General features: G+C 41.6%; 5 protein-coding genes across 23 annotated transcripts; 4 read left to right on the forward strand and 1 right to left on the reverse strand.

Moving 5' to 3' along the window:
* Window positions 1–4,847: 4,847 nt before the first annotated feature.
* Window positions 4,848–59,800, forward strand: LOC311250402 (uncharacterized protein). 18 transcript variants are annotated; one of them, XM_084342062.1, is made up of 30 exons: window positions 4,849–5,170; window positions 7,825–8,035; window positions 8,267–8,458; window positions 8,552–8,733; window positions 8,846–8,969; window positions 9,267–9,377; window positions 9,507–9,587; window positions 9,671–9,822; window positions 9,950–10,171; window positions 10,322–10,549; window positions 10,694–10,906; window positions 29,916–30,137; window positions 30,286–30,564; window positions 30,711–30,923; window positions 31,116–31,337; window positions 52,228–52,455; window positions 52,600–52,812; window positions 53,007–53,228; window positions 53,373–53,600; window positions 53,789–53,883; window positions 53,969–54,119; window positions 54,363–54,962; window positions 55,087–55,258; window positions 55,499–55,582; window positions 57,387–57,454; window positions 57,619–57,708; window positions 57,872–57,936; window positions 58,127–58,500; window positions 58,667–58,849; window positions 58,935–59,800. In XM_084342062.1, exons 2-21 carry the CDS (start codon window positions 7,841–7,843, stop codon window positions 54,076–54,078), a joined length of 3,732 nt encoding a protein of 1,243 aa, XP_084198188.1. In that variant the 5' UTR covers window positions 4,849–5,170; window positions 7,825–7,840; the 3' UTR covers window positions 54,079–54,119; window positions 54,363–54,962; window positions 55,087–55,258; window positions 55,499–55,582; window positions 57,387–57,454; window positions 57,619–57,708; window positions 57,872–57,936; window positions 58,127–58,500; window positions 58,667–58,849; window positions 58,935–59,800. The 18 variants fall into 18 exon arrangements, with proteins under 18 accessions (XP_084198189.1, XP_084198178.1, XP_084198183.1 ...); XM_084342061.1 differs by having other exon boundaries at window positions 58,127–58,449; XM_084342063.1 differs by lacking the exon at window positions 29,916–30,137 and adding an exon at window positions 11,099–11,320 and having other exon boundaries at window positions 4,848–5,170; window positions 58,127–58,849.
* LOC311250148 (uncharacterized protein) lies at window positions 11,664–17,921 on the forward strand (the record flags this gene model as incomplete). The annotated part of the gene is made up of 11 exons (XM_084341724.1): window positions 11,664–11,692; window positions 11,881–11,975; window positions 12,061–12,110; window positions 12,974–13,263; window positions 13,388–13,559; window positions 13,806–13,889; window positions 15,629–15,696; window positions 15,843–15,932; window positions 16,369–16,691; window positions 16,909–17,091; window positions 17,177–17,921. The coding sequence occupies 9 exons, from the start codon at window positions 11,664–11,666 to the stop codon at window positions 16,550–16,552; spliced, it is 1,062 nt and encodes a 353-aa protein (XP_084197850.1). The 3' UTR covers window positions 16,553–16,691; window positions 16,909–17,091; window positions 17,177–17,921.
* Window positions 47,561–51,037, forward strand: LOC311250149 (homeodomain-interacting protein kinase 1-like; the record flags this gene model as incomplete). Its single annotated transcript, XM_084341725.1, has 4 exons — window positions 47,561–47,884; window positions 50,152–50,362; window positions 50,594–50,785; window positions 50,879–51,037. Exons 2-4 carry the CDS (start codon window positions 50,168–50,170, stop codon window positions 51,035–51,037), a joined length of 546 nt encoding a protein of 181 aa, XP_084197851.1. The 5' UTR covers window positions 47,561–47,884; window positions 50,152–50,167.
* A 4,319-nt stretch (window positions 59,801–64,119) lies between the features above and the next one.
* naglu (N-acetylglucosaminidase, alpha) lies at window positions 64,120–76,870 on the forward strand. Its single transcript, XM_084341551.1, has 6 exons — window positions 64,120–64,603; window positions 70,669–70,816; window positions 71,237–71,383; window positions 71,923–72,008; window positions 72,869–73,125; window positions 73,355–76,870. The coding sequence occupies exons 1-6, from the start codon at window positions 64,191–64,193 to the stop codon at window positions 74,557–74,559; spliced, it is 2,256 nt and encodes a 751-aa protein (XP_084197677.1). The 5' UTR covers window positions 64,120–64,190; the 3' UTR covers window positions 74,560–76,870.
* A 2,370-nt stretch (window positions 76,871–79,240) lies between these two features.
* Window positions 79,241–105,346, reverse strand: ipmkb (inositol polyphosphate multikinase b). Of its 2 annotated transcripts, XM_084342903.1 has the most exons (7): window positions 104,363–105,346; window positions 104,030–104,252; window positions 97,566–97,651; window positions 95,225–95,321; window positions 93,496–93,668; window positions 86,808–86,889; window positions 79,241–86,611 (listed from the first exon to the last, which is right to left on the reverse strand). In XM_084342903.1, the coding sequence occupies exons 2-7, from the start codon at window positions 104,238–104,240 to the stop codon at window positions 85,791–85,793; spliced, it is 1,470 nt and encodes a 489-aa protein (XP_084199029.1). In that variant the 5' UTR covers window positions 104,241–104,252; window positions 104,363–105,346; the 3' UTR covers window positions 79,241–85,790. The 2 variants fall into 2 exon arrangements, with proteins under 2 accessions (XP_084199029.1, XP_084199028.1); XM_084342902.1 differs by having other exon boundaries at window positions 104,030–105,346.
* Between the last annotated feature and the right edge of the window lie 6,284 nt (window positions 105,347–111,630).

Raw genomic sequence — 111,630 nt, forward strand, 5'->3', positions numbered from 1 at the left:
GAAAAGCAGTTCGTCATCTTGGCTGGAAGTTTGGGAAGCCCAGGTACTGTAACACATCTCATTTTACAACGTTTAGGCTATAGTTACCACTGTGATAATCTGGCACTAAATATAGACTTACAGTAACATTATACTTATTCTGGTTACAGATTCGTTCCAATTGCCGCAGCAGAGAACCAACAAGAAGCACTGCCTGCTGAGAACGAGACCCTGCTTGCCAATATTGCAAGCCTGAAAGCTGACTTGGGGGCCATGAAAGCGGAGAACCAAAACCTCAGAGAGGAGAACCAAAGACTCAAAGAGACCAGCCACTCCGAGTGCCAGAGAGGGGGACAAGCTCTTGTGGAAGAGGTGAGAGCTGGGTTCGGAGAACTGCAAGCTGCTCTTGAACAGAGAACCCGGAATGTCCCTGCTACGCCTGTGAGACCGATCCCCAGGAGCACTTCAACTCCTGAATCGGCTTTTTCACAAGCGGAGATGTCTCCGTTGGCCCTGTCCTTCACCTTTAACAACAGCATCCAAATTCCCCGTCAACATCCTGACGTGAGCTTGCGCGATGTTGGACCACATGACCACGCTAGGATCCGACAACAGAGCCACGGCCAAGTGGGAAGGTATGGGTGCCTGCTGTTCAAGAGTATCATCTCAGTCGAAAACTACAAAGCCTGGTGCAAAACCACCAACTGGGATGGATCAAGGGGCAAGCAAGAACTCCCACAAAACATCAAAAACGTTGTCATCGAAACCCTGAAGAGACAATTTCCAGGGATGGAGGTGAAGGACTTGGAAAGACTGCATAGACAAAATCAATGAGTTCCTGCGAACACCACGCAAATCCTCTAGTGGACTCACTATGCTTTAAATAGCCTAGCCTACAGTATATACTGCACTGCACTGACCTGTTGAATTTCTTTAATAAAATCATTTCATTTGAAGCACGTTCCACATTTTTTTTAAAGATTGAAAAACATTTATATATAAATATTTCTTTTTTGAATGTTAACTTGCATCGAAAGCTGCACATAACATGACGCGGCGTAGTTCTTCTTTCTATAAGCCTTGTAGGTGCCGTGTGACTGATAAAATAGTATATATTGTAATTTCAGTTCATTATGGAATATATACTATATGTATTTTATAGTAGTTTAATAATTTAATTGCATTTTTTAAAAATAAGTTAATTGAAATTATCAGTATTATTTGCACAAACTCTGATGATTCATTCAAGTAGCTGCAGCACGGTGTTTAGGAAGTTAGGCTGTGTGGGGACAGGAGAGCCTGAGGAGCCCACGGTTTTCTGACTGTGTTTAAGCTGTGTTTTGAAGTGTGAGAGGACAAGTATCGTGAGTTACAGTGCCCGTGGAAAATGTATGCTTTTTATTTTGTACTTTGGCGAATAAACCTGTTAAACCAACCATCGTGGAGGACACAGTTTTTACTTTGTTTTGGACAACACGCGTCAGCCATAAGCTCCGGTGGAACTTTGTTAGAAAACCTACAAGCATGTTGTAGAAAATATAAGGAATAGAAAGCACAAATATTTGTGTTAAATTCTGACACCACAACTGTAGCGTACCGAATATCAATGGATGATAACCAGAAAAAAACGTTCTATTGATCTGATTCACCGGCTTTCTTTCTGCTTGTAATGGTTGTTTATGTTCCACCTTCTCGGGTCAATTAAAAGTAATGAGCTTAATAGACACATTAGCACCTCCATTCATCTCTGACCAAATACTGTATGTAGATACTTCACTTAAGTAGGCTACAGTAGCTTTCTCATTGTCAGGCAAAAGCACTGCCCCCTACAGTACTTTACAGCTGTTCAACTTCAATCCTTTGAATAACCTGAAAATCGGTTCTTAGTAGCTCAACTCTCACACACATAGTTCACAGTTTTCAGTTCACAGAATTGTTGTCCTAAAAACACAGCATCCCTATTTCATTCAGTAAAAATCCTCTCTGAATTATGGAACTGATTAGAATCATTTAGGTGGACGCGCCGTGACAAAATGAATTCAAAACCTCTGGTCCGCTTCAGCACTGAGTTGAGGACAGCGACACAAGAGCCACAACTGGGCAACAAAGTCGCTGTCCTCAGCGTGCGGGGGTGGGGGAGGGGTAGATCCAGTGGTTTAGTCTGCGTGATACGCCGGTATACGCCCTATACTCGCTAGGTTTCGTTTGTTTTTACCTGTTTCCATTGTCAATCCTAAGCAAATATTTATTATAGCAGCAAAAGGAAATGCGCAATAGTAAACCCACATTAGGTTCTCAAATCAGCTGCCACTCTGCAGGGACTGCGCGTGTCATAAGCCGTTGGAGACAAATATGTACACAAGCAGGAAAGCTGGTGCCGGGGCCGGCGGAGAATTAATGCTCATTTATTTGCTCAAACTTGGAGCCATATGTGATCATAATGATGACGAGAAAAGAAAACACATTAACTAAAGGTACAGCCTATACTGAGATTCGAACCCATATTAGGGGATGATTCTGCTTACTGAGGGAGCTGCTCCACCAGGGGAGCTATACATCAGTCATAATGCTCTCATGTGTCTTATTGATCACCGACCCGCTGCCCCAGCTGACACACATCAGCGACTGGTGCTGCTGTCGTGTCTTCAACCCAAAAACTGATCTTTATACATTTTTTCGTTGAGCAAAAATCCTCTCTGAATTATGGAACTGATATGAATCATTTCTTAAATGCTTGTATGGACGTTGAAACTTCTGTAGACTGTGCGTAATTGTTTCTGCCTCCGCTTATTAGCCGTGGCTGCAGCGAGCGAGCAAAATCACAACCTCAGATGTCTTTTTTGCATGTTGTCGTCCTCCTGCTCACAGATGCCACCTGGTGGTTGTTCGGGCACATTGCCGCTTCTCATGAAAACACAATTGATCCTCCACTAAAAAGGCGAGAATCACGCGTGAACTCGGCCACAACGAAGTAGCACCTACTGTATGAATCTTTTCTAGGCTAAAATAACCTGTGACAGAATGTTAGATACATTAGAGATGATTCAGTCTGCAGACCAACACTTAATAGTCCACTGGTACTGTATAGTGATAACCCTTGTGTTCATATCAATACTCTCACTGCCCCTGAACAAGTCAAGAAGATGATCTCAAAACACTGCACCTCAGTGTGCCATTAGTATTGTTCTTTTCAAATGATTTAAACTCAGTCAAAATGAGGAACACCTCAGTTATCTGAGGCTTAAATAAAGGTTTCAATTGAACTGAAAAGCTATTTTCCTTCCTACATAATAAAAACCGCTGGAACATATTTATGTTGGTGTCACAGGGCAGGACTCCACCCGTGTCCCTGGCAGTCCTGAGAGAGGACGTCAACCAAAGCACACAAAGGCAGCAGCACAGCAGTCCACTGAACTCACTTTGTCACCATGCTATCTCAATACAACTGGTCACAATCAATAAAACACTCAGACATCTGAAGTGACACAGTCTGCTGTGAGATGTGTTTTTAACCTCAGCGATGTTCATGTGAATCAGGTGAATCAGGTGCATTGTTGTGAAACTGCTCCTACAACTTTGTCACCAGGAGGCTCTTTGAACAAGCAGGTACACTGATGGTCTGGATTCATTTGTAGAATGCAGAACAGATCTTTTAAAATTCCCACATATCCAAGAGATCTGGTAAAACCATCAATGATCAGGGGAGTAGGAAGATGAGTACATTGGACAGGTTGTAAGCACTTCACAAAGGAGAGAAGGCTGTGAAAACTCACACACATACACACACAACTCTTCCTATCAACACACATCTATGAAGGAATAAGTTGATGGCAGACGTGGAAGAAGTAAACAGATCTTGTTTTTAAGTAAAAGTAGCAATAACACAGTGTAAGAATAGTGTAAAATGAAATATGGGACCACTTTAATACTGCTAGAATCTGGAGTTCATGTCATCCTGGACCCATACAGGACCCAGAGGATCCACTATAAAACACCCTGGTGCCAGACACCACAGGACCCGCTCAGAGGTCTGAAGTCCATGTCTTGACAGGTCAGAGATGTTTTGGCTGCACAAGGGGAACCTTCACAACATTAGGCAGGTGGCCATAATGTTATGCCTGATCGATGTATTTCAACAGGATTAACTGGTCTTGCCTGTTAACAATAGAAAATATATAATAGGAAATTAACAGAAATTACATAGAAAAACCACTTGACTGCATATAACCCACTTTTATTACCCTAAATAAAGGCACAAAACAGAAAACATGTTCTGCGTTGTGCTCCACTTATGGATGCGAACTTGTACACCATAATTATTATTCATTTTAATGCTGTGTGACGCTCTGTTCTCTGGAGGGTGGGTGGCTCTTTAATTTGGCATGTCTATAATGATATTGTGACTTATTATTTCATACTGTGACTTTTTATCTCATGATTTTTTTTTTTTATATATATATATATAATTTTTCTTTCTTTAACTGGTGGAAACGTGCTTCCATAGGATGAGGCAGGCAGGCGCCTCCAAAAACCTCTCTCCCTCTTTCTCTCTCTTGTTTATTATGTATTTATTAATCTCTGTCCTAACGTTCATTATTTTAGACCCTCACAAAGTGAAGATTATAAGTGGAGCTCTTGCAGAAACACCTGCTGCACACACACAAATCCCACAGTTTACATCTGTCAATTCAAATAAACTTTATTGGCATGAATGAAGGTACATTACTGACATATTATTGAATGAGGACATTTTACACAAGAAAACTAAATAAATCAATTTGCTGCACAGAATCTGTCACTCCATCACGCACACACACGTACACACGCACGCGCGTCACTGGAGGCCATGGAAACAGAACGTTGACCAGAGCTATAAAAGCTGCAGCCCGGCGGCCATTTCCCTGTTCGCACATTAAACTTTGATAAGTTGACCTACTGCGGATCTGCTGTTGGAAAGTTTCAATCTCTTGAAAACCTGATAGACTGGAAAACTTCTACTCAGCCAAACCTTTGGATTATACCTGATCACCTGAAAGACTTTTTTTCTAAAAAGCCTTGTGGATTACTTTGCTCTACTACTACTACTACTACTACTACTACTACTGCAGAGCGTGGACCACCTTTAACTGCTGGAGAAGTGGTTTCTGGTGGACCCCCTGTGGGAGGCACCTGCTGTCCAGAGTCTCTGCAGGTAGGACATCTTTAATTATCACACCCAACGTATTTATTCATCTTCTTAAACGTGTAGAAGTGGGTTTCGGTTGACAATGTGTATTATACTCTTGGTAAATTGTTGAATTTACAGATAGGGTATTGATAGCATTTTAGCTAGCTTTCCAGGAAAAGTCCGTTTTGGGTGACACTGACGTTTCTCCATCGAAAATGATTTTTAGATGATAAGAACGTGCTGAAAGTCCCGCCACAGGTGAGGAATGAGTTCACGGTTGTGTAGTGATTTTTAAATACTGTTATTATTGTTGAGGGCATCCATTTTTACATATTTAATGAGGAAAATTGAGGGGAAAAGATGAGGACGGGACTTTTTTTGAAAAATGCCAAAAAACAACAACTGCGCAACAAAGGTTGTGGCAGATATATAAATGGGACTTTGGGCAAATGGTTGTGTTCTAGGCCTACTTTCTTTACATGATAGACTGTTATAATGAATGAATCAACTGGTATTGAAATCTGTAACACTGCATCATATTTTATGAGCTAATCACAGGTTTAAGATGTAAAATCCTCATCTGTAATGTAACAACAACAAAATTGAGGGGGAAAGATGAGGACCGGGACTTTTTTTGAAAAATGCCAAAAAACAACAAGGTTTTTGTCTCGTGCACTGGAGACGATGGAACGTGAGGAGATGAGCACGTAAACACACCAGGGCCGTCTCTCTCTGTGCAGCTCTGTTTGCTGCTATTATTGTTGAAACTGAACTTAAAGTGTAACCGGATATGTTGTCGGAGAGAGTTCAAGTTCACAGTTGATCATATTTTTTGAAGGACTTTTCACTGTTGTGCTCAGTCAGCACTGTTGGTATTGAAAAAGTTGGGAAGAGATGAGATTTGGATTAGATTATCCTACAGAGGCTAAACATTCATTATAACACAGTTTCTGATCTGTGAAACCTTTATTCTATTTGTGAAAATGCAATAAAGGCAGATTTCACCGTTTTCTCAGCATATAGACCACATTAGACCTGGTCCAGGTCAAAAACCACAGTATCCAGATTTCTCAAATCTGGATTAGATTAATCTACAGGCCCTGAAGATTCATTCAGACACAGTTTGTGATCTGTGAAACCTTTATTCTATTTGTGAAAATGCAATAAAGGCAGATTTCTATTAATTTCTATTTGGGAAAATAAAGCATTTTCACAAATAGAATAAAGGTTTCACAGATCAGAAACTGTGTTATAACGAATGTTTAGCCTCTGTAGGATAATCTAATCCAGATTTGAGAAGTCTAGGCATAGTGGTTTTTGATCAGGACCTGGCTCTAATGTTGTCTATATGCTGAGAAAACAGTGAAATCTGCCTTTATTGTATTTTCACAAATAGAATGAAGGTTTCACAGATTAGAAACTGTGTTATAATGAATGTTTAGCCTCTGTAGGATAATCTAATCCAGATTTGACAAGTCTGGGTACAGTGGTTTTTGATCTGGACCTGGTCTAATGAGGTCTGTAGGTATTAAACAAAAACAGTGAAATCTCCCCTTTTGTTGTCACGGCTCAGCTCAAAAGGAAGAAAAAAGCTCCACTTTGTGTTGTTTTAAAGGTCCAGTGTGTTGGATTTAGTGCCATCCAGTGGTGAGGTTGCAGATTATAACCAACTGAAGACCCCTCGTCTCACCCTCCCTTATGATGGCCACTAAAAACATGAAAGTCCCTCTGTAGAGTCAGTGTGTGGTTTGGCTGTTCTGGGCTAATGTAGAAACATGGCGGTGAACATCCACAGGTATTTCATATTTTTAGAGCCAAACTTGTTTCTCCAAAATGTTTGGACACGTCCAGAAGATGTTGGACTGATGTGTCTCCAACACTGCTGTTGTGATTGAGGTCATTTACTTGTAATGTGAGGCGAGATGAAGAATTTCCATTTAGTTTAATTTAGCCGTTTAGTTTCAGCTCAGTTGATACATTTCCCAAATAAATAACAGTGACATTAAAATCCAGATCTGAGCCGCTTATAGATCTGATCTCTGTTACTACATCTGTCCAGTAGGCAGAGATATTAGGACTTACAGATATTTATTCATTTTCAGTCATTTGTATGTTAGCCATACAAATCTCCCATCTTGATTTAATATACATTGTGGAAAGGCCCCTTTCCAGTTGTAAAGTTGAATAAATCCTGGAGATAAGTTTTCTGTTAATTTGACCTTTAAATGCATCAATGAATACCCTAATCAGACTGTTGCAATCAGTTCCCCTTCTGCCTCTGAAGACCCTGGTGTAGTTTAGACATTGTTTTTTGTGTTTATAGGCTTGAATGACGACAATATCACTGCATTACCCTCCTCAGAGAATTCTGGTTTTATCTGTTTTTCATAGAAATCTCTTATTTGTAGATAACTGTAAAAATCATTAACATTTAGTGGAAATTCCCCTGATTTTGCTCAGAAAACAGAGGCGATCAGATGACCACTGAAACGTGGAATATGAAATAAATACATGGTTGTCTTTTTAAAGACTTTTTGTGTCATCTAGTCGTTGACGGGGTAGAAACCGTCGGATGGTAGCAAAAATAAATATACTCAATATCTGAAACATTGTTATGGTCCTTCGAAGGGAATGAAAGTAACTTCTCCTTTTTCTTGTTTTCACCTGTTTTGTTTCAGTATTCTGAGAGACAAAATGGGCTCCAGTGTATTCAAGGCGTCCATCTCATCTTCCCAGATGAAACCCGTCCAGCTCCCCAGCGGATATGAGGTCCTGGACGTTCTGGGAGAGGGCTGCTTTGGCAAGGTGTTGAAATGTTGGAGAAAGGACATCAAACAGACCGTGGCTGTGAAGATTCCTAAATTCTTCGACAGGGACTTCATCAATGAGGTGGGAGGTGTTGGTTTTGGTGTTCCCGGTTGTAAAAGATATTGTATAGTCAGAGGTGCAGTAAGCGCCTCGTGCAAACAAGCAGCTCCTTTTACTTTAAGCTACTTTAAGCTAATAACAAACGTCACTATGTAAAAATATAGTGATTCTCTGTACACTAAGTTCTTCACACGTTAACACATTAACTGACTGTAAAAAACTAATCATGTCAAACTTGCCGTGTGTCTCTAGGTGTCCATGCTGAGACGGTTCAAGCGTCTCAAACTCGAACAACATAACATTGTCGAGTTCATCGATTGCTTTCAAATCAAGCATGGAAAGGCAATCGTGTTTGAGGTGCTGGATATCAGCCTAGGCAACTACCTTGCAAAGACAGGTTTTGCGCCTATGCCTCTGATTGACATCAGAACCATCATCCAGCAGGTATGAACTCAGCACTATCAGATGGAAAGCAAAGCACTGAGCACTCTGTCACTTTTAGGCTTTGGTACATTCTTACCAACCTTGTACTTTCAGATGGCTAAAGCATTAGACGCGCTGAAGGGGATCGGGGTGATCCACGGTGACGTGCATCTCCACAACATAATGATGGTGAATCACCAAAGACGACCCTTCAGAATCAAGCTGATTGACTTTGGTGGTGCCATTTCCAGATCAGAAGCCAGCCAGGGAGCACTCCTACAACCACTGGCTTTTAGGTAGGTTATTTTTATTATTACACTGGAGTGAGTGAGTAGTTTACCATTTATTGCTCCCTTGCCAAGTCTGACAGTGTAAACATCCCGTGTGATATTTCTCCTCCACATTCAGGTCTCCAGAAATTTTGTTGGGCTGTCCATTTTCTGAGGCCATTGACATGTGGTCCCTGGGCTGTCTTTTGTTCGTAATGATCTGCGGCAACCTACCGTTCAAAGGACGCTCTGAGCATGCACAAGTAAGTCTTCTCCCATAGTCAGACAATTTGTCAGTTACTCGTACTTGTGTGTCTTCGCTCTTGCATGTGGTTTTTAGTGTCCATATACATCCCACATGTATGATGAGAAATCTTAAGCTGGGAATCAAAAGGAAATTTAAAGAAAATAGGGAATGAGAAATCATCTCCTCGTGCCAAAACCTAACCAGCCGATGAGAGCTGGCCATTCAGATATGGCGATTCATGACGTTGCCCTCCTGAGAACAATATTCTGCTTCCTCTTGCATATTTTGATGTGATGCTGTGTTTCATCTCCAGCTGCAGTGCATTATTGATATCCTGGGTCAGCCAGCGGACCGCCTTCTCAATGCTGGTATAAAGACAAAGAACCTCTTTAAGAGGACTGATTCCAACAACTGGGAGCTCAAGGTACCACAGTGAACCCTCTCTGACCTTTGATCTTTTATCAGAATATTTTCTTGTTTACGTTTCTCAGCAGTCATTCATTCAGACTGATTTTGAGGAACACTGATACAAACACTTTGAACCTTCTTTCAGACATCTTTCGAGTTTTTCAGATGTCACCTCAGCAGTGTTAACGAGGACCACAAGCTCCAGTCTCTGGACAATCTCAAAGAAGTAAGTGTGAAGTAACTTTCATTGTCACTATGATCGATTGTCTTTTCATGATGGTGGATTTGACCAGTTGTTTCCTCAACTAGATGCGTCTTGAGGAAAATAATGAAACTGAGGCCGCAGAGCGAGAGCAGTGCATCGAGCTCCTGAAGGCCATGCTGAAGGTGGATGCGGATGAGAGGATCACTCCCTGTGAAGTCCTCACTCATCCATTTATTAAAGACTACCATTACCCAAAGTAAGTGTGTGTGTGAGATGTGAGTCCTGTAGGTGGTGCTTTGTTAGTTAGTGATAATTTATCATTTGATCAGTGTCCTGTCGTGTTTCTGGGACATCAGTGTAACAGTGAGTGTGTCTTTTTGTAGCAATGGGGCTTTGGCAGCATTCCGTCCACGCAAGACAGAGCAATCCAAGCAGAACCTTGAGAAGATTCTGAGACCAAAGAAGTCAGTCCTGAGTCCTAAAAGACGCCCCACTCTTACTACGACGTGGCCATCTTCCACTCTTACTTGGGTTCAGCCTGCAGCAGCCAAACTCACACAAACTGCTGCCACTCCTCTGAAGGAAGATCAGGGGAGCGAAGTCAGGTGAGATGTCTTCCTCTGGTCACAACACCCATTTCTCAGATGAGAAAAAAGTTCAGATCGCCAGGAATAATAGCAGAGACATGATTCTTGAAGATGTCACGACAACAACAGGATCATTCTGTGTGTGTGTGTGTGTGTTTTCATGTTCAGTGGCAGCACTTACATTTTCAACACCTCGGGAACTTCAGCATTCACTTCCTCGAGTGAGGACGTTGACTGTGAGCCTGCTGCCCCTCCTCTGACAGATGATGACATCATTAACGTCCGACCAGACAACTGCACGCCATCTCCCACATTTCTGCCATCAGGTGTGATCCTGGTTCGGCCTGCGACTGCTGAGAACACGCTGATGCAGGAAGGTCAGGGGAGCGAAGTCAGGTGAGATGTCTTCCTCTGGTCACAACACCCATTTCTCAGATGAGAAAAAAGTTCAGATCGCCAGAAATAATAGCAGAGACATGATTCTTGAAGATGTCACGACAATAACAGGATCATTCTGTGTGTGTGTGTTTTCATGTTCAGTGGCAGCACTTACATTTTCAACATCTCGGGAAGTACAGAATTCACTTCCTCGAGTGAGGACGTTGACTGTGAGCCTGCTGCCCCTCCTCTGACGGATGATGACATCATTAACGTCCGACCAGACGACTGCACGCCATCTCCCACATTTCTGCCATCAGGTGTGATCTTGGTTCGGCCTGCGCTGATGCAGGAAGGTCAGGGGAGCGAAGTCAGGTGAGATGTCTTCCTCTGGTCACAACACCCATTTCTCAGATGAGAAAAAAGTTCAGATCACCAGAAATAATAGCAGAGACATGATTCTTGAAGATGTCAGGACAATGACAGGATCATTCTGTGTGTGTGTGTTTTCATGTTCAATGGCAGCACTTACATTGTCAGTGTAACGCTGAGTGTGTCTTTTTGTAGCAATGGGGCTTTGGCAGCATTCCGTCCAAGCAAGACAGAGCAATCCAAGCAGAACCTAGAGAAGATTCTGAGACCAAAGAAGTCAGTCCTGAGTCCTAAAAGACGCCCCACTCTTACTACGACGTGGCCATCTTCCACTCTTACTTGGGTTCAGCCTGCAGCGGCCAAACTCACACAAACTGCTGCCACTCCTCTGAAGGAAGATCAGGGGAGCGAAGTCAGGTGAGATGTCTCCCTCTGGTCACAACACCCATTTCTCAGATGAGAAAAAAGTTCAGATCGCCAGAAATAATAGCAGAGACATGATTCTTGAAGATGTCACGACAATAACAGGATCCTTCTGTGTGTGTGTGTTTTCATGTTCAGTGGCAGGACTTTTATTTTCAACATCTCGGGAAGTACAGAATTCACTTCCTCGAGTGAGGACGTTGACTGTGAGCCTGCTGCCCCTCCTCTGACGGATGATGACATCATTAACATCCAACCAGACGACTGCACGCCATCTCCCACATTTCTGCCATCAGGTGTGATCCTGGTTCGGCCTGCGACTGCTGAGAACACGCTGATGCAGGAAGGTCAGGAGAGTGCAGTCAGGTGAGATGATGAAAAATTGTATCAGAACCTGTATCAGAACCACACGATAGCCAGATCAAGATCTTTACTACAGGATATTTTGGTGTGCAGGAGCCTCAGTAACAACAAAAATGAAAAGTCCTTGTTGCAGCTTTAAGATGTGATGACAATAACAGAAATATCACTCTCACTTTTTCTGGTGTTTTCAGTTTTCAGTCTGGCCTGAAGGAGACGTCAGGGTCCTCACTGACCAACACTGAAAGGAGCATGAAGTCCTCAATATGTGAGGACTCAGGCTCATGTGGTAAGTAACAGTCACCTCCAGTTGTGTCTGAAGTGCTGTGCATTTTGGAGTACGGCTGAGGTCTTTAATGTCCTTTGACTTTCAGAAAACACGGGAGCAAAGAGGAAGCGTCAGAAGAAGAATCGCTTCAGACGTGTCTTCTCCTGGATGAGGAAGACCTTTGGTTCATGTTGTTCCTGTGCTGAGGAGGATTAGGGATGTTTGGAGGCCATGCTGAATATGGATGAGGATGAGATGTGAGTCCTGTAGGTGGTGCTTTGTTAGTTAGTGATGATTTATCATTTCAGTGTCCTGTCGCGTATGTTAAGTAGTTGAATCTGTAACAAATTATCACTTTTTCCTTAACCAGTCATATATTTTGTCCATATCTGCTGTCATATAAATGCAGTGAAGTACAATATATCTCTAAGTGAATATATGTTAGTCCTGGTTCAAGTGTCTCTAAAGCAGCTTCTTTACCATGTGTGTGACCAGAAACCAGCAGATGATCCTTTGAAGGCTGCACACCTGAACAATTTGCCCCGTGGACTTCGTGGACGTCACCTTTCTCCGCTGATCAGCTGTCAGCCCTGCTGATCAGCGGCTGGCCTAGCAACGCTAACTTTCAAACTGGCGTGCTCAATACTCTGTGGGCTATCCAACATTACTCCACTGGTCCTCCCTCCACCACAACCTCAGGATTATTCACCGCCCGGCTCCTGTATCGCCCTCCTCTGCTACTGTGGCTGCACACCTGAACAATTGGCTCCACAGACTCACCTTTCTCCGCCGATCACCTGTTAGCCCCGCCGATCAGCTGTTAGCCGAGCTACGCTAACTTTCAAACCAACGTGCTCAATACTCTACTGGCTATCCAACATTACTCCACTGGTCCTCCCTCCACCCCAACCTCAGGATTATTCACCGCCTGGCTCCTGTATCGCCCTCCTCTGCTACTGTGGCTGCACACCTGAACAATTGGCTCACAGACTCACCTTTCTCCGCCGATCAGCTGTTAGCCCCGCCGATCAGCTGTTAGCCTAGCTACGCTAACTTTCAAACCGACGTGCTCAATACTCTCTGGGCTATCCGACACATCCAACTCCACTGGTCCTCCCTCCACCACAACCTCAGGATTATTCACCGCCTGGCTCCTGTATCCCCCTCCTCTGCTACTGTGGTCAGACTTCCAACAGACAAACAGACTTCTCTGGAGAACTTCAAATAAGACTCAAAAACCTATCTCTGCAATAAGGCCTATCAGCTCTTGGTCCAGCCCCAACAATCAACTTTTCCAGTTCTTTATCTTGTATGTATTTTTGTGTAACCATCTATTCTTTGTTTTGTATGTTTCACTTTGTTAAGTATCCTTGGGTACCCTGAAAGGCACTATATAAATTAAATGTATTATTATTATTATTATTACTCTCCAGGACGCCTTTATTGACCTACTGGACAACCAACCCATCCCTCCAACCCATCCCTTCACCTCCTCCTCCCGGCCCTGCTGTGCTGGAACTGAACACCCAGCCTGAACCTGTGCCTGCACACAGTCCAGTCAGACTACGTGGTGGAGGTCTGCAAGACGCTTACATCCAGGCACAGGTGAGATACTAAGTATAGGTTAGGCAGAGATGTCATGAGAATTAGATCAATGTCTGTATTGATACAGATATTTGCCAATGGTCGGTGCTTTGTGGCAAAAGAAGGCAGGAAAAATGTTCATTTTAATGTAAGATGACTTTGTTTTCCTGAATGTAATGTCTGTATTCTTCTGTGTCTTCATGTATGGAGGAAGGGTGTCATGGGTTTGATAAATCTCTCTCTCTCTCTCTCTCTCTGTCTCCACAGTTCCTGCTGTATCAGCGGCCCGTGTACGGCGTCCTGATACCCGCAGCAGCAGCCGTCAGTCACCCTGCTGCTCCTCCACACACAGTAAGACCTGGTTCACCACACACACTCTGAACATCTCCACTGTTTGGTTGAAGCTGAGGTTTTGTGCTGTAGGAGAAGGACATCAGTGCAGGAACAGTTGCAGCTTTACAGGACAAACACAAGTAACATCTGACTTTGTCCTGTTGTTCCAGTTCAAAGGTCCCTTAGAAAAATGGCACATTTTAGAATTATTTAAAGGAAAGTGAAGCTGTGTGCTCTTGAAACTCAGTTGTATATTTTGTGAGGGTTTCTGGTGTCAGGCTGAGGCCAAGTACATCTTAACATTAAAGGACTCTGCAGGTTAGTAACATCAGTAAAACAGTAAAATTAGCCATCATTTCTTAGACAGTCTATCATCCCAACAAATCATTTGCTACATGATAAATATAAAACCTACAGTTCACAGGTGGATGTTGTTTCCTTTTTTATAGCTAGTCAGAGGTGAAGCACAGTTTTAATCAAGTTAGGACTCATTCAATGCTGCATTACGGAGGACTGAATCCGCCAAATCAAAATATATTAAAGGAATAGTTCACTCTAAAACCAAATTCAGTCATTATCGACTCACCCACATGCTGATGAGATCTCCGGTGTAGTTTCTTATTCCTCAAAGTGCAGCTGGAGACCCGGGGTACCCTCCGGCAGCCATAATCCATATAACGAGCATAAGTGGTGACCGAGAGGAAAAGGTCCATAAAACTACACAAAAACTTTGTAATATTCCTCCATACTGCTCCTCTGCTGCAATCCAAGTGTCGTGAAGTGGCGACATCCAGAGTTTACTCGAAACAACATCATTTAGTACATTTTTATAGCCTAAACAGTAAAGAGTCACTATGCTACATCTGCCTGGAGGCACGCTCCGCCTTCACGCGAGTCTCCCTCACAGCCGATTGCACTACGGAAGCCATGCCGGACAAGATGAACGAGACTCGCGATAGATACACACTGGTATACTTCCTGCTTTGAGCGACCGTGCGACACACAAACACAAGAGGGATCTGCTGCACTAGTGATTTGACACTTTGACACTCACAGCAGGATGTAAATACCAGTGTGTATCTATCGCGAGTCTCGTTCATCTTGTCAGGTGAGCAGTATGGAGGAATATTACAAAGTTTTTGTGTAGTTTTATGGACCTTTTCCTCTCGGCCGCCGCTTATGGTCGTTAAATGTGGGTGAGTCGATAATGACTGAATTTTGTTTTAGAGTGGACTATTCCTTTAACAAATGAATGGAAGCATTAATCAATTAATAAAATAAAAACAAAAAATGATAATTGTGTAATGTGCTTCTGTATTTCATTATGTATTTATTCCATTATGGGGGAAAACTGGTGAAGGAAATGTAGAAGAAAATATACTGAAATAATTAAGTTAGTGGATTTAACTGGGGGGCAAACACAAAGGGAAAATAATACAGAAATAAATGCATTAAAAATGCCTAAATAAATGATAACATTTTAAAATGAATATACAAACCTGAAATGAGATGGGAAAGCAAATGAAAAAGACATTTTGGCACTTTGAGTCCTCCACAGTCCTTCAGCAGAAACATGCAGACATGTAATGGCTGAATGCTGTAGACTATCCTGATGTGTTTTAATCCCACAGATGTGACAGCAGCTCATTGAAAGACTTATGATAATTAATTGTGAGGGGAAATCCTGACACCTGGTGGACACATGGCGCCATCGCAGCTCATCTAAGCACCTGTTCTGTGTGTGTTTGTGTCTACAGTATCACAAGGTACCAATAGTGAGGCTCCCTGGAGGCTTCGACCACAACCTGCAGTGTGCAGGAATGATGTAAGTAACACACACACGAATGCAAACAAACACACCAGTACACACAGCTATAGAGTTTCAGTTTGCACCATCACACACACACGGACACACACACACACTATTTCTCCTGTCTGATCATGTGTGCATCTGACTTGTTACCTGTGTAGGAATGGAAAGCTGTTGTTCGCTCTTCCAGCTGGAGTTTTCCCTCCTCCTGCTGTCCCTGCTGCTCCTCAGCCGAGCACCTCCAACTCAAAGTAAGTTTGCTGTGGACACTTTTGATCAACATGTACTTTTCTCCTTATTGTGACTTTCTCATCATCAGTCTTTTTAAACTGAATTCCATCAGCTGTTGTTTTATTTCAGGTGACTGTTAATTATCTGTACATTTCTGATAATCAGTGTCTTTACATGGGTTAGGCCCCTTGTTGAGGAGGATGTTAAGAGGAGCTGCTGCAGCTGTCAATAAAGTCCTGGGACGGAGAGTAAGTGTGACAGTCGGTGTTAGAAACTTGATCAATGCTTGAAAAAAAAATGTTTTCTACAGTCTAAATCATTATCGCTTTACAGTGAATGACACCATTAATGATCAACTGTGTGCATATTTGTGTCTGTTGTCAGTATGTATAGTGTGTGTGTGTGTGTGTGTGTGTGTGTGTGCTAACGAACAGTGTGTTGTCCCTCTGTCCACAGTGGAAGTCACTGTCAGCGGAGGAGCAGGCCATTTACTACCAACAGGCCGACAGAGAAAAAGAGCTCCACGCCCAGAGACACCCGGCTGGTCTGTCAGCCAAAACTGTGGAAGTACACACTGCTCACACACAACTCATACATGTTTGCATCACCACATACATCACTAGACAAGAGTCACTGCTAACCGTTTTCATTGGCTGATGTCAGATGTAAAGTGTAAAGACGTGTTTGTTTTTGTGTCGGGCAAAAAGAGGAAGAGGGGGAGCAGAAAAGCTCCTGAACGTGAGGACTGCCATGGACATGTGATGAAAACTAGACGAAATGTAATTGTTAAGCTACATTGATTTTACAAACAAGAAAATGAAGATTTTAAGGTATTTAGTACAAATAGTTCAACGTTTTGGAGACCTTATTTTGCTCTGAGAACAGCTTGTTTATTAAGTTATGGAAAAAAAATATATTTCTGAGTTTGTGTTATTACCTCATTAATTTCTACTACGTAGTGGCCCTGATCTGTGTTTTTGTTTGTTGGTGTTGCAGCGTTTTAGATGCTGTGTGTCACCAGTGGCATCCACCTCACGGGCAGCTGTGATGGAGGCCTCGACCTCGCAGAGAGCTGTGGAGGAACCACGCCCCCGCAGACAGTCCCAGTCCTGTCACAGCACACTTCAGTAGACAGCCGTGGTGAGGCCACCGTACACACAGACTCCAGTGACCGTGCATGTGAGTGACATGTATCACCTGCCACAGGAGTACAATGTAAGCCCTGCCTTCTTGCAGCAGTCACATCTCTGTCCTCCTCACACAGAGTCCAACCAATCAGAGGATGTGGAGCATCACCCGGTGATGGAGCAGCTTGATCCTCCACCAAGTCCATCCAGTGCAGAGCATCAGCGGCCCTCCTCTCCTCACTGTGGACTTCTGGGATGTCGTGCAGATGGATCGATGGATGTGTAGATAGATGTACAGATAGATGTTTAGATAAATGTCTAGTTGTATGTATAGATTTATGTATAGGAAGATGTATAGATGTATGTATAGATAGATGGATAAGATGTATGTATAGATAGATAAGATGTATGTTTAGATTGTTTTACAGATGTATGTATAGATGTATGTATAGATGGATAAGATGTATGTATAGATTGTTTTACAGATGTATGTATAGATGTATGCATAGATAGATAAGATGTATGTTTAGATGTATGTATAGATAGATAAGATGTATGTTTAGATGTATGTATAGATAGATAAGATGTATGTATAGGTTGTTTTACAGATGTATGTATAGATGTATGTATAGATTGTTTTACAGATGTATGTATAGATGTATGTATAGATGGATAGATAAGATGTATGTTTAGATGTATGTATAGATGTATGTATAGATGGATAAGATGTATGTATAGATTGTTTTACAGATGTATGTATAGATGTATGTATAGATTGTTTTACAGATGTATGTATAGATTGTTTTACAGATGTATGTATAGATGTATGTATAGATTGATAAGATAGTTGCCATCATTTTAAGTAAATCATTTTAAACTATATTTAATCAGGTCAAAATGATTCATTTTCTGCAATTACATGGTAAATACACAAATAACTGTGTTGCACCACACTAGCTTATTTTTTATTTTTTCAAAATGATTGTGTTTTTTCACAGTGGAGTTTTACTAAATGATACTACAGAATACATAAAGCTGTGTTTAACATGAGACAGAGACAAGATCCAAAGCTCAGTACACATTAAGTATCAGAAACGACAGCAGGCATTTAAGCCAATAACTGCAGAGGTTCATCAGTGGGAAAGTGTTTCATATACGAGGTAAACAAACCAAACAACAACACAAACAAATAATGTCAGGGTGCTACTTCTAGCAAATATGCAAAGGGTGAATTTGATGAAAAAAGTGAGTTAATCCACAGTGATGCTGCTTCTATAGCCTAATAATATTTAATAAAACCAAATGTAAGCAGACTAAAGTTATTATTATTTTATGACCAATGTCTTTAGATTCAAGTATATGTTAGAGTAACTATTCAGTTTTAAAGAGTTTTAAAGTAAACCAGCTCTGCTTTGCAGCACAACACAAGATTCATGACCTACAAACTACTGTGCCACAAGAGCAGGTCTGATTTAGTTCTTCATACTGCATATTATATGACTTCCTGGCTGTGAAAATACCTGGATCGCAGACCAAGGTGGCTAACTTCCGGTTTAGCCCCTGGCTAACTTGATGATGGATAAAATAATTTAATCTAGACTTTCCAAATGTTATCTGGCCAAACGGCTCAAATTATGACAGTGAAACGAGTCATTTTGCAGGGGCTGTGACACTCAAAAGAATTTATCCACCTTTATACAGACGCTTCTTTCACAATGAGTCTATCACATCATGAAGACTCTGGAGAGACTCGTCTTGGAGCAGCTTGGGCCCTTGGTCAAACCACTCTTGGACTCCCTACAGTTCGCCTATCAGCCCAAACTTGGAGTTGAGGATGCCATCATCTACCTGCTCAACTTGTGTCTACGCCCACCTGGACAAACCAGCGAGCACTGTGAGAGTCATGTGTTTTGACTTCTCCAGTGCATTCAACACCATCCGTCCAGCTCTACTGGGTGAGAAGCTGACAGCCATGCAGGTGGATTCCCCCCTTGTGACCTGGATTGTTGACTATCTGACAGGCAGACCACAGTATGTGCGCTTACAACACTGTGTCAGACAGAGTGGTCAGCAACACCGGGGCCCCACAGGAGACTGTCCTCTCTCCCTTCCTCTTCACCCTCTACACCACGGACTTCAACTACTGCACAGAGACCTGTCATCTCCAGAAGTTCTCAGATGACTCAGCAATAGTTGGATGTATCAGTGAAGGTCCTGAGGATGAGTACAGGACTGTTGTGGACAACTGTGTCACATGGTGTGAGCGGAACCATCTACAGCTCAATGTGAAGACCAAGGAACTGGTTCTGGACCTGAGCAAGACCAAGGTGCCGTTGACCCCTGTTTCCATCCAGGGGGTCAGTGTGGACATTGTGGAGGATTATAAGTATCTGGGGGTCCATATTGATAATAAACTGGACTGGGTAAAGAACACTAACGCCCTCTACAGGAAGGAACAGCGTTGTCTCTATTTTCTAAGACGGCTGAGGTCCTTCAACATCTGCCGGACTATGCTCAGGATGTTTTATGAGTCTGTGGTGGCCAGTGCTATACTCTATGCTGTTGTGTGCTGGGGGCAGGGGGCTGAGGGTAGCGGACGCCAAAAGTCTGAACAGACTGATCCGCAAGGCCAGTGACGTTGTGGGGGTGGAACTGGACTCTCTGACGGTGGTGTCAGAGAGGAGGATGCTGTCCAAGTTACATGGCATCTTGGACAATGGCTCCCATCCACTCCATGACGTGGTGGTCAGCCACAGGAGTACATTCAGCACTAGACTGATCCACCAAGATGCACCACAGAGCGCCACAGGAAATCATTCCTGACTGTGGCCATCAAACTGTTCAACTCCTCGCTCTGTGTCAGACACTCTGAGTTAATAGGGGGACTCTGGAAACGTTGCTTCCCTCTTTTGTATTTAATGTGCAATAACCCATATTTCAACTGTAGCATTATTTATTACACTGTGTATGTATAGATGTACAATTTTTATGTTTTTATTCTATTTTTATTATTCTTGCTTATTTATAGTTTTCATTTTTCCGCTTATTTTCTAAGACTTAATAAAGTCTCAATAAAGTATTTCTGATTCTGATTCTGATTATTACTGTTTTCTCTTCTGTAACAATTGTTTCCAGCACATTCATGACGTGGACATGACATGATAAGAAATGTACATCTTTTAATGCTAAGGTGCTTCAATAAATCTCAGAAGACACACTAGATAACGCCCTCCCAGAATTCTTTGCAACACAGGACCGGCTGGAGAGCAGTGGTCATTTGTGTTTCAGTTCACCAAGCAAGTAAATAGCTGAATAAGATTACAAACATAGATTGTTTACATATACTGATATTTCATATAACTGAAGTCTTCAAATATATTTCACTGCTCCAATACTCAGTGTAAAATATGGAACCTACAGTAGGTAGGCCTACTACTTCAAAGTGGCTATTTCACTCGCGGGGAGCGAGATTCACGCAACGCGGGAAATGTAAGTGGCAACTGTAGCCACTAGGTGGAAGCATAGTACTGAATTGCAGCTCAAGCGATTTTGGGACAATTCCACATTTGACCACAATGTAGCTGCAATGGAGAGCGGCGCTGTTTTAGGCTACAGGTAGAGTGAATGGAGAGGAGGACTGCTAAACCGTATCAGATTGATTCAGACTGATTGTTTCACAGCGGTGGGACACCTCAATTATCTGGGTGACCTTGGATAATCACTTGTGCTTTCTTTGTTTTACAGTAGAGCTAAAATATGGACATTAGTTGTTTTTTAAGGAACATTTGTTCATTGGTAAAATTGCCGACCTGAATTATTGTCCCAGTCCGTCTCCGTGAGCCTATATCACGGCCTGACTGGATGTTGCTTAAATATAAGAATAGCCTATAATAATATCTGATACCCTAAAGACATCTGAGGTTGTGATTTGCCTCGCTCGCTGCAGCCACGGCTAAGCGGAGGCAGAAAAAATTACGCACAGCCTACAGAAGTTTCAACGTCCATACAAGCAATTAAGAAATGATTCTTATCAGTTCCATAATTCAGAGAGGATTTTTACTCAACGAAAAAATGTATAAAGATCAGTTTTTAGGTTGAAGACACGACAGCAGCACGTAGACGCTGATGTGTGTCAGCTGGGGCAGCGGGTCGGTGATCAATAAGACACATGAGAACATTATGACTGATGTATAGCTCCCCTCGTATAGCAGCTCCCTCAGTAAGCAGAATCATCCGCTAGTATGGGTTAGAATCTCAGTATACAGTCGGTTGTACCTTGAGTTAATGTGTTTTCTTTTATCGTCATCATTATGATCACATATGGCTCCAAGTTTGAGCAAATAAATGAGCAAATGAGCATTAATTCTCCGCCGGCCGCGGCACCAGCTTTCCTGCTTGTGTACATATTTGTCTCCAACGGCTTATGACACACGCCGTCCCTGCAGAGTGGCAGCTGATTTGAGAACCTAATGTGGGTTTACTATTGCGCATTTCCTTTTGCTGCTATAATAAATATTTGCTTAGGATTGACAATGGAAACAGGTAAAAACAAACGAAATCTAGCGAGTATAGGGCGTATACTGGCGTATCACGCAGACTAAACCACTGGATCTACCCCTCCCCCACCCCCGCGCGCTGAGGACAGCGACTTTGTTGCCCAGTTGTGGCTCTTGTGTCGCTGTCCTCAGCTCAGTGCTGAAGCGGACCAGAGGTTTTGAATTCATTTTGTAACGCGCCGTGACGTGCAGCGGCGCGTCCACCTAAATGATTCTAATCAGTTCCATAATTCAGAGAGGATTTTTACTGAATGAAATAGGGATGCTGTGTTTTTAGGACAACAATTCTGTGAACTGAAAACTGTGAACTATGTGTGTGAGAGGAGAGCTATTAAGGACCGATTTTCAGGTTATTCAAAGAATTGACGTTGAACAGCTGTAAAGTAGGCTACTGTATGGGGCAGTGCTTTTGCCTGACAATGAGAAGGCTACTGTAGCCTACTTAAGTGAAGTATCTACATACTGTACATATGCACAAGCACACATACAGTATTTGGTCAGAGATGAATGGAGGTGCTAATGTGTCTATTAAGCTCATTACATTACCAAGACAGGGCGTAATCCAAGTAGCCTAATCCACGCCCACTCAGCAAGAATAAATAGTGGCATCGGACCAAATGTACTGTAACACATCTCATTTTACAAGGTTTAGGCTATAGTTACCACTGTGATAATCTGGCACTAAATGTAGACTTACAGTAACATTATGCTTATTCTGGTTACAGATTCGTTCCAATTGCCGCAGCAGAGAACCAACAAGAAGCACTGCTTGCTGAGAACGAGACCCTGCTTGCCAATATTGCAAGCCTGAAAGCTGACTTGGGGGCCATGAAAGCGGAGAACCAAAACCTCAGAGAGGAGAACCAAAGACTCAAAGAGACCAGCCACTCCGAGTGCCAGAGCTCTTATGGAAGAGGTGAGAGCTGGGTTCGGAGAACTGCAAGCTGCTCTTGAACAGAGGACCCGGAATGTCCCTGCTACGCCTGTGAGACCGATCCCCAGGAGCACTTCAACTCCTGAATCGGCTTTTCCACAAGCGGAGATGTCTCCATTGGCCGTGTCCTTCACCTTTAACAACAGTATCCAAATTCCCCGTCAACATCCTGACGTGAGCTTGCGCGATGTTGGACCACATGACCACGCTAGGATCCGACAACAGAGCCACGGCCAAGTGGGAAGGTATGGGTGCCTGCTGTTCAAGAGTATCATCTCAGGCGAAAACTACAAAGCCTGGTGCAAAACCACTGGGATGGATCAAGGGGCAAGCAAGAACTCCCACAAAACATCAAAAACGTTGTCATCGAAACCCTGAAGAGACAATTTCCAGGGATGGAGATGAAGGACTTGAAAGACTGCATAGACAAAATCAATGAGTTCCTGCGAACACCACGCAAATCCTCTAGTGGACTCACTATGCTTTAAATAGCCTAGCCTACAGTATATACTGCACTGCACTGACCTGTTGAATTTCTTTAATAAAATCATTTCATTTGAAGCACGTTCCACATTTTTTTTAAAGATTGAAAAACATTTATATATAAATAATTCTCATTTTAATGTTAACCTGCATCGAAAGCTGCACATAACATGACCCATCGTAGTTCTTCTTTCTATAAGCCTTGTAGGTGCCGTGTGACTGATAAAATAGTAGTATATATATCATCATTATTATTTGTACAAACTCTGATGATTCATTCAAGTAGCTGCAGCACGGTGTTTAGGATATCATAATGATGATGAGAAAAGAAAACTCATTAACTAAAGGTACAGCCTATACTGAGATTCTAACCCATACTAGCGGATGATTCTGCTTACTGAGGGAGCTGCTCTACCAGGGGAGCTATACATCAGTCATAATGCTCTCATGTGACTTATTGATCACCGACCCGCTGCCCCAGCTGACACACATCAGCGTCTGGACATACCTGCTGCTGTCGTGTCTTCAACCTAAAAACTGATCTTTATACATTTTTTCGTTGAGTAAAAATCCTCTCTGAATTATGGAACTGATAAGAATCATTTCTTAAATGCTTGTATGGACGTTGAAACTTCTGTAGGCTGTGCGTAACTGTTTCTGCCTCCGCTTATTAGCCGTGGCTGCAGCGAGCGAGCAAAATCACAACCTCAGATGTCTTTAGGGTCTTTGACGTGTGCACAAAAAAAGACCACAGTTAAACATAAAAGCAAAACGAAAACAGATAAACATAAAATGGGAATATCACAGATAAATACAAAATACAAAGAATAAGACCTTAAAAGGCTTCATAGTGAGTTGTTGATGATGACGATGGCGGATGAATGATTTTTTTCACTAAGTTTGTCCTTGCTAGAGGGACCCTGTAGCGACAGGCTGAAGGAAGGAGTTGGAATGAGGTGTGGAGTGGGTGAGGTATTATTAGCTACATTCTTGTATTTAAGCAACAACGAACAGAAACATAAATCAGGCAACTCTGTCCATTCCCCGTTCATGGTCACTGCTCCCTGCTGCTGCATGTTGTCGTCCTCCTGCTCACAGATGCCACCTGGTGGTTGTTTGGGCACATTGCCGCTTCTCATGAAAACACAATTGATCCTCCACTAAAAAGGCGAGAATCACGCGTGAACTCGGCCACAACGAAGTAGTGGGCTACCTACTGTATGAATCTTCTCTAGGCTAAAATGACCTGTGACAGAATGTTAGATACATTAGAGATGATTCAGTCTGCAGACCAACACTTAATAGTCCACTGGTACTGTATAGTGATAACCCTTGTGTTCATATCAATACTCTCACTACCCCTGAACAAGTCAAGAAGATGATCTCAAAACACTGCACCTCAGTGTGCCATTAGTATTGTTCTTTTCAAATGATTTAAACTAAGTCAAAATAAGGAACACCTCGGTTATCTGAGGCTTAAATAAAGGTTTGAATTGAACTGAAAAGCTATTTTCCTTCCTACATAATAAAAACCGCTGGAACATATTTATGTTGGTGTCACAGGGCAGGACTCCACCCGTGTCCCTGGCAGTCCTGAGAGAGGACGTCAACCAAAGCACACAAAGGCAGCAGCACAGCAGTCCACTGAACTCACTTTGTCACCATGCTATCTCAATACAACTGGTCACAATCAATAAAACACTCAGACATCTGAAGTGACACAGTCTGCTGTGAGATGTGATTATAACCTCAGCGATGTTCATGTGAATCAGGTGAATCAGGTGCATTGTTGTGAAACTGCTCCTACAACTTTGTCACCAGGAGGCTCTTTGAACAAGCAGGTACACTGATGGTCTGGATTCATTTGTAGAATGCAGAACAGATCTTTTAAAATTCCCACATATCCAAGAGATCTGGTAAAACCATCAATGATCAGGGGAGTAGGAAGATGAGCACACTGGACAGGTTGTAAGCACTTCACAAAGGAGAGAAGGCTGTGAAAACTCACACACATACACACACAACTCTTCCTATCAACACACATCTATGAGGGAATAAGTCGATGGCAGACGTGGAAGAAGTAAACAGATCTTGTTTTTAAGTAAAAGTAGCAATAACACAGTGTAAGAATAGCGTAAAATGAAATATGGGACCACTTTAATACTGCTAGAATCTGGAGTTCATGTCATCCTGGACCCAGAGGATCCACTATAAAACGCCCTGGTGCCAGACACCACAGGACCCCCTCAGAGGTCTGAAGTCCATGTCTTGACAGGTCAGAGATGTTTTGGCTGCACAAGGGGAACCTTCACAATATTAGGCAGGTGGTCATAATGTTTCGCCTGATCGGTGTATTTCAACAGGATTAACTGGTCTTGCCTGTTAACAATAGAAAATATATAATAGGAAATTAACAGAAATTACATAGAAAAACCACTTGACTGCATATAACCCACTTTTATTACACTAAATAAAGGCACAAAACAGAAAACATGTTCTGCGTTGTGCTCCATTTATGGATATTAATGGACATAACTATTATTCATTTTAATGCTGTGTGTGACGCTTTGTTCTCTGGAGGGTGGGTGGCTCTTTAATTTGACATGTCTATAATAGTAATTTGACTTTTTATTTCATACTGTGACTTTTTATCTCGTGATTTTGACTTTTTTTTAATATATAATTTTTCTTTCTTTAACTGGTGGAAACATGCTTCCATAGGATGAGGCAGGCAGGCGCCTCCAGAAGCCTCTCTCCCTCTTTCTCTCTCTTGTTTATTATGTATTTATTAATCTCTGTCCTAACCTTCATTATTTTAGACCCTCACAAAGTGAAGATTATGAGTGGAGCTCTGGTAGAAACACCTGCTGCACACACACAAATCCCACAGTTTACATCTGTCAATTCAAATAAACTTTATTGGCATGAATGAAGTTACATTATAGACACATTTAAATGACATATTATTGAATGAGGACATTTTACACAAGAAAACTAAATAAATCAATTTGCTGCACAGAATCTGTCACTCCATCACGCACACGCACGTACACACGCACGCGCGTCACTGGAGGCCATGGAAACAGAACGTTGACCAGAGCTATAAAAGCTGCAGCCCGGCGGCCATTTCCCTGTTCGCACATTAAACTTTGATAAGTTGACCTACTGCGGATCTGCTGTTGGAAAGTTTCAATCTCTTGAAAACCTGATAGACTGGAAAACTTCTTCTCAGCCAAACCTTTGGATTATACCTGATCACCTGAAAGACTTTTTTTTCTAAAAAACCTTGTGGATTACTTTGCTCTACTACTACTACTACTACTACTACTACTACCGCAGAGCGTGGACCACCTTTAACTGCTGGAGAAGTGGTTTCTGGTGGACCCCCTGTGGGAGGCACCTGCTGTCCAGAGTCTCTGCAGGTAGGACATCTTTAATTATCACACCAAATGTATTTATTCATCTTCTTAAACGTGTAGAAGTGGGTTTCGGTTGACAATGTGCATTATACTCTTGGTAAATTGTTGAATTTACAGATAGGATATTGATAGCATTTTAGCTAGCTTTCCAGGAAAAGTCAGTTTTGGGTGACACTGACGTTTCTCCATGGAAAATGATTTTTAGATGATAAGAATGTGCTGAAAGTCCCGCCACAGGTGAGGAATGTGTTCACGGTTGTGTAGTGATTTTTAAATGCTGTTATTATTGTTGAGGGCATCCATTTTTACATATTTAATGAGGAAAATTGAGGGGAAAAGATGAGGACGGGACTTTTTTTGAAAAATGCCAAAAAACAACAACTGCGCAACAAAGGTTGTGGCAGATATATAAATGGGACTTTGGGCAAATGGTTGTGTTCTTGGATGATAGGCCTACTTACTTTACATGATAGACTGTTATAATGTGTATGTGTAATCTGTAACACTGCATCATATTTTATGAGCTAATCACAGGTTTAAGATGTAAAATCCTCCTCTGTAATGTAACAACAACAAAATTGAGGGGGAAAGATGAGGACCGGACTTTTTTTGAGAAATGCCAAAAAACAACAACGTTTTTGTCTCGTGCACTGGAGACGATGGAACGTGAGGAGATGAGCACGTAAACACACCAGGGCCGTCTCTCTGTGTGCAGCTCTGTTTGCTGCTATAATTGTTGAAACTGAACTTAAAGTGTAACCGGATATGTTGTCGGAGAGAGTTCAAGTTCACAGTTGATCATATTTTTTGAAGGACTTTTCACTGCTGTGCTCAGTCAGCACTGTTGGTATTGAAAAAATTGGGAAGAGATGAGATTTGGATTAGATTATCCTACAGAGGCTAAACATTCATTATAACACAGTTTCTGATCTGTGAAACCTTCATTCTATTTGTGAAAATGCAATAAAGGCAGATTTCACCGTTTTCTCAGCATATAGACCACATTAGACCTGGTCCAGGTCAAAAACCACTGTATCCAGACTTCTCAAATCTGGATTTTGGTTTTTCATGGTTTTATCTGTTTTTCATAGAAATCTCTTATTTGTAGATACCTGTAAAAATCATTAACATTTAGTGGAAATTCCCCTGATTTTGCTCAGAAAACAGAGACGATCAGATGACCACTGAAACGTGGAATATGAAATAAATACATGGTTGTCTTTTTAAAGACTTTTTGTGTCACCTAGTCATTGACGGGGTAGAAACCGTCAGATGGTAGCAAAAATAAATATACTCAATATCTGAAACATTGTTATGGTCCTTCGAAGGGAATGAAAGTAACTTCTCCTTTTGTTTCAGTATTCTGAGAGACAAAATGGGCTCCAGTGTATTCAAGGCGTCCATCTCATCTTCCCAGATGAAACCCGTCCAGCTCCCCAGCGGATATGAGGTCCTGGACGTTTTGGGAGAGGGCTGCTTTGGCAAGGTGTTGAAATGTTGGCGAAAGGACATCAAACAGACCGTGGCTGTGAAGATTCCTAAATTCTTCGACAGGGACTTCATCAATGAGGTGGGAGGTGTTGGTTTTGGTGTTCCCGGTTGTAAAAGATATTGTATAGTCAGAGGTGCAGTAAGCGCCTCGTGCAAACAAGCAGCTCCTTTTACTTTAAGCTACTTTAAGTTAATAACAAACGTCACTATGTAAAAATATAGTGATTCTCTGTACACTAAGTTCTTCACACGTTAACACATTAACTGACTGTAAAAAACTAATCATGTCAAACTTGCCGTGTGTCTGTAGGTGTCCATGCTGAGACGGTTCAAGCGTCTCAAACTCGAACAACATAACATTGTCGAGTTCATCGATTGCTTTCAAATCAAGCATGGAAAGGCAATCGTGTTTGAGGTGCTGGATATCAGCCTAGGCAACTACCTTGCAAAGACAGGTTTTGCGCCTATGCCTCTGATTGACATCAGAACCATCATCCAGCAGGTATGAACTGGGCACTGTCAGATGGAAAGCAAAGCACTGAGCACTCTGTCACTTTTAGGCTTTGGTACATTCTTACCAACCTTGTACTTTCAGATGGCTAAAGCATTAGACGCGCTGAAGGGGATCGGGGTGATCCACGGTGACGTGCATCTCCACAACATAATGATGGTGAATCACCAAAGACGACCCTTCAGAATCAAGCTGATTGACTTCGGTGGTGCCATTTCCAGATCAGAAGCCAGCCAGGGAGCACTCCTACAACCACTGGCTTTTAGGTAGGTTATTTTTATTATTACACTGGAGTGAGTGAGTAGTTTACCATTTATTGCTCCCTTGCCAAGTCTGACAGTGTAAACATCCTGTGTGATATTTCTCCTCCACATTCAGGTCTCCAGAAATTTTGTTGGGCTGTCCATTTTCTGAGGCCATTGACACGTGGTCCCTGGGCTGTCTTTTGTTCGTAATGATCTGCGGCAAACTACCGTTCAAAGGACGCTCTGAGCATGCACAAGTAAGTCTTCTCCCATAGTCAGACAATTTGTCAGTTACTCGTACTTGTGTGTCTTCGCTCTTGCATGTGGTTTTTAGTGTCCATATACATCCCACATGTATGATGAGAAATCTTAAGCTGGGAATCAAAAGGAAATTTAAAGAAAATAGGGAATGAGAAATCATCTCCTCGTGCCAAAACCTAACCAGCCGATGAGAGCTGGCCATTCAGATATGGCGATTCATGACGTTGCCCTCCTGAGAACAATATTCTGCTTCCTCTTGCATATTTTGATGTGATGCTGTGTTTCATCTCCAGCTGCAGTGCATTATTGATATCCTGGGTCAGCCAGCGGACCGCCTTCTCAATGCTGGTATAAAGACAAAGAACCTCTTTAAGAGGACTGATTCCAACAACTGGGAGCTCAAGGTACCACAGTGAACCCTCTCTGACCTTTGATCTTTTATCAGAATATTTTCTTGTTTACGTTTCTCAGCAGTCATTCATTCAGACTGATTTTGAGGAACACTGATACAAACACTTTGAACCTTCTTTCAGACATCTTTGGAGTTTTTCAGATGTCACCTCAGCAGTGTTAACGAGGACCACAAGCTCCAGTCTCTGGACAATCTCAAAGAAGTAAGTGTGAAGTAACTTTCATTGTCACTGTGATCGATTGTCTTTTCATGATGGTGGATTTGACCAGTTGTTTCCTCAACTAGATGCGTCTTGAGGAAAATAATGAAACTGAGGCCGCAGAGCGAGAGCAGTGCATCGAGCTCCTGAAGGCCATGCTGAAGGTGGATGCGGATGAGAGGATCACTCCCTGTGAAGTCCTCACTCATCTATTTATTAAAGACTACCATTACCCAAAGTAAGTGTGTGTGTGAGACGTGAGTCCTGTAGGTGGTGCTTTGTTAGTTAGTGATAATTTATCATTTGATCAGTGTCCTGTCGTGTTTCTGGGACATCAGTGTAACAGTGAGTGTGTCTTTTTGTAGCAATGGGGCTTTGGCAGCATTCCGTCCACGCAAGACAGAGCAATCCAAGCAGAACCTTGAGAAGATTCTGAGACCAAAGAAGTCAGTCCTGAGTCCTAAAAGACGCCCCACTCTTACTACGACGTGGCCATCTTCCACTCTTACTTGGGTTCAGCCTGCAGCAGCCAAACTCACACAAACTGCTGCCACTCCTCTGAAGGAAGGTCAGGGGAGCGAAGTCAGGTGAGATGTCTTCCTCTGGTCACAACACCCATTTCTCAGATGAGAAAAAAGTTCAGATCGCCAGAAATAATAGCAGAGACATGATTCTTGAAGATGTCATGACAATAACAGGATCATTCTGTGTGTGTGTGTGTGTTTTCATGTTCAGTGGCAGCACTTACATTTTCAACACCTCGGGAACTTCAGCATTCACTTCCTCGAGTGAGGACTTTAACTGTGAGCCTGCTGCCCCTCCTCTGACAGATGATGACATCATCAACGTCCGACCAGAGCCTGCTGCCCCTCCTCTGACAGATGATGACATCATCAACGTCCGACCAGACAACTGCACGCCATCTCCCACATTTCTGCCATCAGGTGTGATCCTGGTTCGGCCTGCGACTGCTGAGAACACGCTGATGCAGGAAGGTCAGGGGAGCGAAGTCAGGTGAGATGTCTTCCTCTGGTCACAACACTCATTTCTCAGATGAGAAAAAAGTTCAGATCGCCAGAAATAATAGCAGAGACATGATTCTTGAAGATGTCACGACAATAACAGGATCATTCTGTGTGTGTGTGTGTTTTCATGTTCAGTGGCAGCACTTACATTTTCAACATCTCGGGAAGTACAGAATTCACTTCCTCAAGTGAGGACGTTGACTGTGAGCCTGCTGCCCCTCCTCTGACGGATGATGACATCATTAACGTCCAACCAGACGACTGCACTCCATCTCCCACATTTCTGCCATCAGGTGTGATCCTGGTTCGGCCTGCGCTGATGCAGGAAGGTCAGGGGAGCGATGTCAGGTGAGATGTCTTCCTCTGGTCACAACACCCATTTCTCAGATGAGAAAAAAGTTCAGATCGCCAGAAATAATAGCAGAGACATGATTCTTGAAGATGTCATGACAATAACAGGATCATTCTGTGTGTGTGTGTTTTCATGTTCAATGGCAGCACTTACATTGTCAGTGTAACAGTGAGTGTGTCTTTTTGTAGCAATGGGGCTTTGGCAGCATTCCGTCCACGCAAGACAGAGCAATCCAAGCAGAACCTTGAGAAGATTCTGAGACCAAAGAAGTCAGTCCTGAGTCCTAAAAGACGCCCCACTCTTACTACGACGTGGCCATCTTCCACTCTTACTTGGGTTCAGCCTGCAGCAGCCAAACTCACACAAACTGCTGCCACTCCTCTGAAGGAAGATCAGGGGAGCGAAGTCAGGTGAGATGTCTCCCTCTGGTCACAACACCCATTTCTCAGATGAGAAAAAAGTTCAGATCGCCAGAAATAATAGCAGAGACATGATTCTAGAAGATGTCACGACAATAACAGGATCCTTCTGTGTGTGTGTGTTTTCATGTTCAGTGGCAGGACTTTTATTTTCAACATCTCGGGAAGTACAGAATTCACTTCCTCGAGTGAGGACGTTGACTGTGAGCCTGCTGCCCCTCCTCTGACGGATGATGACATCATTAACATCCAACCAGACGACTGCACGCCATCTCCCACATTTCTGCCATCAGGTGTGATCCTGGTTCGGCCTGCGACTGCTGAGAACACGCTGATGCAGGAAGGTCAGGAGAGTGCAGTCAGGTGAGATGATGAAAAATAGTATCAGAACCTGTATCAGAACCACACGATAGCCAGATCAAGATCTTTACTACAGGATATTTTGGTGTGCAGGAGCCTCAGTAACAACAAAAATGAAAAGTCCTTGTTGCAGCTTTAAGATGTGATGACAATAACAGAAATATCACTCTCACTTTTTCTGGTGTTTTCAGTTTTCAGTCTGGTCTGAAGGAGACGTCAGGGTCCTCACTGACCAACACTGAAAGGAGCATGAAGTCCTCAATATGTGAGGACTCAGGCTCATGTGGTAAGTAACAGTCACCTCCAGTTGTGTCTGAAGTGCTGTGCATTTTGGAGGGCGGCTGACGTCTTTAATGTCCTTTGACTTTCAGAAAACACGGGAGCAAAGAGGAAGCGTCAGAAGAAGAATCGCTTCAGACGTGTCTTCTCCTGGATGAGGAAGACCTTTGGTTCATGTTGTTCCTGTGCTGAGGAGGATTAGGGATATTTGGAGGCCATGCTGAATATGGATGAGGATGAGATGTGAGTCCTGTAGGTGGTGCTTTGTTAGTTAGTGATGATTTATCATTTCAGTGTCCTGTCGCGTATGTTAAGTAGTTGAATCTGTAACAAATGATCACTTTTTCCTTAACCAGTCATATATTTTGTCCATATCTGCTGTCATATAAATGCAGTGAAGTACAATATATCTCTAAGTGAATATAATATATGTTAGTCCTGGTACAAGTGTCTCTAAAGCAGCTTCTTTACCATGTGTGTGACCAGAAACCAGCAGATGATCCTTTGAAGGCTGCACACCTGAACAATTTGCCCCGTCGACTCCGTGGACGTCACCTTTCTCCGCTGATCAGCTGATCAGCTGTCAGCCCTGCTGATCAGCGGCTGGCCTAGCAACGCTAACTTTCAAACTGGCGTACTCAATACTCTGTGGGCTATCCAACATTACTCCGCTGGTCCTCCCTCCACCACAACCTCAGGATTATTCACCGCCTGGCTCCTGTATCGCCCTCCTCTGCTACTGTGGCTGCACACCTGAACAATTGGCTCACAGACTCACCTTTCTACGCTGATCACCTGTTAGCCCCGCCGATCAGCTGTTAGCCGAGCTACGCTAACTTTCAAACCAACGTGCTCAATACTCTACTGGCTATCCAACATTACTCCACTGGTCCTCCCTCCACCCCAACCTCAGGATTATTCACCGCCTGGCTCCTGTATCGCCCTCCTCTGCTACTGTGGCTGCACACCTGAACAATTGGCTCACAGACTCACCTTTCTCCGCCGATCAGCTGTTAGCCCCGCCGATCAGCTGTTAGCCTAGCTACGCTAACTTTCAAACCGACGTGCTCAATACTCTCTGGGCTATCCGACACATCCAACTCCACTGGTCCTCCCTCCACCACAACCTCAGGATTATTCACCGCCTGGCTCCTGTATCCCCCTCCTCTGCTACTGTGGTCAGACTTCCAACAGACAAACAGACTTCTCTGGAGAACTTCAAATAAGACTCAAAAACCTCTTCTCTGCAATAAGGCCTATCAGCTCTTGGTCCAGCCCCAACAATCAACTTTTCCAGTTCTTTATCTTGTATGTATTTTTGTGTAACCATCTATTCTTTGTTTTGTATGTTTCACTTTGTTAAGTATCCTTGGGTACCCTGAAAGGCACGATATAAATTAAATGTATTATTATTATTATTATTACTCTCCAGGACGCCTTTATTGACCTACTGGACAACCAACCCATCCCTCCAACCCATCCCTTCACCTCCTCCTCCCGGCCCTGCTGTGCTGGAACTGAACACCCAGCCTGAACCTGTGCCTGCACACAGTCCAGTCAGACTACGTGGTGGAGGTCTGCAAGACGCTTACATCCAGGCACAGGTGAGATACTAAGTATAGGTTAGGCAAAGATGTAATGAGAATTAGATCAATGTCTGTATTGATACAGATATTTGCCAATGGTCAGTGCTTTGTGGCAAAAGATGGCAGGAAAAATGTTCATTTTAATGTAAGATGACTTTGTTTTCCTGAATGTAATGTCTGTATTCTTCTGTGTCTTCATGTATGGAGGAAGGGTGTCATGGGTTTGATAAATCTCTCTCTCTCTCTCTGTCTCCACAGTTCCTGCTGTATCAGCGGCCTGTGTACGGCGTCCTGATACCCGCAGCAGCAGCCGTCAGTCACCCTGCCGCTCCTCCACACACAGTAAGACCCTGGTTCACCACACACACTCTGAACATCTCCACTGTTTGGTTGCAGCAGAGGTTTTGTGCTGTAGAAGAAGGACATCAGTGCAGGAACAGTTGCAGCTTTACAGGAGAAACACAAGTAAAATCTGACTTTGTCCTGTTGTTCCGGTTCAAAGGTCCCTTAGAAAAATGGCACATTTTAGAATTATTTAAAGGAAAGTGAAGCTGTGTGCTCTTGAAACTCAGTTGTATATTTTGTGAGGGTTTCTGGTGTCAGGCTGAGGCCAAGTACATCTTAACATTAAAGGACTCTGCAGGTTAGTAACATCAGTAAAACAGTAAAATTAGCCATCATTTCTTAGACAGTCTATCATCCCAACAAATCATTTGCTACATGATAAATATAAAACCTACAGTTCACAGGTGGATGTTATTTCCTTTTTTATAGCTAGTCAGAGGTGAAGCACAGTTTTAATCAAGTTAGGACTCATTCAATGCTGCATTACGGAGGACTGGATCCGCCAAATCAAAATATATTAAAGGAATAGTTCACTCTAAAACAAAATTCAGTCATTATAGACTCACCCACATGCTGATGATAAGTCAGGTGTAGTTTCTTACTCCTCAAAGTGCAGCTGGAGACCCGGGGTACCCTCCGGCAGCCATAATCCATATACAAGCATAAGTGGCGACCAAATGAAAAGGTCCATAAAACTGCACAATCCAAGTGTCCTGAAGTGGCGACATCCAGAGTTTACTCGAAACAACATCATTTAGTACATTTATAGCCTAAACAGTAAAGAGTCACTATGCTACATCTGCCTGGAGGCACGCTCCGCCTTCACGCGAGTCTCCCTCACAGCCGATTGCACTACGGAAGCCGCGCCGGACAACATGAATGAGACTCGCGATAGATACACACTGGTATACTTCCTGCTTTGAGCGACCGTGCGACACACAAACACAAGAGGGATCTGCTGCACTAGTGATTTGACACTTTGACACTCACAGCAGGATGTAAATACCAGTGTGTATCTATCGCGAGTCTCGTTCATCTTGTCCGGCGAGCAGTATGGAGGAATATTACAAAGTTTTTGTGTAGTTTTATGGACCTTTTCCTCTCGGTCGCCACTTATGCTCGTTAAATGGATTATTATTGTCGGAGGGTACCCCGGGTCTCCAGCTGCACTTTGAGGAATAAGAAACTACACCGGAGATCTCATCAGCATGTGGGTGAGTCGATAATGACTGAATTTTGTTTTAGAGTGGACTATTCCTTTAACAAATGAATGGAGGCATTAATCAATTCATAAAATAAAAACAAAAATTGATAATTGTGTAATGTGCTTCTGTATTTCATTATGTATTTATTCCATTATGGGGGAAAACTGGTGAAGGAAATGTAGAAGAAAATATACTGAAACAATTAAGTTAGTGGATTTAACTCGGGGGCAAACACAAAGGGAAAATAATACAGAAATAAATGCATTAAAAATGCCTAAATAAATGATAACATTTTAAAATGAATATACAAACCTGAAATGAGATGGGAAAGCAAATGAAAAAGACATTTTGGCACTTTGAGTCCTCCACAGTCCTTCAGCAGAAACATGCAGACATGTAATGGCTGAATGCTGTAGACTATCCTGATGTGTTTTAATCCCACAGATGTGACAGCAGCTCATTGAAAGACTTATGATAATTAATTGTGAGGGGAAATCCTGACACCTGGTGGACACATGGCGCCATTGCAGCTCATCTAAGCACCTGTTCTGTGTGTGTTTGTGTTTACAGTATCACAAGGTACCAGTAGTGAGGTTCCCTGGAGGCTTTGACCACAACCTGCAGTGTGCAGGAATGATGTAAGTAACACACACACACGAATGCAAACAAACACACCAGTACACACAGCTATAGAGCTTCAGTTTGCACCATCACACACACACACACACACACACACACACACACACACACACTATTTCTACTGTCTGATCATGTGTGCATCTGACTTGTTACCTGTGTAGGAATGGAAAGCTGTTGTTCGCTCTTCCAGCTGTAGTTTTCCCTCCTCCTGCTGTCCCTGCTGCTCCTCAGCCGAGCACCTCCAACTCAAAGTAAGTTTGCTGTGGACACTTTTGATCAACATGTACTTTTCTCCTTATTGTGACTTTCTCATCATCAGTCTTTTTAAACTGAATTCCATCAGCGGTTGTTTTATTTCAGGTGACTGTTAATTATCTGTACATTTCTGATAATCAGTGTCTTTACATGGGTTAGGCCCCTTGTTGAGGAGGATGTTAAGAGGAGCTGCTGCAGCTGTCAATAAAGTCCTGGGACAGAGAGTAAGTGTGACAGTCAGTGTTAGAAACTTGATCAATGCTTGAAAAAAAAATGTTTTCTACAGTCTAAATCATTATCGCTTTACAGTGAATGACACCATTAATGATCAACTGTGTGCATATTTGTGTCTGTTGTCAGTGTGTATAGTGTGTGTGTGTGTGTGTGTGTGTGTGTGTGTGTGTGTGTGTGTGTGTGTGTGTGCTAACGAACAGTGTGTTGTCCCTCTGTCCACAGTGGAAGTCACTGTCAGCGGAGGAGCAGGCCATTTACTACCAACAGGCCGACAGAGAAAAAGAGCTCCACGCCCAGAGACACCTGGCTGGTCTGTCAGCCAAAACTGTGGAAGTACACACTGCTCACACACAACTCATACATGTTTGCATCACCACATACATCACTAGACAAGAGTCACTGCTAACCGTTTTCATTGGCTGATGTCAGATGTAAAGTGTAAAGACGTGTTTGTTTTTGTGTCGGGCAAAAAGAGGAAGAGGGGGAGCAGAAAAGCTCCTGAACGTGAGGACTGCCATGGACATGTGATGAAAACTAGAAGAAATGTAATTGTTAAGCTACATTGATTTTACAAACAAGAAAATGAAGATTTTAAGGTATTGAGTACAAATAGTTCAACATTTTGGAGACCTTATTTTCCTCTGAGAACAGCTTGTTTATTAAGTTATGGAAAAAAAATATATTTCTGAGTTTGTGTTATTACCTCATTAATTTCTACTACGTAGTGGCCCTGATCTGTGTTTTTGTTTGTTGGTGTTGCAGCGTTTTAGATGCTGTGTGTCACCAGTGGCATCCACCTCACGGGCAGCTGTGATGGAGGCCTCGACCTCACAGAGAGCTGTAGAGGAACCACGCCCCCGCAGACAGTCCCAGTCCTGTCACAGCACACTTCAGTAGACAGCCGTGGTGAGGCCACCGTACACACAGACTCCAGTGACCGTGCATGTGAGTGACATGTATCACCTGCCACAGGAGTACAATGTAAGCCCTGCCTTCTTGCAGCAGTCACATCTCTGTCCTCCTCAAACAGAGTCCAACCAATCAGAGGATGTGGAGCATCACCCGGTGATGGAGCAGCTTGATCCTCCACCAAGTCCATCCAGTGCAGAGCATCAGCGGCCCTCCTCTCCTCACTGTGGACTTCTGGGATGTCGTGCAGATGGATCGATGGATGTGTAGATAGATGTACAGATAGATGTTTAGATAAATGTCTAGTTGTATGTATAGATTTATGTATAGGAAGATGTATAGATGTATGTATAGATAGATAAGATGTATGTATAGATAGATGAGATGTATGTTTAGATTGTTTTACAGATGTATGTATAGATGTATGTATAGATAGATAAGATGTATGTTTAGATGTATGTATAGATAGATAAGATGTATGTTTAGATGTATGTATAGATAGATAAGATGTATGTATAGATTGTTTTACAGATGTATGTATAGATGTATGTATAGATGGATAAGATGTATGTATAGGTTGTTTTACAGATGTATGTATAGATGTATGTATAGATAGATAAGATGTATGTATAGATGTATGTATAGATGGATAAGATGTATGTATAGATTGTTTTACAGATGTATGTATATATGTATGTATAGATTGTTTTACAGATGTATGTATAGATTGTTTTACAGATGTATGTATAGATGTATGTATAGATTGATAAGATAGTTGCCATCATTTTAAGTAAATCATTTTAAACTATATTTAATCAGGTCAAAATGATTCATTTTCTGCAATTACATGGTAAATACACAAATAACTGTGTTGCATCACACTAGCTTATTTTTTATTTTTTCAAAATGATTGTGTTTTTTCACAGTGGAGTTTTACTAAATGATACTACAGAATACATAAAGCTGTGTTTAACATGAGACAGAGACAAGAGCCAAAGCTCAGTACACATTAAGTATCAGAAACGACAGCAGGCATTTAAGCCAATAACTGCAGAGGTTCATCAGTGGGAAAGTGTTTCATATACGAGGTAAACAAACCAAACAACAACACAAACAAATAATGTCAGGGTGCTACTTCTAGCAAATATGCAAAGGGTGAATTTGATGAAAAAAGTGAGTTAATCCACAGTGATGCTGCTTCTATAGCCTAATAATATTTAATAAAACCAAATGTAAGCAGACTAAAGTTATTATTATTTTATGACCAATGTCTTTAGATTCAAGTATATGTTAGAGTAACTATTCAGTTTTAAAGAGTTTTAAAGTAAACCAGCTCTGCTTTGCAGCACAACACAAGATTCATGACCTACAAACTACTGTGCCACAAGAGCAGGTCTGATTTAGTTCTTCATACTGCATATTATATGACTGAATTATATGATGCAGTGCATTTTTGACATGTATTCATCATAATTGCATGTTATGTATAAAATGCAGCTTTTTCAGGTGCTGCACAGGCTCGTTTGCAAGTTGTTTTTGTTTTATTTCATTTCAATGGAGACAAATACTGTATGCTAATCCTGTTTAGCTATTAAGTATCACTAATTTAATAATTTAAGGTTATCTTTATGCATAGAATATTAAACCTTTTTGTAATCCAGACATTATTTATCCAGCTAACAATAATTTATGTTTCCCTCTTCTTATCTCTCTTCATCACCTGAGCTGCAGCTGTTCACTGTGGATAGCAGTATGCTAATCCTGTTTAGTTATATAGTAATCACTAATTTTATACTTCAAGGTTATCTTTCTGCAAATAATATTAATTATTTTGTAATCCAGAGATTATTCATCAAACTATTCTTATACTTTATATTCTACATTCTACAGCCTGAGCTGCTGCCCATCACTGTGGACAGAGCAACACAGGACCGGCTGGAGAGCCATGGCCATCTGTGTTTCAGTTAACTAATACCCCTTTTCTACTGGTCAGAAATCCAACTTAAACCTGCTAAGATCGGGATTTTTTGTGCAATGGGAATGTGTAAACTCTGCATATGCACCCGGATCAATTAACCCTGCAGTAGACATGGGTTTTTATCACGCTCAGCTCTGATCTAAACATAAGACCCGGGTAAAGACGTTAAATTGCACCACGTGAAGTGATGACGTGTTATCAACATCCGGTGGTGGCGCGTGAATAAGGAAGGAATTTGGGATGCAGTCTATTCAAGGACATTTATTACTGGACACAGAGCCCTGGTCATTCTTAGGAAAGCTGCTCAGTGGTGTTTTAAAGCCAAAAAAGTTTGACTTCCCGGCTGTGAAAATACCTGGATCGCAGACCAAGGTGGCTAACTTCCGGTTTAGCCCCTGGCTAACTTGATGATGGATAAAATAATTTAATCTAGACTTTCCAAATGTTATCTGGCCAAACGGCTCAAATTATGACAGTGAAAGGAGTCATTTTGCAGGGGCTGTGACACTCAAAAGAATTTATCCACCTTTATACAGACGCTTCTTTCACAATGAGTCTATCACATCATGAAGACTCTGGAGAGACTCGTCTTGGAGCAGCTCGGGCCCTTGGTCAAACCACTCTTGGACTCCCTACAGTTCGCCTATCAGCCCAAACTTGGAGTTGAGGATGCCATCATCTACCTGCTCAACTTGTGTCTACGCCCACCTGGACAAACCAGCGAGCACTGTGAGAGTCATGTGTTTTGACTTCTCCAGTGCATTCAACACCATCCGTCCAGCTCTACTGGGTGAGAAGCTGACAGCCATGCAGGTGGATTCCCCCCTTGTGACCTGGATTGTTGACTATCTGACAGGCAGACCACAGTATGTGCGCTTACAACACTGTGTCAGACAGAGTGGTCAGCAACACCGGGGCCCCACAGGAGACTGTCCTCTCTCCCTTTCTCTTCACCCTCTACACCACGGACTTCAACTACTGCACAGAGACCTGTCATCTCCAGAAGTTCTCAGATGACTCAGCAATAGTTGGATGTATCAGTGAAGGTCCTGAGGATGAGTACAGGACTGTTGTGGACAACTGTGTCACATGGTGTGAGCGGAACCATCTACAGCTCAATGTGAAGACCAAGGAACTGGTTCTGGACCTGAGCAAGACCAAGGTGCCGTTGACCCCTGTTTCCATCCAGGGGGTCAGTGTGGACATTGTGGAGGATTATAAGTATCTGGGGGTCCATATTGATAATAAACTGGACTGGGTAAAGAACACTAACGCCCTCTACAGGAAGGAACAGAGTTGTCTCTATTTTCTAAGACGGCTGAGGTCCTTCAACATCTGCCGGACTATGCTCAGGATGTTTTATGAGTCTGTGGTGGCCAGTGCTATACTCTATGCTGTTGTGTGCTGGGGGCAGGGGGCTGAGGGTAGCGGATGCCAAAAGTCTGAACAGACTGATCCGCAAGGCCAGTGACGTTGTGGGGGTGGAACTGGACTCTCTGACGGTGGTGTCAGAGAGGAGGATGCTGTCCAAGTTACATGGCATCTTGGACAATGGCTCCCATCCACTCCATGACGTGGTGGTCAGCCACAGGAGTACATTCAGCACTAGACTAATCCACCAAGATGCACCACAGAGCGCCACAGGAAATCATTCCTGACTGTGGCCATCAAACTGTTCAACTCCTCGCTCTGTGTCAGACACTCTGAGTTAATAGGGGGACTCTGGAAACGTTGCTTCCCTCTTTTGTATTTAATGTGCAATAACCCATATTTCAACTGTAGCATTATTTATTACACTGTGTATGTATAGATGTACAATTTTTATGTTTTTATTCTATTTTTATTATTCTTGCTTATTTATAGTTTTCATTTTTCCGCTTATTTTCTAAGACTTAATAAAGTCTCAATAAAGTATTTCTGATTCTGATTTTGATTATTATTGTTTTCTCTTCTGTAACAATTGTTTCCAGCACATTCATGACGTGGACATGGCATGATAAGAAATGTACATCTTTTAATGCTAAGGTGCTTCAATAAATCTCAGAAGACACACTAGATAACGCCCTCCCAGAATTCTTTGCAACACAGGACCGGCTGGAGAGCAGTGGTCATTTGTGTTTCAGTTCACCAAGCAAGTAAATAGCTGAATAAGATTACAAACATAGATTGTTTACATATACTGATATTTCATATAACTGAAGTCTTCAAATATATTTCACTGCTCCAATACTCAGTGTAAAATATGGAACCTACAGTAGGTGGGCCTACTACTTCAAAGTGGCCATTTCACTCGCGGGGAGCGAGTTTCACGCAACGCGGGAAATGTAAGTGACAACTGTAGCCACTAGGTGGAAGCATAGTACTGAATTGCAGCTCAAACGATTTTGGGACAATTCCACATTTGACCACAATGTAGCTGCAATGGAGAGCGGCGCTGTTTTAGGCTACAGGTAGAGTGAATGGAGAGGGGGACTGCTAAACCGTATCAGATTGATTCAGACTGATTGTTTCACAGCGGTGGGACACCTCAATTATCTGGGTGACCTTGGATAATCACTTGTGCTTTCTTTGTTTTACAGTAGAGCTAAAATATGGACATTAGTTGTTTTTTAAGGAACATTTGTTCATTGGTAAAATTGCCGACCTGAATTATTGTCCCAGTCCGTCTCCGTGAGCCTATATCACGGCCTGACTGGATGTTGCTTAAATATAAGAATAGCCTATAATAATATCTGATACCCTAAAGACATCTGAGGTTGTGATTTGCCTCGCTCGCTGCAGCCACGGCTAATAAGCGGAGGCAGAAACAATTACGCACAGCCTACAGAAGTTTCAACGTCCATACAAGCAATTAAGAAATGATTCGTATCAGTTCCATAATTCAGAGAGGATTTTTACTCAACGAAAAAATGTATAAAGATCAGTTTTTAGGTTGAAGACACGACAGCAGCACGTAGACGCTGATGTGTGTCAGCTGGGGCAGCGGGTCGGTGATCAATAAGACACATGAGAACATTATGACTGATGTATAGCTCCCCTCGTATAGCAGCTCCCTCAGTAAGCAGAATCATCCGCTAGTATGGGTTAGAATCTCAGTATACAGTCGGTTGTACCTTGAGTTAATGTGTTTTCTTTTATCGTCATCATTATGATCACATATGGCTCCAAGTTTGAGCAAATAAATGAGCATTAATTCTCCGCCGGCCGCGGCACCAGCTTTCCTGCTTGTGTACATATTTGTCTCCAACGGCTTATGACACGCGCCGTCCCTGCAGAGTGGCAGCTGATTTGAGAACCTAATGTGGGTTTACTATTGCGCATTTCCTTTTGCTGCTATAATAAATATTTGCTTAGGATTGACAATGGAAACAGGTAAAAACAAACGAAATCTAGCGAGTATAGGGCGTATACTGGCGTATCACGCAGACTAAACCACTGGATCTACCCCCCTCCCCCACCCCCGCGCGCTGAGGACAGCGACTTTGTTGCCCAGTTGTGGCTCTTGTGTCGCTGTCCTCAGCTCAGTGCTGAAGCGGACCAGAGGTTTTGAATTCATTTTGTAACGCGCCGTGACGTGCAGCGGCGCGTCCACCTAAATGATTCTAATCAGTTCCATAATTCAGAGAGGATTTTTACTGAACGAAATAGGGATGCTGTGTTTTTAGGACAACAATTCTGTGAACTGAAAACTGTGAACTATGTGTGTGAGAGGAGAGCTATTAAGAACCGATTTTCAGGTTATTCAAAGAATTGACGTTGAACAGCTGTAAAGTACTGTAGGGGCAGTGCTTTTGCCTGACAATGAGAAGGCTACTGTAGCCTACTTAAGTGAAGTATCTACATACTGTACATATGCACAAGCACACATACAGTATTTGGTCAGAGATGAATGGAGGTGCTAATGTGTCTATTAAGCTCATTACATTACCAAGGCAGGGAGTAATCCAAGTAGCCTAATCCACGCCCACTCAGCAAGAATAAATAGTGGTATCGGACTAAATGTGGTACCTCGATGTCAGAGATGGCTGTGATCAACTCGCAAACCAGTGAGCTCATCAGGAGTCTGCGGATGAGAGGTTGGACGACTCAAGCTATCGCCAAACATCTGAAGATGATTGGAGTTACACCTTCCTTGCGCACTATCCGACGTCATTGTCGGCGTGCTGTTGTTGAGAAGAAGAACCATGCGCCGCGTAAACTGACAAGGTATTGTTTCTTTTTGTTCTTTAAACGTGTAAACTCTGCACATGGTTTTGCAATACAAAATTGTTATGTAGCCCACAATTGTACTAACTATGTATTGAAACAATGTCTCTCTACCAGTCAGGTGATGGAAATAATAGACTCCATCCTGAAAATGGACGACGAGTTACCTGCAAGAAAAGTGAAAGCGCTTCTCCTAAGAAGGCACAATATAAACATCAGTTTATGCTCAGTGAGAAAAGCAGTTCGTCATCTTGGCTGGAAGTTTGGGAAGCCCAGGTACTGTAACACATCTCATTTTACAAGGTTTAGGCTATGGTTACCACAGTGATAATCTGGCACTAAATGTAGACTTACAGTAACATTATACTTATTCTGGTTACAGATTCGTTCCAATTGCCGCAGCAGAGAACCAACAAGAAGCACTGCTTGCTGAGAACGAGACCCTGCTTGCCAATATTGCAAGCCTGAAAGCTGACTTGGGGGCCATGAAAGCGGAGAACCAAAACCTCAGAGAGGAGAACCAAAACCTCAGAGAGGAGAACCAAAGACTCAAAGAGACCAGCCACTCCGAGTGCCAGAGAGGGGGACAAGCTCTTATGGAAGAGGTGAGAGCTGGGTTCGGAGAACTGCAAGCTGCTCTTGAACAGAGGACCCGGAATGTCCCTGCTACGCCTGTGAGACCGATCCCCAGGAGCACTTCAACTCCTGAATCGGCCTTTTCACAAGCGGAGATGTCCCCATTGGCCCTGTCCTTCACCTTTAACAACAGCATCCAAATTCCCCGTCAACATCCTGACGTGAGCTTGTGCGATGTTGGACCACATGACCACGCTAGGATCCGACAACAGAGCCACGGCCAAGTGGGAAGGTATGGGTGCCTGCTGTTCAAGAGTATCATCTCAGGTGAAAACTACAAAGCCTGGTGCAAAACCACCAACTGGGATGGATCAAGGGGCAAGCAAGAACTCCCACAAAACATCAAAAACTTTGTCATCGAAACCCTGAAGAGACAATTTCCAGGGATGGAGATGAAGGACTTGAAAGACTGCATAGACAAAATCAATGAGTTCCTGCGAACACCACGCAAATCCTCTGGTGGACTCACTATGCTTTAAATAGCCTAGCCTACAGTATATACTGCACTGCACTGACCTGTTGAATTTCTTTAATAAAATCATTTCATTTGAAGCACGTTCCACATTTTTTTTAAAGATTGAAAAACATTTATATATAAATAATTCTCATTTTAATGTTAACCTGTATCGAAAGCTGCACATAACATGACCCATCGTAGTTCTTCTTTCTATAAGCCTTGTAGGTGCCGTGTGACTGATAAAATAGTAGTATATATATCATCATTATTATTTGCACAAACTCTGATGATTCATTCAAGTAGCTGCAGCACGGTGTTTAGGATATCATAATGATGATGAGAAAAGAAAACTCATTAACTAAAGGTACAGCCTATACTGAGATTCTAACCCATACTAGCGGATGATTCTGCTTACTGAGGGAGCTGCTCTACCAGGGGAGCTATACATCAGTCATAATGCTCTCATGTGTCTTATTGATCACCGACCCGCTGCCCCAGCTGACACACATCAGCGTCTGGACATACGTGCTGCTGTCGTGTCTTCAACCTAAAAACTGATCTTTATACATTTTTTCGTTGAGTAAAAATCCTCTCTGAATTATGGAACTGATAAGAATCATTTCTTAAATGCTTGTATGGACGTTGAAACTTCTGTAGGCTGTGCGTAACTGTTTCTGCCTCCGCTTATTAGCCGTGGCTGCAGCGAGCGAGCAAAATCACAACCTCAGATGTCTTTAGGGTCTTTGACGTGTGCACAAAAAAAGACCACAGTTAAACATAAAAGCAAAACGTAAACAGATAAACATAAAATGGGAATATCACAGATAAATACAAAATACAAAGAATAAGACCTTAAAAGGCTTCATAGTGAGTTGTTGATGATGACGATGGCGGATGAATGATTTTTTTCACTAAGTTTGTCCTTGCTAGAGGGACCCTGTAGCGACAGGCTGAAGGAAGGAGTTGGAATGAGGTGTGGAGTGGGTGAGGTATTATTAGCTACATTCTTGTATTTAAGCAACAACGAACAGAAACATAAATCAGGCAACTCTGTCCATTCCCCGTTCATGGTCACTGCTCCCTGCTGCTGCATGTTGTCGTCCTCCTGCTCACAGATGCCACCTGGTGGTTGTTTGGGCACATTGCCGCTTCTCATGAAAACACAATTGATCCTCCACTAAAAAGGCGAGAATCACGCGTGAACTCGGCCACAACGAAGTAGTGGGCTACCTACTGTATGAATCTTCTCTAGGCTAAAATGACCTGTGACAGAATGTTAGATACATTAGAGATGATTCAGTCTGCAGACCAACACTTAATAGTCCACTGGTACTGTATAGTGATAACCCTTGTGTTCATATCAATACTCTCACTACCCCTGAACAAGTCAAGAAGATGATCTCAAAACACTGCACCTCAGTGTGCCATTAGTATTGTTCTTTTCAAATGATTTAAACTCAGTCAAAATGAGGAACACCTCAGTTATCTGAGGCTTAAATAAAGGTTTGAATTGAACTGAAAAGCTATTTTCCTTCCTACATAATAAAAACGGCTGGAACATATTTATGTTGGTGTCACAGGGCAGGACTCCACCCGTGTCCCTGGCAGTCCTAAGAGGACGTCAACCAAAGCACACAAAGGCAGCAGCACAGCAGTCCACTGAACTCACTTTGTCACCATGCTATCTCAATACAACTGGTCACAATCAATAAAACACTCAGACATCTGAAGTGACACAGTCTGCTGTGAGATGTGATTATAACCTCAGCGATGTTCATGTGAATCAGGTGAATCAGGTGCATTGTTGTGAAACTGCTCCTACAACTTTGTCACCAGGAGGCTCTTTGAACAAGCAGGTACACTGATGGTCTGGATTCATTTGTAGAATGCAGAACAGATCTTTTAAAATTCCCACATATCCAAGAGATCTGGTAAAACCATCAATGATCAGGGGAGTAGGAAGATGAGCACACTGGACAGGTTGTAAGCACTTCACAAAGGAGAGAAGGCTGTGAAAACTCACACACATACACACACAACTCTTCCTATCAACACACATCTATGAGGGAATAAGTCGATGGCAGACGTGGAAGAAGTAAACAGATCTTGTTTTTAAGTAAAAGTAGCAATAACACAGTGTAAGAATAGCGTAAAATGAAATATGGGACCACTTTAATACTGCTAGAATCTGGAGTTCATGTCATCCTGGACCCAGAGGATCCACTATAAAACGCCCTGGTGCCAGACACCACAGGACCCCCTCAGAGGTCTGAAGTCCATGTCTTGACAGGTCAGAGATGTTTTGGCTGCACAAGGGGAACCTTCACAATATTAGGCAGGTGGTCATAATGTTATGCCTGATCGGTGTATTTCAACAGGATTAACTGGTCTTGCCTGTTAACAATAAAAAATATATAATAGGAAATTAACAGAAATTACATAGAAAAACCACTTGACTGCATATAACCCACTTTTATTACACTAAATAAAGGCACAAAACAGAAAACATGTTCTGCGTTGTGCTCCACTTATGGATATTAATGGACATAACTATTATTCATTTTAATGCTGTGTGTGACGCTTTGTTCTCTGGAGGGTGGGTGGCTCTTTAATTTGACATGTCTATAATAGTAATTTGACTTTTTATTTCATACTGTGACTTTTTATCTCGTGATTTTGACTTTTTTTTAATATATAATTTTTCTTTCTTTAACTGGTGGAAACATGCTTCCATAGGATGAGGCAGGCAGGCGCCTCCAGAAGCCTCTCTCCCTCTTTCTCTCTCTTGTTTATTATGTATTTATTAACCCCTGTCCTAACCTTCATTATTTTAGACCCTCACAAAGTGAAGATTATGAGTGGAGCTCTGGTAGAAACACCTGCTGCACACACACAAATCCCACAGTTTACATCTGTCAATTCAAATAAACTTTATTGGCATGAATGAAGTTACATTATAGACACATTTAAATGACATATTATTGAATGAGGACATTTTACACAAGAAAACTAAATAAATCAATTTGCTGCACAGAATCTGTCACTCCATCACGCACACGCACGTACACACGCGCGCGCGTCACTGGAGGCCATGGAAACAGAACGTTGACCAGAGCTATAAAAGCTGCAGCCCGGCGGCCATTTCCCTGTTCGCACATTAAACTTTGATAAGTTGACCTACTGCGGATCTGCTGTTGGAAAGTTTCAATCTCTTGAAAACCTGATAGACTGGAAAACTTCTTCTCAGCCAAACCTTTGGATTATACCTGATCACCTGAAAGACTTTTTTTTCTAAAAAACCTTGTGGATTACTTTGCTCTACTACTACTACTACTACTACTACTTCTACTACTACTACTACTGCAGAGCGTGGACCACCTTTAACTGCTGGAGAAGTGGTTTCTGGTGGACCCCCTGTGGGAGGCACCTGCTGTCCAGAGTCTCTGCAGGTAGGACATCTTTAATTATCACACCAAATGTATTTATTCATCTTCTTAAACGTGTAGAAGTGGGTTTCGGTTGACAATGTGCATTATACTCTTGGTAAATTGTTGAATTTACAGATAGGATATTGATAGCATTTTAGCTAGCTTTCCAGGAAAAGTCAGTTTTGGGTGACACTGACGTTTCTCCATGGAAAATGATTTTTAGATGATAAGAATGTGCTGAAAGTCCCGCCACAGGTGAGGAATGTGTTCACGGTTGTGTAGTGATTTTTAAATGCTGTTATTATTGTTGAGGGCATCCATTTTGACATATTTAATGAGGAAAATTGAGGGGAAAAGATGAGGACGGGACTTTTTTTTGAAAAATGCCAAAAAACAACAACTGCGCAACAAAGGTTGTGGCAGATATACAGTATATAAATGGGACTTTGGGCAAATGGTTGTGTTCTAGGCCTACTTACTTTACATGATAGACTGTTATAATGAATGAATCAACTGGTATTGAAATCTGTAACACTGCATCATATTTTATGAGCTAATCACAGGTTTAAGATGTAAAATCTTCTTCTGTAATGTAACAACAACAAAATTGAGGGGGAAAGATGAGGACCGGACTTTTTTTGAAAAATGCCAAAAAACAACAACGTTTTTGTCTCGTGCACTGGAGACGATGGAACGTGAGGAGATGAGCACGTAAACACACCAGGGCCGTCTCTCTGTGTGCAGCTCTGTTTGCTGCTATAATTGTTGAAACTGAACTTAAAGTGTAACCGGATATGTTGTCGGAGAGAGTTCAAGTTCACAGTTGATCATATTTTTTGAAGGACTTTTCACTGTTGTGCTCAATCAGCACTGTTGGAATTGAAAAAGTTGGGAAGAGATGACATTTGGATTAAATTATCCTACAGAGGCTAAACATTCATTATAACACAGTTTCTGATCTGTGAAACCTTTATTCTATTTGTGAAAATGCTTTATTTTCCCAAATAGAAAGAAATAGAAATCTGCCTTTATTGCATAGATTTACAGTTTATTAAATATTCTCTGTAGGATAATCTAATCCAGATTTGACAAGTCTGGGTACAGTGGTTTTTGATCTGGACCTGGTCTAATGAGGTCTGTAGGTAACAAAAACAGTGAAATCTCCCCTTTTGTTGTCACGGCTCGGCTCAAAAGGAAGAAAAAAGCTCCACTTTGTGTTGTTTTAAAGGTCCAGTGTGTTGGATTTAGTGCCATCCAGTGGTGAGGTTGCAGATTATAACCAACTGAAGACCCCTCGTCTCACCCTCTCTTATGATGGCCACTAAAAACATGAAAGTCTCTCTGTAGAGTCAGTGTGTGGTTTGGCTGTTCTGGGCTAATGTAGAAACATGGCGCTGAACATCCACAGGTATTTCATATTTTTAGAGCCAAACATGTTTCTCCAAAATGTTTGGACACGTCCAGAAGATGTTGGAGTGATGTGTCTCCAACACTGCTGTTGTGATTGAGGTCATTTACTTGTAATGTGAGGCGAGATGAAGAATTTCCATTTAGTTTAATTTAGCCGTTTAGTTTCAGCTCAGTTGATACATTTCCCAAATAAATAACATTGACATTAAAATCCAGATCTGAGCCGCTTATAGATCTGATCTCTGTTACTACATCTGTCCAGTAGGCAGAGATATTAGGACTTACATATATTTATTCATTTTCAGTCATTTGTATGTTAGCTTCCGTCTCCCATCTTGATTTAATATACATTGTGGAAAGGCCCCTTTCCAGTTGTAAAGATGAATAAATCCTGGAGATAAGTTTTCTGTTAATTTGACCTTTAAATGCATCAATGAATATCCTAATCAGACTGTTGCAATCAGTTCCCTTTCTGCCTCTGAAGACCCTGGTGTAGTTTAGACATTGTTTTTTGTGTTTATAGGCTTGAATGAGGACATTATCACTGCATTACCCTCCTCAGAGAATTCTGGTTTTATCTGTTTTTCATAGAAATCTCTTATTTGTAGATACCTGTAAAAATCATTAACATTTAGTGGAAATTCCCCTGATTTTGCTCAGAAAACAGAGACGATCAGATGACCACTGAAACGTGGAATATGAAATAAATACATGGTTGTCTTTTTAAAGACTTTTTGTGTCATCTAGTCATTGACGGGGTAGAAACCGTCGGATGATAGCAAAAATAAATATACTCAATATCTGAAACATTGTTATGGTCCTTCGAAGGGAATGAAAGTAACTTCTCCTTTTTCTTGTTTTCACCTGTTTTGTTTCAGTATTCTGAGAGACAAAATGGGCTCCAGTGTATTCAAGGCGTCCATCTCATCTTCCCAGATGAAACCCGTCCAGCTCCCCAGCGGATATGAGGTCCTGGACGTTCTGGGAGAGGGCTGCTTTGGCAAGGTGTTGAAATGTTGGCGAAAGGACATCAAACAGACTGTGGCTGTGAAGATTCCTAAATTCTTCGACAGGGACTTCATCAATGAGGTGGGAGGTGTTGGTTTTGGTGTTCCCGGTTGTAAAAGATATTGTATAGTCAGAGGTGCAGTAAGCGCCTGGTGCAAACAAGCAGCTCCTTTTACTTTAAGCTACTTTAAGCTAATAACAAACGTCACTATGTAAAAATATAGTGATTCTCTGTACACTAAGTTCTTCACACGTTAACACATTAACTGACTGTAAAAAACTAATCATGTCAAACTTGCCGTGTGTCTCTAGGTGTCCATGCTGAGACGGTTCAAGCGTCTCAAACTCGAACAACATAACATTGTGGAGTTCATCGATTGCTTTCAAATCAAGCATGGAAAGGCAATCGTGTTTGAGGTGCTGGATATCAGCCTAGGCAACTACCTTGCAAAGACAGGTTTTGCGCCTATGCCTCTGATTGACATCAGAACCATCATCCAGCAGGTATGAACTCAGCACTATCAGATGGAAAGCAAAGCACTGAGCACTCTGTCACTTTTAGGCTTTGGTACATTCTTACCAACCTTGTACTTTCAGATGGCTAAAGCATTAGACGCGCTGAAGGGGATCGGGGTGATCCACGGTGACGTGCATCTCCACAACATAATGATGGTGAATCACCAAAGACGACCCTTCAGAATCAAGCTGATTCTTAAGCTGGGAATCAAAAGGAAATTTAAAGAAAATAGGGAATGAGAAATCATCTCCTCGTGCCAAAACCTAACCAGCCGATGAGAGCTGGCCATTCAGATATGGCGATTCATGACGTTGCCCTCCTGAGAACAATATTCTGCTTCCTCTTGCATATTTTGATGTGATGCTGTGTTTCATCTCCAGCTGCAGTGCATTATTGATATCCTGGGTCAGCCAGCGGACCGCCTTCTCAATGCTGGTATAAAGACAAAGAACCTCTTTAAGAGGACTGATTCCAACAACTGGGAGCTCAAGGTACCACAGTGAACCCTCTCTGACCTTTGATCTTTTATCAGAATATTTTCTTGTTTACGTTTCTCAGCAGTCATTCATTCAGACTGATTTTGAGGAACACTGATACAAACACTTTGAACCTTCTTTCAGACATCTTTGGAGTTTTTCAGATGTCACCTCAGCAGTGTTAACGAGGACCACAAGCTCCAGTCTCTGGACAATCTCAAAGAAGTAAGTGTGAAGTAACTTTCATTGTCACTGTGATCGATTGTCTTTTCATGATGGTGGATTTGACCAGTTGTTTCCTCAACTAGATGCGTCTTGAGGAAAATAATGAAACTGAGGCCGCAGAGCGAGAGCAGTGCATCGAGCTCCTGAAGGCCATGCTGAAGGTGGATGCGGATGAGAGGATCACTCCCTGTGAAGTCCTCACTCATCCATTTATTAAAGACTACCATTACCCAAAGTAAGTGTGTGTGTGAGATGTGAGTCCTGTAGGTGGTGCTTTGTTAGTTAGTGATAATTTATCATTTGATCAGTGTCCTGTCGTGTTTCTGGGACATCAGTGTAACAGTGAGTGTGTCTTTTTGTAGCAATGGGGCTTTGGCAGCATTCCGTCCACGCAAGACAGAGCAATTCAAGCAGAACCTTGAGAAGATTCTGAGACCAAAGAAGTCAGTCCTGAGTCCTAAAAGACGCCCCACTCTTACTACGACGTGGCCATCTTCCACTCTTACTTGGGTTCAGCCTGCAGCAGCCAAACTCACACAAACTGCTGCCACTCCTCTGAAGGAAGGTCAGGGGAGCGAAGTCAGGTGAGATGTCTTTCTCTGGTCACAACACCCATTTCTCAGATGAGAAAAAAGTTCAGATCGCCAGAAATAATAGCAGAGACATGATTCTTGAAGATGTCATGACAATAACAGGATCATTCTGTGTGTGTGTGTTTTCATGTTCAGTGGCAGCACTTACATTTTCAACACCTCGGGAACTTCAGCATTCACTTCCCCGAGTGATGACTTTGACTATGAGCCTGCTGCCCCTCCTCTGACAGATGATGACATCATCAACGTCCGACCAGACAACTGCACGCCATCTCCCACATTTCTGCCATCAGGTGTGATCCTGGTTCGGCCTGCAACTGCTGAGAACACGCTGATGCAGGAAGGTCAGGGGAGCGAAGTCAGGTGAGATGTCTTCCTCTGGTCACAACACCCATTTCTCAGATGAGAAAAAAGTTCAGATCGCCAGAAATAATAGCAGAGACATGATTCTTGAAGATGTCACGACAATAACAGGATCATTCTGTGTGTGTGTGTTTTCATGTTCAGTGGCAGCACTTACATTTTCAACATCTCGGGAAGTACAGAATTCACTTCCTCGAGTGAGGACGTTGACTGTGAGCCTGCTGCCCCTCCTCTGACGGATGATGACATCATTAACGTCCGACCAGACGACTGCACGCCATCTCCCACATTTCTGCCATCAGGTGTGATCCTGGTTCGGCCTGCGCTGATGCAGGAAGGTCAGGGGAGCGATGTCAGGTGAGATGTCTTCCTCTGGTCACAACACCCATTTCTCAGATGAGAAAAAAGTTCAGATCGCCAGAAATAATAGCAGAGACATGATTCTTGAAGATGTCACGACAATAACAGGATCATTCTGTGTGTGTATGTGTTTTCATGTTCAATGGCAGCACTTACATTGTCAGTGTAACAGTGAGTGTGTCTTTTTGTAGCAATGGGGCTTTGGCAGCATTCCGTCCACGCAAGACAGAGCAATCCAAGCAGAACCTTGAGAAGATTCTGAGACCAAAGAAGTCAGTCCTGAGTCCTAAAAGACGCCCCACTCTTACTACGACGTGGCCATCTTCCACTCTTACTTGGGTTCAGCCTGCAGCAGCCAAACTCACACAAACTGCTGCCACTCCTCTGAAGGAAGGTCAGGGGAGCGAAGTCAGGTGAGATGTCTTCCTCTGGTCACAACACCCATTTCTCAGATGAGAAAAAAGTTCAGATCGCCAGAAATAATAGCAGAGACATGATTCTTGAAGATGTCATGACAATAACAGGATCCTTCTGTGTGTGTGTGTTTTCATGTTCAGTGGCAGGACTTTTATTTTCAACATCTCGGGAAGTACAGAATTCACTTCCTCGAGTGAGGACGTTGACTGTGAGCCTGCTGCCCCTCCTCTGACGGATGATGACATCATTAACATCCAACCAGACGACTGCACGCCATCTCCCACATTTCTGCCATCAGGTGTGATCCTGGTTCGGCCTGCGACTGCTGAGAACACGCTGATGCAGGAAGGTCAGGAGAGTGCAGTCAGGTGAGATGATGAAAAATTGTATCAGAACCTGTATCAGAACCACACGATAGCCAGATCAAGATCTTTACTACAGGATATTTTGGTGTGCAGGAGCCTCAGTAACAACAAAAATGAAAAGTCCTTGTTGCAGCTTTAAGATGTGATGACAATAACAGAAATAAAACTCTCACTTTTTCTGGTGTTTTCAGTTTTCAGTCTGGCCTGAAGGAGACGTCAGGGTCCTCAGTGACCAACACTGAAAGGAGCATGAAGTCCGCAATATGTCAGGACTCAGGCTCATGTGGTAAGTAACAGCCACCTCCAGTTGTGTCTGAAGTGCTGTGCATTTTGGAGTACGGCTGACGTCTTTAATGTCCTTTGACTTTCAGAAAACACAGGGGCAAAGAGGAAGCGTCAGAAGAAGAATCGCTTCAGACGTGTCTTCTCCTGGATGAGGAAGACCTTTGGTTCATGTTGTTCCTGTGCTGAGGAGGATTAGGGATGTTTGGAGGCCATGCTGAATATGGATGAGGATGAGATGTGAGTCCTGTAGGTGGTGCTTAGTTAGTTAGTGAAGATTTATCATTTCAGTGTCCTGTCGCGTATGTTAAGTAGTTGAATCTGTAACAAATGATCACTTTTTCCTTAACCAGTCATATATTTTGTCCATATCTGCTGTCATATAAATGCAGTGAAGTACAATATATCTCTAAGTGAATATGATATATGTTAGTCCTGGTACAAGTGTCTCTAAAGCAGCTTCTTTACCATGTGTGTGACCAGAAACCAGCAGATGATCCTTTGAAGGCTGCACACCTGAACAATTTGCCCCGTGGACTCCGTGGATGTCACCTTTCTCCGCTGATCAGCTGTCAGCCCTGCTGAACAGCGGTTGGCCTAGCAACGCTAACTTTCAAACTGGCGTACTCAATACTCTGTGGGCTATCCAACATTACTCTGCTGGTCCTCCCTCCACCACAACCTCAGGATTATTCACCGCCTGGCTCCTGTATCGCCCTCCTCTGCTACTGTGGCTGCACACCTGAACAATTGGCTCCGCAGACTCACCTTTCTCCGCCGATCACCTGTAAGGCCCACTGATCAGCTGTTAGCCTAGCTACGCTAACTTTCAAACTGACGTGCTCAATACTCTCTGGGCTATCCGACACATCCAACTCCACTGGTCCTCCCTCCACCACAACCTCAGGATTATTCACCGCCTGGCTCCTGTATCCCCCTCCTCTGCTACTGTGGTCAGACTTCCAACAGACAAACAGACTTCTCTGGAGAACTTCAAATAAGACTCAGAAACCTCTTCTCTTCAATAAGGCCTATCAGCTCTTGGTCCAGCCCCAACAATCAACTTTTCTAGTTCTTTATCTTGTATGTATTTTTGTTTATCCATCTATTCTTTGTTTTGTATGTTTCACTTTGTTAAGCATCCTTGGGTACCCTGAAAGGCACTATATAAATTAAATGTATTATTATTATTATTATTACTCTCCAGGACGCCTTTATTGACCTACTGGACAACCAACCCATCCCTCCAACCCATCCCTTCACCTCCTCCTCCCGGCCCTGCTGTGCTGGAACTGAACACCCAGCCTGAACCTGTGCCTGCACACAGTCCAGTCAGACTACGTGGTGGAGGTCTGCAAGACGCTTACATCCAGGCACAGGTGAGATACTAAGTATAGGTTAGGCAGAGATGTCATGAGAATTAGATCAATGTCTGTATTGATACAGATATTTGCCAATGGTCAGTGCTTTGTGGCAAAAGAAGGCAGGAAAAATGTTCATTTTAATGTAAGATGACTTTGTTTTCCTGAATGTAATGTCTGTATTCTTCTGTGTCTTCATGTATGGAGGAAGGGTGTCATGGGTTTGATAAATCTCTCTCTCTCTCTCTGTCTCCACAGTTCCTGCTGTATCAGCGGCCCGTGTACGGCGTCCTGATACCCGCAGCAGCAGCCGTCAGTCACCCTGCTGCTCCTCCACACACAGTAAGACCCTGGTTCACCACACACACTCTGAACATCTCCACTGTTTGGTTGAAGCAGAGGTTTTGTGCTGTAGGAGAAGGATATCAGTGCAGGAACAGTTGCAGCTTTACAGGACAAACACAAGTAACATCTGACTTTGTCCTGTTGTTCCAGTTCAAAGGTCTCTTAGAAAAATGGCACATTTTAGAATTATTTAAAGGAAAGTGAAGCTGTGTGCTCTTGAAACTCAGTTGTATATTTTGTGAGGGTTTCTGGTGTCAGGCTGAGGCCAAGTACATCTTAACATTAAAGGACTCTGCAGGTTAGTAACATCAGTAAAACAGTAAAATTAGCCATCATTTCTTAGACAGTCTATCATCCCAACAAATCATTTGCTACATGATAAATATAAAACCTACAGTTCACAGGTGGATGTTGTTTCCTTTTTTATAGCTAGTCAGAGGTGAAGCACAGTTTTAATCAAGTTAGGACTCATTCAATGCTGCATTACGGAGGACTGGATCCGCCAAATCAAAATATATTAAAGGAATAGTTCACTCTAAAACAAAATTCAGTCATTATCAACTCAACCACATGCTGATGAGATCTCTGGTGTAGTTTCTTATTCCTCAAAGTGCAGCTGGAGATCCGGGGTACCCTCCGGCAGCCATAATCCATATAACGAGCATAAGTGGTGACCGAGAGGAAAAGGTCCATAAAACTACACAAAAACTTTGTAATATTCCTCCATACTGCTCCTCTGCTGCAATCCAAGTGTCCTGAAGTGGCGACATCCAGAGTTTACTCGAAACAACATCATTTAGTACATTTATAGCCTAAACAGTAAAGAATCACTATGCTACATCTGCCTGGAGGCACGCTCCGCCTTCACGCGAGTCTCCCTCACAGCCGATTGCACTACGGAAGCCGCGCCGGACAACATGAACGAGACTCGCGATAGATACACACTGGTATACTTCCTGCTTTGAGCGACCGTGCGACACACAAACACAAGAGGGATCTGCTGCACTAGTGATTTGACACTTTGACACTCACAGCAGGATGTAAATACCAGTGTGTATCTATCCCGAGTCTCGTTCATCTTGTCCGGTGAGCAGTATGGAGGAATATTACAAAGTTTTTGTGTAGTTTTATGGGCCTTTTCCTCTCGGCCGCCGCTTATGCTCGTTAAATGGATTATTCTTGCCGGAGGGTAGCCCTGCAGGTCTCCAGCTGCACTTTGAGGAATAAGAAACTACACCGGAGATCTCATCAGGGTGAGTCGATAATGACTGAATTTTGTTTTAGAGTGGACTATTCCTTTAACAAATGAATGGAGGCATTAATCAATTAATAAAATAAAAACAAAAATTGATAATTGTGTAATGTGCTTCTGTATTTCATTATGTATTTATTCCATTATGGGGGAAAACTGGTGAAGGAAATGTAGAAGAAAATATACTGAAATAATTAAGTTAGTGGATTTAACTGGGGGGCAGACGCAAAGGGAAAATAATACAGAAATAAATGCATTAAAAATGGCTAAATAAATGATAACATTTTAAAATAAATATATAAACCTGAAATGAGATGGGAAAGCAAATGAAAAAGACATTTTGGCACTTTGAGTCCTCCACAGTCCTTCAGCAGAAACATGCAGACATGTAATGGCTGAATGCTGTAGACTATCCTGATGTGTTTTAATCCCACAGATGTGACAGCAGCTCATTGAAAGACTTGACTTGGGAAATCCTGACACCTGGTGGACACATGGCGCCATCGCAGCTCATCTAAGCACCTGTTCTGTGTGTGTTTGTGTCTACAGTATCACAAGGTACCAGTAGTGAGGCTCCCTGGAGGCTTCCACCACAACCTGCAGTGTGCAGGAATGATGTAAGTAACACACGAATGCAAACAAACACACCAGTACACACAGCTATAGAGCTTCAGTTTGCACCATCACACACACACAAACACGGACACGCACACACACACACACACACACACACTATTTCTACTGTCTGATCATGTGTGCATCTGACTTGTTACCTGTGTAGGAATGGAAAGCTGTTGTTCGCTCTTCCAGCTGTAGTTTTCCCTCCTCCTGCTGTCCCTGCTGCTCCTCAGCCGAGCACCTCCAACTCAAAGTAAGTTTGCTGTGGACACTTTTGATCAACATGTACTTTTCTCCTTATTGTGACTTTCTCATGATCAGTCTTTTTAAACTGAATTCCATCAGCTGTTGTTTTATTTCAGGTGACTGTTAATTATCTGTACATTTCTGATAATCAGTGTCTTTACATGGGTTAGGCCCCTTGTTGAGGAGGATGTTAAGAGGAGCTGCTGCAGCTGTCAATAAAGTCCTGGGACGGAGAGTAAGTGTGACAGTCAGTGTTAGAAACTTGATCAATGCTTGAAAAAAAAATGTTTTCTACAGTCTAAATCATTATCGCTTTACAGTGAATGACACCATTAATGATCAACTGTGTGCATATTTGTGTCTGTTGTCAGTGTGTATAGTGTGTGTGTGTGCTAACGAACAGTGTGTTGTCCCTCTGTCCACAGTGGAAGTCACTGTCAGCGGAGGAGCAGGCCATTTACTACCAACAGGCCGACAGAGAAAAAGAGCTCCACGCCCAGAGACACCTGGCTGGTCTGTCAGCCAAAACTGTGGAAGTACACACTGCTCACACACAACTCATACATGTTTGCATCACCACATACATCACTAGACAAGAGTCACTGCTAACCGTTTTCATTGGCTGATGTCAGATGTAAAGTGTAAAGACGTGTTTGTTTTTGTGTCGGGCAAAAAGAGGAAGAGGGGGAGCAGAAAAGCTCCTGAACGTGAGGACTGCCATGGACATGTGATGAAAACTAGACGAAATGTAATTGTTAAGCTACATTGATTTTACAAACAAGAAAATGAAGATTTTAAGGTATTTAGTACAAATAGTTCAACATTTTGGAGACCTTATTTTGCTCTGAGAACAGCTTGTTTATTAAGTTATGGAAAAAAAATATATTTCTGAGTTTGTGTTATTACCTCATTAATTTCTACTACGTAGTGGCCCTGATCTGTGTTTTTGTTTGTTGGTGTTGCAGCGTTTTAGATGCTGTGTGTCACCAGTGGCATCCACCTCACGGGCAGCTGTGATGGAGGCCTCGACCTCGCAGAGAGCTGTGGAGGAACCACGCCCCCGCAGACAGTCCCAGTCCTGTCACAGCACACTTCAGTAGACAGCCGTGGTGAGGCCACCGTACACACAGACTCCAGTGACCGTGCATGTGAGTGACATGTATCACCTGCCACAGGAGAACAATGTAAGCCCCGCCTTCTTGCAGCAGTCACATCTCTGTCCTCCTCAAACAGAGTCCAACCAATCAGAGGATGTGGAGCATCACCCAGTGATGGAGCAGCTTGATCCTCCACCAAGTCCATCCAGTGCAGAGCATCAGCGGCCCTCCTCTCCTCACTGTGGACTTCTGGGATGTCGTGCAGATGGATCGATGGATGTGTAGATAGATGTACAGATAGATGTTTAGATAAATGTCTAGTTGTATGTATAGATTTATGTATAGGAAGATGTATAGATGTATGTATAGATAGATAAGATGTATGTTTAGATGTATGTATAGATAAATAAGATGTATGTTTAGATGTATGTATAGATGTATGTATAGATGGATAAGATGTATGTATAGATTGTTTTACAGATGTATGTATAGATGTATGTATAGATGGATAAGATGTATGTATAGATTGTTTTACAGATGTATGTTTAGATGTATGTATAGATGGATAAGATGTATGTATAGATAGATAAGATGTATGTATAGATTGTTTTACAGATGTATGTAAAGATGTATGTATAGATTGTTTTACAGATGTATGTAAAGATGTATGTATAGATGGATAAGATGTATGTATAGATTGTTTTACAGATGTATGTATAGATGTATGTATAGATTGTTTTACAGATGTATGTATAGATGTATGTATAGATTGTTTTACAGATGTATGTATAGATGTATGTATAGATGGATAAGATGTATGTATAGATAGATAAGATGTATGTATAGATTGTTTTACAGATGTATGTATAGATGTATGTATAGATTGTTTTACAGATGTATGTACAGATGTGTGTATAGATTGTTTTACAGATGTATGTATAGATGTATGTATAGATTGATAAGATAGTTGCCATCATTTTAAGTAAATCATTTTAAACTATATTTAATCAGGTCAATATGATTCATTGTCTGCAATTACATGGTAAATACACAAATAACTGTGTTGCATCACACTAGCTTATTTTTTATTTTTTCAAAATGATTGTGTTTTTTCCCAGTGGAGTTTTACTTAATGGTACTACAGAATACATAAAGCTGTGTTTAACATGAGACAGAGACAAGAGCCAAAGCTCAGTACACATTAAGTATCAGAAACGACAGCAGGCATTTAAGCCAATAACTGCAGAGGTTCATCAGTGGGAAAGTGTTTCATATACAAGGTAAACAAACCAAACAACAACACAAACAAATACTGTCAGGGTGCTACTTCTAGCTAATATGAAAAGGGTGAATTTGATGAAAAAAGTGACTTAATCCACAGTGATACTGCTTCTATAGCCTTATAATATTTAATAAAACCAAATGTAAGCAGACTAAAGTTATTATTAGTTTATGACCAGTGTCTTTAGATTCAAGTATATGTTAGAGTAACTATTCAGTTTTAAAGAGTTTTAAAGTAAACCAGCTCTGCTTTGCAGCACAACACAAGATTCATGACCTACAAACTGCTGTGCCACAAGAGCAGGTCTGATTTAGTTCTTCATACTGCATATTATATGACTGAATTATATGATGCAGTGCATTTTGACATGTATTCATCATAATTGCATGTTATGTATAAAATGTAGCTTTTTCAGGTGCTGCACAGGCTCGTTTGCAAGTTGTTTTTGTTTTATTTCATTTCAATGGAGACAAATACTGTATGCTAATCCTGTTTAGCTATTAAGTATCACTAATTTAATAATTTAAGGTTATCTTTATGCATAGAATATTAATCATTTTGTAATCCAGACATTATTTATCCAGCTAACAATAATTTATGTTTCCCTCTTCTCTTCATCACCTGAGCTGCAGCTGTTCACTGTGGATAGCAGTATGCTAATCCTGTTTAGCTATATAGTAATCACTAATTTTATACTTCAAGGTTATCTTTCTGCAAATAATATTAATTATTTTGTAATCCAGAGATTATTCATCCAACTATTCTTATACTTTATATTCTATATTCTACACCCTGAGCTGCTGCCCATCACTGTGGACAGAGCAACACAGGACCGGCTGGAGAGCCATGGTCATCTGTGTTTCAGTTAACTAATACCCCTTTTCTACTGGTCAGAAATCCCACTTAAACCTGCTAAGATCGGGATTTTTTGTGCAATGGGAATGTGTAAACTCTGCATATGCACCCGGATCAATTGATCCTGCAGTAGACATGGGTTTTTATCACGCTCAGCTCTGATCTAAACTAAGACCCGGGTGAAGACGTTAAATTGCACGACGTGAAGTGATGATGCGTTATCAACATCCGGTGGTGGCGCGTGAATAAGGAAGGAATTTGGGATGCAGTCTATTCAAGGACATTTATTACTGGACACAGAGCCCTGGTCATTCTTAGGAAAGCTGCTCAGTGGTGTTTTAAAGCCAAAAAAGTTTGACTTCCCGGCTGTGAAAATACCTGGATCGCAGACCAAGGTGGCTAACTTCCGGTTTAGCCCCTGGCTAACTTGATGATGGATAAAATTATTTAATCTAGACTTTCCAAATGTAATCTGGCCGAATGGCTCAAATGATGACAGTGAAACGAGTCATTTTGCAGGGGCTGTGACACTCAAAAGAATTGATCCACCTTTATACAGACGCTTCTTTCACAATGAGTCTATCACATCATGAAGACTCTGGAGAGACTCGTCTTGGAGCAGCTCGGGCCCTTGGTCAAACCACTCTTGGACCCCCTACAGTTCGCCTATCAGCCCAAACTTGGAGTTGAGGATGCCATCATCTACCTGCTCAACCATGTCTACGCCCACCTGGACAAACCAGCGAGCACTGTGAGAGTCATGTGTTTTGACTTCTCCAGTGCATTCAACACCATCCGTCCAGCTCTACTGGGTGAGAAGCTGACAGCCATGCAGGTGGATTCCCCCCTTGTGACCTGGATTGTTGACTATCTGACAGGCAGACCACAGTATGTGCGCTTACAACACTGTGTCAGACAGAGTGGTCAGCAACACCGGGGCCCCACAGGAGACTGTCCTCTCTCCCTTCCTCTTCACCCTCTACACCACGGACTTCAATTACTGCACAGAGACCTGTCGTCTCCAGAAGTTCTCAGATGACCCAGCAATAGTTGGATGTATCAGTGAAGGTCCTGAGGAGGAGTACAGGACTGTTGTGGACAACTTTGTCACATGGTGTGAGTGGAACCATCTACAGCTCAATGTGACAAAGACCAAGGAACTGGTTCTGGACCTGAGCAAGACCAAGGTGCCGTTGACCCCTGTTTCCATCCAGGGGGTCAGTGGACATTGTGGAGGATTATAAGTATCTGGGGGTCCACATTGATAATAAACTGGACTGGGTTAAGAACACTAATGCCCTCTACAGGAAGGGACATCATCTCTATTTTCTGAGAAGGCTGAGGTCCTTAAACATCTGCCAGATTATGCTCAGGAGGTTTTATGAGTCTGACTGAACAGACTGATCTGCAAGGCCAGTGGCATTTTGGGGGGTGGGGCTGAACTCTCTGACGGTGGTGTCAGAGAGGAGGATGCTGTCCAAATTGCGTGGCATCTTGGACAATGGCTCCCATCCACTCCAGTATTCTGATACTAGTGGACTCTTACCTATTTTTATTCAAGTAGAGGAGAATACTTTTTACACTTTCTCTGCTGTCAGTGTTGTCTGTCGTGTGTCTGTTAATGTGTCTGATTTTGTTCTGATTTGTGTTTTGTCTTTCTGTTACAGTGAGTTGTTCAGTCTGGTAGTGTTACTTGTCTGTCCTCACTGTCTTTTACATGGGCACCTTAATTCAATACACTGTATTAAACCATTGTCTTTATTGAGTTGTCCATAGTTTACCATGGCTTTAGTCACCATAAACAATAACTTTAATATTAAAAACAAGGACGTAAATATTAAAAAGCTAAATCATTAAAAGGACAACATTATAAAAGCCAACAGATTTCCACCATAAAGTCACAAACAACACAATGTGGCCCCACCTATATAACAGTAACAGCCAATAGGAGGAAATCACATGACCCAGATAATGACAAACCAGGTGAAACACATAGATATACTGAGGGGCGATACAGATTTTTTTTTCCCCCAGATGTCAAATCTATAGTGTCACTTAGACCAAGATACTGTGTCTATGAATCCAAAAAGCCTCCTTTCGGTTGAGTTTAAGTGTCCTGTCCCCTCCCCTGACCTGATGTGCTCAGTGCCCTGCAGATGCAATAAAGAATCATTCTTCGACCCTTGAGCGTCTTTTTGTATGGCCTAAGTAACAGCAGCCCTCCACACATGGACCAGACAGACCCTGTGCTGGGACATGGCTTAAAGAAATAACAGGGCTTCAACAAACACTTCATACATTTCTGATCTGCTGCTACGTTATGACCCATCCAGACCCCTGAGGTCGTCAGGTACAGGTCTGCTTCCAGTCCCTAGAGTCAAAACTAAACATGGAGAAGCAGTGTTCATTAATTATGCGCCACATATCTGGAACAAACTCCCAGAAACCTGCAGGTCTGCTCCAACTGTCACCTCTTTTAAATCAAGGCTGAAGACCTTTCTGTTTCACAGCCTTTCACTGAAGCGGTTTGAAGGCTTTGAACTGCACTGTGACTTTTATTTTCTGGTCTTGTCTCTTTTAAACCTGTTCTATTTTAGCCTACTTTCCTACTTCTCAACTTGTTTTAATGTTTGTTTCTTGATGTCTTCCTGCCTGTTTTTAATGTATTTTAAATGCAATTTTTAATTTATTTTTACAGATTTTTATGTAAAGCACGTGGAGTTGCCTTGTGTCTGTATTGTGCTGTAGGAATAAACTTGCCTTGCCTCCACTCAGGGTGTCACTCTCAATAATGGTCCGGTTGCTGTTTAACATGTTCAGCGTTTGACCACAGTTGAAGTGGAGGATCTGGGTAACCAGATATGAGCCTGTTCCTAAATGTGACATTCAGGCTCCACGTGTCACTGAGCACCACAGGGCCATGCAGACAGTGAATGAACCTTTGGTGGGATGTTGGTGTCAGCGGGTCACCGCGGTGTAAAGGTGTCTGATCACATGAAGCCTGTAAACCAGGTCACTTCTGTAATATTACCATCACATGACACATGACGATCAGCTTCTCATACAAATGGCTTTTTCAGAATCCGCCTCCTCTGATAGGCTGTGACTCATAATCCGGGCAGCAGCTCCTTCTCTGATTGGACGGCGGCCCTTCAGTGCAGCAGCGCTTCCTGGTTTTCTGCAAATGAAGAAATCAAGTTGTTTTTAAACCCGAGCCACGGTGGGAAACTGTGCCTTCGCTGACTGGACATCAAAATGCCACCCAGAAGCAGCCGCAGCCTGGTTCTGGTCGTCGTGTTGGGTCTCTTCGTAGGTGCCTGCTGTCAGTTTGCCACTCTGGACCACCTCAAACCGAAAGCCAGCGACAAGGCGCAGGGGCGAGCAGTGGTGGGGCTGCTGAAGCGCCTGATCGGGAACAGATCCACGGAGTTCATCGTGTCGGTCAACAGGAGCCTCTCCAACGACAGCCTGGACCTGTGCGAGCTCCGGTCCACTAAGAACTACAAGGTGGTGGCCACAGGCAGCAGCGGAGTGGCCGTGGCCTCTGGCATCTACAACTATCTGAAATACTTCTGCAACTGCCATGTTTCCTGGTCCGGTGACCAGCTGGACCTGCCCCGACCTCTGCCGAGGCTCACCGGCGTCCTGCGCATCAACACGCCGCACAGGTCAGTGCCCGCAGGGTCCAGGACCGTGTGTCCCTGACCCAGAGCTTGGTTTCAAGTGGTCAGCTGTTCACATCGTCACCTCGAGTTCGTGTCCCCTTCTCCGGACCCCGACCGGATCAGGGCTCGAGCGCGAGCTGTGATTCATGACGCACGCGAGCCGAGCCTGTTACTACCGAACTAACAGCTGCTGTGCGCGTGACACAACACCTCATACATCTACTGTCTACATAGATCTACATAGATATACTGTCTATATAGAGTCTGCATATAGTCTACGTTGATCTGCTCTCTGCATAGATCTCCTGATCAGGCGTAACATTATGACCACCTGCCTAATATTGTGAAGGTTCCCCTTGTGCAGCCAAAACAGCTCTGACCTGTCCAGACATGGACTTCAGACCTCTGAGGGGGTCCTGTGGTGTCTGGCACCAGGGCGTTTTATAGTGGATCCTCTGGGTCCTGTATGTTCGGGGGTGAGGCCTCCATGGATCAGACCTGCTCCAGTACGTCTCACAGATGCTCGATCAGAGTGGGATGTGGGGAATTTGGAGGCCCGGTCAACACCTTGGGCCCTTTATTGTGTTCCTGAGCAGTGTTTGTGGTGTGTCAGGGCACATTGTCCTGCTGGGGGGCCACTGCCATCGGGTAGTGTTGTTGTGATGAGGGGGTGTACTTGGTCCACAACAGTGTTTGGATGGGTGGTGCGTGTCAAGGTTTCCCAGCAGAACATTGCATTGTGATGAGATGATCAATGTTATTCACATCACCTGTTAGTGGTTCTGGCTGATTGGTGTATATCTACATAGATCTACATAGAGCAGGCCAGCCTGCACACAGTTGGTTACACTGCTGGCTGTTTTATTCATAGAAGTGCTGGAAAGTAAGTGCACGCTCTTTAATTACAGTATTGAGGTACATTATTACCATTACACTGTCATATGTGTTATTCTCATGTACTTGATACTTTTATACAATACTTTGACACTATGCTATTTTTACATTGAGGTGTTGCTTAAAGGATAAATTCACCCAAAAATAAAGATTCAGTCATGAAGTAGTTAAGGATTGTTTCAAAACGTTGGAAAACAACTGAAGAAACCCAGGAATGGCTCCATACAGCTTGTCTGGTGTAATCCAAGTCTCCAGGAGCCCCAAGATCACAAATTAATTTGAAGAGATGTTCGACACGCAGTCGAGATTCAGACAGGTTGTTTTATGTTGTAGCCTTGCAGCTACGGTGAAGATTTCTGCTTTAAAAGGGTGTAAATAACATCTCGCATTTTTTTTTTTTTTGTCCCGTTCTAAAACAAGTCTTTAGCTGCTTCAGGTGTTTAGGAAAATGCTAATGCTTTTACTGTGAAGCTCCAGAAATGTTTTGTGGACTACGAAGCTTCACCTCCATCAGCATGAGGGGAGGAGATGATGTCTGGATTTACATTTTTGGGGAACTCCTTTTATGTAGGTAAAATATCTCAAAACTTTTTGCATGATTTTTTACATAGAAGTTAATGTGTAGAGAGAGAGAGAGGGTAACGAGCCATACAAACTATTATCTACATCACCTATAAAAACATTATAACATGCCATCTCAGTTCAGACCTCCCATAAAAACATTTTCAACTGGAGACTATCTTGTGATGGATCACTCAGTACATGTGTCGGACCGCACCTAACTTCAAACCAAGCCTTCATTTTGAGCTCAGCTGCACACCTATAAATTCTGATGACTGCATCTTTTACGGTTGTCATTTTGACAAAATCTGGCCACAGACAGACACACAGACAGATAGACAGACAGACAGATAGACATACAGACAGACACACACACACACACACACACACACACACACACACACACACACACACACACACACAGACAGACAGACAGACAGACAGACATATAAACACTGGGCAAAGTAGCCTCCTCAAAACTGCTGCTACAATAGATGTCAATAGGGGGCGCTTGCTCAGCGACGCTGTTCTGGGAGCAAAAGTCCGGCGGGAACAATGTTCCCATTCAGATTTTAAAAATCTATTCAGGGTTTTTCTGGGGCACTGCTGTCTGTATTGGAGAAAGTAAGATGTTCATGTTTTCGCTACCTCGCTCTGATGACAATGCACTTAAAAGTCTGGATAAAGTACGAGTCGATGAGGACAGTGCTCTTTGCTTCCAGTGCAACGAGTCGTTTGCATGTGCAGGAGAAAACACGGGCAGTTTTTCCAGATATCTTCAGCGCATCACATACATACAGACTGCCGAGCTCACAGCTCATCAAGATGAGCTGTGAGCTCGGGGAAACAAGTTGTTTCCCCATCCACCTCAGGTGTCTTATGGCGTTAACTATACCAACATGGGTTCATGGTTAAAGTAAACACTGATTGTTTAGCTATAAATAAGGGTGCGTTCATATATTCAGTCAGAAATGGAGGATATGGAGGATGATTTTTGGTCATAATTAGAATTAAAATAGGAAATTAGAAGATGTAAAAATGTAAAATATTATTATTTTACCACACTTATAGGAATAATCTGGCAATAATAAAATTTAAAGAAATAGGAAATTCAAAAAAGCAAATCTAAAATGTAAAGGCTTAAACTGAAATACTTGGTTTTGGTTCCGCCTGCAAAGCGTTCCCACCTCGGCCCATCGTAGTCCCGTTTATGTAAAGGCAGATGAAGATCGGTGTGGCTGCTGCATCAGCATTGTGAATACTTCTCCTTTTGTTTGGCCTGTGTATCATATGCTCGGGGGAATTTACTGACAGTGCAATTTTACTCACACCACATTTGAAAATGTTGTTTTCCCACCAAATCCATTTCTTACTGCTGCACATCGGATGCGTGCCAGCTCCTCTCAATGGCAGCCCCAGAGCTTCACCAGGCAGAGCTGCCGCCACTCACTTACTGAGAGCCACAGAAGTGCTGATAGTAAATATGATTCAACAGCAGCTGAGAACATAAAACATGTCCATGCTGCCCAATGAATAGAGCACAAATTATTTTCATGATATCACTATCAGTGTTGAGGGACTAGGATGCCACGGTGTGTCTGTGTGTTTGAATTCTATGATTGCAGTATTTGGGGGGCATGTGACCCCAGCCCCCTCCACTGGAGCACAGCACAGCCAAACGCATGGCTGCATGACAAATGAAGCGTTGTCACACACTATTTTTCATTGTTTACTGTGAGCGCTATGGACACTCGCACCGCGGCAGGACCCTTTAAAGGACCCTTCCTTTCAATTATCTGTAGTGCATTAGCCCCGCATCAGCTCACCCCAGTTATGTCATGTGCCCAGTAGCTAAACTGAAAAAGCCACGGCAAGAGTGGCACAGTTTAGTTTTCCCATGACTATATCTTAGTGGGGGTGAAGGTGCAGACGGCTACGGCTCAGATCCACCTATCACTACTTTTAATTTATCTCAAGCATCATTTCATTGTACGTACACTGACGTCAGTTGTGTTCGTGACTTTTATTGTACGGGAAATTACCATAGTGCAACTGGATTCATCTATCTAGTATTTGGACAGTTTATTTTTCTGTGTGCTCCAGCACATTGGATTGGACATGAAGGGACAATATGATAATTGAGGTTTCAGCCCAGTTTGGAGTCATCACGTACTCTAACTCTCGTCGTTTTTCTTTCATTTTCAGTCCAATGTGGACTGTTTACAGTATGCATGTATGTATGTATGTATGTCTGTATGTATGTATGTATGTATGCTTACTAGGTTGACCTTTGCTGTACACGGCATTTTTAAAGAGCAGCTGTTAAAGGACACACCACAAATACTAGAGGGGTTAATCTTCTCTGGTCTTACAACTCGATTCAAGTTTCAGTTCACCCATCAACGATACGAATGCACAACGATTCTCGATCTGAATGTATGGCATCCTCACTTTTCTATATTACTGCCCACAGCCACGTTTCCATCAGTTGATACAAGTAAATAAATATAAACTCCAGTATCTGTGTGGCCCACCTCAGTTTCTAAACATAACAAAAACAAGACATAAATCCGTCTGCAGTTCATCACTCACTGCTGATCTCTGCCTCCCATCTCTCTCCCAACTCCCAACGTACTGTATTAAAGCCATTGCCTAATGTTTGCCCACAATTCAATGCAAGAGAGCGACGTTGCAACATAACTTCATAACTTCATCTCAGCTCAGACAACAACGATTACAACAATCAACACTGGCAGGATATCATTTTGTGTTGGCTGCAAATTCACGATTATGTTCTGTCTCTTCATTGAATCAGATTCTTCCACATGTTAATAACGGTGCATCTACACACCTCTAACCGATACAGTTTGTACTTCTGTAAAGTTTGAGGACTCATGAGAGATAGAATGGAGAACAGAAAACCGTCAAAGCTGATGCAGCAGAGGCAGAGATATCATGACTTATAGTCCTTAATGTGAGCTCAATAAACACTTAATCCTACTCTTAATCACATCTTCCCTACAGTACCAGCTGCAAATGACTTCTCAAACTTCTCACAGCGTGAATTGAGATTACACAAGAGAAGATATTGCCTTAGTGATTTTTTCTGAGAAAGCTCATCCGGAGCCAGTTAAGATTTTATACAACTGTTATCAGGGCTGCAGGTCAACTTTACACTGGTGCACCTGACTGTTTCCTGTCAATCAGGAGACACTGGTGAAAGAAGTAAAGATAATGTTTATTACAGCAGATTACATTTAAAAATGATGATGATGTGGTCACCGGTCGCTTCTTCCTCCCAGCACACGGCACGGTGTCACACCTGCACACAGACACAGTCGTGCATGGCACACGTGAGAGATGTACATAAAATCCTGCTTCAGGCGAACACAATAATTGTCAAGTTATCTGATTTCTTCTGCCTCAATATCTGCCCAAACTTGAAAAGAGGCCTAGATCCCAACAGAGGATGCAGTGGACAACTCACTTCCTTTTTTCAAATCTTCTCCTCTGCATTTATTTAAGTTTTCAGGTTCAGGTTGATAACCTCCAACACAAATCATAAAGAAACAGAGATACACAAGGTTACTAAATTAGTATGGTGAATCACATTTCATGAATGATAATCACAATTTTAATTAATAATCAAGTAAATTACATGAATGATTAACACAAATACATTCTCAAACTTAGTCTAATTACACCAATCATGGGCCTACACAATCATGATAAATTGTAGCTGATTGCCACACAAAATCCATTGACAAAATTGATTTATAAATGTATATGCAAAAATAAATAGACAACTTTAACTTTCAACAAAGGATTATAACACTCTTTATTATCAATCATTTACATAATCAAACATTCGATTGAGTAATCATTCATTGATTAAACTTTTGAGTCCAAAACAATTGACTGTGCGGCGTCTCACACAGCCGCACCGCTCATTAATTGTCAATGAATATAGTCTCAGCGCGTTTCAACCGAAATCAGCTGTGCAGGATAAACATAAAAAGCTGCGTCTTTACACATACCAACAACGTCTCTGAAACTTGCATTGAAGCAGGGTTTCTTTTTCAAGCCAGATGATCGCGGACTTGTCTCATTCATTCATTCATTGTCATTCAAACGCTGGCAGCGTCTTTTTTTCTTCTTTACCTGGATGCACCGGAAACTCAGGTATATCAGCACTGCTCAGCTCAGCGCTGCCCTCTTGTGTGAAATGCGCACTTCTGTCAGAACGATAATCTACAGAAAATATGTTTATAGGCCAATATTTGTTCAAAGGCAACAGTCTACACACTGAGAGGGGGTATTCTTCAGGTGCACCAGTGCCACAAATGAAAATGTTTAGTTGGCATTTGACCCGGTGCCACAATATTATTTTAAGGCCAGTTGGCCCAGCCCTGTCACCAGCGACTGAAAGGAGGGCTTTGCTCTGTGTCTCAAGTCTTTTGATAAAACGATCACAATGAATTTGACCTTTCACAGCTGCTTTTTTGGTTTAGTTTTAGTTTTATCTTTTCGTCTGTTCGGGGTTGGATTTTGTAGTTTGAACAAATTATTTTATCATTTTAATTATAATTCTTTTTGTGTGTGATTGTATCTAGATTCCGGTATTACCAGAACGTCTGCACCTTCAGCTACTCCTCTGTGTGGTGGGACTGGCCAAGATGGGAGAGAGAAATCGATTGGATGGCGCTCAATGGAATCAATCTGCCGCTGGCTTTCACTGGCCAAGAAGCCCTGTGGCAAGAGGTACGAGAGCAGTGTTCAGGCTCAAAGTGATGATATTACTGACAAACAGGAACACAGTTGGAGACAGCCTGTCAGTGTAGTGCTCTTGTAAAGCTGGATTTAAACTTTTTTTATTTTCTGGAAAAGATGTAACAACAAAATGTGCTTCTAAAGTGATTCTGATTGGCAGAAAAGTGCTACAAGCCAGTGAAGTGAGCAGCAGATTTAATTTAACAATATATATGCATCATTCTGAGAGCAGTAAGAGGAAGAAGATAAAACCAAAGGGAACTGATATCAAGTGAGTGGAGGACATGGCGTTATTAAGTTATTAAACGTCTCGGCTTTGACCTTTGCGATGACAATCTCTGACATGAATCTAACCTTGATACGCAGAGCAGCATGTGAACAGCAACATATTAACTTGTTGTGTTCCTTCAGGTCTACCGAGCTCTCGGGTTAAACCAGACAGAGATCGAGGAGTTCTTCTCTGGACCGGCGTTTCTGGCCTGGAACCGTATGGGGAACATGTTCAGGTTCGGTGGGCCCCTGCCGCAGTCCTGGCATGTGAACCAGCTCTATCTCCAAGTACTGACACCTCCATGCTCTTCAACACAGTCTGTTGCCATTATGTGTAGAATCAGGACATTTCTAACTTTGGCACCACCGAGTGGTGGTATTGTTGTATTAAACATAGCCGAGAATGAATGAATTCATTTTCACGTTTCATTCCTTAAGTGCCTGCTGAGGCCTAATAATACTGTCTTCACACCACTCAAGTTAAATGTCACTCTTTTTATATTTTCAGAAAACAATACATTAGCAAAAAATGTGTAATGTGTGTTTATTGTTGAATTGGTGAGAATGTAAATGGTTAAAAAATGGTATGATCAGAAGAAGTTAAGCAGAAACCAGCAGCAGGTTACCAGATATTATCAACCACTTGTTGGAAAATAGCAGAATATTATTTTTTTTAGTTATGTTTGGGTCATTTTTTCCAAACATTTTAGTAATTATTGTGGTAGTTTGGGGGTAATGTCAAAGACGTGTCCAGAGTGGTTAAATGAAGTGTTACCAAACCATCTGTAGACTTGAAATGTTCACTTCCACTGTCTGTTTTTTCACAGTTTAAGATCTTGGAGCGAATGAGATCCTTCGGTATGATTCCTGTGCTGCCGGCCTTCTCTGGGAACATTCCCAAAGGAATCCTCAGGTGACTCGTGCTTGTTAATGTTTCAGGCTGCTCGGCCCGGCAGTCACTGCTCTTTGCTGTGTGTGTACGTTAGCCACTGAACGAGTGTGTTGCTTCCGCAGAGGCTCTGTTTGTTGGCTCAGTGCCTGTGAGCTTTGTAACTGTGAGTTAGCTGCTGAACATCAGGATCAGGGGCTGTAATTCAAGATTCAGGTCTTTATTGTCATTGTGCTGAACGACGAAACAGTGAAACATCTACCTGATGTTCGTAGTGCAGAATATATAATAATAATAATAATAAAATAAAATAAATTGAAATAGTACTGAAGAAGATGCCAAAGATAACATTGTTTCTAACTATAAATGTATCTTTGGTATCGTCTTATTTCGCGAGCTTTGTGGTTCTGAGTTAGCTGCTGAACAACAGGCTTAGTGGCTGTGTACAGGGAATGCTGCGCATCGTTCTCATCGCTAACCGTATCCAACTAACGTTACCTCACGTCTCACTCACATTTCAGAAAACAGTGAACATTATCATAAGGAACATGGCTGCTGTTAGCGCTCACAGCTGTCCACCTGGTGTGTTGGTATAGGCTGCACTTTTCTTGTGCCACTAGCTCGCTAATAGCTTTAGCAACATAGATTTTCTACAAATGTAAGAAAAAAATATTCTAAAATAATTTTCCAACCCGAGCTCTAATTTCTTCTCTTTCTTTCTTTTATATTGTAATTGTCAAGAGGCAACAAATTAAAATGCCATGCCGATAAAAACTGTTATATTCAAGCTGAATTGAAAATCAGATTTATCGGTCAGGTGTGTACAGAAGTCCATTTCTGAGTCAAAGCTCTGAATCACTGATGTGTTTCTTTATATATTTCAGGTTGTATCCTGAAGCCAATGTCACCAGACTGGGGCCGTGGGCTCAGTTCAACTGCAGCTTCTCATGCTCGTACATCTTAGACCCTCGAGACCCGCTTTTCCTCCAGATCGGCTCCCTCTACCTGTCCCAGGTGGTGAAGCAGTTTGGTACGGATCACATCTACAACACCGACACCTTCAATGAGATGATTCCACCTTCCTCTGACCCCGCCTACCTGTCTGCAGTCAGTCGCTCCGTCTTTGCCTCAATGACTGCCGGTGAGTGACCATCATCCTGTTCACACTGAGAGCTTTAAACCCGACTGTGTCTGTCTGAGTGCTGCTATTTTTGGCAACAAGTACAATAATTGCCCCAGTTTGATGACCGATGCACGACCTGTTGTACAACTCTCTTACACAGACTGCTCTAGCTCCCTGCTGATTCCAACCATTTCAAAAACTGTCCCCGTCTTGTTCCTCATCCAAATCCCTTTTTTTTTCTCCCCAGTTGACCCTCAGGCAATTTGGCTGATGCAAGGCTGGCTGTTCTTCAGTGCTGCCTGGTTCTGGAAGCCTGCCCAGATTCAGGCCCTACTACATGGAGTGCCCCTTGGACGAATGATCGTGCTGGACCTGTTTGCAGAGACCGAGCCAATTTTCTCCTACACAGAGTCTTTCTATGGACAGCCTTTCATCTGGTGCATGTTGCAGAACTTTGGGGGTAACAGTGGATTCTTTGGCACAGTGGAGAGCATCAATTCAGGGCCTTTCAATGCCTTGCACTTCCCAAACTCCACTCTGGTGGGCATAGGCATGACACCCGAGGGCATTGAGCAGAATCCTGTGATGTTCGAGTTGATGAGCGAGCTGGCCTGGCGCAAGGAGCCCGTCAACTTGTCCAAGTGGGCGTCGCTGTATGCAGCACGCCGCTACGGTAGCACACAGGAGAACCTGACTGCTGCATGGAGGCTGCTGTTTGCGAGCGTCTACAACTGCACAGTGCCACATTACCGAAACCACAACCACAGCCCACTGGTGCGCCGGCCTTCCTTTCGCATGAATACTGACAGGTGGTATGACCCAGCTGACCTGTACAAAGCCTGGAAACTGATTATGGAGGCGGCTCCATCTCTCATGTCCAAAGAGACTTTCCGGTACGATCTTGTGGATGTGACTCGGCAGGTCCTACAAGTCCTGACGACATCCTTTTACCAGGATATCGCAGATGCCTTCCACAAACAAAAGCTGCCAGAGCTGCTGACTGCAGGCGGGGTTCTGCTCTATGACCTCTTGCCTGAGCTCAATCGTTTGCTTAATAGTGACCGCAACTTCCTGTTGGGGACGTGGCTGGAGCGGGCCCGATCCTTAGCCCTGGATGAGAAGGAGGCACAGCTCTATGATATGAACGCCAGAAACCAGCTTACACTGTGGGGTCCCAGTGGTGAGATCCTGGACTACGCCAGCAAAGAGTGGGGAGGCCTCATGGAGGACTACTACGCCCAGCGATGGGGCCTGTTCGTTCACACCCTGGTAGAATGTCTGGACAGCGGACGACCATTCAAGCAGGACTCCTTCAACCAGGCAGTTTTCCAGGTAGAAAAGGGATTCATTTACAACAGCCGAAAATACCCGACCAAGCCTCAGGGAGACACGTACGAGATCGCCCGCAGGATCTTCCTCAAGTACTACCCACAGGCCTTGAAGAGACTATAGTGACCCGGGACTACACTTTGGAATAACTTACAGCAAGAAGAATGTCGTCCTCCACCTCCAGTTTTCCAAGACTATCCCAAAACATTTTGATGTACAAAATCAACAGCCTGAATTTACAGGAATAATCTGTTTTGCACATGTAGGAAAATCAGCAGTGGATAGTTGTGTATGTTGTAAGGTTAGGAAAAGGGAATTTCACTTTCTATTCAAATGGATCAAATATCCAATCATGCCTTATTAAATAGGAGAAGGGGAAAAAATTAAGACATGCTGATGACTTACAGAAGACTGTGTTCTTGTGTAGAATTTAATCCACTCATCTCTTGATGCTGTTTTCAACTGATCTTGATGAAATTGTTTAACGTTTTTAGAGATTGAGTCACATTCCAGAGCAAGATGAGGAGATTAATCTGAATCGTGTGTCTGCTTGTATGGAGCTGGTTGGCCTAGTTAAGCATATGGAGTGGAAGCAGGGCACCACAGCCGGCCTTGACTGTGTTACTTACACATTGTGTGTGTTGTTTGGTTTAACCTGTGTGTACCAACAGAAAAGCACTAATGACAGTTTGTGGTTTTAAGGGAAGTTAGATGCTGGAACTACGAGCTAACAACAGTTGAGCTACTGACTATAAAGACACAGTGAAACCAAACATGGCAACCTCAGTGTGCACCGGTCCCAGAGGTCCCACAGGTCCCACAGGTCTCCCTCCGTCTTATTGTCCAGCCACAAAATCTTAGTTCTTTTTTTGGAAGAAGGTGCCTGTCAGTTGAACTCTGTGCTTTTCTCTCACCATCTCCTATTATAAATGTGATGGATGTATTTAGCTCAGGTGTGGTCCATCATTGAAAAACAGTAGATGTGGACCGATCAGAGGCAGAGTAGGCCGGGTCTGGCAAGAAAAGAAGTGGGACCCATAATAACGCCCCTGCTTCTAGCTTCATGCTAAGCTAGGCTAACCAGTATCTTGACTCCAGCTCTGTATTACACGGACATGAGATTGATATCCAGCTGAACATATCACGCTCATAAAGCTCATTTCCCAACATTTTAAACAATTCCTTTAAATCACAGGTACCACACTATAACCGGTCTGACGTCCTGCCGACCTTTAGCCAGGACTGAGAGGACTCTTGCAGAGACTGACACTCGTGCCTGTCGGTATGAAGTAGCCTTCTTGTCTGGATGTCTTTGATCTCGCTGATCAATTTTCTACTTCACTTACAATGTCATGCTTGTACGGTCAGTAAGATTGGACAGTTGAGTTTCTGTAAGGTTTTATGGACAGGAAATTGTCTAATGCCGAGTAATGTTCTGACATACTGGCTTATGGTGCACCTTAGTAGATAATTGAACATCTGGTCATTCATAGATGGTTTTCCTTTTTAAAAAATATATTTTTATATGAACATGAATAGAAATAGACAATTCGGATATACATGAAACACTGAAACACACATCTTGTCACAATGTTTTAGCTTGCTGAAGTGTAGATGAGACCTTTCTTTTTCATCATTGTAGTGTTAGTTAAGGACAATCTATTTTGGGAGAATAATAATTTTAGCCGTCACTACCTGAGCACAGCTTCTAATTCATAATGTGCCAACAAACATTCCATGTGGTGCCTTTATTGTAAAAATGCTATTTTTTTATTTTGATGAATTAAACTGTTGGGATTCTTCAACTCAGGCATGTCATAAAAGTCTTCAGGCTGTGTGACTTAATGCAGTGACTTCATTCCCCACCTCTGTGTTGTTTGTGTGCTTAGTGATGATATTAACTGGGTCGGCCAGGGGTCAGCAACCTTTATGATCATAAGTGCCATTTCTGCCCCGTCATCGTCAAAAAAATCTGTCTGGAGCTGCAGAACATATTTGTGTCTTATAATGAAGGTAACAGCCTAGAAAGTCTAAATCAGCCTATCAAGATTATTAATAGGCTTTAATGAGCATTCATTTATATTTTCACATGATGTGGCAAATCTGCAGTGGCCTACTGATGCCTACAGTATAAGGTACTTGAACTCTGCATTTCCATTTGAATGATGCCATGTTTTGGTGCATTTATGAAACAAAAAAACTCGCCTACAATAAATAGAAATAGAGTAGCAATACAGAACTATGTATGCAGACCTACTTAAGTCCTCTCTGTTTGTGAAAATGTAAAAAATAAAAAGTAGCCTCATTGGATAATAAATAAAACACATAGTGGCACATTTATACACATGATTTAGCACTGATTGTATGTATATATCATGAAATTATATAAATACTCAGTAGTGCAGTAGTGGTACTGTACACTGTGGCAGCTCAAGATTACATGTCTCTTGCTTTATTTGACTGCTGTTTGTTGAAAATCAATAAGCTGCTTCTAATTATTATTATTAATATCTTTTTTTTTTTTTTTACTTTTCAAAATCAAGTCCCCAGCTACTCCAGTTGTTGAGGAAAATGCTGCAACACTGTTTTACTGTGAAGCTCTAGAAATGTTTTGTGGACTACGAAACTTCACCTGACTTTCCATCAGCATCAGGGTGAGGAGATACTGACTGAACTTTTCCTTTAATAATTATAATTACTGTCTAGCTGCTAGATATACAGCGTGAGGTCTTAAACTATAAATATTCCAGTAGCTCAGCTGTGAGGAGTGCACACAGCATCTGAAGAATCCCTGATTACATTAATCATAAAATGCTAAATATCAGATCCAGTAATCAGCCAGGATGATAGTCAGGTGACCCTTACATACAGTCGGATGTATTCATACTGTACAAGTATACTGCTATTGTTTTGTTAATGTCAGTCTTTAAGGTGAATTGCTTTAATATATCATAAGTTATCATAAGTGGTTTTCAAAGTTTAGATAATCCTTTATTGAAATAAGCTGTTTATAAATCCACATACATTCCAGTTCCCAGTGTCCCCCACAGTGCTTGAAGCCCAATGACCACAGTTTCAGACAGGGTTTTTTTGGACAATATTTTTATTGCTGAAAAAATAGGTAATTATAGTTAATAATAGGTATCGGGTTTGTAGTTATAGAGGACTTAACTGTTTTGAGTTCCTCTCCGTATGTACACTGATGATATTAATTCCAGCTTATCAAAGACTTCACAATGAGGAGTTGAAGAGTGGATCTCTGTAACAGGGCTCAGCTGGATGGACCGGGTTCAGTCCCTCACTTCACTCCATGTCTTGGAGGAGTTGGACATCTCTCCACCAGCAGCTGATTCATGAAGATCCAAAACTGGTGGAGCTGAACTGGACCTGGTACACTTTCAGTCCTTCAACAGGTTTTGTGTTTATGATGGCTGTCCAACACCACGCCACGAGCATTCACACTGTTCAGCTTTTGCATCACATGAATAGCACACCATTTACACCTCGACATGTCCATCACAGAAAAGCACTTAAGTGGAACAACAGAAGACAAGTGTTTAGAGGATATCACAGCCAATCAGAAGCAGAGATCATGTTCTGTGTGTATTGTATGTAAATGTGTGCATGAATCCTTTTTTCTCTCCCTAATGCTGCAATTGTGCCAGAAGGGAAAGACGTTTTAAAAAACCACGCAGACAGTTCTTCCCATATGGCATACTGCAAATGCAGCATCACACCCCAACAAACACAAGCAAAAGGAAAGTCAAACGGTTTCAGTTGGAGCTGTGATGCAGCTCCAACTGAAACCCCAACTGTTTTCTTCCTCAGCCCCATTACTGTTGGTTTCACATGTTTTACCCCCTTAACTGAGATTACTGTTGTCCATTTTGCAAAGCATCCCATCAGGTTTCAGACTGATGGCCAACCTTCTTCTTATCATTTCAGTGTGACAAAAATTCAATAATGATTTTAAAATTTGCTGCAGAATTTACGGTAGTTTCTCTTTGGGTGTCTTTTGTGTGAAGGTGTTGCACTGCTGTGTTCCAGCTTGCAACTTATATGTGGGGAATCTGACAAATTGTTATCATTTCACCACCTCCTGATTGATTAGTAACTGAAAAAACACCTGTTGTCAGATGGCGGCAGATACTTTTGTATCTGTTGTCAGATGGCGGCGGATACTTTTGTATCTGTTGTCAGATGGCGGCAGATACTTCTGTATCTGTTGTCAGATATTGTCTTGCGCATAACCACACCACCACTCCTGATATGACAGTCAAGGCAGTAACATGCAATGTGAGCATGATACATTTTTGTACAACTGTCAATGTGGTACATGGCCAATGACACAAATCTGATCAAATCAGTTGTTTGCAGAACTGGTAACTTTTATTCTGGCAACTTGGCAAAACATTTTTTTGTAAGTTTGAAGATAATTATAGGATATATCTTTGAGTTTCTCTTTGAGTTTGTCAGATTTCTATTAGCTTCCTCCAAATTAGAGTAAACTATGCCAGTAGTTATTTATAACTTATAAGTAGTCTTATTTGAAATACACAGTTTCTGATTGGATTCGATTTCAAATTGATCTTTCATGATGCCTGTATGGACAGACAGAACAACCTCCATCATGTAACTCTCTTTAAAAATGAAAAAGGCAGTATTTTAAAGTGAATACAATGCAGGAAGTAAGCTAACAATGTTTCTGAACAACAATGTGATTAATTAAGTGAACCAGCTTGATAATTAGTCAACTTATGATTTGAAGTTTCATTCCAGTTGAACCGTTATGCTGCCAAATGTATTTGAAAGAAGATGTGATTTATTACAGCTGATTGACAGTGTACAATATGCTTTGAAAATGGATGGCAGTAATGTGCACACATGATTTGTTGTTTATGATCTAAAACATGTTACACCACTTTCATGGTCCTTCAATGTAGATTGAGTGGTCGGGTACTTTGTCTAAAAGGAGAGAGAATTCTGCTAAACAGATGTCATAAACTGGTTATTTGAACAGTGCGTGATCAACAAAGAAAGAAAAAAAGAAGAATGTTTCACTTAGTACCCAACAACCTGTCCAAGACGTGGAGAAAGAATACAAATCATGTTCTGGCCTCTAACGAACCTGTCCTGCTCATGAACAGATCAACTGAAATGTAAACCAATGAGTAGAGCACATAGAGAGCAACACACAGCCCGACCCAACACACATTCTGTTTGACTGTCTCATCTGATTACTGTCATCATCATGTTAGTTTGACATTTGCATCCTAATCATCAGTGGCGAAGAGTCAGAAAAACATTTGCTCAGTCTGACTGACAGAGCTTGACTGATACTGCACACCAAAGTCGTCTATTCGTCGATCAGTCTGGCCGTGTCAGTGTGTACCATTGTGATGACACATGTGATACAATATGTTAAGTAAATATTCCACAACAAGACTCTTTGTATCATATTTTAGTCCTCAAGACTAAAATCTAATGGTGTCATATCAGTTTCCAGTATGGGTAAATGTGCATCAAGGTGATACTGAGACATTCAGAAGCAGAGGAGGCAGGCAGTGTTACTCTTTACTGACTGTACACAAAAATCAGTCCCACATTACAATCAGAACACATCCACATTTGGCACTATTCTTATTTCGTTTGGCATCAAATGTTAAATTTAAGTCCCCAGGTCTGTCATAGGTAGAGGTCAATAAAGGTCTAAATTACCAAATTGGTATTCCTGCATGTTTTAATCCATTTTCTACTAATTGCATTTCCTTTTTGTAACAATTTGTCCTCTTCTTATACCCTATATGACAGCCATTGGTGTCTATCCACTTCACTGTGGTATAAAAATCAAATGTAGACTTGAAATGAGCCTGGAGGGTACCACTTTAATTATCACACACCTTGACAGGATATCCTTTACAAAAGGTTTGAATCAATTCATTTACATTTGAATTATGCATATATGTTACATATTTATGAACTAAAAGAAAAACAAAAAAAACTTTTACTAAAATACTTTATTTTATTTGAAACATTTACAGTTTTCATTGAGTCCCTGTATTTTAAACCCCGATGAGCAACGTGCAACCACAACATAAGGGTAAAATTATTTTTCTTGCACATTGACACTAACATTGTGTTTGTATATTTAAGATTTTTTATATGTTAAATATTTCAAAATATATGTTAAACAATTTTTTATGTAGGCTGTTGATGCTCCTTCCTCCTGTGTCTAGGCCCCCTAGTGGCAAGGAGGCCCTACCTGTGTGCCTGTGCATAGAGCCAGACCAGATTGCTACATTCACTGGGAAAGCTTACTCCAATGCCACATTGTGAACATCTTGTCTGCTTTTGTTATGAAACCACTGTGTGGTAATTCAGACTCTTAATTTATAAATGTATTTATTTATTAACTCTGCCTTTTATTGTCTTACAGTCATTTTAAAATGCACAGACATAACGGAATGGAGACCAATGGCTGCCTGAAAAGTGTCTGGAAAAACATATTCAGCAATCCTAAAAACAATGCTCTGCTTCAGTTGATTGAGTTTAATGTTAAGCAAAAAAAAAAAAAAAAATCCTTTTGAGATCTTTTCCAAGGAAAAAATTAAATAGACCCAAATGCTTGAAATCTTTTCTACATGCAGTATAATTTAAAGACGATCCACGATCGTGGATGTAGTATAGGTAAATCTGCCCACCTCCACAAAAATATAATGTCTCAGTAACATTGACTGGTTTTGTGATTGTTACACTGACTGAAGAAAATTAAAGTAAAAACTTACATGAATATGAGTCAGCTCATTAAACCTAATCCACCAACAATGCCCTGTTTACAAATGCATGATATGATTTTTTTTTGTTAGCCATGACACAACAGGCTAGAAACACATAGAGGAGATTCACAAAGCTGCCGGAATGATCAATAATCAATATTCGAAACACAGAGACGACATGGAGACATCAACAGAAAATAAGGCAGTGATTAAAAAAAAAAAAATCAGTTCTCTAACTCTTGTAAACTTCCTTTAAAAGACTCCTAAACTTTCACTTTGATAATTTCAAACAACTGATCAAGTTTATTTAAAAAAAGCAACAATTTTAGAGAAAATATCGTATTCCAATAGCTCCCGCGTCTTTTGGTTCAGATTAAAATCTTAATACATCTAATTGAGCTAATTTACAAAAGATCAGGATTTCCATATTATTCATTATATTCATATATTACAAGCAACATAAACTGAAGAAGCCTGTGCATATTATTGATGGTTTGTTTTGTACTGGAGCGGTGAGATTTAACATGGCATATTATAGTAGCTCCAATGTTAGTGTGGAGAGCAACGAGTGGAGTCAGTAAACCTGTACAGAGTGGCACAAAAACAGCTGAGCATTTAACGATGATAAAGTTAAAATGATTTACAGCAAATGATTGAGTTATGAAATCATTAAATCGTCTGACAGACAGAGAGCTGTGACAGAGCGTTTCATTAGCTGTCATCAGTGGAAAGTAGGGTTAGACTAATACATAGGACTGCCTGCAGATCACACTGAGGTGAGGGTCCAAATTTACTTCAGTTCTTCTGTGACGTCTAATACCTGCTGTGAAAGCTTCGGTCTATTACTTTCAGTTTCTGTTGTACTTTAGTTTTGCATATTACCAAACTCGTTTTGACTTTTAAAATTCCCCTGAATGGAATGAAATAAGTTGGTGCATTGATTTGAAATGAATCAAGTTACTACAAACCAGACAGTGAACCTGCCCTGCCCGCTGTCCATCTCTGGGTGACAGGCCTCCATACTTTATAGTCTATCCAGGGTTGGTTCACCATGTAGTCATTCCTGGTTGTAGCTGATATATCAAATTCAGGATACAAATCTTAAGAAATATTTGCACAACTAATCTGAATTTGAGATTGAAGGTTCATTCTAGAAGTGGGGGTAGCAGTTTGGAAAAAAAAAAAGTTTACTTTCCAGAGCGATCAGTCACACCGTGTGGCCTTCAACTGCAACTGAAACAGAGTCCAACAGAGAAGGCCATGCGATGTGGCTGAAAGCTTGGGGGAAAACCGTGAATGTGATTTTATTTCTTTTTTGTCAAACTCAATTCATTTTTTGGAAAAGAGGAGATAATAAAGTCATGATTGCAAGAAAACACTTTGCTATCTCACGACATGACAAATAATTTGTAGCAACCAAGGCTGCTTTGGGCCTCCATAAGTCCATCACAGCTAAATGAATATTATTGGTTTCAATGGAAAGCTTTGGTCTTAGTACAGTTTCACTACACCTTTGACATGACATGAAACTATTAGAATCATCCAATGTATACAGATTATCAGCAGCATCAGTTATTAGACTAACCCAACCCATATTAGCCAACCCTACCATATATCACTTACACAAACAAAGTAAAAACAAGCAAACCAGTTAAGATGTTGTCTCCAGCTCAGATTAGTGTAAAAGGGATTCCAGTACTCTGACATATACCAACCCCCCAACAAAGATAAAAAAAAATCAAAAATCAAAAATAAATCACATATAACCATTCAGTTGCTGTCTCTCTTTCTTTAGCATTCTGTCAGCCAACACCTATTAAAGCAGCATGTTTCAAAGATCCTCTTACTACAATCGTAAAATCCTCAGGGGAGTCATATCGCTTCTGTCAAATAAAACAAAGCAAAAAAAAACAACTTAAAAAAATCCACTACAATCCTCTCTCCAGAATTTGGGGGCGTTTTTTCCTATTCTTGTCCAGTTACCAATCAATTAATTACAATAAAATAACTTAAAGTCATAGAATAACTCCTGGTTAAAGGGACAGTTCAGGCTGTATGAGGTACTTATTTATAGTCAGTGTATTACCTACAGTAGATGGTCAGCAGGCCTATTGTTTGCAGAAGCAGCAGAGTACCAGCAGGAAAGCTAACCACTGCTGTGGACGGCTGCAGCAGAAACATTTATTTTAGCCACCTAAAGAAAAAGCCCACCAGAATAAAAAAAAAGCCATATCTGTTGAAGTCTACAATATATTTAGAATCGTTCCACAGCTTTACTGTGCCATCAGCCAGCCCTTTCTAATGTGGAAGTGAAGCCGCTGGATCCTTTTAAGCTTTCTTCAAAGCGACACAGTTACAGACACACTCAGAACAGAACACAGGACTACTGCTGCCACAATAGCTTCATTTTTTTGTGTTATTGTTTTAAAGGTTTAGTTCGGATTCACCAAAGTCACACAATAACACAAACCAACAAACCTATCAGCAACTGTGTTCTGCAAGGTTAAATTTCTGTTTTTTGTCAAAGGAATGTTGCGGCTTTGGAAAGAACAATATAACGGCTTCAGTTCCCTATCGTAAGAACATTTTGCTGCTTACGACGGCAGCACATTGCTCCTCCTGCTTCTCCAAACTGGAGCCATGTTGACCACTATCTACTATAGGTAATACACTGACTATGGAAAGGTAACTCGTATAACCCCACTTCAAAAAATTTGCACCATCCCTTTACTGCTAGAGAAAGGGCACTGAAGTCCAACCCATTCATGAGCACTTTTGATATACTTTTTGTGTGTATATCAAATATAAATCATATATATATATATATATGGAGTATGAATTGGGAGTACAAGATATGACAGCAATATAATATCAATATAATCCTGTTCCTAAAACTAGGGCAGAAAGACGAGCGACACCATATAACCGGAATAAACACAGCAAAAAGCACAGGCTTCAGAAAGGAAAGTGATTTAGCTGTCCAACATATACAACAATTAAAACTGCCATCGTAAAAGACAACACAACATATAAGGTCATTAGGTTAAGCAGTCAGAAACATGGCTCAAAGATCAACATTGATGAGATAAGGTCAATCATGAGATAAGATAAACATTTAGTAAGACTACATAAAACAATTGTTTAGAACTGAATAACCAGACAGCATGAGGATCACTTTGCTGAGAGGATAATAGTAGTAATATTAAGCATTTTTCCATACAGTAAATTTACCTGAGTTAGATACCTGTAGAGAGTGGTTTAAACAAAAACTCAAAACGACGACCCCACATAAAACTCAACATTCTGCTGACTTGTTTACGCAATGCTCACAAACTAACAGCAAATCTGTCAGCGGCCATTATGAATCCTAATTGAACTGTTCTATTATTGGTTTGACTGGTTTGACTGGAGAAGAATGAAGGAACGTGTTTCCCAGCCCTGGTTTGTTTGTAATTTGACACTGTACTGTAAACGTGACTGGGACTGAATCCAGTTAACCACTGTGGACCAGCATTAGCTGGACGTCCAGGATGTGGAAAGTAACGTGCTGTAGCGCGATGAAGTTTAATTGTGCTATGTCTAACAGTTTAGGTTTAGATAGTTTAGGTAGTTTTCTAGGCAGACTGCATAGTATGATAGTTCACCACACCTTAACCGAAACACACATGAAAGTCTCTTTTATTGATTCACTTGGAATTCACTTAAATTGAAGAATCAACATGACTTTCAAACCTGTGGCGTGGCCCCAAACCTGATTCGGTGGCATCATCACAAAAATCAAGGATTTGCGTCCCTCAAAACATTCCTGTGGATCCCGAGGACCCAGCTGTGATCAAAGTGCTGTTCATTTAAATCCTAACAGCTGCTTTAGGCTAATCTAATGAATTGCATAGCTGAAAAATCAAGGTAAAAATCAAGGATATAAAAGAATGCAGCTTACTGATGTCGAATTCACCCAGAGATATCAAAGGGCCAGCTATGACAGCATAGTGTTAAATCTCTGGTGGTTGACTCATTCCTATTGTGTCTCAATATACATTGAGAGCACAACCCTAACTTGAGGTGTACCAAACTACAATTTTAAAAGAAACTTGCCAGCTAATGTTTTGTGGGCATGGTATAAAAATATGTTTTTGTCAAAACCTATTTTCTATGAATGCATTGGACTAAAGGTGAAGTGACATTGTAGAGCTTGTCTGAGCATCAGTAAATGCAGCTGAAGATGTTGCGTTTAAGTACAGGGTCGTAATGCCTTCATGGATTAATTAGTGCATGTAGTGCTGCTGATCACAGGGACAACACAGCTGTCAACCTCTACTACCTCCACTTTACTCACAGACACACACACACACACACACACACACACACACGCACACACACGCACACACAACTGACCAATGGACCACCACTATCAGGTGAGATGATGATGACAATGATGGTTCTGTTATAATATTTACTTCCTTGATTGTTCCCTCTCTTTTCTGAAGGTTTCTATTTTCTGAGAAGAATGGGGGGTTGACAGGGGTGAGACAGCGGCAAAGGTCAGGAGGTAAGGAGAAGATCTGGAGGAGTAGAGCTCTAGACGGCCTCACAGAGGATCTGCTCCAGCACCATCAGCAGGTGTTTGAGGCCGTAAATGTAGCCATGATCGTGACCCTCGCTCGTGAATACGTGGGCAAAGTCAATCATCCTGACCTCCACCTCTGAGTCTCCTCCATTCGTCTCTGTTGCATCGCCTCCTCGTACTTTCAGCTTCTCTTCCTCTCTCCTTTGCCTCCTGCCACTGTCCTCCCTCTCTCCATCCTCATTCTGCCCTTCCAGTTGTGATTTGTTTCCATTTCCATTCGGTGGTGGTTGGGATTCTCCTGTCCGTTTCCATGCCGAGTTGTCTTCTTCACACAGTGCTGAGATGCTATCCCCAGAATCTGAGCCCACTGTCATCTCCACAGCATCACCATCTCCACTGTTGCCATGGAGATGACCTTTGGCACAGTGGTGTTGGCCACCTTTTGTGTGATTGGTGTATATGGTGGCCAGGCTGTAGTCCCACGGCACAGAAACCTGAATGTTGTTGTTGTTGTACTCAGCAACTTTCTCTTTCTGCCCCAGACCTTCCTGTCTTACCTTTCCCTCCCCACCCTGACTGCTGTCACCGGTGGATGACAATGCAGCAGTTTTCCCCGCAGTCGGGCTGACTGAAGGGGTGCTGAAAGGCGAAGAAATGGAGGATGAGGATGAAGACGAGGGGAGGCCCTCATAGACGAAGAGAAGGGAGCTGGCATAGAAGTTCAGCTGGTGCTGGGACTCAAACCAGCGGAGAATATGTTGCACTCGGCAGATGCTAGCTGAAATGGCATCCTTTCTCAGACTCAAACCATTATGGAAGAACTTAGCCAGGCCTGAAGGAAAGAAGAGGAGAGGAGAGTTTAAATCCTTGTGACTAACTGGCTGTTTCCCTTTATCTGCATACATGTGATCAAGTATCTGACTGAGTTATTCTGAAAAATTCCTCCTCCACTGTTACCCCTTCACTGTCAGAGGTATCAAAAGGTAGAAGTGACTTGTTAAATGTGGGAAAACACAACACACACATACCATCTTTAATGGTGTCGTTCACCAGTCCCCTCCCATAGTGCTGGTCATACGAGTCAAACGTGTCACTGCACACCTTGTACACCTGAAACAGAAGAAAGTACATCATGTTCAGAGCATGTTCGCAGCTCCTGACACTGTGTCCTAACTGGTTGAAAGCAACATTCCTGTTACTTGCAATGAAAGCGTGGCGTGGACAAGGAACAGTTGAGTAATGAAGTTGAAATAAAAGAGTTATGTGAACAACACTGTCTACTTTTAGTACAAAAACTTATATAAAAAGGTGCCAGCTGGCTAGAGTGAGATTGACGTTCATGATAACATATGTGACATGCAAGAAAAAAGACGAAAGGCAAACTAATCTAATTTTGGTGTAAAAGTTGTATAATAGTGCACAGCTAAACTCACACCAGCCTTCATTACATCAAACTGGCCAGCTATGACTGTAGATCAAACCATTAAAACTATTATAAGCCTGCTATAAACATGCAGATTATTGAGAATGATCTGTTGGTATACTTATCATAATTATATTTTCATAGTAATACTTAAAAATAAAATATAAAATGTTAAATTAAATTATATAACTTAATAAAACGGAGTACACCAAAAGAACCAATCCAAACGTAGTTTTAGGAAAACCATACCAATCATGAGACCTATGTCGATGAATCTATCTACCCAGTGCATGCTGGGAGGGTTCCCGGCACAAACAATCTACCTCATAGAACTGCAAACACATGATCAGCAATCAATCAATCATATTGGCTTTCAACTCTCTCATCATGTTGCCTTTTTTTCAAAATATGAGTTGTTACTGTTACTCAAGATAACTTCATCCAGGACCAACAAATCAATCCTTAAACTGTTTTCAAAGAACCAAATTAGCTGGATGAGAACGGGTCTTGGGAAACAGGATCTTTTCAGCCGAACAACAGCGTGTTAGTCTAAATTCATGGAGCCACAATTGAAGAACAGGCCGAGGGCCCAAGTCCCTACTGATCACCTGTGCAGAATGAGGGGCTTCATAGTGTTACCAGGAAGATCTTCTCCTGAGCACGTAACCACCCATTTTTATCTTTTCCTTTCAATCTAACTCTCCGCACCCCCACCATCATTCTTCCATCAGGAAGATCATTACCTCTAATTAGTCTCCTCTACATCTAAACAAACACACAGAGATAAGAATAGGAATTTTCTCAGCTCAGTGCCAGGCACATTCTGTTCTTAGCTCCCTGTTCTAAGATAAAAAAAGAAAAAGAGTCCAATTACTGATTTCTTGGTGTTTTTTAACCATCTAAATTACAGCTTGAGTTACTCTTACACTGAAATACTTTGGCTGCATCAAACCTCTTCAACTCCATTTACTAACCCGTCTCAAAGCCCATTGAATTAAACTCATACTATACTGGTAACATAATCCACAACAAACATGTTATGGGACTTCAGGTGTCTTGGGTCTTTGTCCTGCTGAAGCTGGACTGGGGGTCTCCTCAGAGCTTTGTTCTACCTGGGGGCCAGGGGCACTGGGGGCACCTGGCTGTCATGGGTTTCTCTCTACAGTTGCTGGGCCTCGGCCATATTGGACATTTGTGCGGACGCTTGGGGACTGGGGGCTGTTCTGTGGCAACATGGGGATCTCCTTGGGGCCCTGCAGTTCATGCTGGGGTGGGATGGGTTGTTGGGCTTTGTACAGACTTGTGGGGTCTGTGCCGGCTAGGGAGCATGGTGTTGTTCGAGTGGGAGGGGGACAGGTCAGGTGCTGCGATACCCAGAGATCAGCGTGCACCCTTTCTGGGATTCAGCGTCTCGCTCGGATTGTTGGGCCTGTGCCATCGTCTGTGGTGGACAGGGTGGTGTTGAGCTCAGGACAGGTGCTGTATGTTACCCCTATTCTGGCTGATGGTCTCAGACTTTGTGTCCCCACTGTACTGTAATTATTTAATTAATCATAGTTTTCATTAAGCATTGATGACGGTGGTTTGTCCCTCTATTGTATTAATTAATTATTTTTTGTATTATATGTGTGTATCAAGATAGCACTTCCTCAGTTCCTGAGTTCCTTACTTATTGCTTGCTGTGTATGGATGTATGTGTGGGAGGTATTGTTTTTATTGTTCTCATTGTGTGAAGCACTTTGTGTTAGTTTGATGTATGAAAAGTTTTATACAAATGAAGTCTGATAGATTGATTATCCTAACCCACTCAACTCATAAACAATTACATCGACTGGAGAGCCAAATTTTCTATGTCCGGTGAATGTTTACAGCATACATGTACTGTGCTGTGCTTTCAAGTACAATTTTGAGATATCACTCATTTTGAACTCCACAGACTTAGAAACTCTTTGGTCCTTCTGGTCATCAGACTGTACAACAACTCTCAGTTATGGCAGGGGAAACAAACAGACACACAAACTGAGGCTTGATTACTCTTTTTGAAACCGGATTTAAAGCCTTTTTAACATTTAACCACACATCTCTCTTCACAGACAGCTTTTTTGCACCCGAAGACTTTAATGCCAATTTACGTGAACAAGTTTTGCACAGACTCTTGTTTAATCTGTCATCTCTTTCATTTGTTTTTCATAGAGACAGCTTTTTGCTCCTGAAAACTTTTTTTTATTCACAATTTTACTTGGATAAGTTTTGTATGGACTCATTTTTAAATTTGTTTCAACCCGTTTCATTTTGCACAACCTACATTCAGGCACTGCTGTCTTGTTGGTACTTATAGTATTTATTTATTTCTTTGCAAAGGTTTAATCTAACTTGATATTTATCTGGCGGGTCTACTTTTCAGTTTTTTTAAGTTTTTATGGTTTTAACTTGACTGGGGGTGGGGGCGGGGTTTGTTAGACGTTAGATGTGACAAATGTTTCATGTCATGTTTGTTGTTGTAATATGTATGCTGCTATTGGATAACTAAATTTGACATAAGTCTCTCAGTGTGTCTGTCTGCTGTTTGGTGCTCAGCAGGTCGTGCACAATGAGTTGAGAGAATCAAACAGTCAAGTTCTCGGCTGTAAAACCGTCAAGCTGAAAGGGGCTCAAAAGATCTACTGAGTTATGAGGAACTGAGTGGGTTTGTTACCAAGAGCAGCACCTTTCACATAATAAATAATCATTTGATTCATTGTTCTTGTGAAATATGGATTAGTGCAGCTATGAGTTAAGCACCCTCTTTAGTTTGCCTTCATGCAAGAAAATGTTAAAGATTTGGATGTTTTACAGTAATATGTCTCGTCACTTCTCAGCCTATGGTACTGTAGCACTGATCAAACACTAAGTTCACCTCCACCAATCATTACGAAGGTCACATGAGCAATGTATGATCAGTTTACAAAAGGTGGAGACATGCAGCCATAAAGCTTATGACTGTCATTTACACAAAGGATAGAAAAACACTATCAGGTCTTTCAGGACTAACCCTCATTCAACAGGCTATTTTTCACTGTGAACAAAGACTAGTAGAAAGAAATATTTATCTTATCCCTGAACCACCTCTCCCATATCTTCACACACTTCTCACACTGAAGAGGCAGCTGTCCTCTCTTCCCCCTCTCCATAAGCTTATGTTATGTAAGTAAGGTTATGGTATGTGTCTGTGTAAGTGGATAATTACGACCTCAGTGGTATGGAGCTCCAGGACTAGATTTGACCTGCCTGCTCGGTTTGATGAATAACTTTGCCAACTTTCTGAATACAGGCCTGGTAAATTATTATTATCATTTATTTCCTTCAGCTAAAACTATGATTTTCAATTGCAAAAGCTCAGTTTGCTTTTTCCTTTTCAGCTGAGGCACCACACAGTCAATCTGAAAATAAAAAAAGCTCAAACAATTTATCCACATTATCAGTTTCATTTTATATACCACCAAATGTTCTAGTGTTCACTGAAAACGAAAAATTGCATCGGGAGCTTTAATTTTAATATTGACAGGAAGTGGGTTTTCAAAGATTAATTGTGTAATTTTGTACTGATTAGAGATAAAATAGAGTGTATAGCAGTGTTTAACTAGTAGCCTACACTTTAAAATGGTTCATTCTAATTGGCTGAAACTTTGCAAGCCAAAATTAGACTGTTAAGTCTGTTAAGACCGAATCAGGTAAGTTAAACATGCAAAATGAAAAATAAGCTGAACAAACAACTTAACATACAGTATATAAACAATACAGTTTCCAATACACAAATCACCATTACTGCTGTGGTGTCTCCCAATAATATCTGTGCATTTGAATATAAGCTGTCCTTAGAAGTAAACCACTTTCTAGTTTAACCATTACTTTCTATTTAACATTACATCTGGAAAAGAACCTGTGCAGTTCTCAGCTGCTCCAACAGTAGTGGCAAACTTAAACTTTGAGAAAATAAAACTGAATACACAAGCTATTACTTCATGAGTGCCCCTATCTAAACCCATACACTCTACAGGCAGCAGCAGACACTGAGACACTACGACTTGCCACTGCTGTGATGGCCGCAACGCTAGATGAACACACAAATCGGCCACTGGATTCATCTATAAAAATGAATAATGAATGAATTTAATTATTTTTAATAGAGCCTTTCCTAAGAAAATGTAAATTTAACAACTAACTAAACTCAACTGTCTCTAAACGTCGCCTCAGTTTCTCCCTATGATTAATGAAAATCAACATACGTAGTTGTTTTAAAGGAAATTTCAAGATAGTTATCAGGAAATTACAGACCTTTACAAAGCATTACAGACAAAGTAAATCTCAATCTGACTGATATCAATTTAATATCGTCAGATTTGGACCTCTGAATAAAAAGTGTGATGAGCAGAATACCAATGACAGACTAGTAAACAAACAAGTCCATTACATACAAATGAAAGATTTACTAGCCATGTATAATCAGAAGATTAAAGGGGTTGAGTACAAACATTTTCCATAAATACTTCTCTGACAATCAGCCCTAACCCCAACTTGGCTTTTATTTGAATTTTGTTAGGTCCAGTAAATTGTATTAATAAGAAAGCCTAATATCACAGATCACAAAGTACTTTACAGTTTGTACAGCATACAACTTAATATAATTTTAGTAATTTTATCTGTTTGTTTAAATATCTCAGAATATGCCAGGTCTTATTATATTACTTACTATATTCTATTAAATGAAAAAAATGTTTTGTCAAAAAATGTGTTATTCTCTGCATAGTAACATCAAAAGAAAATCATTCTGGTATCTCTGATAAAGTAGCGGCACCATTCTCCTTTTCATCATGATGAATGTACCATTAACTTCATAGAAATTTTAGATATAGATTAGAATACAGTTAAGTCAGTTCATTGCGTAATTTTTGTTTGTTTCTTGCTGCAGGCAGGAAAACCTAAACCGTGACATGCTGATGACGATACTGATGGTAAGCTGCAATGGAAACTGATCAAAGCGATAAAGGCTTAGCTAGACGCTCTTCCTTTCTAACAGATAAGAAGTTCTCTGTTTCTTTCCTGTTATCTGTCTGTTTCCCCCATGTGGACACACTAATGAGACAGTGGCATGATGCGTGCTTACTGCTCTACAGCCTGAGCTAAGTGTTAGAGACTCTACAGGGATCAACAACAGCTATTTACATGGACGACGGGCACTGCGTGTGTGTATGTGTGTGTGGACTCAAACACATAAGAGGGTGAATTATGCACTGTTCAGCTTAGTCAACAACCTTAACATATTTCACATATCACATGGGTTAAACATTGACCATTCTCAGATTGTTCAACAGCATTTTATCGTGATCTTCACTGTGTATGAAAGGTAAGATAAATTACTCTGTTACTGTGTTACTAGGGGTCGGGTATTTGGACAGAACCTGTATGTACTATCTTGAAGTCCATTGCAATAAGTATATGATGGAAGGTTAATCTGTATCTGTTATGAAGATTTGTCTTGTGAATTTACTAGACAATAAGGGGGACTACGCAACTAACTTCGATAAGAGAAGTCATTGTTAGACTACTCCATAAATACAATCCAGCTATAAGGGATATCGATACCTGCTGCTCTTTCTGTGAATTAAATTCTCAGACAACTGTGCTTGGTTTAAAGAATTATTTTAGTATACTTATCTATTTTGCTCCTTTTGATCTGTTTGTTCTATGAGTTTTGTGTTTCTGTGATTTCCATATGTGCTACATGGCAAGTTGTAAACTGTTTTGTAAATGTAAATAAACAAAGTTTATTAGCAACGGGATCACACCAGCCACACGCCATCAACATGTTCACATTCGGACCCCTGACTAGTACTACTCAGTAGTGATTGCTAGATTGTTACATGAGTACACAAGACTCACGTGTTGGACTACACCCATCTGTAATGGCCCCTTCCCTCCCCATTACCTCCGGTGCTCTTGCTCAGACCGCACCCATCTTCAAACTCATCTACACCCCTGCAAAATTTCATGACTGCATCTTGCATGTTTATGATGCTATCGTGCTGACAAAATCTGTTCACGGACAGACATACATATAAACACCTGGCAAAATACTCAAAATCGCTTTTTTGGAAGTTCCCGCTACAAAAGGTGTCACCATTGTACATTTTACAATAAATTATGTAAAGACAACAACAGCCATGCTGTAGCTGCTGGTAAATATTGTATAAACCACACTCTTAGTTCAAATTTGACTAAAGATCCTACACAGCAGCAGAACAGGTCAAACTCACCCTCATGCCGAGAACCAGGAAGCCGATCTCCTCCATCAGTGGGTATTTTCTGATCTGCTGTTCCCGTTTCTCCTGCGAGGCGAACGGGTCGTAGCTCCGCTGGCCCAACTTCACATCCATGATGCACGGCTTGACAAAGCGTCGAGTCACATCCTCCAGCTTCAGGTACAGGTCTGAGGCAGTGGCAGATGCAAGAGCTATGATGTGCAGTACAGTCAATAGTACTTATAACACGTTTCTGATATGATGGAGGTTCTTTCTTGACAAGACATCTGACAAGAGAACTGTTCACAGTGCGATGTAGATAGAGGTTACTGTAGAGTTATGAAACCACCTCATGGTATGTGGCTTGTATAGCTAAAATTGTACTAACTAGTGCGGTGCCTGTTCAAAATGAGCCTGTTCAGAATTGGCCTATTGCTGGGCCTCTGGTTTTGATGCTAGCAGCTTGTCTTTAACTCACTGCAATGTGTTACTACACCAAGTTGTTACATCATCATCGCCATTTTGTTCTCACGAGATGTGGTGCATTGCTCCATCTGATAACCTCATCCGTCGTGTGTGATGTGCCATTACTTTAAAATCTTGTTTTGTGTGCATGTTTAAGAGTAGAGAGAAAAAACTCTTTTGACTTTTTACTTATGTGTGGGACACAACCCAAACTTGGTTAGGATTGTAAAAGTCCTGTAGCGTGAGCCCAGCCTCGGTCTGCAGGGCCATGAAGCCAGAAAGCTGAAACCACGCTCCCGCAGCTGCACAGAGCGGTGTTCACTGTTTATTCAAACTTTATTAATATTGAACGTGTCACATGTACACATTACACCAAATTCAACACTATTTTCTTGGGCCCTCAGCAACGAACCTAACAAGTGTGTAGTAGATCGGATGAACGGTTCACAGTTTATGAAGTCATACAGACAGCGACTCCTTTCTTTATAGTTAGATACCATCTTTCTACCTTCCATGAAGTTCCGCTCCAGATTTCCTGATAATGTTGATGAGCCACCAGAAATGTTTTAACAAATAACATAATTTTATGGTCAGACCTAAAAAGAAATCTGTTTGCTATTGGTAATTGATTATGGCTGACTACTAATCAGGCTCCCATTCTCTGTTTGAGACAGAACGTTGACCGTTAAACAGGAAGTAACACTGGCTGGAGTTTAAAGAGGCTTCAAAGTGAAACTGATTGCACTTTTGCACAGCTGTCCCAGGGTAACCTATCCCAGCATTTACTGTATAACAGGTACTTGCAGAACAGAAATGCCAAGCTGGATTGAATCATTTAGCAACAACTGTAAAATGACAGCGTGTATGTTAATCACTATTGAAAAATCAAGATTGTTTTTTAATATTTTCATGTTTTTACCCCCAAAAAACAAACTTTTAAAGTCATGATGATGTGACATCATCATGACTGATGATGGTGTTTGGGTCTGTACGAAACAAACATGTTTTCTTACATCTGGAGAACAAGATGTTTTTGGTCAGGACATCTTTGCAGCACTGCTGTACTTCATTATAATTCTGTTTGTCACACAGTTTACCTTTATCAAATAACTGCAGCTTTTGCAATTTAGATATTGCACTTGGCCATATTGCGATGTCAGTAATATTTCAATTAAATTTGCAGACTTAATATTAATAAGAACAGGTAATTAGTCTGACCTGCATGTAATTTTGGACTTGGTAAGAGAGAGATGGGTACACACACAGTTCAGTCTCTTACCATTGGGGCTGTCAGGAGAGGACCAGGTGCCGTAGTACTTGGGCAGATGGTTCTGGAGCTCCAGAAGGCATGGATCACAGCAGTCCTCTGCATACACCTAGGACACACACAGACACCTATCAAATATCACACGACACGGAAAAATATCCATTACAAGTTCCCATAGCCCGAGGTATCATCCAAGTCGCTTGTTCTGTCTTGTTTGGCAATTTTCCTTAATAAATTACTTCATCATCAAGTATCAACTCTCTGGCTGGTTAGTTTTCTGTTGATTGAAAAATCAATTTATCAACTACATATTTCATATATGTAAATATATATGTCATTTACTTTACTTGCACTTTTAATGATTAAGTCCTTTCATTACCAGAAAATTACTTTTGATATTTAAGTACATTTAAAATATGGGTGATTTTCACTTTTACCAGAGTAATATTTAAGCAAAATATCTTGACTTTTGGTACACTGTTCATCACTAACACATGGTTCAATACTATACTACCATATGCAATGCAGTGTCAGTGCCATTATTTTTATTTTCTTCAAATGTTTATATTTCTTAATGAGCAATTAGAGCTTTATTAGCATGAAAATGGTAAAAAGTACATACAGTATTAAAACAATCCCATGTTGTAAAATGTTGTTATTCTAAACCTTATAGAGAAACAAATAAATATAAAACTGCTGGTAGATGTTACAATTTAGTATTAGCGATTTTTCTCCCAACTGTAACTAGATTTACGGCTCTGTGCCGGATGCTGGGTCAGTGCGTGAGCTGTGTGTGTTGTTGGGATTAGGTTTGATTGGTTTGGTCAAGAGACGTGCACACATGATGCCATGACTCATTCCTGTTTGTATGAGAGTTGCTGAGGCTGACAGTGCTGCTAAGATCTAAAGCAAACATTAAAGCTCTGCAGCAGCAGACACACGTGCCGCCATGTGATCACACAGACCCATAAGGAATGCCTGATATTTAGACTGATTATTAGTCATTTACATTTCACCATTGGTCAGTCCACTTTGTAGTAAAAGTACTGTTGAACTAGACAGTATGTGAGTCACAATATATATAAATGGTCATAGAAACATACAGAAACTTAAATTAAATTAGGAGCGCTACTCCTGATCAGTTCAAAGGAAACAATTATAACACTACATATTGTATGCAGTGATAGTTAACATCCATGTTTGTGCAGACTCAGATCATACTGTGTATGTTTATGGAAGGAAGACTTTGAAGGAGTTTTCTTGCTCTGCGGGGTCGAGGTGAAGTCTGAACAAGTGAGTCTTGAGTCTTTTGCAGAAGATGGCGAGTGATTCTGCTGTCCTGATATTGGTCAGACGGACGTTCCACCACTGGGGCATCACAACAGAGAAGAGTCGCGACTTCGCTGAGCAGCCTTTGTTTGCTCTCAGCGACGGCAGTACCAGCCTGCCAGCTGATGAAATAGAGCGAAGTGCTCACGCTGGGGTGTGGTCTGACCAGTGTTTGGAGGTAGATGGGAGCAGTTCCGTTGATGGCCTTGAAGGCCAGTACCATCGTCTTGAATCGGATGCTGGCTGCAACAGGAAGCCAGTGGAGGTCATGGAGGAGGGGGGGTCACATAAGTCACATGAATTTGGGTAGATTAAAAACGAGGCGCGCTGCAGCGTTCTGGATACGTTGCAACGGTTTAGTTGCAGAGGCTGGGAGTATAGCCAAGAGCGAGTTGCAGTAGTCCAGGTGGGAAATGACCAGTGATTGAACCAGGAGTTGCGTTGCGTCCTTTGTGAGGAAAGACTGGATCCTGCAGATGTTATAGAAGGCAAATCTGCAGGATCTGGCCACCGCGGTGATGTTGGGGGTGCAGGATAGTCCGTCGTCGAGGATTACGCCCAGGTTCCTTGCAGTCGATCAAGGCGATACTGTGACGTCCTCAACACTGACTGACAGGTCCATGTGAGGGCAGTCTTTCCCCGGGATGAAGAGGAGTTCAGTCTTTCTAAGACTGAACTCCTCTTCATACACATCTTACAAACACATTAACACATACAGTCACTTGACCTGATGAGACACTGGTCCTGACTGACAAACTGATGGTGTGAAAGAGAATCAGTTGAAACAAAAGAGAGGGTCAACAGCAACAGAGCAGCAAGCAGCTGTCAGGTTTAAAGGTTAAAGTCCTTCCTCCAAAGAGTCAACAGGGAGCAGCTGAAAGGTGAGCTCTCCCGACCTCCTCACCTTTGCTTCTGTCTCGTCTCAGAGATGTAACTATGATCCTAACTTATGATCCAACCACACACACAAACACCCCCACAGTGGTCTTATGGGCAAACAAATGAAGATAGATATAGATATTACCATGCTGTAAAACTGCATCTCTCGTGGACCTCTGGGTGGAGGCTGAAGCTGCTTCAGGACTGTTCCATCTGGATGCTGCAAAATACCTACAACAAACACAAAGGTTGTGCTCAAAATCAGAGTTGAGTTATATGAAGTACACTGTAAGGATTTTGGTGCTTGAAGCAGTAAAGGGTAATAAGTAACAGCTGACAAAAGGACCCAGTCATCTGGCTACAAGTCTTGTGTTAGCCTATCAGTGGTACTGTGCTGCTGAAGTACAGCAGCAATATGATTTTCAGAAACATCAATAATGGTCATCACAGTTCAGTCAGAAGTAAATAATTGTGAATGGAAAACATGTTATTCATCTAACCGTAAATAGTTAACTGTGTTCACTGCTTTCCAACACCAATGTTAAATATTGAATCATGAACTCTGACATTTATCAAAACACACACACACACACAACTTGACAGCAGCAAGAAAATGACAAATAAAGAGAAGTGGAGACGGAGGGAGGACATAAAGCACTAAATGTAAATGAGCAGCATGAGCAACTTTGCCCTTAATATAGATAGGACAAGTACATATTGTATGCAGTGATGTGGGGTCAGGGGAGGCATTAATGGGATTAAAGGTATTTTAGAGATGACTATTGGTTCACACAAAACATTAACACGATGAGATTTTTGCTAAATAATCACAATGTGGCTCTAATGACTAAGTGGATAAAGTATTAGAACAAGTAGAACAGTCTGGTGAGTTAGGAAAATGACATCACTTTACCGTAAGGCAGCCTTTAAAACCAGGAAAAGACAACACCTATGACATATTACCACATACTAATATCCAAAATGTAAGACTGTATATAGTCTCATATCATGATAACAATATAAAATCAATCCATTGCCCAGGTCTACAATCAATTATAATAATGTTTTACCCTCCAACTGTGTCTGCTTGGTGCTGGGCATGTAATGTACAGTGGGCCTTACAGACAAAACTCAAAACATCTGCCAAAAACAACACTATGAGTGGTGAGAGACAGCTGAGCAATGAGCTAAAATAAGTGTTTTTAGTAGGCTTCAGTACACCATACTCATATCAATGTGAGGAAGGTTGTCGTAGATGTAGATTACAGTGAATCTGTGTGATGTGAACAGGTTTCAGTGGGATTATGTTTCACTAGGTACACAAGACAAAGACAGACAGAAGGAATAAAAGTCTGTATGGACCGAAAATCACTATCACATGGATCTGCCTGTTGTATGTGCGTTGGTGAAGCAGTTAAGTATGAGTTATGAATGAACATAAACTCAACCAATTAGACAATAAGTTAAACCTCCTACTCACTCACAGCCACTGAGTCAGTCAGTCAGTCAGTAATGAGACACACCAGTGTGCCATTTAATCATGCTGCCAGTTACACATGTGTCACTTCAATAAGAGAGCAAATGACTTACAAACACATCAACACATACAGTCAGCTGACCTGATGAGACAAACTGATGGTGTGAAAGAGAATCAGTTGAAACAAAAGAGAGAATGAACAGCAACAGAGCAGAAAACAGCTGTTAGTTTTAAAGGTTAAAGTCCTTCCTTCAAAGAATCAACAGGGAGCAGCTGACAGGTGAGCTCTCCTGAGTAACAGTGCTGGACTTTCACCTTTGCTTCTGTCTTGTCTCAGAGAATGTACAGAGAACTACATAATGATCTAGCCATAAATACAAACACCCCCACACTGGTTTTATGTGAAAAAACAACTCTGATTTGCATGGAAAGTTTCAAGTTTCCTCACGGTGCTGCCAACTCCTTCTATCCTACAGATATCACAGTTTGATCTCAGGTCAAAAAGTACTCCAGTCATGCTTCTAATGATGTTACATGACAGGTGGTAATAACCCACTGACACTAGTTATCCAAGATTCAAAGATGTCAGGCTGTGTGAAGCCATGTACCCCAAAAAGGGCCAGACTAAGCTGAATTACAATACTACAAAGCAAGCTCAACAGAGCCAGGCTCAACAAACCTTAAACTCCAGTCAGAGAGTGAGTGTCACACTGTGGTTGTTAACCTGCTTTGTTAACACTTTCTTCTTCAAACGTTGTGTATATTCACATAAAAAGGGGCATTTGGTGTGTCATTTAACCTTTCTTCTGCACAAAATACAAGGAAAACACTATTTCCAATGAAGAATATGAAAAAAATATTACAGCAAAAAGCAAGACTGTTGCAACAAATGGGGTAGGAATGCCAGCAGAAAAGTAGTTATTGTATAAATTTGAAATAATTATTTTACCACTCACTGTTAATGCCTACAGATTATTTCTAACGTGAAAACTGCTCACTTTTGAGCTCTCAAACTGTGAACCTGATACAGCAGGAACTGCATTTAGGTGTGACACTCACATATGGAATGATCAATTAGTGTCATGGTGATGGGGATCGAGCCAGGTTAACAGAGAACCAGGTCATATTCAGTAATCTTGAATCATATCTCAATCGCAATATCTAAAAACAATCACAATGTGAGTCTTATTGTTTCTTACCAGATAGCCCAGCTCGATTTTAGATTACATGTTTGAGCCTGGCTCTTTAACTACACACTGTTTAAGAACCGACTAGACAAATACCTATTCCCCTCAGGAGCTATTCCAGGGAGGAGGAAAGTACAACCAAAGATTAAATCAGATCACTTGTAAGAGAGTGGGAATGACACCACTGCTTCAGTCAGTGATCAGTGCAAACCTTCAAACTTTCAGCCCTTTGTGGGTCATTACTGCCCATCACTAACACACATTTAAACAAAGACCTGTGGTGGAGAAGCTTGGGCAGAGAGCAGTGGGAGGAGATGTGAGCAGGATCATTTTCGGTCAGCAAGAGAACAAGCTGAACAAGATTCAAGAGCTCGTTCTACAACTGTAGAGGAAGACTGCTGGGTGTTGACCGAGTCTTAGCACTGTCAGTATGAGTTCTTCCTGCTTGTTAAGTTGAACTTTAGTAGCCTGTGTTAATGATTGTTCACTACCAAGCCCAAGTAGAGACTAAGATAAGATGATTCCACATTACTGTCAAACATACTGTTTCACTGATTCACCATATTCAGAAGAAATCCTCACACAAATATTTAACAGATTACATAAGACACAGAAACCTTCTCCACATTTGCACTCTATTATTCAGATCCCATTATTGCTACGGTTTATTCCTTTAACAGAGAACGCTTGCAGGATTCATGGCACTAACTTTTGTTTTATTGTTTGATTTGCATTCAGCAAAAGTTAGCTGCTATATATAAGAGATCTTACAGCATACGTTTGAGTCCACAGACATTTTACGTGTGTAATCTCTTATTACCACCAAGAGGTTTTGTTTTCACCCATGTCCACCTGTTGTTGTACTGTCAGCAGGATTACACAAAAACTACTGATCGGATTTCCATCAAACTTGGATGGAGGAAGGGTCTCAGCCCAGAGTAGACCACATAACATTTAGTGTTGATACAGATAAAGGGATAGATCCAGGAACTGTTTCTCACTTTCTTTAACATGGTCAGATAGGCCCTTTTTTAACATTGAAGCAATTTTCATAGGGAATAATGCATAGATCTTGACGAAAATACTCCCATTTGGGTGGCTGGTATCTATGAGTGAGTACAACTTCACACAGGTCCTAATAACAATCTGGATCTAGCAGATTTAAATATGTTTTCATAGACGGGTAGTCTTTTTGCAGCTACTATGTGGTAACAAATTGGATATTGGATTAGGCTTGATTGAATGAAAGGAGACTATTGGGCCTTGGCAGAGGTCTGTGCCCTACTGAGTGCCATTCTAGTTTTCTGTTGTCGAAAAGCAACTGGCAAATAAATGTAATGTAATATAACACAGAAAACAGCTTTAATTGATATGAGAAAGAGAAATAGCATATATCTTGCGGTGCATGCTGCAGGGTGTTCCGCAAATTGAAGCGTCAAAATCCGGTGGCCAACCACATAAGCTGGCGATCAAGCTAAGACTGAAGGCACAGTGGACTGTAATGAGTCATGTGTATTCACTCAGTTTGACGTTGTGCACCAGTTTAAAACACATCCGTGGATGCCGACGATCACTGTAGGACCGCCCTGATTAACTTACTGTGGCAGAGGCCTGACTAGAGATCACAAGCAGAGTAGAACGGGTCAGTAACAGGTAGTTATTTAGCATGGATAAAAACTACAGAGGGAACACAAACAACATTTCTCTGTGTAGCGTTAAGTTTCCCTTTCACTTCGGTTTGGTCTTGTCCCCCAGTTTAAAACAATGATCTGCCTCGCATCCTGGTTGTTTACTGTTATTTTTGATCCATCGATGAGGACAAATGATCACTAGCAGGACCAGCATGCTACTAGCATAACAATATAGCAGCTTCACCTTTCGGCAATGTGACCAACACGTCACACAGACGGACCATGGAGTGACACTCCCACACCGCCGCACTACTGGATTTGGTGTAAATGCAGCCTAAATATGAATTTACAGCTCAGTCGCCTGAATAGATTGCTAGCAGTTAACATTTCTGCAAAGCAGTGCTACATTCACATTTGTACGTGTCATAGGATATGTACTGTGTTGACATTTCTACAATATATGTCATATCACGTTCACATTACATGTTTATGTAATGTCTAGGCCAAAAGACTGCCAAGCCAGTGACACCATTAAGCATGTGACAATATGAGACTTCCATGCGAAGGCTATACTCGCCAAAATAATTGCAATTCACGATATTATCTCGATAATCATCAAAACTGGCTTAAAACTCTTAAAATGCCACTAAAACATACTGGAAATGTGTTAACTAACATTTTGTTAATGAACAAACATTTTATGGCATCACAGATAGGACACACACACACACACTTATTTTGAGTGAGCATCCTTTTAAGTAAAAAAAACAATCAAAATATCTCATGCAAGGTAATCAGATATCATTTGGTCCCTCTGCATAAGTAAAGGACACGTAAATGGGGGGCACCTCATCTCCCTGTTGCTCTTTAGTTTGGAATTTGTAGTATTTCCACACATCTACAATACAATGGGTGAGTCGAGCGTTCAGCTATGTTGACATGTAGGATTCTGGAATGACCGGAAAGTTGCGAGCTCCTCAGGCGGCAGTTGTAAATAATCATGAAATCAATATAGGATTGTGAGTTATCGAGCTAGACAGCATTTTCAAGTCACTGATGTGAATTCATTCTGATTATCCCAATGATGGAAATTCACCACCATCAACTTATCCTGAGTGTTTTCATCCCGATCCACAATAAAGATCTTATCCACCTGTCCCTGAAATGATCCAGTGGTGTACTGGATCATTTCCAGCTGTGTTTGTAAAAGCAGGTATTTTAAACCAAAACATGATCTTTTCCAAACACTAACTGAATGTTTTCTGTGCCTAAACCTAACATGGCCACAAGCACAGCAGTGTACCAACACACAACTGAAAACTGAACCAAAAGACACATTCAGCTGCCACATACAGAAATGTAAACTATCAATTATCAAAAAAAGTTGCCTACTCATTTTCTGGCGATCACTTTATCAGTTAATTAACTCATCATGTTAGCTCCAGGATAAGTGATACACCATCATCTTTCAGTTCTGCTCAATTTTGTGTTCATACTGTCTTCCCAACTAACCCACAGAGGAAAACCAAAGTCCATTGACAGGCAGAAGATTATGCAGCATTTAACTGACCCACAGCACAACATAGGTTTGTCCTGGCTGACTGCAGGCCACCACGGTTCACTCTTGAGGAGTCCACCTCGTCTGGTCCACAACATACAGATGCGTCTTTCCTGGAGGTTGCATTTGATCGAGGTAACTGACTGACTAGCAACAACTTATCCATCTGAGAGGGTCCTGTAACTAACACCAGTGGTTGACTGTATCAGTTCAGCTCAACACTTCACAGAACAACACACTATAGAGGCTTTGATACTGTCAGCTGTCCTGTGCGCATGAGGTTAGTGTGTCAGTGACCTGAGAGACCATGAGGCAGGGATGTCACGGCCATAAGTGATCTCTGTTTGATCAGAGTTAGTGTGGGGAACCACATGCGAAGATGCAGTTGGTGTGGATCAGTACTGACTGAGTGAGACAGGTGCATTAATCCCATCTCATATACATGCTGATCTCATGGGAAAAGAAGTCACCAGGCCAAACTTAAACTACAAAATCTATCAATTTACTGTTTTTGCTGACAACAAATATACCTGGTGAAGTAAGAGCCAATGCACTTTCTGGATTGTTAGTTCATCAATTACTGGAAATACACAAAACTTACTAAACCCAATTTCACCAATAAATAAAGGTGTTGTCTACAGACAATCCTTTTCTGATAACAAACAGAGGGTGGCAGAGGAAAGTTGTGTTTTATACTCAGTTATCAGGTCTGAACAATAGAACCGAGTCAGAAGAAAAGGTGTCCAGTGTACTCACCCACTTTATCCACTCCATACTTGTGACCCGCCACCTGATGTGACAGCGGGACACAGCCGTTCAGGTGAGCCTGGCCTTGTGTCCCCAGTGGCCGCGGGCCACACTTCTCTTTCGCGGGGGGCCCGCCAGAGAGCCGCGGGGTCAGACTGACCCCAACAGCGGCTGAACTGGGGGTCAGTTCCAGTCTGCCGAGAGCTAGTGAGGGGTCCATCAGTACCTGACGCTGAGTTGTTGACATTTGTAGAAATAAAAATGACGAAAAAACAAAAAGTCTTTATCCAGGGAGAAATTAAATTAAAAAAGTAAACGATGTGACAGTATCGATTCACATACTTCTATTACGTAAGCACAGAATACAGCTCCGCACACAAATTGTTTGGGAGTGAGGTTGAGAAGCCTTCATTGAAATAGTCCAGTCCAGTCGAAACCAGCACAGCAGCTTCGGTCGTATCGGCCGTTTCCGAACGCCAACAACAGCCACTATGACAGACAGTGACACTGTCGGTACCGCCGCTGTGTCCGGGGGTGAAGCACGGCTCCCTAAGCAGCGCCAATTCAATGATTTTCATATCTCGACCAGCAGCATAAATACATCCTGGCCACATCCCTCTTCAACCAGTGTCACACACACAGGAACCACGCACCACTTCCGGTCGAAGCTTCCACAATAAAACAAACGGAGACTTTGAGACACTGCAGCGTCCCACCACTGTGTGTACCACTGCAGTAATAAAGGTGGGGGGTTCTGATATCAATAAAAAGTCGGTGTTGTTTTGCCTAAGCGTTACTGCTTGGACCAATCCTACACTTCATTGTTTAATGGCAAAAATGATATAATCGGCTCATTTATTGTGAAGGAAAGATCACCTAACTTCCGGTCTTATCTTCATCAATTTCAGCTAGCTCCGCAGCTCCACTTCCTCGCCTCAGAGAAGTAAATACTGTTGTCTCAATAATGGTGATGTTACGACACACTCAACAGTGATATTCAGTTCCAGTCAGCAAATACAGAAGCAGACATGCAGGTGTGACGCACAGACACTATACTGTCATAACGAGGCTATTCAGTCCTGGTTTTGATTGCTAACTTATCGATACTGTCCATTAGGCTGCTAAGCGAGCCGTTCCTCGCGTCACCAATGAGCAGACCAGAGGGACATCGCATCTGCCGTACAACCGCCGTCCAGACGAAGGCCCTCTCGTGGGTCATGTGCACAGAAACGATGTGTTGTCGTTTTTAAATCCATGGTATTAAAAGAAGTCGGTGTTGCCCTCCTCAGCCATAGATATCCAGGTCAGTGTAGGCGGCTACCTCTCTACGTAACAAACAGAACAGCGCCCAAAGCCTCCCACACGTTTCCGACACTTGTCATGACTGTCGCAAAACACAGCCTACCTTCTCTCACCTTTGCGGCAGAACTCCTGCCTTCACTTGCATTAGACACAAATGCATGAAACACTGTCTTTACAGATCTCGTGACTTGTTTCCAGGCAAGGCTACGTATCATTACTATGAGATGAACAAATACACAGGTTACATGTAGGGTTGGTACATTATTAACATTACTGATAATATTATAAAAACATTATTAACACTAACTATATTTCCTTGAAGTTGAACTACATTACAACATACAAATAAATTAGGAACATAATGACAATGCACAAATCAACACTGACAGCATAACATTTGAATTAACATTTAGGGAGAATGTGGGAGAATGCAGAACATGTGACATGTCTGTGTCAATGTTTTAGCACCATAACTGTGCAAGATACAGGTGTGTGGTTGAGATCAAAATGAATGTTAAGTTTGATGATGGGTGTGGTCTCACCCATGATTACTGAGTACTCTGTACTCATTGCTAGATGGTCTCTAGTTTCCTTCTCACAAAGTTACTGAATTCACCATTAAGTGTTCACCTGAACAGTTTACGGTGTAGTATATGGTACCTTGTAATCCTTAACCATTAAAACACAGGGGTAGATGTCACGTTTTCTGTGTTATCACGTTTGGTTCAGGAGATATGATGCAAAATACACAATTCAGGTATGGCAGAAAGTAAAATGGCCACCATGGCTGCTACGTGGCATTTTTGCATTGGCTCCATATCTGAAAATGTTCAGAAAAAGTTTCATGCTTCCATGAAAAAGTGAGAGATTTTTTCCATGTATCACCTGGACATGCTCGTTTCCTTCTCACAATGTCCCTGGATTCACCATTCACTCTTCACCTGAACGATTCATCATGTAGTATATGGTATATACTGATGTTGTATATCATTGAAAAATTTGACTATCAAAACATAGGGGTAGACATAACCTTCTCTGTGTTATCATGTTTGGTTCAGGAGATATGATGCAAAATACAAAATTCAGTTATGGCAGAAAGTAAAATGGCCGCCAAGAGGCATTTTTCCAGTGGCTCCATTTCTGAAAATGTTTAGGCACTCAAACTGTACAGCTGTACCAGGTTTCATGCTTTTATAAAAAGTTAACAATTTGTTGGAATATCACCCGGACTAGTGTAAATCAGTAGTACGTCATTACTTTTTGACAGTCTTAATTTTCCAGTGGCTTATAAAGGCTATGGTTACAATGCTGTACCAAAAGTTCTATACGAGTTGTTTCAGGCTTATGTTGATGTTGGTATACTGTTACCTGAAGTACAAGACCATCATTAAACAGATCCCTAAACCAAAGAAAAAATCCCAAATTGCCATTTAATTACAAAGGCAAATAAACTATTCAAAGCATGTAGGTCATCTTGACGGAATAAGATTGCAGATAGATGAGCATTGTTAATCACACATATTTACATTAATTTCAGTTATCAGACATTTGTATGTTTTATTCATTATTTAATGTTATTTTATTATTAGTTACTTTTTGGTATATTACCATCAGACATAGAAAAAGGCCTCCGCAAGCTCTCCTTGAAGAGAAAACATTGTGTTTGTTATGTAGCTCACGTGAGATCAAAGGTCACTATGAAAAGGTGAGGACCCAAATGCAGAAACACACAGGACTAAGAACTGAAAACGAGCTTTTAATGAAAAAAGCCAAAAATCCACAAACCATAAAACGAGTGGAAACGATCTCATGGGAACACAAATGAACACACGGCCACATGACTGCACCAGGATGTTCAGTAGACAACACTTAGGGGCTAAATTATTAATGCCAAAGACAAAGCTCTATAAGTCATTTTCCAAAACATTGAAAGGGTTTGTGACACCTGTGTCAACATGGGTTCATGCCTGTCTCTATGTGACAATTGAGTTAAGCCAATCAGGTGACCCAACTTCCATACTACGACACAAAATAATTAATGACATAATAATTAAACTGCTTTTCCTGCTAATACATCAAAATGAAAAAATAGTTATAGCAGGACCCCAGAAGTGGCATTCAGTGCAGTCATTATTAATGTTAGTAGTTATTATTAGTTACATTCGTGTCCGACAAGTCAAAATGTGCCCCACCGGAGGTGCAGCGTAACTCAGCGCTCACAGGATTATTTTAAGAAAATGTTTGATCCAGTCTCTTGTTTCTGACTTCATGGTGTGAGGGTCCAGAGAGTGAAAACATCAAACGTTGTCTTTGCAGTAGGAGGGTATTAACATCACCTCCTCTTCTCAGACCTGCTCATCAGAAGCTATTTTAGGTTCAGTATCTAGCTCATGAATACTTCGACATGTAGCGGCCAGCAAAACCAGCAACCTTCCGATTACCAGAGGACCCACTCTACTTCCTGAGCTACATGTGCTAAACCACACTGACATGGTAACATTTTGTCTGGGACACACCTCTGACTTTAATGTTTTTTTCTGTATGAAAATGATGTGAATCATAATCTGAGGCTTTCACAGTCACCAGATCTCAATCCAACTGAACACATATTGGAGACTTTGTACAGACGAACACATATTGGAGACTTTGTACAGACGAACACATATTGGTAAGAATAGTGTTCCATCCCTCCAGTAGAGGTCCAGAGGCTCAGAGAGTGAATGCTAAGGCAAATTGAAGCTAGTCTGATGGCACATGGTCAGCCAACACCTTACTAATACATTTTTTGTTGGTTTTACTGTCAATATGTCACCGGTCTGTCAGTCAGTGCATCCTGTCTGTGATAACTGATATTTTTTAATGTTGTTAGTATTCATAATATAAATACCATTCATTCATAATATCAATACACAATCTAGCTGTCAAGTGGCCATTTATGGGTGGGTGCCATTTGAATGTCTCCCTACTCAATTTAAACTGAAGGTTGAGAGGAAACATTTATCTCTTTATGCATTAGCTGCATATGAACATAATTTGTAGGAGAGAGGATTTAATCTTCTTAACAGTCTGCCTCTGTTTTTTCTTTGCTTTCAACATTCAGTTTGTAGTACGGTGTTCTGCACGATCCTTCAATAATGAATGCTCGAATCAAAGGCAGCCCTTTCTAACATCCGGTTCATGAGGTCATGGAAATACATAATGACAGTCTTGTCATAATTAATGCATGTGAAATAAATTATCTGAGGGTCTGACATCAAATTATCCCCCATGAGAAAAACAGGTCCCTAGTTGTGCTGACAATTACACTAATCTGTTTGAAAGTTTATGCTATCACTCTTATTGGTCCGAAGTCCCATAAACACAAATACTGGGATCAGTAAACAGATTACAGTTGTTTACAGTGAAACCAAGTGCTTTCTAGTGCTTTCTCTCGCCCATAACAACATAATGATGATGATGATTGATGTGTTTATGCTGTAGGCTTCAATCTGTCTTACATAATGTAGAAATGGCAATATTACTATTTTGTTTAGGCACATGATTTCTGTCCGTATTGCATCAGTTGAATGTAGAGGCCAAGGCTTCTGTGTGTTATATTCTTCATATTGACTTTGTATAATAATAATAATAATAATAATAATAATAATAATGTCTCGTGTCCATAATGTGGCGAAAGAAAACACCCAGTAATTGTACGTCATGTTTCAGTATATCAAGTGTGGACAACACCATTGATTTTGATGTAAATCAAAGGATGATTGTTAGACAGGGTTTACTTTCTATTCCCAGAAGGCAGATTTCAAAATGTATATTTGAGTTACAACAACTTCCTCTATGATTGCGAAACATTGAAATGCGCAGCAACACCACGTTAACTCCGTCAATGTCAGTGCCAGGTTTTAAAAAGAAGTCTACTGGTTTAACACACTCCTATAACCCCACTGGACTCATTATGAACAGTTTAAAAACAAATGACCAAAATCAATACAACAGACACCGACATATCTTTTTTATTCTGCACATTCTTCTGCCTTTTCAAAACCTGGTGGAGGGCTGTCACAATATCAGATTTTCACTGGACGATTATTGTGGCCAAAAGAATTCACAATAACGTATATTGTCAAATGATTAACATGAGTTATATGAGTGTAGGGAGGTGGAAAGAGAGTATGTAACCATGAATGTCTGTTGTTTCGACAAGATTTTGCACAGCAGTAGTAAACCAGATCCACGCCACTCACTAGCTATCTTACACTTGTTACTGCAGTTTTTTCTTCTTTTTCTATTGTATGGTAGCTGGCAAACAGTGTTAAGGCGCATTATCACCACATACTATAACAAAGTGATAACAGAAAGAAACAGAAACGATTTAAGAGGCACTGGATTATTTAAATGATATAACACAATATCAATATTTCATTTTTTGAATATAATGGTTATTGTCAATACCAATTCTTGGGGACACCCCTAACCTGGTGCCTACTTTACCCACAATGCAACTTAGCCATTGACTGACATCACTGGAGGCAATTAATCAGATTCCATGCAGCTTGTTCTGGAGCCACAGAAAGTTATATAGCATGTCTTTCACATATACAGTCGCACTCCCCAACATATGTAAACACACTTTGATGTGTCATTTAAATTGGTGGAGTTACCCTTTAAGTACAATTCAGAGGTACTTCTAATTTACTCTACTTTTACTGCTACTTTATACTTCCACTCCACAATGTTTGAGTATTCCAAGCCCCTAAAATGTGTTTCTACAGCAGAATTATAATATCTACAAAAAGAATAAACTGGTATATATTACATGACAGTGACAACCCTTGTGTGCATACTGTCATTGTTTAGTCTTTTCTCCTACCTGTGTGAATGTTCTGCATTTACTTTGCCTCTTGTGTTTGAGGAGGTTTTAGGCTCAAGTCTGTTTGGTAATGCTTGAAGTTGCTCAACGTCCTCCCTGATCCATATTTTTCATATATGTTTATAATCTATCTATATATTTTTTTCCTGATTGTCCACACTGTCATTTTACTGTTATGGTCTACTTTATACACACAACATATATTGCATGTATTTCAGGTCTGGGAGAGGGTCTAATAAAAAGTCTGATCTATGTAAACAGCACCACCTGTTGGAAGACAATAAATATTGCACTTAAAAGTCACTGCCAGTGTTTTAGCTCCATCACACAAATCACGTGCACTTTTTCACAAATGTATACCTGAGATGTTTTTTGTACAACATGAAAGTCAGAAATCAGACTCTTGAAACATGCTCTACTTGTCTTATACATTACAGTGAACATTGTGTCATTTAATTTTTTTTGGTCAAAGTTGCATCATCTTTGCAGAGTAAATCAGTGCAGACTCTTTAAATCAATCAGCAACTAAAGTGCAGAAGGGTTCATGTAAACAAAAATCGATGGACACTTGATATTAACTGTGATGGATTTACAGAAGTCAAGCAAGTTTCACTAGTTTGCTCATTTTAGCATATTATAAAGAAATGTCCAGAAACTGATGGATGTCCAGAGAAATAGATTTAAAAAAAATATTTGTATGGTTTGCAGAATGTTTTAATGTAATGTAGGCTATGCTGTATGAGTTACACAGTCCTTTAATTCAATTTATTTGGGAAAGACACTGTGGATCAATCAAAAATGTATGGCCAGCTCAGATTTCAGCTGGAAATGTATGTAAAGGAATAAACATATGTTCAGTCTCCTAAATTCATAGTTTGTCAATGTACATCTCCCTCTCTGCTCACCTGAAGGTACAATCCACATCCTCTGGATACAAGGTGGCCACAGGAGTGTTGGGGATACTGTACACGTCATCCCTTAAAGGATAAGTACCGTTTTTTACAACCTGGACCTTATTTCCAGCAAAAGATATGGTCATTTACTCACCCAGATAACTTTGGTGTCATTCGGCGTCGTTCGGGCGAAATTAGATCCAGTGTAGCGGCGATATATCCATATAATGCGAGTAACGGGGCACCGACACACAGCCTCTATATAACGCGTTATCTGCCACGAAACTAGTTCATTTCACTAATATTTTGTTACGATATGCTAGCGCTATTAGCCTCTGAGTCCGGGCTCGTCCGTTATCAACATCCGGGGTCAAACTAGCAGTAGCAGCTACAGGTAAACAAGCTGGGCTGTCGCGGGTGCGCGCGCAGCTCAGAGACGACATCTTCCAGGTCAGAGGTAGTAGCTCAACCTACAGACCCCGGATGTTGACAATAGACGAGCCCGGACTCAGAGGCTAATAGCGCTAGCATTTCATAACAAAATATTG

This window comes from Pagrus pagrus (genome assembly GCF_965226575.1).
Source record: "Pagrus pagrus genome assembly, chromosome: 21".
NCBI classification, from domain to species: Eukaryota; Metazoa; Chordata; class Actinopteri; order Spariformes; family Sparidae; genus Pagrus; species Pagrus pagrus.

What these genes read in the sequence shown, in the direction of transcription:
- naglu (XM_084341551.1), top strand. Translation starts at nt 64,191, where the DNA reads ATGCCACCCAGAAGCAGCCGCAGCCTGGTTCTGGTCGTCGTGTTGGGT. An exon ending in CGCATCAACACGCCGCACAG is followed by an intron (nt 64,604 to 70,668) that starts GTCAGTGCCCGC and finishes GATTGTATCTAG; the next exon opens with ATTCCGGTATTACCAGAACG. An exon ending in CTTTGCCTCAATGACTGCCG is followed by an intron (nt 73,126 to 73,354) that starts GTGAGTGACCAT and finishes TTTTCTCCCCAG; the next exon opens with TTGACCCTCAGGCAATTTGG.
- LOC311250402 (XM_084342063.1), top strand. Translation starts at nt 7,841, where the DNA reads ATGGGCTCCAGTGTATTCAAGGCGTCCATCTCATCTTCCCAGATGAAA. An exon ending in CCAACAACTGGGAGCTCAAG is followed by an intron (nt 9,378 to 9,506) that starts GTACCACAGTGA and finishes ACCTTCTTTCAG; the next exon opens with ACATCTTTCGAGTTTTTCAG. An exon ending in GGTCAGGAGAGTGCAGTCAG is followed by an intron (nt 53,601 to 53,788) that starts GTGAGATGATGA and finishes TGGTGTTTTCAG; the next exon opens with TTTTCAGTCTGGCCTGAAGG.
- ipmkb (XM_084342902.1), bottom strand. Translation starts at nt 104,267, where the DNA reads ATGTCAACAACTCAGCGTCAGGTACTGATGGACCCCTCACTAGCTCTC. An exon ending in AGATGCAGTTTTACAGCATG is followed by an intron (nt 95,322 to 97,565) that starts GTAATATCTATA and finishes TGTGTGTCCTAG; the next exon opens with GTGTATGCAGAGGACTGCTG. An exon ending in TCCTGGTTCTCGGCATGAGG is followed by an intron (nt 86,890 to 93,495) that starts GTGAGTTTGACC and finishes CTTCTGTTTCAG; the next exon opens with GTGTACAAGGTGTGCAGTGA.